The sequence below is a fragment of the Lissotriton vulgaris genome, unplaced genomic scaffold (assembly GCF_964263255.1).
Source record: "Lissotriton vulgaris unplaced genomic scaffold, aLisVul1.2 SCAFFOLD_645, whole genome shotgun sequence".
NCBI classification, from domain to species: Eukaryota; Metazoa; Chordata; class Amphibia; order Caudata; family Salamandridae; genus Lissotriton; species Lissotriton vulgaris.
The window spans coordinates 473-144,651 of NW_028247646.1; the positions used below are offsets into that span (position 1 = coordinate 473).

The following is a 144,179-nucleotide window of genomic DNA, read 5'->3' on the forward strand; positions in this document are numbered from 1 at the left end:
AGACTGGTATCAGGAACCAAAACAAACAGTCACATCTCACCAACCTTGAAAGCATTGAATTGGTTGCCTTATGAGGCAAGAATACACCTAAAAGTGGCATGCATGACGCACAAAGCAATTCACAACAGCACGACCAGTTACTTGGCGCTAAAGCTGGGAAAATCTGGGGGTTGTAGACAACTACGTAGTGCGAGCACTCTCCTTTTGAAACCCCAATCCTTCCAGAAGAAGAGAACAAGCTGTAGAGCTTTCTCAGGGATTGCACCAAAGATTTTGAACTCTTTACCTCCACTAGTGCGCGGAATCACTTCCTTTCCTGCTTTCAAATAATAAGTAAAAAGACTACTAATGAACAAATTCATGTCCTAAGTTTTAATTGTTGGCTGTCTCTGAGTAAAACTCTATATCTGTATGCAGCTTAAGGCTTAGTTGGTTGTGGATCCGCTGGATCATCTATACTGTTTCTATATCTACTGTTAATCGTTCAAAGTTATAATATATATGTCAGATAGCACAATTTCCTAACTTCAGTAACTGTCTAGTGTACAACGTCCTGCAGAATCTCGGTCCTCTGTTTGTTATGTATATACTTCATATTTCTATTTATTTTTTTACAAATTGGCAAATTTGATTGTGTGTATACCACTTCATCCATTTATACTCTTTTATTGTAAAGCGCTCTGATACCCTTGTGGGTCACATCCGCGCTATATAAAACTCTATAAATAAATAAATAAATAAACATTGGTCAAGCATTGACCCACAAGTCCTGGCTCTAAAGTGCACTTCACTGAAGGTACTTGTGCACTTGTATTGAGGTGAAATATCGTCACTCACAGTGTAAGAAAAGTAGTGTCTGATGTGGAGTACGGTGCTTCATGCTGTATGCTGTGGTGGGCAGAAGTAAAATGTGAAATACTGTTGTATAGACTCATTTATGTTGTGGGTGACCCAAAGCACCCCAATGTATAAATGTAGCTTACCCCAGTATTGGAACTTTCATAGATTCCCATGCTTTGTATCATTCCCCGTCGTCGGAATGGGAGTCTCGGTAACAAAAATACCTTAGCTGTAGGTACAAAAGACAATGGAAAAAGGCCTAGGCCTCATTTCCTTTTGTAGCATATCACCCTCTTTGTGTAAAAGAGGCCAAACTTTGGCCTCAGCCAATCAGAAGTGCCTCACCACTTAGAACCTTCCTGAAGGAACCTCAGAGCCTCAGATTTCCTACCGCACGTTTACGCTAGGGAGTCTCCTTTGAGCTCTGCTCAACTTCTACTCTTCAAAAGGATTACTTCAGGATTTTCTTAAGGATTTTCTTCAGAATCTTCCAGATTCTCTTCAGGATTGTTACTACCTTCCAGGATGTCGGAAATTGAGAGGAAAAAAGCCCTTTTCAAGCCTTGTTCCTCCTGTGGCAAGAAAAGGCTTTTTGTGGAGGATAAGCATAAGGACTGCATTTATTGCCTCTATCCTGACCACCAGGCTGCTGACTGTCAGATCTGTCGCACTTTTTCCGCCAAAACCCTCCGGGACCGTGAGGGTAGGCTCCTGACATGGCTGCAAAAGCTTAAATCAAGGAAGGATACTGTCTCAAGTGACAGTGAGGATGCTGGATCGATGTCTTCTACAAGAAGGTCAGTGAAAAGGGGTAGGGGTTCCCCTTCTACTTCTGTGGGAAGATCTTCAAAGGCCTCAAAAAAGACCCCCAGTGAGTCTGAGAGCCCAGGTCCCAACAAATCTCCTCACGGAAGTGTAAAGGAGAGGGATGGACCTTCTACGCCTTCTACAGGTGAGAAGACTGCTACAGCCTTCAAAACACCTTCATGCCAGTCTTCTGAGAGGACTTCTAAGTCCTCGACGACGAAGACGTCGACAGCGGGAGGCCCGTCGACGAGGACATCGAAGACTCCGTCGACAGGAGGTTCGTCGACGTCGCTACCGTCGACGGCGGAGTCGTCGACGGAGAAACTGAAGACGCCGACGACGAAGGTACCAGCTTCAAGGGTGTCGACGAAGGCCCCGTCGACGACGAAGGCCCCGTCGACGTCGAAGGCCCCGTCGACGTCGAAGGCCCCGTCGACGACGAAAGCCCCGTCGACGACGAAAGCCCCGTCGACGACGATGACGACGGTGTCGACAGCAAGAGTCCCGTCGACGACGATGACAATGGTGTCGACGACTACGGTCTCATCGACGAGGGCATCGACGACTACTGCAGTGACTATGACAACGGCTGGCGTGTCGACAGTTTCATCGTCGACGACGTCCACGACACCTATCTCGACGGCGTACATACAACCGTCGACTACGGAACAGATGATATTGTCCACAGAAAAGCGGATTACCATTTCTGTGACGCGGATCACGCCAGAGATGACTTCTCCAAGGACGGTGTCCCCTCTGTTACCTACCATGCTCCTTCAAGAGGGAGAATCAGAGGAGGATGAACAAGATGCATATAGCTATGCCAATAGTCCTTCCCAACTATTTGTCAAATGCCAGGACACTGACTCAGAGGGCGAATACGGCCACGAGGAACGTGGTCATAGTCAGCAGCAGCAGCTGCAACCTGAACAGGAAATGGTTTCAGTGCCAACGTCTTTCCTGCAAGATCTACATAAGATGCTACAGGACTATAAATCTAAGGCCAGTAGACCTCTGCCAAATATGTCAACGCCTACTACGCCTTCAAGGACTCCGGCTTCATTGGTGCCACCTACTTTAACGGCTCCAACTTATCCACAGCCTCAAGCGTCCTTCCAACAGGATTCCTCTGGATTGCCAGGGACTCATGATGTTGATGAATCCTCGGATGAGGAGCAGCAGTCGGATCATGTCTCTAATCCCGACACGGAATATGATGAATATGTTATTGGCAATCCCGCATCGCCAAATCCGGACCCGGCGGACTCCCCGCCAGCGGATATTGGGGGCTTCCATCAGCTGATGGAGAGAGCTGCGGCAAGATTTAAATTGGCAATGCCTAAGGTTACCACAGATTTGTTTCTTATATGATTTTAAGGAACCCTTTCGGAAGACTGCCAAATCCATTCCTATCGTGGATCACCTATGGAAAGAGGGCATAAAGGCAATGACACACCCGGCGACAGTGGTCCCGGTGCTACCGCGTCTCGATAAGAAGTACAAGGCGACCGATGATGCCCCTGCGGCCTTGACAGGTCATCCAAGACCAGACTCGGTGATCTCGCAGGCAGCACAGAGGAAATCGCGCAACCCTTCGGCACCACTGACAACTCCTCCGGACAAGGAAGGGCGGAGGTTGGATAACGTGGGAAAAAGATTCTCATCGATGGCAAGTTTGCTGGTGCGTGCGGCTAATGCCTTAGCGATCCTGGGTAGGTACGACCGTCAACTCTGGTGCGATGTCGCCCCGTACCTTGACCAGCTGCCTCCTGAATCTACGTCTGAGGCAAAGAAGATTTTACAAGAGGGAGAGGCGACGTCGATGGAAATCATCGATTGTGCAATGGATATTGCAACTACTGCATTCCGTTCACTGGCTGGAGCGGCAGTACTCCGTCGCCAAGGGTGGCTTAAAGCTACCTGGTTCCGGCCCGAGGTCCAGAATAAAGTATTGGATCTCCCCTTTGATGGGGAAGCGTTGTTCGGCAAACTCATTGACGACACCCTGCAAGATATAAAAAAGGACACAGAGACCGCTAGGTCTTTAGGAACACTTCAGTACAGAAAGTCTCTTTTCAAGGGATCCAGAGGCAGGGGTGGTACTTACAGAGGATCCTTCCAACAACAACGCTATTCCAACACAGGATCCGGTTCCCAGCAACACCGTCAGCCTTACCAGCAGCGGCAGGGCCAGTCTTCCAACTACTCCAGGCCTTACGGTAAAGGAAAGCAGGGGGCACGAGGACGAGATTCGTCCAAGCGCCAATAGCGGCCTCCTGGCTCTTCCTACTGGACCCTCCTTCAGGAAGTCATCAGTTGGAGGCAGGGTCAACAAATACCTTCACAACTGGTCCAAGATAACATCGGACCGTTAAGTGCTCAACATCATTCGGAAAGGGCATACCTTAGAGTTCACACAAGTTCCGCCACCCAAGCCCCCGGCAGCCACTCCTTCAAAACACCAGCGTCTCCTTCGGCTCGAAGTTCAACAGATGCTCCGAAAAGGGGCGATAGAGCCAGTTCCATCAAACCAAAGAGGTCAAGGATTTTCTTCCAGGTTCTTCCTGGTGAAGAAGACGCTCGACAAGTGGCGCCCCATTTTAGACCTCGGGGGCTAAACACCTATCTCATTTCTCTGTCCTTCCGGATGGTGTCCCTCCAGGACATCTTGAAGCTGATCAGCCCGGGGGATTACATGGCCACACTCGATCTCGAGGATGCCTATTTCCACGTTCCGATTCACCCAGCGCACAGAAGGTTTCTGCGATTCACAGTAGCCAAGAGCCATTACCAATTCAGGGTTTTACCCTTTGGACTCCGCTCAGCCCCAAGAATATTCACAAAGGTGCTGGCGCCAGTGGCAGCTTTCCTGCGAAAACACAAGTTTCAGGTCTTCCCCTATCTGGACGACTGGTTACTGAAAGCTCCGTCCAGAAAAACAGCGCTACAGGCGGTTCAAGCATGTACCAATTTATTTCAGAACCTGGGTCTCACTCTAAACAACGAGAAATCTTGCCAGATCCCGTCCAGAAGAGCTCGGTTTCTGGGAGCCATCTTGGATTCGAAGCTTTCACAAGCTTTTCCTACTCCGGAAAGGAGGCAGAAATTACAAACCATGGCCCAAGACTTGCAAACAAGAAAGTCTCTTTCAGTACGCCGCTACAAGTCTCTGCTGGGAGTAATATCATCGTGTATTCCACTAATCCCCCATTGCAGACTGAGGATGCGTCCCTTGCAGGAACAACTGGACACTCAATGGAAGCAAGTCCACGGTTCTTTCGACGACAGAGTGGCTATCACTCCGGAGATGAAGGACGCGGCCTTATGGTGGACAGATCAAAACAACTTGTCCCAAGGCCTATCCTTCGCAAGCGACCCGTCTCCACAAGTGATAACGACGGACGCGTCATTGGAGGGTTGGGGAGCAGTGCTGCAGGACCTACATGTCAGTGGTCATTGGTCACCCCAGGAAAAACGCCTCCACATCAACCTGTTGGAACTCAGGGCGATACGACTGGCTCTGCAAGCGTTTCTTCCTCGCCTGGAAGGTTCACAAGTGCTTATCAGGACGGACAACACCACGGCCATGCACTATGTGAACAAGGAAGGAGGGACCAGATCGCGCCCATTGTCATGAGAAGCCCAGCAGGTCTGGGAATGGGCGATCCAACACAAGATGTCTCTGATGGCAGAACACTTGCCTGGCGTCCTAAACGAAAACGCCGACAGACTGAGCAGGTCATCCTCGGTCAGCCACGAATGGGAGTTGAATGAGGAAGTCTTGGAACAAGTCTTCAGCCGGTGGGGAAGGCCGGACATCGACCTTTTTGCCACTCCGACCAACAAGAAATGCCAGTCTTATGCAAGCAGGCTTCCCCATCAAGATTCACTGGGAAATGCCCTTTTGATAGCCTGGTCGAAGACATTTGTCTATGCTTTTCCTCCCATTCCTCTGATACCACGACTAATCAAGAAACTCAAGGTGGAACCGTGCAGGATGATCCTGATAGCCCCGGCTTGGCCGAGGCAGTTCTGGTTCACGGAGCTCCATCTGTTGTCGATAGCTCCCCCCTTGCCTCTAAGGATTCTGCCGGATCTTCTCACGATGTCCGAAGGACAGATTTTGCATCCAGACCCTCAGTCGTTACACCTGACTGCATGGCTCCTGAACAGCGAGAATATATGAACCTGCCATTGTCAAGGGAGGTTAGGGAAGTTCTGTCCCAAGCAAGAGCTCCTTCGACTAACAAAACTTACCGCCTTAAGTGGAAAAGATTCTGTTGTTGGTGTCGAAAGCAAAACATTGATCCATTCAATTCTAAGCCTCATCAGATCCTACATTACCTGCTGTCTTTGGCCAAATCTGGTCTAGCCCATTCATCAATTAAGGTCCATTTGGCTGCTTCGTCACGATTCAGAAGGCCTGGGCCTTCATTATGGTCTTCCAGAATAATCAAGCAATTTCTTAAGGGCCTGTTCAGGGTCTATCCACCGGTGAGACCGCCTCCTCCAACATGGCATTTGAATCTGGTCCTTTCTCAACTTATGAAGGATCCATTTGAACCAGTCCATCGTTCTGACATCAAATATCTTTCGTGGAAATTGGCTCTTCTCCTTGCTCTCACGTCTGCTCGGCGTGTAGGAGAATTACAGGCTTTGACCATCCAAGAACCTTTCCTTCAATTCAAGAGGAACACTGTCATCATGAGGACTAACCCTAGGTTCATGCCAAAGGTTCCCTCGGATTTCCACTTGAATGAACCGGTCATTCTGAAAACATTCTTCCCTCAGCCTTCTACGCCAGCGGAAAAAGCGTTGCATTCGTTGGATGTGCAGCGATGCTTAAATTTTTATTTGCAACGTACTAAAGATTTTCGAAAATCTTCTCAACTGTTTGTGGCCTTTGGGGGACCGAGTAAAGGCCTTCCACTATCCAAACAGGGTGTTTCAAGGTGGATCACAAGCGCTATATTACATTGTCACAAGGCTGCTGGTAAACCTCTGACTGGAAAGATACGAGCGCATTCCACAAGATCTGTGGCTTCTTCAACAGCCCTCTTCGCGGGGTGCAAATTAAGGATATCTGCAGAGCTGCTATATGGAGCAGCGTCCACACCTTTACCAAGCATTACTGCTTGGAATCTCTGCAACAGGATGATGCAGCAGTAGGACAGGCTGTCCTGAGGAACCTCTTCCACTAATGGTGAGCTTTCCTTTCTTCCCACCTTTCATTTTTTCACATTTTGTATCTAATGTCATGTTGTCTACTGCTATTATTTACAATGCAAAATGTGATTATCTCGCCAACTGCTTACTACTCTGATACAAAGCATGGGAATCTATGAAAGTTCCAATACTGGGGTAAGAAAACAAGTTATTTACCTGTAACTTTAGTTCCCCAGTATTGGTAACTTTCATAGATTCTCATGCGCCCACCCACCTCCCCGGGGAAAGCTCAGCCTACAACAGATATGGTGTCTAACTACACAACGGCTGCGAAAATCTGAGGCTCTGAGGTTCCTTCAGGAAGGTTCTAAGTGGTGAGGCACTTCTGATTGGCTGAGGCCAAAGTTTGGTCTCTTTTACACAAAGAGGATGATATGCTACAAAAGGAAATGAGGCCTAGGCCTTTTTCCATTGTCTTTTGTACCTACAGCTATGGTATTTTTGTTACCGAGACTCCCATTCCGACGACGGGGAATGATACAAAGCATGGGAATCTATGAAAGTTACCAATGCTGGGGAACTAAAGTTACAGGTAAGTAACTTGTTTTCTTTTATGATTTTGTTGCCCCCGATTACATGAGAAGATGAGAGGGAAGGGTCAGGGCTAAAAGTTACGAAGTCTTCATAAAGATAACTTTATTATTTTTTTTATTTTTATTTTAGAGATCAGTGGGTGTCCAAAGTTGGCAGACGTTGTCAAGAATCCTCGGCGCTGGCTTGTTGCTGTGGTGGTTTTTGCTGTCATCATTTCCGCTGCTGTGGTTGGTGCAAGTGAGTTGCTATTAATTTATCAATAAACCTCCGAAGCCTGATGTTCTGATGTCTTGAACTGTAGTATCTCAGTGTCAATGCTGAAGAAGGAATAATGTTTGTTCATTAGATTTTGCTGCTATGTTTTACTGTTAGCCATAGGATATTCTGCTAGTGGGAACCAAGGTCATGGTGTGCATGGATGCAACATTTGTAAAAGGGTTGGAGAGCTGGGCAGAGAAATAAACATGTTTAAAACTATAGTGTATGTATGTGTGAACTGAAATGCAGGAAAATCAATGCATGAAATCAATGGAATGGACGCAGCTCAGCTGTCTAGCACAAGCAACTCACCTACTCCTGGATTTAAGTTTGTCTTCTAATGTTCGTAGTCCCACATTTACTCGTCATCAATACATTCTGTAGCACTTTCACCTCAAGACAAGAAGCAAATCTGTTCCGTCAGTGGTTAATTTGTAAAAAAATAAGTGCTGGGGCTCTCGTCAGGAAGCAGCTTACACCAGTCCATTTTTCCTGTTAGCTTTGGCCTAACACAAAACCAACAAACCCTACAAGTGAATAGGTGATATGGCGCAGTGACCAGAGCTGCCGAGCTCGGAGCTGTGGACCCAGGTTAGAGTCTCTGCCTTGGCTCAACATCCTGTGATTCTGGGCGAATCCCTTAATCTCCCTGTGCCTACGGACAAATTAATGTTTCCTTAACTGGTGCTCAAGCGCCTGTGTTGATGATTAAGTGCCGGTGATGAGCACCAGAAACCACCGGCTCAAATTAAGCACTGTGTTGTGTTCACTTTGCCACAGCACGGTCATTCTCATTCCTGGACATCTAGACCAGTACCTGCTTCAGGTTACAGAAGCAACATGTAAAGCATGCATGTGCATATACAAGGTCCCCTATATTAGGATGTGACCACTGATTGTCAACAATCAATATTGTATTGCATTTGAGAAAGTAATTTCATATATGCACTGTCAGTCTGAGGATGACATTTCAGACAGGCTTCAGTATCAATGTTGTGGAGACCGAGGTTTCGGTCTCTCGGCCACAACAATACTCCTTTGTAGAACATGTCTCTGTAGATTGTATGGTGTATTACAACGTTGGAATGTTGGGAGCTCCATTGAAAACAGTGGAGTGCTCCGGGCTTATAATGGCTGGTATAAGCCTGGAACTCCAACATTCCAATGTTTCTTTGTTCACAGCTCTGGCTGTGAACAAAGGCTTCAGGGAGCCTGAGGGGATTCCAATCCCCTCGCACTCCCTGAAGGCTTTGTTGTATTTGTTAGAACATTCTGCCCTCTAGTGGCAGAATGTTCTAATAGCTTTATAGCCCTACGTAGCTGGGCTATACCGGCTATTAAAATCCTGCTGCCTTGTTAAAGTCCCTCTCCTTCGGCTCGGGCCTTTAACGTTGCAGCGGGCCTTTAATAGCCGTTATAGCCCGCTATGGCGGGCTATAAGGCTATATGAAAACCATAATGAACACTTGAGACCTCACTACAGCAATGTTTAGCTGCAGGAGGCTATCTAGGTAATAGACTGCACTGGATTTCCAATGTGCATCCTTCCTGGAAGCTGGCAACTGTTCTTGAGTAGTCTCTCAGAGTGCTGCATTAAGTTAAAAATTCATATGCAAAAGTTACCCAATGTGCCAGTAGTCAGTTGCTACTCTTGTCTCGAGGTCCATCCATCTACTGCTCCGCAAACTGGGATCAGGGGAGGGAGTAACATCCCACTACAGACCTTTACTTCTGTGATCCAATCATTTTGTCACACTTTTGAGAATGTTGGCAGCTCTTCAAGTCTGACCTCTGCTCCAACAAGGAAACTCAGTGGCTCCTAAAGACTCAATATTGATATTTTTCCTTGCCAGTCTTGGAAAAAGCAGAGTTGAATTTTCTGCTTTACGGGTGGCACGCATCACTGGAAATTCAAAGTCTTGTCTTTTGGTTTGAAATGGGCTCCAAATGTGTTCTTTATTTGAATGGTGGTGGTGTTCTATATTATATTCTCCATTTGTATTATTTTGGCTGACCCAGGCCACTGTTTACCAAAAAGTGTTAATAAAATCTGCAGCCAATGGCAGAAATGCTTCACATTCTGGGCCTACAAATAATGTTCAACATACCTACCCTAACACCAGTACAATGAGTCTAATTCTTGCTATGGCTCTGGACACAAGTGAGTGATATCTGTGGAGTGTCAACTGTTTCAAGCAAGTTCTCACTAAGCAGCCAGACGTGTCATCCGTTCTCACCCTCCATGGACTCTTGCATTTTCCTGGAGAAATGAGCTTTTTAGGGCTCGGACTCCTCCCCACTGTAAAGTGGGAGGAGTTTCGAGAACTAATGTTAAAGAAGAAAAAAAAGTATCTCCTAGGGCTTTTGCCGAGACAAATTCCACACATTCCTTTGCGTGTTCTGTCATCTGGCCAGTGATTCGTGTTCGTTGTGCTGTCGTTTTAATAGGCTTGAAGTGATAGGGTAAATGTAGTTTTGTTCCGCCATTTTGGGCATATTTCGTTCGTGCTCGCGCAAAGAAGTACATTAATTATAATTAGGAGCTGTCAGGGTGCCTCCGTAAGTGAATGCAGATGGCCGGGCGCGTTCACCATTCAGCAGCGCTCAGCGCGCAGCTGCTGCATGCCAGGCCGGGAAAGGGCTTCATCAGCCTCACTCATCACCATACTTCAGACCAGAATACAAATAAATATATATGCTCACTCGTGCAGCGTGGCCAGTGCCTAGTCTGCAGGCTTCAAGCGTAAGACTGCTTTCATAGTCTCAATATTGTTCCTGTTCTAATAAATTTGACCGCGCCTCTTTCAAGTCCATGCTACATTACATTCCACGGACTACATTGATTGGTCCGTTACAGCAGATTATTATATTACGTGTATCCCATTTTGGTCCAAAAAGCTTGAATACGGTGGAAATTCGTGGCCAAACGTCCATTTGGTTGTGGAGTTTTTATCCCACGCTTTCATATTTCTAGCCTGTCCGAGTTTGTTGTGAGTCATGCTTTTGATTTCGGCAGTCCATCGTGAGCAGAGTTTGTTCGGATCTGTGAGTCATAGATTGAGCGCAAGCACCTTCTGAAAGCTTGCGAAAAGCGTCGGGCCAGCTTCCAATTCACAGCTCGGCAGGAATATTAATGTGTCCACGCTCTTAAAAGTAATGGTGTGAATGAGGCACTTATGTGCTGTCTATTTAATGCTGAATCAATGCCACATTCCCTATGATTTTATTTATTTTAGAAATTCAATCAAATCCCGGGTGGCTCGGAAAGTGCTCAAGATGATTGAAAAAAATGCTCTTTAACGTGCTATGACCAATTGGGAAGGTGGGCAGGTGTGGATGTAATTTAAGTCATAATGTGATTGGTGTGAAGGTACGGTACTTAGGTGTGATGTGATCCACACAGCGATTGGCTGCAACAAGGGGCATGCTTGGCGGTACCTTAAGGAGCCATCCGGTGAATGATGTCAAAATATGTCTCAAAGCGCAAGCTGACATCATCAGACAAAGCAGCATTCTAGAATGATTATTGTTGGTGATTGTTAGTGATGCAGGACTGACTGAGGAAGGAGAACTGTTTGTTTGTCTACACCAGGTCACCATTTTAACTGCTGTAATTGATTGGAATATGAAGGCGGACTTTTATTTTCTCCAAAACTGCTCTAATTGGGTGGAACCAGATAGATCGATTACTCGTATGAGATTTTAGGTGACAAAGTATGTGGTGATGTCATTGACCTGTTGGTACATGGTCACAGAATCAATGATAAACCTAAGGGTATTGGTTTTTTTTTGGTTTCGTAATTGAGGCCAAGACCGAACTTTGCAAAAAACACAGGCTGTGAACACATTGTGTGTGTTTTAATGTTGCACTTCGTTGTAAATCCTTGACATACCTTTTTTTGCACTTTGGCTGCAGCTTGTATAAAGAGACTCGCCATCCTAAGTGTGCAATTCATTCCTTTCTTAGTTCGTCTCACCTCCTCCCTTCTTTTCTACTCTCCCCCCGCCCCTCCTATTTTCTTGCCATCGCTGGTTGCACTCTCTCCTCTCCGCTACTAGTAATACCCGATGCAGAGTGGCGGCGCAGAGTGGCGGTGCGGAGGTGCAGAGTGCAGAGTGGCGGCGCAGAGTGGCGGCGCAGAGTGGCGGTGCAGAGTGCAGAGTGGCGGTGCAGAGTGGCGGTGCAGAGTGCAGAGTGGCGGTGCAGAGTGGCGGTGCAGAGTGCAGAGTGGCGGTGCAGAGTGCAGAGTGGCGGTGCAGAGTGGCGGTGCAGAGTGCAGAGTGGCGGTGCAGAGTGGCGGTGCAGAGTGGCGGTGCAGAGTGGTGGTGCAGAGTGGCGGTGCAGTGGCAGTAGAGGTGCAGAGTGGCGGTGCAGAGTGGTGGTGCAGAGTGGTGCAGAGTGCAGAGTGGCAGTGCGGCGGTGCAGAGTGCAGAGTGGTGGTGCAGAGTGGCGGTGCAGAGTGCAGAGTGGCGGTGCAGAGTGGCGGTGCAGAGTGGCGGTGCAGAGTGGCGGCGCAGAGTGGCGGCGCAGAGTGGCGGCGCAGAATGGCGGCGCAGAGTGCAGAGTGGCGGTGCAGAGTGGCGGTGCAGAGTGGCGGTGCGGAGGTGCAGAGTGCAGAGTGGCGGTGCAGAGTGGCGGCGCAGAATGGCGGCGCAGAGTGCAGAGTGGCGGTGCAGAGTGGCGGTGCAGAGTGGCGGTGCAGAGTGGCGGTGCAGAGTGGCGGTGCGGCGGTGCAGAGTGGCGGTGCAGAGTGGTGGTGCAGAGTGGTGCAGAGTGCAGGTGAGTGCAGAGTGGCGGTGAGTGCAGAGTGGCGGTGAGTGCAGAGTGGCGGTGAGTGCAGAGTGGCGGTGAGTGCAGAGTGACGGTGAGTGCAGAGTGACGGTGAGTGCAGAGTGACGGTGAGTGCAGAGTGACAGTGAGTGCAGAGTGACAGTGAGTGCAGAGTGACAGTGAGTGCAGAGTGACAGTGAGTGCAGAGTGACTGCAGAGACAGTGTGTCAGGGTGCACATTGTGTGAGTGTGCAGAATGAGTGTGCAGGGTAAACAGTGTGTGACTATGCAGGGTGACATTGGGAGTGTGCGGGTGAGCAGTGTGTGAATGTTACGGGGCAGTGTGTGAGTGTGCAGAAAACACCACACACACATAACGCACACACAAACCACACACCTCAGTCTCTCAACACCACACACTTGTCACCACTCAACACAACACAGTCACCACCACACTCACTCCCCAGGCTCACCCCCACAGACTCACCAGCACACACTCACCAGCACACAGAAAACAACACACACAACAACACACCCCCAGCCGTCAATGAATGCTTTCACCATGCACAAACACCAACAACCATCATCCATCTGTGCACGCTTTTACCAAGCACACACCCACCAGCCGTCAGTGCACCCTTCCACCAGGCACACACACCTCCAGCCGGCAGTGCACTTTTCCACCAAGCAATCGCAGTATGGTACACTTTACTTTTAAACATATTCATATAAAGCACAGCATGCCACCATTGGTAAAATTACAATTCAACCAACATACTTCCACTACACACCACATGCACACACTCCATAACACATGGCAAAAAGACATTGGCATTTACAATGCCATTAGCTCAAACTCAAATAAATCCGAGCCCGATTGCATTTCTAATGCTTGTTTAGAAATGGAGGCGTCCTTGATCATCAGTCTGCTTTAGCTTCTTCTCCATTGCAGGTGTTGAAATGCCAGGGGGCCTCAGCAGAGTTTAGTTTGTCATGGGCTAAATTTGAGTTAGGAGTTAAAGACTTAAATTCAGTGCATAATAAAGCCAATAGTTATGTCAAGGATAAGTATGAAAAAGCTAAAACCTTGTGTGTAGGTCTAGATTTAGTGAAAGTACAGTTGTCCTTGCAGGTAAAAAAAAAACATCGAAGAAATGTCAGATAATTAGTGGAGTGGAGTTTACACCGCCTTGTGAAAATCAGCAATGTCCATGACAATTCTGCTAATAATGAGGTAAAAGAGTTACTTGATTCCACCACTAATTTGGGTTGGTCTTTTAAAAGCACCTCTGCTCCTTGTTTTACAGGATATCCTCGTACTGCTGCTGCTTCAGCGAATGCTACTGACCTCGACGGCCGGTCTTCCAATGAGACGGTCGATGCTGCAAGTGGGGGGGAGCTTCATGGATCGACAGGTAAGGAGCCTCCATCAAGTGACATTGATCTTTGCAAAGACGCAGTTACAAAGGAAAGCAATGCTAAAGGGTCAATGGTTGAAGTTAGCACATTTAGGGAAAAAAGGTGTGTCAAAAACAACCATTGGCACATTCAATATGTCTAGGCTTTTCATATCTGTAAGCACTTAACATACTGAGATGCACATATATAATACATCATTAGATATTACTAAAACCGTCTGTGTCACACAATGTGAGATTAATTCACTATAGCTCATTTGCAAAACAGTAAAGTTAAAACCAGAAGTTTGGTCACTGCAATGTTGAACTTGTGTTACTAAACTAAAATGGGTTAAATAAAAGATCATGGCCAGTGTTGTGTGGTTATGAGGAGGAGCATTCCTTAATGTTCATTCTTATTGAATAAATCAAACAGGATTTTTATATTAGTTAGCAAGTCCTTTAAACTCTGATAATGATGCGGTGTTACCTTCAGAAGTGGTTACGAATTAAAGGGACCCTGTACTACATGGCAGCTCCTAAGGGTTTGGCCCTACAGAGTAGCCGAAGACCTCTGAATTTGGATGCCGTGATTAAACTGTGGATCTCATTTAATGTTTTGTGTTTATTTTCAAGTTCATTTGCTCAGGCTTTTCACCCCTGATGCTTTGCTACCAAACCTCTTGGCTCCACTTCTAGCACCCACAAGCAGAAAAGAAATACATAGCTGAAATAAATATCTGACTAATCACATAATGTGCATGGCTGACGCCTCTAGGAATCTTTTGTTGTTCTCAGATCAAGTGCATTGAGCAGCTATATATGCATGATCTTCTTAAAGAATCAGAAATAGCATCCTGCAATTGTGGAAAAGTGCCTCTCCCACAATACAGTAGAATATGAGCCGAAGGTGCATAGGGAAGCAGCTTCGGCCACACACCTTCCAAGAGAACCCCCTTGTCTGTCTCCAAGTCTCAGGAAGGAACATATAGGCAGGGGTGAACCATTCACAGCAGCTGTGATATAAAAAAATTGCTGCCCTCTCACCTACAAGGCAATGAACAGGGGCGGTCCCTGTGGTAGAGTGCCACCGCATTGCCCCCTCCTCTATTTATTGTTGCCTCCCTTGATCCCCAGTGTTAAATATTTATGTATACAATATTTTTTTCAGCCGCCCCTGAGCTTTTTTTCTTTTCTTTCAGCTGTGGGCTGGATACCTGCTTGATGACTAGTGAGGGTGTGAGGGCGTGGTTTAACAAGCATTTACAATGCAATGGTTTTGCCTTTGTTAAAGTTAGAGCTATTGGCATTGCACTTGACATTATTTTTATTTATGTTTTTTTAACATAAATAAATGGCATTGTCATTTACAATGCCACTAGCTTTATCTCTCGCAAATGACACACACAGAGCCCCCCCACACACACCCACACAGAGCCCCCCACACACACAGCCACACAGAGCCCCCCACACACACACAAAGCCCCCCACACACACAGCCACACAAAGCTCCCCACACACACAGCCACACAGAGCCCCCCCCACACACACAAAGCCCCCCACACACACAGCCACACAAAGCCCCCCACACACACAGCCACACAAAGCTCCCCACACACACAGCCACACAAAGCCCTCCACACACCCACACAGAGCCTTCCACACACACCCACACAGCACAAGCAGGCAACAGGGGCACACGGAGGCACAAGCAGGCAGCAGGGGCACACGGAGGCACAAGCAGGCAACAGGGGCACACGGAGGCACAAGCAGGCGACAGGGGCACGAAAACTGAGGCACAAGCAGGCGACAGGGGCACGAAAACGGAGGCACAAGCAGGCAACAGGGGCACACGGAGGCACAAGCAGGCAACAGGGGCACACGGAGGCACAAGCAGGCAACAGGGCACGAAAACAAGCACAAGCAGGCAAAAGGGTCACAAGCAGGAATTGTAATTTAGACGGGGCTGAAGTGGAGAACGGTCAGTAGGGAAGTAGTGCGGCTGGTGCAGTGGTACCAGGCCGAAAGGTGAGAGGGGCTGTCTGCACCCCAGTTTGGACAGTTTCCACTACCTAACAGGGATCGGTGGGAGGGAGGCGTACTTCTTGCTTGCTTTAGGGCTGTTACTTCGGGGACGCAGTGCACGCTCTTGCCTGCTGCCGCCGGGACACGACAACAGGCAGGGAGAGGACAGGCTGGGAGAGGGCAGAAAGGGGACAGGCTGGGAGAGGGCAGGCTGGGAGAGGGCAGGGAGGGGACAGGCTGTGAGAGGGCAGGTTGGGAGAGGGCAGGCTGGAAGTGGACAAGCTGGGAGAGGACAGGCTGGGAAAGGTCATGGAGGGGACAGGCTGGGAAAGGGCAGGCTGGAAGTGGACAGGCTGGAAGAGGACAGGCTGGGAAAGGGCAGGGAGGGGACAGGCTGGGAGATGGCAGGCTGGGAGAGGGCAGGCCGGGAGAGGGCAGGCCGGGAGAGGGCAGGCCGGGAGAGGGCAGGCCGGGAGTGGGCAGGCCGGGAGTGGGCAGGCTGGGAGTGGGCAGGCTGGGAGTGGGCAGGCTGGGAGTGGGCAGGCTGGGAGTGGGCAGGCTGGGAGTGGGCAGGCTGGGAGTGGGCAGGCTGGGAGAGGACAGGCTGGGAGAGGACAGGCTGGGAGAGGACAGGCTGGGAGAGGACAGGCTGGGAGAGGGCAGGCTGGGAAAGGGCAGGCTGGGAGAGGGCAGGCTGGGTGAGGGCAGGCTGGGTGACGACAGGCTGGGAGAGGACAGGCTGGGAAGCAGAGAGGGTCTTAACTGAGAGTCTGCCAGCGCGGAGCTCTCCGGGGCGCAGAGCAGCAGCAGGGCCCAGCAGAGCAGGGCGGGGGGCGGCAGGGGCTCGCAGAGGTGTCTCCTGGGGCAGCCGCCCAGGTCCACCATGGTTTGGCTCCGAGCCCCAAGCTCACATGGTGCCAGCCCTCCTCCGGGGTAGGCGCTTCACACCTTTGTGACACTTCACACCCCTTCACTGGCCTCTTTTTAACAGAAGGCGATGGTTGTCAAGCTACGCTCCTTGCTAATAAACTAGCGGGTCAAAAAGGGACATTTGCACCTAAAGTATCGGAGAAACCGATACTGGAAACACACACAAGGGGTGAAGTAATGTGCTTAATTAATTGTATTCAACGCACTCCAATTTAACATATATGAGATATGATCACATTTACAGGAGCACATTATGCATTTTACGGACCTCCATTTGAAAACATGGACACATAAAACGTAGACACAACCATGCATACTAAGGCCGAGGGAGACAGCCTGGCATCTGATATATTGGGTATCACCCGTTCTTGTCCTTGTGTCTCGTCCATGCAACGAAAGTACTGACATTCTCCGATGGGTGTGCGCTTACCTATGAGCAGGGCATATAGGATCTGAATGAGGGGCTCGTGTTTCAGCCCCCTAAAGGCAATGCTGGGGATCCGCTCCAGAATCCCCTCGTAGAAGATGCGCCGTGCCACCTCCTGGTCCGAGGGCTGAAATTCCCGAATGTAAACCCGGTCCTTGGTCCTGGCATCCTCCTCTTCAGCGGCGACAAAGGTCGAGGAGACCGGGGCAGCTGCTGGCATCAAGGGCCACATCTGGGAGGAGGACACGATCTGGGCATCTTTCTGTGTGCTCCCCGGTATGGAATTGTGATCTTCAGCCACTATTTTAGTCTCGCAAACCATTTTGGAAGACGAATAATTCATGCAAGTAGCCTTGGGCCGCGACAGGGTGCGAGGAATGCTACAGAGGTGCACTGCTGTGCCGGACCTGATGGGATTGTACGTGGAGGCTGTCAGGCAGAGGAGCTCCTCCGCATCTTGGGGATGTATTTATATTGCGCCAGAGCCGGTGCGGGTCTCGTCCTGGTGGGAGGGAAGGCGATCTAGGGCCAGGGGCTCGCCACATTGGCTGTCAAATTCCGTCATGTGACAAGAAACGCCTGCCCCCCTTTCTTCTCTCCTTCACTTCAGTGCAAATTACTACATCTTTTTCTGCTCTTTCACTTTGACCATGTATGTAATGCGGAACGGGGCCAGAGACACGGAGAGCGAGGCAGCGGTTTTATTGCCAGTTTGTGAACGGTGCTAATGAAAGGGCTTGAAGGCAGTACTGCGATTGATTAGCAAAAACAACATGATGGCCTGCACTGCAAATCACGAGTCTCACGTCTCAGGAGACCCGCCCAACTGCTTAGCTCGTGAGCGCGTAGAAAGAAATGGTTACTGCATGTACGGAATCAGTACCTGTGGTGACAAACTGACCCCAGGGAAGATCTGTGCTAGGCGGCGGCTGGGGCTGGAGGACTCCCGCTCCTCCCTCGAGACTGGCCAGAACTCCGGGGCTCCCCCTTCACTTGGGAGCCCAGGGAAGGACACGGCAGGCGGCTTCTTCTCCTTGCGCTGGAGCTCTTCTTCTCCGGCACTTCCGCTTGTCCCGCCCCCGGCCTGCCTGACTTCCGGGTCGCGGCCAATCGCACCGCGGCCCTGGGGTCGGGAGGCCGGACAGCGCCTCCAAATCTCCCACCGGGCCGGCGGCGGTGTAAACACGGGGCAATGCCGGGTGGGCACCGGCTTCAATTAAAATATAAAGCGAGGTGGCACTCGCTCAAAGGCGGCAATGTCCCTGGCAGGGTGGGCACCTGCCAGGGGGCTCAAAAAAATCGGCAAGAGACGGGGCAACTGTATTGAGGGCGGGTGCCGTCAATGCCGGAACAGACTCGGGGGCGTTCCCGAGAACTGGCTTTCGGCTGACGTCGCCAAAAGCCAAAAATTCTCGGGAACGCCCCCGAATCTGGTCCTGCATTGACGGACAAACGTGTCTTCCAATGGCTAGCCTCCATTCATGGAGCTAGCCAATGAAAGACGGGGGCGAATTCCTAGCCCCCATACTATACTCATTAGGTTTTTCCTAGCACATGTGTACTTTGTACGCATTGGCTAGGCAAAACCTAAAAATGTTTGCCTTCCACATCAGGGCAGCTCATTAACTTCAAAGTGCGCACGTTGGGTTGAACGGCTGCTTTTTAGCGACCAGCCCGACATGCGCACTAAATGCGTCTCCTCATCTGCTCAGTTAGTGAGCAGTGTCTGGATTGGTCCAGGACATAGTGTTAAGCCTCTGCACCCGTGGTTGGAAACAGACGCGGGTGCCACCGTTACAGGAATGTTTTTTTTATCTGCAGAAATAGAGATTATATGGAAGGTATGGCTGTTCTACCTGCTGCTCTGCCAGTGTGACGGTGGTGGTGGAATGTTGGTGTGTGATGGTGCGGTGGAATGTTGGATAAGTGAGGGAGTCGGTTGGAGGATGGCCTGAGCTGCAGGAAGCCTCTCCTGGTGGGGCTCTTGATGATAACATCTATCTTAACAAACCAACCTATCTAATCTACATGGACCAGGCGTCATTCATTTACGACAATGGCACTACAAGTTTAAACAACCATGGTTGCAGTGCTGAAATAATGTAAAGAGTGAAATGATTTAGATGATGGCTCGAGGTAGAATTAATGGCTAGTAAGCTGCATACCTCAAGACCTAGACACATGAGAACCTCTGCCTACCGGTGTTCGTGTCTTTACATATTGTCAAGGCAGCTCTGGCATCTCTCTCAGCAGGAGGTGAGGTCCACCAAAGCGCGCCGTGGGAAGCCGAGGCTTGGCAGCGCGCCTCCCATCCTGCTCTTCATGCCTTTATCCGAAGGGACTTAGCATCTTTGCCGTTCCTCTAAAGGCTGTACACCATTTTTGTTTTTAACTGCGCTTTGCTGATATGTGTCATTAATAACTCTGAACGTGTTTGTGTGATTACTGTGTCTTTTGTCATGAAGGGTCTTCCTTGGAGGACGGATTTCTGATCAGGGCAATAATTACCCCATGTGATGGCTGTCTGAGGGGGGGGGGCACAGATGGGGCTATCTACTGCAGGCAATTCTTTGATTATTGTTTTACAACGTTGTAAAATAACAAAACCAAATGATGGCTTTGTTGTGGATTCAGTAACAACACAATTTCGTTAAAACAAAATTCACAAAAGCTTGATAGGGTATGGTTTCTGGGCCTACTAAAAGTTGTATATCTATATAAATGCAAAACTTATACCTGCAGAAGCTCTTTTGCATTTTTTATTTTGCCAAACTTTCTTTGAGTTTTTATAGGGCACGGAATTATACAAACTGTGCACTTAAAAAGAGGTCATCAAACATTACATCAGTAGCCTAATGATTTTAAACTAATGCTAAATAATCGTGACTTTAGTTCTGGTGAAATTCGATGGTGTCAGTGGATTGGTATTACAAGAATCCACTACAGTGCCCAACATGTCCCCCCCACCCCCCCCAAAAAAGAACCGAGCAAAGGATAAACCCCCCAAACAATAATCCATGAGTGAGTGTGCCCACTATGAATACAGAGCGTGTGTTGTGCTGATGGGGGAGTGTCAGTGAAGTGTTAGCCCCTGGGGTGGGGGCTTTAGGCCACCTGGGAGGATCAGAATTGACAGAGGTGGGCCCCTTGCTCGCTATGCCACTGGATTCAAGCGAGCCTGGCTGATTAGGGGTGCTACCCCGAAACTGGTCCCAAGATGCTTGTTTCCAGTCCAGAGAGGACCCAACTTCGCAGTTCGGGCTGGACTGTTTCCATGAGGAAGAGGGTCAATGCTGATTTGCATATGGCGGAATCCATACTGAGGCGGCATGGTGAGCAAAAGAATGATGGATTTAACCCGGATCTCTTCACTGGGGGAGAATGTTTATTTCATTCAGCATTCTGTCCATCATTTGTTGCAACAGTACTGTACTCCAGGCATCAATCAATCCCGCTGAGTGTTTAAGCTCTTTCATGAAACTCCCTGTGTCTTCACGCAGGGGCGGTGTCTCCATTGGGGCTTGGGGGCATAGCCCCCAGCCCGCCCGCAGCCGCCCGCAGCTCCATTTCTGAACTTAAGTAAACTGAATTAATCAGTTCAGTTTACTTAAGTTCAAAGATGCCAAGGTGGGAGAACTGACATTCCAATCATGTCAGTCAGCATGACATCACATCGCCCACGCCCTTCAGAGTCTGAAGGGGGTGGGCGGGGTGGCGTCATGTTGACTGACATGATGATGTCACCAGGGCAAGCAACACAAGTGCGCATGAGTGGGGACGGAGGGTGAATTTTTTACTCATGCCCACTCATGCGCACTTGCGTTTGCACTTTTTTGCGCACGCCCATTAGGAGCCCTTCGGGCTCCTAATGGGCGTGCTGCGGGCGAAGAGAAACCTGTGCCCCAAGCCAAGGATTGGCTGCGAGGGGCTGAAAGTCCCCATTTGTGACGTGAGGCGCCAAGGGGTCGGGGAGCAGAGGTGGCGTGGACCCGGACCGGCGGTGACTGAGGTAAGTTTTGTTTCTTTATATTTAATATTTAAACCCCCCCGTGCGACATCATCTGTAATGGGTTATTGTCACATGGTATGACGTTTAATGCATTATGTGTCCGATGTGACGCAAGGCTGATGGGGGGATGAAGTTAATTCCCCTATGTGTAGAAACCTATTTGGAATCAGGGGGTAGATGTGACTAACAATATTGCATTGTGCAAATGATATTTACAGGGCATCGATCCTTATGAAAATAGACAAAGGTACCTGCCATGCTGTTATGACGATTTTGCTAAAAATAAAGTGAATGCCCATATGATAAAAAAGCCAGTTTAAAGCACAGTGGTGTGCGCTTACACCCATATTTCGTCCCGCAAATAATTATTACTGGGCATCAATCCTTGTGAAAATAGATTAAGATCTCATGGGGAGTTAGCTAAAAATAAATTGAATGCCCTTATGATGAATAAGCATGTTTAAAGTGCAGTAGTATGTCCTTGCACCCAAATTCCCCCCTGTGTGGAACTTTGAGGCACAAGGGAATGATGAGCATAGTTAAACGAGAGAAAATAGCTTAGAATCGCATAAAATTAAGAGTAGTGGCAAAGTCATGTTAATTCCAGGTAATTGTTTACATTAATATGAATACCCCAAGAACTATAACTTTTAGGTGGAAGCTCTATGCCTGGCATTATAGTTGCATGGTTTCTCATTCAGGGGCCTAAGTGGCGCTGAAGGATCTCGGCACAGAGGTACATTGCTATGAGAGCTTCCGGAAGATATACCATACATGTTTCCCTCATCTGGAATTAAGTTGGTACCACGGGGTGTCATGATTGAGCCCAGTCTTGTTAGTGTGAAGTGTATACACCCACCTTTGCTCCCTCTCCCTCAAGAGGAGTCTTGAAGTGACCTCCGTCTGTTTTGATATTTTCTCAAACACTGTCCAGTACATGTCACTATGATTTTTTCAAGGCAATGAGTGGCGAGTTTAGGAGAGGCGCTCTTGCATCAAATGGTGCTTCTATGTTTACCTATCCTGACCTTCATTTTTCTTGATGTCATCCCTATGTAGCGCAGTCCGCACGGGCATGCTGTCATATATACCACACTGTCACTTTTGTAATTGGTGTGTGGCTGTTTGTTCGGTGCTCCCATGGTGTAAATAATCCAAGGGCTAGGTTTTTTTGGGTGTTTGGTTAGGGAGCATACAGAGCAGTTTTCACTGGGGTAATGGCCGGATACCGGTGGTATTAAGTCTCTCACTGTTTTGTTTCCAGGTTTTTGTATGGACAGTACGACAACTTTACGCCTCACTACTTTTAAAAGTCACCAGCCACAACTGCATCACGGTATGGGTGTATGCTATCCAATCCAATCCAATCCAATCCAAAAATCTTTATTTCGGCCATTAAGACCATAAAAGATGCATAAAAAGACATACAACATTTAAATCAACATTTGATACATGTTATACAAATGGATACAAGTTTTGGGAGTAAAAGTTAAATGAGATAAAAATGAGTAAGAAAGATACATCACAATTATATTAATTGAGTTTAAAATAACATGATGTAAAAACTTTGCCGCAGGGGGCTAAAATTTGGTTTAAGACAGTGGCAGGAACTATCGACCTATGTTGGTAAAGCCTTAATCAACTTGGACCTAATACGCCACATGGCGAACAGATATTTAGAGACTGCAAAAACAATGTGAGGGGAGGAATCAGATTTCAATATTCTGTAAGAAGTTGAACAGTTTCTTATTGCCATGTTTCTGCATAAAGGCACCAACCAATACTTCCTTGGAGACCTATAGGTGGAGCAGAAAAACAGGACATGGATTTCCTCCTCATCACAGGAATTGCAGCCAGGGCATAATTTGTCCCCTCCATTGGTCCATTTACTCGTGAAGGATTTAAGGGGGAGGGTTCCGAACCGCCACTGTAAAAAGAGCTTCCTTGCCGAGACCGGATAGATAAAATCCAAAAAAGATTCAAATTTATAGGTATTTTTGGATTGGGTAAAACAGTGGGTTAAAGTGCCAATGCTGGGTGCAGTCAATTGGGTCACAAGATTTTGTTGCTTGCAGGCTTTCACTAGACTTTTCCGAGGGACCTTGATACAACCAGTTTCGGGGGCCAACCACAATTCATTTAAGCCTAGCCGGAACAATTCTTTTTTAACAAAAGTCAGCCAAGGGATCTTGTCATTGACGTTTAGATTCATAACATGCACAAGATCACTCCTGTAGTGGTTAAGCTCCTTAGTTGACCAAAGTCTATGCCAGAATCTTATGGGGTTTAGTTCAGCATCCTCCCTGATAGATGATAAGCCCAAGTCAAGACGTAGGGGAAGCAAGGGAGTTGCAGCTGGGAGGGCCAGGAGGCGCCTCATAAAATTATTCTCAACACGTACCAACTCATTTGCAGCTTGGTGTCCCCAAAGTTCGCTGCCATATAATGCAGCAGGTTTTGCTTGGGTTTTGTACATCTCAACTGCGGGGGCTATAGGTTTATATGTTGAGGTGTTGGTGATCTTCAGGATAGCCCCAGACAGTTGAGATAGCCTTATTCGCGAGCTTGCAATCTGTGGACACCATGAAAGGTTCTCTTGAAGGGTTACGCCCAGGTATTGGAATGTTTTTACCCTCTCTAGGACCGTGGAGTTTAGGGACGGATTGGGTCTAGTTGTGGAGGAGGGGTTAAAGATCATATACTTGGTCTTCCCGGCGTTGATCTCGAGGCAAAACTGCCTGCAGAAGAGATCAAAGCCATCCAAAGTTCTCTGAATACCCATGGGTGATTTGGAAAGCAGGAGGGTATCGTCCGCAAACATAATTGCCGGTACCCTCCTGCCTGCCAAGACCGGGGCGTCGTTGTCTCCAACATTGGCTAGATGCGAGATGACACTATTCATATAAAGGCAAAAAAGGGTTGGGGCAAGTACGCACCCCTGCCTGACCCCCGGGAAACAGGGAACCTTTGAGTCAAAACACCACCCCGCCCACAACGTACCTGGGCGAAGTTGCCCTGATGGAGTCTTATGATTGCCTGGAGTAGATTAATGGGGACTCCCATCTCCCTCAGGACCTCCCAAAGTTTTTTCCGTGGTACAAGGTCAAAGGCTGACCTCAGGTCTACGAACACCATGTATCATCTCCCGCCCTCGATGGTCACTGTTTTCCAATAAAGGAGAACGAGGCGAAAGATTTGGTCCATGGTGGACGTATTTTTCCTGAAGCCAGCCTGGAGAGGACTTAAAATTTCATTTTCCTCCATCCAATCCATGAGTTGGTCCAATAAAAGTCGCGAATAAATCTTCTGGGGGACATCTATCAGGCTGATCGGCCTGTAGTTGGATGGGAGCAGAGGACAGCCCTTCTTGAAGATAGGCACTATCTCTGCCCCCAGCCAAGTGCAGGGGATCGCCATTCCACATGCTATTGAGTTGAAGAGGATGAGAAGATAAGGTGCCCAAATATCTGGATGGGACCTAAAGAGGTCGCCAGGTAGTTTATCAAGGCCAGGGGCCTTGCCCATTGCTAAGCCATCTATTGCACTGGCCACTTCCCCTAGCGTGAACTCCAGAGTATCTCCAGGGAGGGAGAGGAGTGTTGCAATAGTGGCATCAGTGTTTTCTAAATCATCTGCGTAAAGTTTCCCAAAATGGTCTTCCCATATATGTGCAGCTATATTGGGTTCGACCGCAGCTTTGGGTTCCCCTGAGCCAGTGGAGACTATGGACCAAAATCTTCTAGTGTCCTTGGCTATTAATGCTGCTGAGAGATCATGCCATCTATCCCAGTCCCAGTCTGACCTCGCACGGGCCATAATGTCCTTGTAAAGTTGTCGCAAGGCAGACACCCTATTACGGGGGGCACCCTCTTTGACTGCAACAATAAGATCAGATTTAGCCTTTCTGCAGTCCGAGTTGTACCAAGTGGAAGTTCTGGTTTTATGCTTGGGTTTGGGTACCTCTGGATAGAGGACCTCTCCCAGAGTTCCCACTAAGTTTTCGTGTATGGAGGGTAAGGTTTTGGATAGGTCCTGAGCACTGGAGCGACTAATTACTTCTTCCAAAGCCTCAAATCTTGGGAGAACAAGGCTGTAAATTTTCCCAATATTTTCTTCCGACTTGGAGAATTTCTGCCATCTCACCCTACGCCTGTTAGAAACTAATACAAGGTTTCCCCGTTCATCTCCTTTCCCCGGAGAGGAGAGTCCGGTGGACTCAGGAAGATAGTGCAAGGTAAGTGAGAGGGCATTATGATCACTGTCAGTGCGGGGGATTATAATAAAGTCCTCAACCTTTGGCCACAGACTGGTATCAACAAAAATGTAGTCCAGTCTTGACTCCTGGTTTGGTCTATTAAATGTGCATTTTGAAGGGGAGTCTGAGGGTGTGCGACCATTGCAAGCTCTCAGCGCATAGTTGAGAGTTAGCGACATGATTTGAACCGCAAGTGGCGACCAGGCTCTGGGATGGGGGGATTGGCACGATGGTATACCCCAGTAATCGTCTTCTGCCATGAGGGCCCCTTCCCTCAAGCCCTCTAAGGGTTCAAAATGACAATTGAGATCGCCACCCAAGATCACCTTATAATCTGTCGGCAGCTGACTCAAAAAAGATGCAAGGTCTTCTAATGTAGTAGACTCCGCCGTTGGTCCTACTGGGCGGGAATAAACATTTATTATTGCCAGCTTCGGGGCGCCTGTCCAGGTTAGTAAAACACACTGGATATCATGGGAAAGCGTGGCTATACTTTCCGCTACACACCCAGTGTGAGATGCTATCCACACCGCCAGACCACCTGATGGCCTTCCCCTTCCATTCCAAGTAGCAGGGATTTCAAATACAGCATAACCAGTCTTGTGGACCGGTTCCCTCGCCCATGTCTCTTGAAAGAGGCAGATCTCGTTATTATTTATCAGAGAATCCCATTCTTCAGTTTGCATTTTGTTGAGAATCCCTGCAACATTCCATGAAAGTACCCTCAGGGCTCTGGACTTAGTATGGAGTGTAGGGCCTTGGCCCTCGGAAGTAACTCCACCACTGAGTACATGGAAGCTGGAGAGCCGTGTGGGGGGAGATAAACTGTATTTGCTTCCCACTAGATGGGTTAGGGTTATGCCATAGTCATCTCCAAGCAGTTGCCGGGGAAGGTTAAAAGCTTGAGCAGCAGAATTACCGTGATGTTCACTTGAGGCCCCCTCAGCAGTAGAGTGACCAGGGGAGCACCCCTCGAGTCAATCACAAAAGTCTAAGCCAGAGAATGCTTCAAATCTGTTGCTAACTTCCAAAGGTGTGAAAGGAAGCAAGTGGTCCATCCCCCCCAGTTGGGAGGAGTGGTCCAAACTCCTATAGTTGGAACCATAGCCCCTCTGGGGGACGGATCCCCACCTATGAGCATTCTTTTGGATCAAGGGGTCAGGGTGCAAGGGAAGATAGTGGTTGTTTTGATTGGGGCCATTAAGGCCTGTCGAGGGCATAGAGGGCCATGGACATGACAGGGGGGCCACTAGAGCTCTGGGATAAAAATAGGTGAGATCACACGGCATGATGGATTTGCCAAGATTCCCTGGCATCCAGCTCAGAATGTGCCTAACAGCTTCCGGGTCCCTGAAGTTGATCACAATCAGGTCGCCATCTATGTCTTTCACCCGCCCCCCCAACCAAGGGAGTCGGCGCACATGCACTATGTCCCCATTTACGTTCCCAGGGAGTGGTCTGTTCTTAGACAGCCAATACATGGTCTTATTTTTAAGTTGTTGTGGGCCTTCTCGCTTGTCAGGGTCAAGGGTGGGAACACCCGTGAGCACCACTACATAAGGTAGTGATTCCGGAGGCAGTTCAACCTGGGGGATCCTACGTTTTTGGACTATACTAGGGGGTTCCCTCTCTTCAACCGTCTGGATTGGTCTAGGTATCATGTTATTTCCGCCCTTGGGAATGGCACCAGTCAGGTGCATGTAACCGAGTAGAGGGAAAAGGAGGTTTGCTCAAGACCAGGTCGTCCTCCTAGGTACAGTTACAAAAATGAAGCCAGTGTCTGGGTTCAGGGACCTGTCTTGTGTGTGGGCTATCTACCAGCAGTGTGTAGGTGTAGCCGTTCAGAAAGAAAAGAATTTTTCTTTCTTGTTATCCCCTCACTCACCGGAGTTTCCTCACGGTGACATGCTTCATCATCGGGGTCATCCCAGTTCTCTACGAAAAGGGGCGTGCTGCGACTCTCGAGCTACGAAGGAGCACTATGAAGTGAAGGACTATGTGTAGTGAGAGTAAGTGGAGTGGATGTGTGTGTGAGTGTTAAAAATACCGTGCTAGTGGGCCTCAATGTTTTATTCTGCTCCTAGACCGGTATGTTAAAAGTGGGGTTTGTACTGTGGACCAACCAGTAATGTGGGTTGGTTCAGTACCTGGTCAACATGTTTCACGCTACCCCTAGCGTTTCTTCAGGACCATACAGGGACCAGCCCTGTATAATACCACTCCTAAAAAACCTAGATTTAGGATTCAAATATTAAATTAGTGTGAAAAAATATATTTACAGTGATTGACGCTGTTCCTACTTGGTACAGGCGTTGTTTTGTTCATTGGTGAACATTTGTTGGTGCAATATGGCACATCATAGTCTCATGGGGGGCGGTATCGCCTCGTTGGAAACAATGTTCCTGATCAGCAATGCCGCATGGGTTTACCTAGCTGCTTCCCCTTGGACCGCATCCCAAGGGATTGTTGGCCACTTTTTTGGTAGGGTGATTGGCCACGGGGAGAGAGGCCGTTGTGGCAATGGTAGAGGTTATATGAGCCGCCTTAGCTGGGTTAGAGGAGGTTGGGAGGGGCTTCTTGGGTACAGAGGGTTTTAAACTATTTGATGAGCTGGCTAAAGCTGTCACTGTAGTGGATACGGGAACAGCCATCTGGATGTCAAGTTTATTGTGAATGGTCTGCTCCAGATTCCCTAACCGTTCTTCAATGGCCCGTAATCTGTCCATGATTGGGGAAGTGAGCGTCCTGAGCATTTGCCCAAGAAACTCCAAGGTGGGGGCAAGCGGGAGGATCTCCTCAGAGTTTGAATTTGGAGGGGTAGTGACTACTAAGGGAGATGAAGTGTCTTGTATGGTCACTGGTGGAGTATTGAGTCTTGTGCCTTCAGTTGATTTAGAAGCAGAAGCAGAAGCTGTAGCTGTCCCCCCCCCTTGCCCGTACCAAATTCAGTATGACTAATTTTGCCTTTATGTATGGAGCCCCCCTTCCTCATTCTCTTTTTGGGCGGAGGACCATGATTTATCTGAGCCACAACCTTCCTCTGCTGATTTTTGGGGATTGTTTTTCCAATTTGGATGGAAGCTGGCGGGGGATTCAGGGCTACATCAGAATTACCAAGTGGTGGGGGGGCAGGAGGAGATGGACTGAAGTGATCCACAAGAGAAGGTGGTGCAGACGAAATATCTCTTAAGAGTTCAGGGACACCCTGGGATGAAAAGGGGTCCTCAGTGATCAGTTCTATACTAGGTGATCGAATGGGCAGGGATGTACCCAGGGTGGATCTAGCCTTATGACCCTCGATGGAGCGACGACGCTCCATCCTTTTCTCTTCCAGAGCTTCTTCTCTTTCAATCTCAGAGATGGATTTCTTAAAGTAATTGTCCAATGTGCCCTTATTAGGATTAGCCCCCGCTTTCCCAGGTGAGACCATGTCCATTGTAACAGAAAATAAACAACTATGGGAAGTAACCAGAAGCAACCGTCGTAATAGTTACCCAGTCAACAAGTTAAAGGGACTTAACAGTCACTGACAATCAGCTCAGCCACGTGAAACAGCACAGTGAGGGAGCATACATTAAGTATTCCAGTTCAAAGTATGTGTCTGAGAGACTCAGGGACGGGGCCCAGCCCAGCCTCACCAGCCACCTAACGGCCACACAACGGCCCGCTCTTTGCCCGGTCTTCGCCAGCGCGCGTCCCGCGTGCGCGTGCGAAAGTTGGGCTAAGTGGGAGGAGGAGGGGGCGGGAAGAGGCCCAGGTGCGCGCGATTACCTGGCGCTAGCACCTTTCGTTGCCTCGCAGTCCCGCTCCCGCTACCAGAGTCACTCCCTCAGCTGGTGTAAAGATCTGGCCTGGAGTGCGCCGGCTGATTCCTGCAGGGTACCAAGATCAATTCCCTTGGGGCAGATGCAGTGAAGGAAAGAGCACACGGGCTCAGGCACAGTTCAGCATTCGATCGCTGGCGGTAAAAACACAACGGAGCACACAGGGTCAAGGTGCAAGAGTCCCAATCCGGTATGCCAGCAGCAGTGTAGGAGGCTCCCCACACTTCCAACAGCAAGCACGACTGCGAGCGGCACCCGCGGAGCGGGGGCCGCGAGTCGTTAAGTGCTTGCAGGGAGGAGGGGGCGGGAAGAGGCCCAGGTGCGCGCGATTACCTGGCGCTAGCACCTTTCGTTGCCTCGCAGTCCCGCTCCCGCTACCAGAGTCACTCCCTCAGCTGGTGTAAAGATCTGGCCTGGAGTGCGCCGGCTGATTCCTGCAGGGTACCAAGATCAATTCCCTTGGGGCAGATGCAGTGAAGGAAAGAGCACACGGGCTCAGGCACAGTTCAGCATTCGATCGCTGGCGGTAAAAACACAACGGAGCACACAGGGTCAAGGTGCAAGAGTCCCAATCCGGTATGCCAGCAGCAGTGTAAGAGGCTCCCCACACTTCCAACAGCAAGCACGACTGCGAGCGGCACTCAAGATGTGGGTCGCAGGTGAGGTTGAAGTCCCTCACGAGTGTAATGTCCACTTGTGCAACCTCCCTCCTCCCCCCAAAAGAGTGAAGAACAATTGGCGGAAAGCGGCCTGCATGGAATTTGGGGCATAGGCTGTAGCAGGTACATTTTGTGGTGGAGCTTGCATTCATTGCTACATTTGAGGTGGGTTACTTGCAACGCTACTATGCCATGTCTCTTTTTCAACAGGTATTTCCACAATCTATGCCTTTTGGCCAGAGTTACGCTTTTGATGTTCCACTTCAGTGTAGTCAACACCATTGTAGTGGTACGTGGTCAGTCGCTTTCCAAGGTGCCCTCCTCCCCCCTGCAGCCATGCCGTGTCTCCCGGATTAGCCAACTCCCAGCCCTCCCACCCTCTTCCAACACCTTGATAGGGTCTCACTCATGGAATAATAAGTGGACAACAGAATAAAAACCAAGGCGAACCTCATTTCCCAAAATTTGAATGACAAACTCATGCATTTAGGCGATTCACTCGTTTAAGTCCTGATCCACATCCATTTGCATTACTGTTATGCTTATGAACAAGGTAAACTATGGATATGTCTGAAACCTAGATTAGTTGGCATATGCTCAAGGTGTAGTAAGTGTTAAACATATTCCTAGTGTAGCAGGTACAATATCAGGCGATAATGAACATGTTCCCCAGTGGGGGCCTACCATACTGTGAATTAATAACAGAAAGCCTTAGTATCATACAAGCACAAAAGAGTAGGTAATTGCTTCAATCATCCTGTTAGGACCCAGGGGGAGCTCGGTGACCCTCCCCTCCCCTGTCGCCGGGAATATCCTGTGGAAGCCATTGTCCATGATCTTTACCAGTCCCAGAGCTCATGTATGGTAACTCCATGTCATTAGAGTTTGGTCTGAGATTCTCCCCTCGAGCATGGAAGCTGTTATCAGAAGATTAGTAAAGTGGTGTGCTTTGTTCTGGTAGATGAAAGCCAGACCAAAGGGGTAGGTTCAGCTGTGCTTTATGTTGTCATGTCGTAATTTGAAGTGAATTATCCATGCCAATGTTGCTGGGGCCATGTCCTAGAACATCGAGCATGAGGCATGTAACGGTCGGTTTCACGTGGATCTCAAGAATTGACTTTCCCGCATCCCAGCCGTTTGAAGGTGGAGGCGGACGAGGTGTCTAGAATTAAATACGGAGCAGACTGCAGCTGTCTGTATGGTCTTTTCCATCAAACTATGTATGGTAATTTTTATATTTATTATTTTCCACTAATAATAGCAGAGTGACGTGATCTGGTCCTGAAGAATGGCATGAACCTTTGGTCATCAAAGCAGAAACATGATGACCTAATCTAAATAGGGAACATCTATACCTCTATCTTCACACTGTTTTTATGTCTATCCTTTGAGGACGCCTATTAAAGTTTTTGTCTTCTTTAGAGATAGTTTTAATTCACTTGTCTAGTTTTGTCACTCTCATGACCATTGGATGATTAGAACACCTCTCGCTCCTCTCCTGTGGGAGAGTTGTAGCCCAGACTGTGTACCTTGTGGTCGCTGTGTGTAAGAGGGAACCCAATGATGAAGCATGTCATCTTTGGGTGAGTGAGGGTTCTCGTCTTTACAATAGTAATTGTCAATACTCTGATAATCAAATATTTTCATAGACCATCCGTTACTTGTTGTGAGTTGTATAGTATGGAGTGGTACCGTGGTTGGTAATTATTTCTCCAATTTTGCGACCCTTTGAGTGAGATTATATTCCCAAAACATCACCAGCCTCTCATCCAACATGTGGCTGCCCAACCAGTCAAAGCAGGAAAATATGCGACCATATCATCGCCATCCTGAAATCTCTCCACTGGCTTACCAAAGGCCAGAATCCATTTTAAGCCAGTGTAAATCAACCACAAAGCCTACTGTCCCATGTGTAGATTCAGGGCAGTTAGATTTATTACCTGAATTGGTTTTTGACCCTAATTCCTGGGCTTTTAAGTCTGTCACGAGAGCACCCTTATGTTCGGTTGTCATCACACCTACCATTTAGATTCATTGTAGGGATCAATGTTATCACAATAGCTTTATTTGCATGTTAACTAATACCTCACTTTTCGTTTTAATAGGTGTAAAGGAACCAGAAACCAATGATGTTGCCTGTACTGCTGCAGATGCAAAGTACCGCAGTGTACACTACCAGTGTGACGATGGATGGCACTTACACATGGACAAATGCTTCTTCGTCTCGAACGATAAAGGAAGCTGGCATTTTGCCTGCAATAAGTGCCTGTCTCTGAATTCCACTCTGGCTGTGATTAAAAACGATGAAGAAAAGGTAAGTTGTAAGGAAATCCAGCATCCGTCTCCTTACATTCTTTTGCCTGTGAATAACTTCTACATTTTCTCATCTCCCCTCCCTGATTGGTATGAACACTCACTTCTCCATGTTGGAGATTTCCTACATGTTGTTGAGGACATCTTGTGTATGTAGAGCAGCTCGTCAAATGACAGCAGAGCACTGTACAAGGTCAAAGCAAGTCTATTACTGAGGTTACTGAGTGATTACGGGTGAAGCTGGGCTCTGCGATAGGAAGCGGGGTGTGACATCAACCAGATGTGTTCTTCTTTAAATAGGTGTGTCTTCATCTCTATCCTGCATTGGAGCGGGGTTGGGACTGCCATAATGGATACAGAGATGTTTTTCCAGGGTCATGATTTGGTATTTAAAATTTTAAAGTGCGGGTACTGCATGACACTGCCGGTGTGGTAAGGCCTTGGGACAGCATGACACTTTCTAACACCCACCCCTCCCCTGCTTCTCACCTCTGTAGGAATATTGATTTAATTATATGGCTCTTGCTCATTCCAACTTTGACTTTTTCTTCTTGAATATTCAGTCTGAGATTCCCGGGGATTATTTATAATTCCTAATTTTTCCTATGTGATATAAGAAATGGTTGTGGGAGTGTGAATCTTGTGATGCCCTTACTATATTGCAGACCAGCATGGTGCCTGCCTCCTGGAGTGGGACCATCTCTCTCAATGAGTCTACATTCCTCGGTCCTCAGAGGATCTGCTTGTTTACCAGGGTCTGTCTTGGCATGAGAGGTGTTTTGGCTTCTTTCTCATTCATAACTTGTGAAGGAAGGAATAGTTGAGTAAGGTTAATTTAAAGAGGTAATCAGAGTTGCTACCAGTGGTTCTTCCGAGAAATGCACTTTCAACCTTCCTTGTTAGCTCTCTATTAGAGTCTTCGATTGGGAGACCTAGCACGAGTACCGTGCTTAATTTGAGCTGACATGTTACTGGTGCTCAGCACTGGCACTTAATTGTCAACACTGGCTCTCATGACAGATTAGCACTAGATGACGCTGTCTGGATAATTTAGAGAAGACCACAACAATTAATTTATAATTCAATATGCATTTACAATGAGCTACCTTAATCCAAGGCTATTCTTATAGCTTTGGGGGCCTAGACTAGTCTTTTCAAATGATCACACTTGTAGGAGTTTGATGGTTAGTGGTTCTGTTGTTTCTATCATTGGCAGCTTGGCTGGAGCAATGTGTGGTGCAAGCCGAAGCGGTCTTTTAACAAGAGCCCTGACACTTAATTTGTCATAAGAAAGTGAGCACTGCATGAGTAAGAATTGTCTTTGTACTTCTTTTGTTTTCTCTCTGTCTCTCTCTCTCTCTCTCTCTCTCTCTCTCTCTGTCTCTCTCTCTCTCTCTGTCTCTCTCTCTGTCTCTGTCTCTGTCTCTCTCTTTCTCAGATATTGTCTCCCTTTGGTGCTCTTCTTTAAGTGATCATTGCAGATCACTGGCCATTCAGACAAGGGCTCTTTCCACCCGTTTTGACGTCCAACTAAATCATGTCAGGCTAAGTTGTGTCGTACACGTTTAGGCTTTTCCTTCATGTCCAAAGACCTAGGACACACCTCCTTGCTTACTGAATGTCCTCATCATGGAAGTCTTGGTTCTGGTGGTCTTGAAATAGCTAGATGGCATCCACGACTTTGGAGTCATTACTCTCCCTACACAGTTGCTTTGGTTCTGAGCACATTGTTTGAGGTCCTCTCTTGATTTTCCCTCAGCTCATTTAGTTAATTTCTCTGTCATTTATTAACTTCTGCTGCCCTTTCTCCTTCTCTTTTATTTCTGGTTCCTTACAAAGACCGTGATGACCCATCTATAACCACAGATCAGGTACAGCTCATTTTCTGAAAGTACTAGGTGGGCACAGATGGTTTCTCTCCTCCCTATGCCTCATTGTCTCCTTAGGCCTCAAGTGAGTCAAGCTAGTGTAGATGAAGGTTTTTCAGTCTCCTCACTTTCCTTCCCAGTGATGCTCAGAACTTCCTGAACTCTTGAAGGAGGATGGGATTATAGTGGCAATGGACCAGATGCCCAAGTCTTTGCATTTTCCAAAAGCAGGATTCTAGGCATTGAACCCTAATGAGATTTCTCTGCTCATTGCTCTTTCCTCTTTAACCGACCCTGTCCAGACATAGATGGTATCCATCGCCATCATCAATGCGGCTTGTGTCTGCCATTGCCAGCATCAATCCTCTGTGAACAAGCCACGTCTGCTGACTCCATGAACAGGAAGTGTGACACAATGTTAGATAGGCAGATGAAGGCTCCAGGCTGGCCTTTTCCATTGCTGTGTTCCATTGGAGCCGATGGCTCCCCTCTAGTCACCGATTTCAGGTACGTGTACATTAAAAAGGAGCTGCATGATCACTGTGTGGGTCTCATAACACAAACACGACTTACGTTTTGCGTTCACTCGTAGTCCACTCAGAATAACTTCAAAGACGAATTTATTAACCAACTGCCCGCACCCTCACTTTAAGCACCTCCATTCCAAGATTCCTCCCAGTCGTCGGAGATCAACCCTTCACTCATCCACATTGCCGCCATTTTTGACACGGTCAGCTCTATCCTCTCTCAAGGCTTTCTTCAGCCTGTTGCTGTGGGTGTCTAACTGTACACCAGGATGTGACCTGGCAATATGCTCACAGCTGTTCTGAGATTGAGCTCAGTCAGCTTTTCATTTCTTGTCCCCTTCCAATTTTCTTATTTCAAAGGTCATTCAGAGAACTGCCCCCTGGAACTTGCAGGAGGTCACTGAAAGCTTTAAGAAAGCTGTACAACGCAGTTAGCATAGGAACTAGAATAGTGATCTCCAACATATTCATTTCCATCTCCCAAAGCCCTTTACAAATGAAGTTCAAGACTCCAAGTGGCATAACTTAAACCTGTCTTTTTAGGGCCTTCAAAGCTATATTCTTAGCTTGACCCATGCAAGCAACCCTCAATCTTCCTTGATATAGTTATTGTAATCAGGTACAGCTTCAAAGTCTACATTCTACATATTACCAAATGCGATGCAGTGCGCGCAACGAAATTCGTTTTATTTATTTATATGTTTACTTACCTGTTAAGCTCCATAATTCAAACAGTACTACCCCACACCCTGCCCCTCCCCCTCCCGCACTGCCCGGCAGGTACTCCCACTACCGGCTGCAGCTGGTAATCAGGTACAGCTTCAAACTCTTCATTCTTTGCTCGGCAGCCATTACTTGTCCACAAGAGAAGTATTCTTCTTTGCAAGACTATGTGGCTACCCGAGAGAGCCCTGAGGTAGACAGATGACACTTGTATCCGAGTTGACAATTGCCATATCTTCCAGCTAAAAGTAGCTGTTGAATCCATTCCCTTGTCTCGGATGTTTCTCCGCTACTTAGTTCTGTATTAGCAAGTTTCAAAGTTACTCTTCTAGTAGTCTTAAAAAACTCCTGCTGTGCTTCTTGTCTTAATTGTCATCTATTGTTTGTTTTTGAATTTAGTGGGGGGAAAAATATTGAGTTATTCAGTTCTAGCCATATCAAAGACTGTCTGCACCTGTATACTGCTCAGACTGGGTTTTGGAGAGCATGGCGTGGACGATGCTAAACGTGTACAGATCATAACCTGCTATGGTGGTAAGCTGGTCGACTCCACCACTCAGTTCTATGTCTTAATACTGTTGATCCCCAACAGGAAGCACTTTTAAATGAACTGTGGTAAAACTGAGGTGTTAGCTCTGATTGGCCAGTCTTGAATCTGGTACTTGTCTTTCTGGTCTACATCCTTTGGTGACCAACCAGTGCCTGTAGTCAGAGTTCGCACGTTGGCCTATTTTTTACTCTTTCCATGTTAATGTTGCCTAAATCAACTAAGGGGCTTCAACCTGTTTTCTACAGTTCTAAACTTATTTCAATTTTTGTTTTCTGATTAACCACCAATTCTTATCTAGAAATTATTAGATTTGGTCCTGCTATAAAATTATCTTTGGAAGGCTTCATATCATTCAATCTTCTTCCTTTAAGTCTCTATCTCTCCATCTGGTAATTTGCATTGAAGCCTCTCTGACTGTTGGTGGGAAAACACATGGTCTTGAAGCAACCCTGCAACTTTTCCTGTACTTTCTAGCCTGGTGGTCCTGCTTTTGTGCTGAGCAGGTTCTGTAAAAGTACTCCTTTCTAGATTCTATTCCCCATCTCTTGCCTGTTTACAAGCTACTCAAATACTGTTGCACACTTACTGGGGCTGAACTTTATTTCTTATCTGATACTTTATTCCAGTTGCTATACACGTCATACAGAATACCTTACTTTTTAGTAAATTTCTACAAACCTGTTTGCTGTCTCTGTTTAGAGACTGATTGACATATGCTGTTTCTCAGTTTTGCGTTCTGTCCAGGACAAACTGTGGGTAACCGTGTTCTTTACAAGCAGTGCGTGTTCCTGGCCTTAATCTAATGTACATTTCAACCGACAAGGAATCCAGGCACAGGTTGACAGATTCACAACTGACATACTGTCAGTGACAAGTTCCTTCTGCCTTTCTTGGGTCCTCTGTGCACAGGCAGGTGTGGCTGCATGCTTCATCCATGTGGCCAGGATGCAGTTATAGAAACTAAGGGTAGAAAGAGGAAGCTGTAAGTGACATGGGATATAGCACGCCAGAGGGTGCTATGTGTATTTAACAGAGGCCCCTAAATGGGCTTGTCTATGCTAGGCGCTAATAACTCATGTTATTGTTTAATCACTGTTTTTTTCTCCCATGTTATACTTTGCTCCTGTAACTGATGTCATTCTTTTTTTTTGTAACTTGTAACTCGCTGATCCTCATGTAAAGCGCTCTGATGCCTCCGGATCTAGCCAGCACTATATAAAACTCTGCAAATAAAGAGTATTGCGTAACCGTCTTGGGGAGTAAAATAACCCCCTGGAATCAAAAATGTAAAGGGAACACAAATGCTCACCCTGGAATCCATGAGGTTCTAAGGAACGAAAGTGTAAAATGGTTAATGTGACCGGCACATGCAGGCCCTCATCCATCCTTCTTTTGCTTACTATACCACCCCAGTTTGGACCCAGCCATATGCAAATCAGTCTTGACTCTGTTCCTTATGGGAACAGTCCAGCCCGAACTGTCTGGACCGGAAACTAGCTTGAATCTAGTGGTGTAGTGAGCACAGGACCCATGTCTGGGCATACCCTTCCCACTTAGGGTAACCTATGCAAAAGAAATAATAGAAACAATGTTGTTTTTGCATTTGTCACACGAGTGGGACGGGTATGCTCAGACGTGGGTCCCGTGCTTTCCATGCCGCTGGAGTCCAGCTTTCCTGGCTGATGAGGGGTGAAACCTCGAAACCGGTCCTTGGATGCTTTTTTCCAGTCCAGGGAGGACCTGGCTTGGCAGTTTGGGCTGGACTGTTCCCATGGGGCACAGGGTCAAAACTGATTTGCATACGGCTGGGTTCAAACTGGAATGGCATGGTGAGCAATACAACCAATGGATTTAGGCCCAGATCTCTGTACTGGGGTAAATGTATGACATTGTTCAACATTCTGCCCATCAATTGTTGTTTGTGCAATTATCATTTCATAGCAAAGTAAAGTCACTCTACACATTTCATATTTACTTCCTCAGAAGGATAAAAGACACATTATACCAACAGGATTCTTATACAAATGTAAGTGAATATCCATTATCAAACTTGTATAATGCAAAGCTGGTAATGGGTTTAAAATTTAAAAAATCATTGACTTTTTCAGTGTCTCAGACAGATAACTCCCACCGTTTTATGAAACATATATAATCTTCTGGTTTTACATTTTAAATATAGCTTGTAATCTTCTCAACAACCTCTATATATTGTTCTAAAACCAATTAAAAGGAAGATTCAACACTGCATAGTTGGAGGTAAGTGCTGAGTTTATTCCAGGTGACTCCACGAGTGACTATCAGTGCAGCTCTCTCTAGCTGACACTTGTAATCCAGGGAAAACAGACTTTCACATTCTCCTCCAACTGGCTGTATCCCAATAGGTCTTCCTCCTTAAAAAAACTAAATAAAAAGTCTCAAACCAACATAGCCGAGACAAAATGCTCAAATATATTTCACCAAGAAATCAAGCAAAGAAATGCTACTAAATAATGTAGACAAACAAAAGTAGACAGTAATGAATGTGACGCTGCTGACCCACAACCTAATCTTTGTACCGCACAGGAACCCATCTTTCACTTTGTGTATGTGTTTTATGTGACTTGCACCCATTTCCTTGCGGGAGCGCCATGACAAAATGAGTGTGTACAAAATCCACTTTCCCTCAATGTAGGAGTGCAGTTTTGTCTTTATTCCAGATTCTACCATCCTATAAATGCACTACACAATGCATCAATCATACTACTTGAACAGGAGCAAAAACTTAGAAGTCTTATTTTTTTTTCACTCTGACCGAACTACCCAACTGAAGATTTTGCAAAATAATTTTCCTGTGTCCCCCTCACATACTCACTCTGTACTCTGCATCATACTTTGATCACACAGGCAAACGTGAAGAGTCAACTATGTGTTGCTTCATTCATTCTCTACTAAGCTTGGAACCAGGCACATGTCCATGCAGAAGTACAAAAACAGATACCTCAGTTGACCCACTGGAAATTGTCTTGTAAGCCAACAAGATTTGTTACACAACTGGCTTCCAGCTTAATTTGCCAGCCAGTGCTAACTGTTGCTGATCTTACAATGTACTGTTAAAGCACCCAACTAAACAGTTTATTCTGAGATGGTATAGGAATAATCTAACATGCTTTAAACCATGTGCAGAAGTCTTAATCTCCTCTGACATGAACCCAGTACTGTTGTCATTTACAATTTTGTTAGGGAAACCCTTTCTCATTAATACTCTTTGCAGAAACTGATTAATTGAAGTGGTATTTATGCTATAAACAAATTAGAATTCGACCCACTTTGACATATAATCAGTCAAAAAATGGCACATTTGGAACCTTCGACCACCTTTGTGTAAATCCAGCTTTGACCAATGCAAGGAGGTGTGTCCAGTTAACTGAATCCACAGGAGAAGGTTGAGTTACAAGGGTTTTAGAACTCATTATGCAAGTTCCTAAAATCACTCGCAAAGCAATCTATGGCTTTATCCATGCCTTGCCACCAAACGTCCTCCTGCTCTCTGTGTTCCATCTTTCAGATGCCTGTGTGTTTTCATTATCTATCTCTTACTTCAACACCTTCTTCCTCATGGCACAAGATACCACCAATTGTCAGCACGCTGAACCATCTTTTTAGAACAGGGCCAACCATGCACAATCCCCAACATGACCTTAAAAAGAACAACATCTTTGTCCAATACGTTTCTTCACTCATTTCCTACCAAGCCTATCAAGTGTCTTCATGACTAAGGCATACTCGTTCAGCAATTCTACTGAAACCATTTCTCTTTCTTCTCCCGTCTGAGTGCAACAGTGTCCTTATGACATGCGTAGGAAATGTTTTCAAGATATATCTCTCTGCGGGACCTAGATGATGTATTGGTAAAGCTCTGTTTTTAATCCGTAAAAGTATCCCTCTCTATGTCATCCATGTTTGCCACAAATGTCTGTTTCAACGGATGCCAGTTTAAGGCGAGCGTATCGGGTGAAGATCGGGTGTTTTCTCATTAGTTCCACTAATACTTGGAGAAAGAAGCAGTCCTGAGAAAAGCAGGACCAGTTTTGTACCATCTACCAAGGTGTCATACTAGTGACTCTTCATCGCCTTGCTAAATTCAGGGTGATCACCAAGAAACTTTGGGATAAAGGAGTCAGATAGAGATGGACATATACATTCGGCCTTAAATCTGAACTGGGCAACAAGTGCTGCATGGTGATGGAGGACTTGCATGCTGCCCGCCTGCTCGCCCTGGATGCTGCAACGCAATCTCCGTAGCAGAATCTAGACTTGATTCGCTCCAGCTGCCGAAGGAGCTGAACCGCAACCCAGCAGAGCTCAGGGAACGAAGAACGGATCCAGCCCTAAACTACCAAGACCTACGGACGTACTTGATCTGATGGACACTAGAAAATGGCTCATGTTCTCCAACCAGTGCTCCGTTTGGCCCCTGGGGCTCCCTTTTACTGGTATTGAGATGGGGCTACTTTGGGTAGTCCAGGGCTCTGGGGAAGGGGCCAGGCATATTCTCATACCTGGGAGCAGATAAATACATGATGAACAGGTGAACGGACAGCTCCTTGGTCGGGTGGATTTGGAAGGGAACCTATTTTGATCTCTCTCAACACACAAGATAGCCTAGGCTGGGACCCTTTCAGAGGCGGGGGGCAGGGTAGAGGGATTTCCAAATCTATCAACACTCTCCACTCCTGGCTGCAAAATCAGACTCAATAAAATTGTTTTTGAAACCCATGGAGACACAGTTTAGACTTTCTCCAGGGGTGTGAAATTGTGAGTGTAGGAGAGTAGGGTCTGCAATCCTATGATCACCCAGATTTTTTGCTTTTGTTTCACTGGTTTACGACTTTCTCTGGCTGTGGGCCTGCCAATCAGACCCACAGCCTGGCTGTTCTCTTTCTAAATTACGACATGTGCCCTAGGTGCATTTACCAATTGGTACTGGGCCACCTTATCAGACCCCGTAACGCAGGGCATAGGTGTACCCAGGGCCGCCAGGGGCTGCAGCATGTATTATGCCACCCCTGGCTGGCCTCCTAAATTTGACACAACTGGCTGCACGACAGCTGGGGCGAAGTCGTGTAATCACCCTTCGCTTTAGGTATAGTAGTTCTATATCTAACCATACAATGGACACCCGAGTCCCTATCAGTCACTCCTATGGCAGGCCTTAACAATCCTGAAGGCAGAGTGCGTGGGCTCGTGTGAACTAGGTTCTGGCCCGAGCCGAGCCCGGTTGCAGCTTGCGGAATCAAGACCCAATGGCTGTTCCATGATAACGCGTACCACATCGGTAACTTCGGTGTCGCGTTATCAAGGCATGTCGAGTAAGGTGTCATACGAATCGGGATGCTGCCCCCTCACCAATTCTGGCGACGAGGTTAGCATTCCACCCTTCTAGAGGGACACGACATGTACGTAACTGTGAACCCCGGTTAAAGTTAACAAAAGCCTCAGCTCCACAAAATGGATGCTGCCACCACAGACACAAGTCTGACCTCCTGCTGCTGGGAGTCCTTCCAGCGAGGAGCGCTCGGACAAAGGGTTTCCTGTCGAGGGCGGTGTTCGCACCGTCCCAGACAGGGTTTGTGTATTCTGGGTAGGTAGGGCTTTTGCGAGAAGGTGACTGCGGAGTGGCACCCCGGTGCTCACTACGCATCTGCCGGTTAGAACCAGTTCCAGGGGCAACAGCCCTGGCCTGGGGAAAGTCCGGCAGGGGAGAGGGGTGTAGCTACCCCCCTTCCTGGTCCCACCCTTAGGGCAGGACCTAGTCATGTACCCACCCCTTTCTTTAGGATAAAGGCCGGAGCGGGGACCCTTCCAGATTAGATCATCTTTGATTCAAGAACTACTTTCTACGAAAGGACATTCAAGACTCTTCTCAAGATTTCTCCCTTGTGACTAAGGAGTAGTCACCCTGCATCAGCGGGCACCATCTAAGAACTCTGCGGTTTGCTGTAAGTCCTTCCTCAAGGAATCCGACGGCCCAGCTCGACGAGAACCGGCTTCCCTGGCACCTCTGACCTCTACCCACGTCATCAGCTCAGCTGTGATCTGTGGGTGCGACGAGACCTCGAGGGACCGGCCATCATCAGAACCTGCACGCTCTTAAAAACCAGCACGACCATCGAGGTAACTCTCTGGTGAGTGCTCTGGGGTCCGAGAAGCCCCGACCCTGAGCCGCTCCAGCACCGAAGTGCAGTCTCCCAGCATCTCCACGATCTGCGTGGGGCCCTTCTGCTCGCTGCTCAGCACGTTGTCTGGTCACTAGCCGCTGGCTTGTGCCCTTCTGTGACGACATCCGACAATCAACTCTGCTGGTCTGGTTGCTCCAGACTGGCCCTTGCTTCCATCTTTGCGAGAAGCACCCCGGACCCTCCTGGTCCACTCAAGACGCCATCTTAGGCCCACCACGTGGCCCTGAGATCTGCCAAGGCTTGTTGCCCCATCCTGGGCCCAGCGACGCCGACAGCATCATCCTTCGTGGGACAGCTCGCACCTCCACCGTGGTCGCCGACAACGCCTCCTGGTCCGTGAGACTGCAGAGCCTAGCGTCGCCCACTCACCTGGTCGAGGTGACGGCCAACCGGTGCCCTCCTGGTACCCTCTGACTACTGGCTAGTAGTACGAACTTGGTCCCCTCTGCTTTCAGGTATCAACACTCTCTGATCCAGGCTTGGATCTCTACGAACTATTCAGCACTGGTCGCCGGCCAGCAACTCCTTTCTTCCGGCTCCTGGCTCGTCAGCGAAGACCCCGACGCCTGTAAGACTTGTGCAGCCGCAGCCCTCGTGGCTAGGTAACTCGGCATTTCGGTGCCTGCATAGCCTCTTTACTCTAGGGTCCCGAGTCCCTCGCTTCCGACTTGCCTTATCGGGTCCGCCCGAGACCTTAAACTTTCCGTGTCCTCGGACACTTGTTTTAATTGTGCACTTGAAGTATTTGCTAAAGAGATTTGGTTTGTGCTTAGTACCCTGTCCTCATAAAGAGTACAGGGCTGTTGTGATTCTTAATAAATATACTGTTTATTTTCATAACACTTGTGTGGTGTCCTTTCACTGGGTGTTCAAGGGGTACATGTGTGGTAAACAGCTGGCTTAACGCGCCCTCTCGAGTCTTTAGCCTTAGACTGCTCGTATCCACGCTACTAGGATAGCTGGTCTATAGGTTGACTTACAACCAAACACCATAAGGGTCGTTGGAACGATACATAGCGGTCGCTAGAATAGCGAACGTTGCATATCGGGCCAACTTCTCACATTGGTGGCAGCGGTGGGATTTGAGCTTGCTGTTGTTTTACCACACGTATCCTAAGAATATCTTGTTGAAAGATCGCACAAGTACTGTTAGTACATATAACTAAAAGCTTAGAATACTCTGAGTTCTACTGAACCAGCTGTTGTAGCTCCTCAAGGCTTAGCACACCTTGGCTACAACTCTTAGCAAGGGAACAGTAGGTAAACACATAGTGTAGGTAGGTGCATCACTTACACCACACTAGAAACAGTATGTCGGACAAAGGAGGAAACTCTGGGTCTCCCCTTGTGTCAGTTGACCCTCCACAGGTCATCCCTTCAGGATATACTGTGCTGAGCTTCAAGGAGTTAAGACAGCTGTGTCACTCCAGGAAGATCAAGCAGGGGTCTAACCCCACAACGTCCTTTCTGATTGGTCTCTTGGAGACTTATGATGCCAGAAGGGCTGAGAAACTTCTTAGCTCTTCTAATCCAGAAGGAGACATGCCTCCCCTCGAGGGAACCCGAGACGATCCTGACCTCATCCACCTCGCAACAGAGAACGAAGATGGGGAGGAGGATGAGGATCTCTCTGGGGATGAGGCAGATAAGGGACAGGTAGAAGTCGTCAGACTAACACGGTCCAACTTAAGCAAACATGATAGTGGTACTGGGGGACCCCCGGCGCTACTGTCAGGTCCGCTTAACATTGGGAATGGACGAGCCAGATCTCTGTCAAGAGGCTCTGGCAGATCCCTTCAAACCAATGGCTCTCACAACTCTTCTCAAAGAGGGATGACGTCCCCTCAGAGGAGAGTGTACGAAGCTAAGGAAAGGGCAGCTAATCTGAGGATCGAAAGGGAAGAACTTGCCCTGGCCAAAGAAAGGCTTGCCTTTGCTAGAGAGCAACAGTTAAGTGGGGTAGTCCCCACTGGTGGCAGCAATATACCTAGTAATAGGGAAAAGAGTTTCGATACGAAACACCTTGGGAAGATAGTGCCCCCCTTTAAACAAGGGGACGACATCCACAAATGGATTACTGCTTTGGAGAGGGCCTGCACTGTGCAGGGTGTTCCCCAGAGTCAGTGGGCAGCTATCTTGTGGCTCTCCTTTGAAGGAAAAGGGAGAGACAAGCTCCTCACCACAAGGGTGGAGGATGCTAACGATTACCAAGTCTTGAAAAATACACTCGTTGAAGGGTTCGGCCTAACCACTGAGCAGTACAGGGTGCTGTTCAGGGATACCCAGAAAACGCAGTCTCAAGATTGGTCTGATTTTGTCGATTGTGCCACTAAGGCTTTTGAGGGCTGGTTGCTGGGCAGTAAGGTTACTGATTACAAAGGATTGTATAATTTGATGATGAGAGAACAAATTTTAAACAATTGTCAGAACCAGTTGTTGCATCAGCATCTTGTCGACTCGGATCTGACCTCTCCCCAAGAATTGGGAAAGAAGGCAGACAGATGGGTTCGTACGAGAGTTAAACAGAACCAGGGCCAGAATCAAGGTGGTCAGAAGAAAGCAGACCAGAAGGGTAAAGATTCTAAGGGGGAACAAAATGACCAGAAGTCTTCGACAGGTCCCCAACAACCCAAAGAGGGTGGGGGTCAGGCTCCCCAAAAGAAGAAAGAAGGCCAATCCAAAAGATGGTGCCAGTACTGTAAAAATAAATCTCACTGGTTTAGTGAGTGCACCAAGAAAGGAGGAGGGCAGACCCCTGCCACTGCAGCCCCTAAGGCACCTGTGCCCCCTAGTACAGTCAGCAGTGGTAGTGCGCCTCCCAAGGGTTTAGTAGGGTTAACCCTGGGTTCTGAGGGGCGTGACAACTTAGTTGGCACACTCACTCAGGCTGTCCTTGTCAGTACAGGGGACGTGGACGTGTCCCCTGACGTAAGCCCCAATACTTTGGGCAAATACCGACAGACGCCTTTCATAAATGGAAAGATGGCTCAGGCCTATAGGGACACTTGTGCCAGCGTCACCATGGTGACGCCTAACTTTGTGGACCCTGGACAGATCATGCCAGGTACAGAATTCCTGGTGACCAATGCAAGCAATGTCACTACCAATCACAGTATGGCAATTGTAGCTTTCTCCTGGGGAGGGGTAACTGGCCAAAAGAAGGTTGTAGTTAGTCCAGACCTCCCAGTGGATTGTTTGTTGGGCAATGATTTGGAGTCATCACAATGGTCAGAAGTGGAGCACCGGACTCACATGGAAATGTTAGGTTTGCCAGCACATGTGTTCGCTGTGACTAGGTCACAGGTCAGGAAATGCCCCACTGAACAGGTGCTGGATCCTGGAACAACGGACCAGACACCTCCCAAGAAAAAGAGCAGTAGGGTTAAGGCCGCGCCTTCCCCCTTGCCCCAGGTCGAGGATCAAGTCTCAGAGGAGGCTGACCTACAGGAATTGAGGGAAACTGAGCCCAGGGAATTCGAACTTGATCAAGTTGAATTCTTGGGTTCAGGGGGACCCTCAAGGGAAGACCTGGGGAAGGACCAGTTAGACTGCCCTTCTCTTGAACCCCTCAGACAGCAGGCTGCTGCTGAGGCTGCTGGGAACGCCACAGGTACCCACAAGGTATACTGGGAAGATGGACTCCTGTACACTGAGTCAAGAGACCCCAAGCCTGGCATGACCAGGAGGCTGGTCGTACCCTTGTCTCAGCGTGGTTTCCTACTTACCTTGGCCCACGAGATTCCCTTAGCAGGTCACTTAGGCCAGACGAAAACGTGGGACAGGCTTGTCTCACACTTTCACTGGCCTCACATGAACGAAGATACCAAGGAGTTTTGCCGCTCCTGTGTCACTTGCCAAGCCAGTGGTAAGTCAGGTGGCACGACAAAGGCCCCCCTTATACCAATGCCTGTGGTGGGGGTGCCCTTTGAACGGGTGGGGATCGACATCGTCGGTCCCATGGAACCACCTACAGCATCAGGGCACAAGTTTATACTGGTGGTAGTGGATCATGCCACCAGGTATCCTGAAGCTATTCCCCTTAGGACCACTACAGCACCTGTTGTGGCAAGAGCCCTAGTTGGAGTATTCTCCAGAGTGGGCTTCCCTAAGGAGGTCGTCTCCGACAGAGGTGCAAACTTTATGTCGAGCTACTTAACTGCTATGTGGAAGGAATGTGGTGTCAACTACAAGTTCACTACACCCTATCACCCACAATGCAATGGGCTTGTTGAGAGATTCAACAGGACCCTAAAAGGGATGATTCATGGACTACCGGAAAAGCTTCGGCGTAGATGGGACGTCCTGATCCCCTGCCTCTTGTTCGCCTACAGAGAAGTCCCACAGAAGGGGGTTGGCTACAGCCCTTTTGAACTTCTGTACGGGCATCCTGTAAGAGGACCCCTGTGTTTGGTGAAGGAAGGATGGGAGAGACCTCTCAAAAAGCCTGCAGCCAACATAGTGGACTATGTGCTTGGTCTCCGCTCGCGGATGGCTGAATAAATGGAAAAGGCATCCGAAAACCTTAAGGCCAGCCAAGAACTCCAAAAAGCTTGGCATGACCAAAAGGCTGTCTTGACTGTGTACCAGCCCGGACAGAAGGTGTGGGTGTTGGAGCCAGTGGCCCCAGCAGCACTCAAGGACAAATGGTCCGGGCCCTACACCATCCTGGAGAAAAAGGGAGAGGTCACCTACCTGGTCGACCTGGGAACTCCCCGGAGCCCCCACAGGGTGCTTCATGTCAACAGGCTAAAAGCATATGTCGACAGGAAGGACATGAGCTTGCTCATGGCCCTAGATGAGGGACAGGAAGAGGAGAGTGACCCTCTCCCCGACCTGCTCACTCAGAATCCTGACGATGGATCGGTAGATGGTGTTGTCTTTTGTGGCAGCCTCTCCGAACATCAACAGAGCGACTGTAAACAGGTTCTTCAGTCGTTCAGGCATATGTTTTCTCTAACACCCAGTCAGACCGATTGGTGCACCCATGAGGTTGACACTGGTGACAGCTTGCCCGTCAAGAGTAAAATCTACAGGCAGCCTGATCACGTTAGAGACTGCATCAAGAGTGAAGTGCAGAAAATGTTGGAGCTGGGAGTCATTGAACCCTCGGATAGCCCTTGGGCTAGTCCCGTAGTTCTAGTGCCGAAACCTCACACCCAGGGTGGTAAGAAAGAGATGAGGTTTTGCATAGACTACAGGGGTCTCAATGCAGTCACTAAGACTGGCGCCCACCCAATACCAAGGGCAGACGAGCTTATCGATAGATTGGCTTCGGCCAACTACTTAAGTACGTTTGACCTGACAGCTGGGTATTGGCAAATCAGGTTAGCTGAGGACGCCAAGCCTAAAACCGCATTTTCAACCCCTGGTGGGCATTATCAGTTCGTGGTAATGCCCTTTGGTCTGAAAAATGCACCTGCCACCTTCCAAAGGTTGGTGAATCAAGTCCTTACTGGGCTGGATGACTTCTGTGCGGCGTATCTTGACGATATTGCTGTCTTTAGCTCCACCTGGGAGGATCACCTGGTCCACCTGCGGAAGACGTTAGAGGCGCTGCAAGCAGCAGGTCTCACTATCAAGGCCACCAAGTGCCAGATAGGGCAGACACAGGTTGTATACCTGGGCCACCTTGTAGGTGGAGGCCAGGTTCAGCCACTGGAGAGCAAGATACAGTCAATCAGGGACTGGGCTCCTCCAACCACCCAGACTCAGGTTCGAGCTTTCTTGGGCCTGACTGGTTACTATAGGAAGTTTGTCAGGAACTATGGTTCAATTGTGACACCATTAAACGAACTGACAAGTAAGAAAATGCCAAAGAAGGTTCAGTGGACAGCGAGCTGTCAAAAAGCATTCGATGACCTAAAGCAGGCCATGTGCACGGCGCCTATCCTCAAGAGTCCGGACTACTCCAAACCATTCATTGTCCAAACAGATGCTTCTGAGTTGGGTGTGGGAGCTGTTCTTTCTCAACTGAATTTTGATGGTCAAGACCAGCCCATTGCTTTTATAAGCAGAAGGCTGACCCCTAGAGAGAAGAATTGGTCAGCTATCGAGAGGGAGGCCTTTGCTGTGGTTTGGGCTCTGAAGAAGCTGAGGCCATACTTGTTTGGCACTCACTTCAAGATTCAGACCGACCATAAGCCCCTCTTGTGGCTAAATCAGATGAAGGGTGAAAACCCCAAACTGCTTAGGTGGTCCATTTCCCTACAGGGGATGGACTTTACAGTGGAACATAGACTTGGTACTGATCATGGCAATGCCGATGGGCTCTCCAGATATTTCCACTTAGAACAAGAAGACTCACCTGGTCAAGGTTAGCTTATTGTTCCGACGTTTGGGGGGGGGGTCATGTAGGAGAGTAGGGTCTGCAATCCTATGATCACCCAGATTTTTTGCTTTTGTTTCACTGGTTTACGACTTTCTCTGGCTGTGGGCCTGCCAATCAGACCCACAGCCTGGCTGTTCTCTTTCTAAATTACGACATGTGCCCTAGGTGCATTTACCAATTGGTACTGGGCCACCTTATCAGACCCCGTAACGCAGGGCATAGGTGTACCCAGGGCCGCCAGGGGCTGCAGCATGTATTATGCCACCCCTGGCTGGCCTCCTAAATTTGACACAACTGGCTGCACGACAGCTGGGGCGAAGTCGTGTAATCACCCTTCGCTTTAGGTATAGTAGTTCTATATCTAACCATACAATGGACACCCGAGTCCCTATCAGTCACTCCTATGGCAGGCCTTAACAATCCTGAAGGCAGAGTGTGTGGGCTCGTGTGAACTAGGTTCTGGCCCGAGCCGAGCCCGGTTGCAGCTTGCGGAATCAAGACCCAATGGCTGTTCCATGATAACGCGTACCACATCGGTAACTTCGGTGTCGCGTTATCAAGGCATGTCGAGTAAGGTGTCATACGAATCGGGATGCTGCCCCCTCACCAATTCTGGCGACGAGGTTAGCATTCCACCCTTCTAGAGGGACACGACATGTACGTAACTGTGAACCCCGGTTAAAGTTAACAAAAGCCTCAGCTCCACAAAATGGATGCTGCCACCACAGACACGAGTCTGACCTCCTGCTGCTGGGAGTCCTTCCAGCGAGGAGCGCTCGGACAAAGGGTTTCCTGTCGAGGGCGGTGTTCGCACCGTCCCAGACAGGGTTTGTGTATTCTGGGTAGGTAGGGCTTTTGCGAGAAGGTGACTGCGGAGTCGCACCCCGGTGCTCACTACGCATCTGCCGGTTAGAACCAGTTCCAGGGGCGACAGCCCTGGCCTGGGGAAAGTCCGGCAGGGGAGAGGGGTGTAGCTACCCCCCTTCCTGGTCCCACCCTTAGGGCAGGACCTAGTCATGTACCCACCCCTTTCTTTAGGATAAAGGCCGGAGCGGGGACCCTTCCAGATTAGATCATCTTTGATTCAAGAACTACTTTCTACGAAAGGACATTCAAGACTCTTCTCAAGATTTCTCCCTTGTGACTAAGGAGTAGTCACCCTGCATCAGCGGGCACCATCTAAGAACTCTGCGGTTTGCTGTAAGTCCTTCCTCAAGGAATCCGACGGCCCAGCTCGACGAGAACCGGCTTCCCTGGCACCTCTGACCTCTACCCACGTCATCAGCTCAGCTGTGATCTGTGGGTGCGACGAGACCTCGAGGGACCGGCCATCATCAGAACCTGCACGCTCTTAAAAACCAGCACGACCATCGAGGTAACTCTCTGGTGAGTGCTCTGGGGTCCGAGAAGCCCCGACCCTGAGCCGCTCCAGCACCGAAGTGCAGTCTCCCAGCATCTCCACGATCTGCGTGGGGCCCTTCTGCTCGCTGCTCAGCACGTTGTCTGGTCACTAGCCGCTGGCTTGTGCCCTTCTGTGACGACATCCGACAATCAACTCTGCTGGTCTGGTTGCTCCAGACTGGCCCTTGCTTCCATCTTTGCGAGAAGCACCCCGGACCCTCCTGGTCCACTCAAGACGCCATCTTAGGGCCACCACGTGGCCCTGAGATCTGCCAAGGCTTGTTGCCCCATCCTGGGCCCAGCGACGCCGACAGCATCATCCTTCGTGGGACAGCTCGCACCTCCACCGTGGTCGCCGACAACGCCTCCTGGTCCGTGAGACTGCAGAGCCTAGCGTCGCCCACTCACCTGGTCGAGGTGACGGCCAACCGGTGCCCTCCTGGTACCCTCTGACTACTGGCTAGTAGTACGAACTTGGTCCCCTCTGCTTTCAGGTATCAACACTCTCTGATCCAGGCTTGGATCTCTACGAACTATTCAGCACTGGTCGCCGGCCAGCAACTCCTTTCTTCCGGCTCCTGGCTCGTCAGCGAAGACCCCGACGCCTGTAAGACTTGTGCAGCCGCAGCCCTCGTGGCTAGGTAACTCGGCATTTCGGTGCCTGCATAGCCTCTTTACTCTAGGGTCCCGAGTCCCTCGCTTCCGACTTGCCTTATCGGGTCCGCCCGAGACCTTAAACTTTCCGTGTCCTCGGACACTTGTTTTAATTGTGCACTTGAAGTATTTGCTAAAGAGATTTGGTTTGTGCTTAGTACCCTGTCCTCATAAAGAGTACAGGGCTGTTGTGATTCTTAATAAATATACTGTTTATTTTCATAACACTTGTGTGGTGTCCTTTCACTGGGTGTTCAAGGGGTACATGTGTGGTAAACAGCTGGCTTAACGCGCCCTCTCGAGTCTTTAGCCTTAGACTGCTCGTATCCACGCTACTAGGATAGCTGGTCTATAGGTTGACTTACAACCAAACACCATAAGGGTCGTTGGAACGATACATAGCGGTCGCTAGAATAGCGAACGTTGCATATCGGGCCAACTTCTCACAGTGAGGACAGAAGGTGAGGACTGCAATCCTGTACTGGAGCAAGGTGATTGTGTATGGACCTGGTTAGTTCAAGGTATGTGTGACAGAAAGCATCACAAAGATGGATTCAAGAATGGGGACTCCAAATAACTTGAGACTGGAAGCCAGTTTGGATGGAAAGAGCTCAGGAGACAAAATATTTACAAAGCAGCTGATGATGGTAACTGGAGGTATTTTGTCCCCGTGTCTCATGAATGTCTCATGTGGACGTACAGTGTATATCTTCCGCCTGCTGTTCTTCAGTTGAGTGCATAATTATGGTGAAGCACAAGCTGCCTATGGGCTGCCTAAAGAGGTAAGACGTAGAACTCCTATTGAAGGCTTTTTATCTCCTGTTGTGGGATTAATTTCCTTTTTTTTAATTTTTATATTTATAGTTTTATTGTTTTCTTGCAAGGAAATACAGCAATACATAAATAAAAAGAAATCCAGCCTAAATACATACACATACAAGACTTAAAAATTCAGACAATATGGTTAAATCCAGTCAGCAATAGGTGCCCAAATTTTCCCCCCCAAAGCTCTTCTTTTGATCCCTTTTAACTTATAAATAGCGGACTCGATATTATACATAAACAATAGTTTTTCACGCCAGGTAAAAAATGAGGGAGGATCTGGGTTAATCCACTCCCTAGTAATACAGGCTCTGGCTACCGCCATACAAATAAATAGGAACTAAGTTACTGGCTTTAACCTAGAGGGAGTATGCTCGATACCCAATAACACCATCTCAGTGATTACCGTGAAGTCACATTTAAGAACGACAGCAAGAAAGCTTTCAATTTGTTGGAAAAACGCCCTAAGTTTGGGTCAGAAAAAGAACATATGCTAATCATCAGCTGCATATAACCCACAACGACTGCAGTTTGTTCCAATGGTCGTACTCCACTTGGCAACCTTACTTGGAGTGTAATAAAGGTTATGTATGCACATAAAATGCTGAGATTTCATCATCCCTGTAATCAAACAATCTGAAGCACACTTAACAGAAAACAAAATATCAATACCAGGCATACCTAATTTATTAGCCCATTTCGACTGCCACTGTTCCATATCGTCCCCACATTCTTGAATCAGACTTAAATAAAGAGAACCTATACGGGCTTTTTTCTGCAAAAGTTCTAATAAAGGAATTTTTATCATTCTAGCTGAAGTGGTAAATAAGTAACTCTGTAAGAAACTACGGAGCTGAAGAAATTTAAAAAAATCATTTCTTGCCAAAGAAAAGTTGTTCTCTAGTTCCTGGAATGAAGCAATTTGACAGTTAAAAAATAAATCACCCAAATATCGTAGTCCTTTCTGCTCCCACCTATAAATCGTTAAATCACAAAAAATAGCTGGCAGAAGACCAGGCGAAGCTAAGGGGGTATCGGCATTTAATTTGGATAGGCCCAGATGCTTTCGTACTTTTTGCCAGGCTCCGAAAGCTGCCTTCAACGTCTTATACTTTGTTTTTTTTATGGTAACTGGGCTCAACCACCTTAAGAAAACTACCTTTCACTTTCTCACCCATAATCATTTCAAATATCGGAGTTTGACAAACAGGAATATTAATCTGTCTCCCATAATAAGAGGACTAATAAATTGAAGTGTAGCCGCTAAATAATAAAATAAGAAATAAGGGACATTCCAACCCCCACACTCATTACTAAATATCATTTTCTTGAGGGCTTTGCGATGGCGTTTATAGCCCCACAAAAACCTGGAGGTAGTCCTTTCTAAGTTTTTAAAACGGAGAGAGTGAAATTCCAGTTTTATAGTACGGTATATATACAGCACTTTTGGTAGGATCAGCATTTTTAAGATGTTGAGTCTACCATACAATGATAGGTGTAAGTGATCTAAACGCTGTAACATAGTATTAATTTGTGCTATCACGGGGTTTATGTTAAGTTCCGGTATTTTCTCTATGGGCAAAGATATCTTAATTCCCAAATATGTGACCTCTGAGATGGTAGAGATATTCGGAGGTGGGTTATCCCCAGAGCATAGGATCTGCGTTTTCTCCAGGTTAAGTTTATAACCGGAGAATGATCCAAATTGTTTAGCAAGATCATTAATTGCCGGAAGAGCTGCCTGGACATCGGTGGTAGTTATCACTATATCATCAGCGTAAGCCAATGCTCGGTAGTTGGTATTAGCTAAATAAATAGGTCTAATCTTTTGTTCCAAAATAAAGCGGTTAATTAAGGGGTCAATATAAAGTGCAAAAAGTAAAGGTGAACAGGGACATCCTTGACGGGTGCCCCTGGTGATAAAAAAAAAAGGGGGAAACTTGGCTGTTAATTCGGATACAAGCTTTTGGAGCAGTATACATAGTTTTAAGTGCCGTTAGAAAACCTGGACCTAGTCCCTTCCTGGCTAACACGTCCCACAGATAGCCCCAGGCAACCCGGTCAAAGGCTTTTTCAGCGTCTAAAGATACAAGTCCGACATAAGACCGGGTTGCCTGGGACCAATCAAGAAACATGATCACCCGTCGGATATGATCCGCAGTGTCACGGGCGGGAATGAAACCATGTTGATATTTAGAAACTAGCGGAGAAATAATATTGGATAATCGTGAGGCAAGAATTTTAGAGAAAATTTTACTGTCGGCATTTATAAGTGAAATGGGACGAAAAGATGACGGTAACAAAGGGGGTTTGCCCTTTTTAAGAAATACATTTATTATAGAATCATGCCATGACTGAGGGGCAGTACCTTGTTGGGGTCTTAAACATAAATCCAACAGTTCAAATCTTAGAATACCACGAAAATGCTTAAACTCCAGGGGAATAGCGTCCGGACCTGCAGCTTTTCCAGAAGCTAAGGACAACAGTGACAGCTCAATCTCCTCCCAAGTAATTGGCAGATCCAGCTTCTCCCTCTCCTGTGTAGGTAAAATATCATTCAGAACAGATTCGGTGAATTGAGTAATCCGGTCTGAACAATCTCCTACCACATCCTCAGCATATAGTTTAGAATAAAAGTCACAGAACACTTTAAGTATATCGACAGTTTTGTTACCAGTCGCCCCTGCAGTGTTATTAATTTTGTCAATGCTAGCAAACACAGCTTTTCTTCCTTGCCCTCTTGGCCAGATGTTTTCCTGAATTTTCTCCTACTTCGTAAACCTCAGTTCGGAAAGCAGCAAGTTGCTGAGCAACCTTTAAAGCAAATCCTTGATGGATCTTGACCTTAAGAGCCAGTAGCTCCTTAGTAATAGTATCTGTGGCTAGTCCCTTGTTACAAGCCTGCATGAGCCGAATCTCTAACCGTCTTAAAGTATTCATTTCTGCTTCCTCTTTCTTTCGAGTCTCCCTCTATTTTCTTATTGAATAGCTCAAGGTTTCTCCTCGAACCCCACACTTAAATGTATCCCAAACTACCTCTGCAGAAGCGGATCCCCTGTTATTAGCAAAAAACTCAGGAATCCAAGTATTCATTTGCTCAACGTAGGATAGGTCAAACAGGAGCTTACGATCTAAAGACCACGGGCTGGGTGGAATGTTTAAATTAAAACTGAGAGTGATGGGGTTGTGTTCCGATATAATTTTTGGTAACACCCTATATTCCGTTTGAGCAAGTTCGTCATGTAAAGTCCTAGCAACGAAAAAGGAATCCAACCTAAAGTGTCTTTGATGGGGGGCAGAAAAAAAAGTACAGCCAAAAGTTCCCCCCCTTTTTTCATACCCCACATCTATCAATCTATGTTCTTGAACAATCCCCTTAACTGCTTTAAATACATTCTTCTTTTTCCCTGCATATGGAGTATTTCCGCAAATGTCAAATGTTTCATCCAAATGCAAGTTAAAGTCCCGCATAATATTAGCCGAGGTGACCATAGAGCTAACTCCACACTTAATTGATGTAATACTGTGGGGTCATCAACAGTAGAGGCATGAACCGAACAAATAGTAATGGTCGATCCCCCAAGTTTGAGTTCAGCAATAACCCATCATCCCAGTGGATCTTCTTTAATTCTTTTAACTTCACCCAGTCCAAACCTCTTTAAAATGGCCACCCCTTTTATTGTAGAGCTTTGACGAGAGCACCCCACAACCTCCAATCCAAGATCCTTGAGCCATCCTCTATTTGCCTAAGAGACCTGGGTCTCCTGTATACAAATTAAATCTGTCCGCATAGTTTTTAACATCTGAGCCATTATACCCCTTTTTCTTTTATCGTTTAAACCACAAACATTGATGGAGCAGATCAACAATTTAACCATGTTCTTGTATTAGTACAATTCTGCAATTAAGCTTGCAATAACAAAAAATTCCAAAAATTGGCACCAACCACACAAAAATCCTAAACACAAGAACTGAGCATTCTTCAGCTGTTCTTCCTTGCACCCAAAATAGTACCCTCTCCCACCCACCCCCAGCACACCCCCCCCAACCCACCCTCCTCCCAAAACCCCACCATTGGAAGCTTAAGGGTAAATTCCCTCATTGATGGAAAGTGAGTATAAACTATGTGATTCTACCTGAGCCGACCAAACCCATATAGTACCTTACCCCAGCAAAAAAAAAGAAGAAAGAGAAAAAAGGGGCAAACCACTAAGAGCATAGAGAAAGTGTATAATCCTTATCCAATCTCTACTACATTGCATCTAAGAATTGCTGTGCTTTAACCTCAGATCCCAAAAAAATAGTTTTCCCCTTATGCACAACCTTGAGTTTTGCAGGGTTTAGTAGAAAGACTTGCCCCCCGTAGACTGAATTGGTGCCATTAGCTGTTTAAGCCTCCAGCGTTGCTGCACTGTTACCGGGCAAAAATCGGGTCGTACAAAGAACTCATGCCCCAAGCCCTTTCTAGTCTTTAAAGGTCTAGCCAAGTCATACAAAATCTCACGAAGTGAATAGTTCTGTAAGCATATGAGGATAGCTCTTGGGTTCTTGTTTCCCCCCCCTCTGATCGCTTTTATGGTTAAAGGGAAAGCGATGAGCTCTTATAATTTCTTTATCCCAGTCCCAACCTTTGAGATCTGGAAAAGCATCCAAGAACATCTCCACAACAAAGCGACGGATATCTCTTCCCTCTGATTGTTCAGTTATCCCCAATATGCGCAAGTTATTACGCCGTGCGCGGTTCTCCAGGTCAGTCAGCATCCAATCAATGCCTTGTCTGGTATTCTCCAAGTCCTTAATTGACGTTTTTGTGTGGAAAGTTCATCTTCCACAACAGAAATCCGAGCTTCGGTCTCCTGTACTCTCAAATTAGTTTCATTGCTGGATTTAGCTAAGCGACGAACAACATTCTGCAATTTACGAACAGCTCCTTGGGTGCGGAGCCCCTCTGCTTGGTCTCCTCCACATGAGCCATGATTAATCTATACATGGAGGTCTGCAACTTATAGATAGATTTTAATGTAATCTCCTCATCTCCCTCTAATAGTTCTGGGAATTCAGCCTGGGTTTCTGATGCCGCTCCAGCCCCTTCCCACTGCGGTTGGTCTATTACACCTGAGTTTTTTCACCTGTGAGGGGGTTCTGTACCTCTACAACTCTACGAACTGTGTTAGGAGCTCCTTCGTTCGCCAGGAAGTCGGAACCAAGAAGTTCTTCCTCGGAAGCTTGTTTACAATCATCAGCCCAGTCTTTTACAAGCAGGTGACCTTTGTTAATCAACTCCTCATCAAGCTCCCAATCAGATGCTACCGACACATCGGACATGGAGTAAAATTGTCCCCCCGATTCGATAGATTCTGCATCATTTGTAGGTTGATCATTGACCCGCGGCGAGACCCTGACCTCCTCCACCGCTTGACAGAGCTCGACTAAGTCATCGTCGCTGCCTTTTTCGAAGGAGGGAGACCCTCCGACTCCGTCGCCAGCTGTGGACGAAATCAGATTTGAGGGGGTCTGAACTGAAAGAATTGCGCCCTTGTTTTTAGGTATAGCACCAAGCAGGTCAGTGACAGGTCCTTGCGCACTTCCTTGGATGTGACCTCCAGGCGTCTGAATACTGTTCTTGGATGAAGCAGCTATGTTCTTCTTCCTAAATAAATCGGGTATTACTGGCTCCTTAATGACCCCATTCTGCTGACGAGTTCGGGTCTCAGAGATATCTCTATTAAGCGAATTAAGCTCTGTCGTTGGCGCTGTTGCAATATTTTCCACAGCATTGGACGTCATGCTAGCAGCATTGGCTGAATTAATGACAGCTTTTTTTTGTCCCTCTGCCTTTAGGCGCCATAATTGTCACTTAAATAGTAAACAGGTTGTAGAGCTGAATAAGTTGGTAGCTGGCAAACAAGTGGCTATATCAAGTGTCCTTATACTGATACCAGCAACCAAAGTGTATTAGTTGTTTTAAATTGCTGTTTCGATAAACTTTGAGGCTTTGAGGCTTTGAAGTTGCTTGCTGCTTAGAATGCTGTATTAATATATAGCAGTATATGGCAATACAGAGTAACAGGCAGGCAAAGAAATGAGCAGTAGCAGCAAATTACTTGAGGCTTATTGCAAACTACTTACTGCCACTGGAGATGTCCTGGACGGGTGTGCCTACAATGCGGGAAATAAGAGCAATCCTGCTCGAGTAGCGAGAATGCCTGGGTATTTGTAACAATGTATCCCAGCTTTCTTCTCGCGTCTCCATCTTGCACTTCGTGCATCTCCTACAACTTCTGCCGGCGGAAAGACTCTCCGCACCCCCATAACAGCCTTACAGCTCTCCGAGGCAAACGCCAGCAGACCAGCGTCTTCAGTGTCTTTCAGCCCTCACACACCTCCGTTTCTCCCCGCCTACCGCCTCCGCCTCTGCCACGGAATGAGACTCTCCGCGGCTCTCGCTCTCGCCGCTATGGTCTGAGGCTCTCTGCGGCTCCTGCAGCTTTCACCGTCTCCCCGCCTCTCTCCAACTCTTGGCGGCTCCAGATACCATTCAGCTGACCGCAGTGAGCACGCCGTCCAGAGCATCATACAGAGCACACGGGACCAAGCAATCCCGGACGGGTGTTGCAGAAGTGACCCAGCAGCAGAACGAGTGGGCTCCGAGAGGGCTCCGCTCAAAGGGGGCTTAGGCGAAACAGCAACATCGAACTCGAACAGCGAGTCGGTCGGACCTCGGGTAGGACAGTTCCTCACTCGGCTGCAGTAGCAGCCGCCATCTTGCTTCCCTCCGGGATTGTATTAACTCCTAATGCTGTGGGATTAATTTCCAAGGAAATCCAAATAGTTGAAATATCTTTATCTCTAGATCAAGAATCCTTTGTTTCCACCCAGACCCTTTCCTCCGTTCAGTTGGGGGTCTAACTTGATCGTTGTGGAAGCTCTAATCCATGATTCCTTGAACCAAAACTCAATAGCGGAGCTTCCTCCTAATCCGCTGAACTGAATTTGTCTCCCATCATCTCATGCCTCCAACTAAGCCCTCCCACCCCCATGTTTAAAAAAAATCCTAATGCACAGAGTAAGCTGGCTCAAGTTCATGGACCTGAATTCAATGTAGTTGAGCCGCAAACAACCCCTTTTTATCCTAATTGAATAACTGACTAGTTGGGCACCAAATTTAAAAGGCTCGTGACAGAAAGCCTTCATCCCATATTTGGATTTATGAAAACAAAGAAAAATGCATCGGAATCAATACTGTAATCACCATTAACTGGATAGGAAAATATTATTTAGTCCTTCCACAGAGACAAATTCTCACATTTCTTTGATATGAATAAACATCACTAACTCAAAATGTAGTTCTCCATATTGATTTTTCTTATATATATATATATATATATACACACACAATTGAAAAAAGTGCATACTTTCAAATAGCCAATATAATATTCATCCACAGGTTGAAAATCCTATTGAAAACCCAGAGTCCCTAATTACCCTATATACTAATACAGATGCTACTCGTATATACTCCACAGCATTCTGTTAGGAGATCGCCCCTTCTTTTCAACAAAGAGTACACCAATGGACAACAATTTTTTAGTTCTTCTCTACTCTTTTTGTACTCTCACACTCATTTGTGTCGTTATTTCGATTTATACAGGGTTTTTCTCCTAACAAAAGGTCGACGCGTTTCAGCCCGACATATCTTGGGATGTGGTAAAAACAAGGTACCTTTTGCGGGTATACAATGTAATGTAAAACGATCCTAGAGTGTTCGCAACCAATACCAATACTTTAGCTTCCAAATATGATTCTTGCGGCTCTTGTACGCGGCTCCGGTATATTTAGAAAATCCAGGGTTGCGTGCTCATTATCTATGTGTTTTCTGCCTTTGGTCTCTTAATGTTTTCCAGCACGACTCGTGGCAGCCATGGTGTCCCTGATTCAGGCTCTCTTCTAAGAAGTCACATCTTATTTGGACAACACAATGCCATTGCTTTGCCCTGGCAAAATTAGCTACTAAGCCAGTGGCGTTTGCACCAAATCAGGTCTCCCAAGAAGCCCCAGTGATTATTGCCCTTTTGTCAGTGATACGGCAAGGGGCACCCATGTGGCGGTCCATCTGGGCATATGTAGGCCCTTATGTTATAGTTTAACCAACGTTCCATCCTTAGCCACTGGAGTGACTGAAACTATAGAGCAGCTAAAAATCAAGTGTTACATTGGTTGAAACACTGTCAAGTTTAACAGCTATTGCTACAATGGTATTCTGTTGGTGCATAGAGTGGTGTGAGAATACAGGTTCTTGACGAAATGAAGAGGTGAAGATCCACATTAGGTAAAAGCAAGTAGCTTTATTAGGAGGGAAGAATCCCATCCAACATCCCAGTCAGGAGGTAGCCAGTAACTGTCAGTCCCTTCCACCAACATTCCATCGCATGAGCCAAGCTCCCCTGTGACATCACGAAGTTCCTGGCTCGGGCAAAGTAACCAAGGGCAACAGCTGGAATACCACAAGGGGCATGGGTTGGGCTGGTTAGTAAGGATTACAAATGTGACTGTGTCATAATCCATTTAAGAAATCCCTTGCTGGTGGCTCGGATCTTGGATTCAAGTAACAAGGGCCTCCTGGGCTTTTCTGTTCTAAAGCCATTACCTCTGGCCTTATTTTACTGGCACTTGAGTCCTTCGCCTACTAGACCTTGCATCCCTCCTTGTAATTACGCTGTTAGGAGGCCCCCACTCCCAGAAATGTTTATGCCACGGATTGTGACCTCCAACTGTTTTGCCTATCTTGCTGACGCGGTTGGCATCAATTGACGGCCAAACTATAACCTGTGTGACTAGGAGAGCCTGGGTCTTATCATGGAAGAGGGGGGTTTGCGGCCTACAAGAGTTAGGGCCGCTGTATCGTATACCCCTGCCATCAAACTATATACCCATGGCAGTTATCTTGCCTCTTTTATGGAAGAGCTAGTGACATAGACGTGCTTGCTTCACAGACCAATGTAAAAGGATGTCTCTCTCTGTCCACAAGCAAAGTTTTACTCGCTTAGGGATAAATGTGGTTAGGGTGTTTTAGTTCAATTTAAATTGACTCCTTCAATCAATTATGAATTTGTAGAGTCTACTACTCACCCGTGAGGTTCTCAAGGCTCTGAGAGGGGGTTGGGGGGGGCAGCTACTGGTCGAACAGTCAGGTCTTGAGGAATCTCCTGAAGGTCAGCAGATCCTGGGTCCGGCACAGGTAATCAGGGAGGGTATGCTATGTCTTTGCGGTGAGGTGGGAGAATGATCTGCCACCGGTGGTCATTCGGCGGATGCACGGGAGGGTGGCGAGAGCGATGTCGGTGGAGCGAAGCTGGCGGTTCAGTGTGTAGAAGGACAATCGTTTGTTAAGGTATGCTGCTCCGGCGTTGTGGAGTACTTTGTGGGAGTGGGTGAGGACTGTGAAGGTGATCCTCTTGTTGACTGGGAGCCAATGCAGGTCTTTAAGGTGGGTGGTAATGTGGCTGTGGCGTGAGAGTCCGAGGATGAGGCATGCAGAGGAGTTTTGTATGCGTTGGAGTCTCTTCTGGAGTGTAGCCGTGGTTCCTGCGTAGAGGGCATTTCCGTAGTCCAGCCTGCTGCTAACAAGTGCTTGGGTGACCATTTTCCTGGTTTCGGTGGGGATCCACTCCTTCTGCCATTTCAAGTTTAAAGTCAAGTGATGTTTTTTTTAAGCCTATAAAAAGGTACTTAAGGCAGCACTAGCCTTGGTAACAGTGACATGATAGCCTAAAACGTGATAAAACAGAACTCATTGGAAATGGTAAATTTTTGGAGGCTTGTGAGATCATCACTGATGTTTGCATCAAAGTATATGTGAACTTTATTAAGGTCCTGTGGTGGCCCTTGTGGAAGATACCACTACTAGGCTCTACAAGACAGATGGCTACATTTGTCTCATGAGAATCATAATAAGTAGGATTTAAAAGCCCTTAAACAAACATGTTTTACACTCAGTTGGTCGGTCCAAAGTTTCAGCCAATCAGTGTGAAAAGTTGAACATTTCACACATTGTTCGGATGCTTTCATACTTTTACTGCAGTAGTTTGTGTGTTTTCAAGTTGTACACTACAAGGTTCAGAAAGTCTTCCCCCCACAATTATACACTTGCAATGCACCAACTACAGGAGAGGCTTCCCCATGGCGTTATCCGAAAAGTAAGAGTAATCTCCATCTTTACAAGGGACCTGCCCAAACCTTGAGGACTGGCTTCTTACTACAACTCTGATAATTTAATTCACATTTTACGATCTGTCTTTTCATTGTCACTTGTTTTCTACTATGCTATGTTGTAAATCTTTCTTCCACCATGGATCCAGGGTCTTCATGTGGTACACAATTAATCTATATAAATAAAAATTTAAATGTTCGTTTGTTCAAACTCGCAAATCTCAGAAAGTAATTCACCAATTGCTTTGAAATTTTGACACAACGTTGCATCCGAATAGGCGAGTGTTTTTATATACACAACGTTAAATTCGAATACGCGCATTTAGAATACGCAAGTCTTTTTAATCGAAAGCCAGAACAGACACATAAAAATGTCAATGTGCGTTAATTCAAAATCTTAAATCTCATCAAGTTATTCACCGATTGCTTTGAAATTTTGACACAACGTTGGATTCGATTAAGCGCACACACACACACACACAACACACACACACACAGTTAAATCTCAGAAAGTTATTCACCGATTCCTTTGAAATTTTGACACAACGTTGGTTTCGATTAAGCGCGTGGTTAAATATACACAACATTGGATTTGAATACGCGCGTGCCCAATACAAGCGTGTTTTTAATAGAAAGGCCAAAAAGACCCTATCGATTTGCTTGCTGCGCAAAAACTAAAAGGGACGCATACAGACAATAGTCTACATATATTAGGATAGACAGTTGGTGTCACATGGCAGACCGGTAAGTATTGGACACGCACATATTCGTGGAGGGAGGGGGGAGGAGTTGGTTCACTTTCCAACATTAAGAAAGGAGGCATAGAGACAATAGTCTACATATATTAGGATGGACAGTCGGTGTCAAGATGGTAGATCGGGAAGTATTGGACACGTGCGTATTCGACTCCAGACACATAAAAATGTAAATTTACTTTTTTTTTAATCTTAAATCTACGAAAGCTATTCACCGATTGCTTTGAAAAGGGGGGAGGAGTTGGTTTACTTTGCAACATTAATAAAGGACGCATAGAGACAATAGACTAAAATATTAGGATGGACAGTTGGTGTCAGGATGGCTAACCAGGAAGTGGGTGGAGTGAGGGGGGAGGAGTTGGTTCACTTTGAAACATTAAGAATGGATGAATAGAGACAATAGTCTGCATAGATTAGGATGGACAGTTGGTTTCAGGATGGCAGACCGGGAGAGGGTGGAGGGAGGGGGGATGAGTTGGTTCACTTTGCAACATTAAGAAAGGACGAATAGAGACAATAGTCTACATAGATTCGGATGGACAGTTGGTGTCAGGATGGCAGACCGGGAGTGGGGTGGAGGGAGTGGGGAGGAGTTGGTTCGCTTACTCTTTTCTTCCTCTTCCTCTTCCATTTAACCAGACTGAGCCACAGCAACGCGTGGCCGGGTACAGCTAGCCAAAAATAAATGTAATAAATATGCACAGACCAAGTGTGACCCTTATGTGAAACTGCAACCTTCTCCTTTTTCTTTTGTTTTTTTAAGGCTTTTGCGCTTTCTAAGAAAGGGGAATACGATCGGTGGATTGGCCCAAGTAAGGGACCAAATGGTGAACTAACCTGGCCTGATGGCAGTACTTTGAACAACGGGTATGTTTTTCATTTGTGTGCTCCAAAATGAGCAAGTAAAGTTCAGACTTATGTCTGGAGGTAACATTTCTGCTTACTCATCTAAATCCCATTTAGGTTATACATTTGATACAGTATATGCATTTGTATTGACTTTTCACTCCTTGGTATTGATCCAGCGGAAGCATTGTACATTTTTGCGGGCATAGACACAGATTACCCACCACACAATAAATTCCAACCTCAGTAATCTAATTCACAACAATATAGAGTTCGGGCCCATAGAGACTCTACAACCACTTACAAAACATGAGGTCCTCCGATAGATCTTTGTAAGAGCTAATAGGGACTCCGATAATTAGAGACTGAAGCCATTCCTTCAGGAGGACCTGTAATAAAGAAATGCCTATCTAACAACGGATACATCAATATTCAATATTTGTCAATATTATTCAGCAATAAGTAAACAAACTCAATGGATTTGTCAAGGCACTTTTATCTAATCTTCAAAATATGAGTGGTCAAAACACAATAACACATTAGAACAATTAGTACATAGGTTTCATTTGAAATACAGGTAAAAACACAATATAATCACAGTTCAAAGCAAAATACATCATATCAAATACCTGGCGTAAGAAGAGAGCGAGAAATAAACATTCATTGCAATTCAGTATGCAATTTCAGAAATAATAAGAGCTAAAGTTCAGTTGTAGAATCAGAACGGAGACAGAAGATAGACTAGTGCTCAGCGTGCAGTAGTCTGGAATAATTAACCCTTCAGCCGAAAGGTTTACCCTGCTCAACTTCACTAACAAAGGAAGTGGAAGAGTTTGGACTGACACTGGACAGCATGTCCTGCCCAAGAATTACAAGGAAATAGTCGAATACATACTTTTTCCCACAGAGTTTTTATACCTCGAAATGTTCACAACTCCCTCCCACAAATGTAGCCTTTTGCACAGTTTTCAATATTCTATTAGTTGGGATCCATGGTGTGATCATGGAATGATCATTCTCCAGCCCAAATTATCCTGAACCTAAACATAATACTTTTGTTCTCCATTCCTACAATATCTGGTTTCACCTCGGAAGTAGGAAATACATTTGTATGTATGTATGTATATGTATGTATGTATAGGCATTTATATAGCGCACTACTTACCCGGAGGGTCCCAAGGCGCTTCGACCGCTGCAAAACCCCTTCCTGGCTTCCCTGAGAGATGGTCCCTTAGTGGGTATCTCCAGGGTGAGACCAGGCATCCCCGGCGGTCTGGTGGGGCCGTTAGTGAAGATGAGGCAAGCTAATGCCCAGAGTTGCCGAGTGTGAACGCTGATCAGAGTGGGCACCGAGGCGAGAGAATTATCGAGTCCGCTGACCCTGGTCCAGAAACCTGCCGCGCCGGGAATCGAACCCTGGTCCCGGGCCGTCCTCTGCTCTCGGGTCTGCCGCCTCTAACCAGTGAGCCACATGTCCACGCTCTCGCATCCGAGTTGACTTGCAAGAATTTTGACACAATTACTCATAGAGAGAGAATATTCAGACTGTAAGAAGGAACTTTAGTGATAACACTTGTAACTAAACAAATTCAATTGTCATTTTATTCTGTTTCGAAGGAAATAATGAAGGATAAAATATAATTCTCTGAAGCCTGCAGTGGAAAAAAATAATGCATTTTGAGGCCTACACGGAAAATCAAGAGTGTTAACGTTAAAACACTTGAAGAAAATGTAAATGCATAAGTATCTAATATAACTACCTATATACTATTTTCATAAACCTAGTCTAATCATATTTCATTAATAAACAAAGTTTCTCTTTGAAGTTTCAGATTTACATTTGAATTAAACGTATCAAAACACATTTCAATAGAGAAATATTTTCGAATCATATTCTACTAGAAATTAATCACTGCATTATTATCACTCTCAATATTATCATAACACATAGGTATTTTTTCTTTCTCTCTCATAAATCTCTCAGCTTCACCAGTTTGTGACCCTTCTGCATGCTTTTACGGCGCAGTTTTAGAGCTCTTAGTATTCAACGAGACACAATGTAGTTTATTTTTAGTAGGTTTGGTAATTTCACACAACAAGCAGGATTTGATCAATCAAACTTATCCTTAAATAACCCTGCTCCATCGGTATAACACTTTTGTTCAGGTATGTGCTATATTTGCAACTATACTTCAGCATTCACACCTTTTTATAGGTTCCTGAGCCAGTGTCTGCGTGCATTAGCAGATTCAATAAAATTGCTTGTTACCTTGTAGTTAGGTCACCATCTCTTTCTTCTGCATGCCTCCTCTTACATCCCATGCCCCCACTTATTACATGTATTGTCATTGTTCAGACGAATTTTTATATTATGTATACATTTCTCCTACATATGTACTCTCTCTTCTACATGATGTTTAATGGTTCATAATGGGATGGAGATCTAATTTAATTAATGACCCCAAATGTACAACTGCCTCTCATTCAGTCTTAGTTGCCTAATTACCTCCAGATATGCCAGTGCCCCTTTTACTGTATATTGACACTACCTGCCATATCCTGGTCTTCTTTCTGATGGATACTTACACTTGGAGATTCTTCCCCTCTCGAATATATACCTTCACCATACTGAATCTCAAAAGTTTTTGATAACTCTCCAGGTGGCACCGTGCTTGGTCTTGGAATCAATTACCAACCCAGAAATTGATAGAAGTAAACCTCAGCTAGGCCTACCAGTGCAAGGAGTTCACCCTTCTCTGCACAAAGTCCTCAGACCATAGGAAGAAGTTGGCACAGAAACTGGAAAATAGAAAAGTATAGTTTATTAACCTTCGAAGGTGGTACTACAATCCACACAACACCCTTCAGTATTGTATGGAGTAGCACACCGAACTAAAGCACATGGCCCCTTTTATACACAGAGGGGGCTCAAATGAAGGCGGCACAAACACAAGTACGAAATATATGTACATATATGGTCATATTGGAGACACAATCGATGAGTGAGCGGAGACTCTCGTTAACACATTCCTATCTGGAACTAATCACTAACAGCTGTGGACTTCTTTGGGCATGCGCTAACACAAAGGATGCAAATATAGCCTGTTGCTGGGCAGATTTTAAGCGCAGTTAACAAGGAGGTAGGACAAAACTCTTGGCGAGCACATGGCAATGTATGGCATACAAAATGGCTGCCAGAAATACAAAATGGAGTCGGTTCAATTGCTACAATAATGGCTAAATACAGCATGTCTTCTGCTAATGCTTAATCTAATTGCTGTTGCTTTACTACAATATGACACCACAAGATCTGTGTAGTCCACTCCAGTATCCTAAAATCTGTTCACATTTTATCCTAAGTGCTTTGACGCAGGTCTGGAGCTGTTCTCCATATTGAATTTTTATGAAAAAAAGTTTCTGTAATTCTAAGCAGGATGTCAAAACCAAAAAACTCAGGGTTTAAGCCCGGTCCCCCCTGCCATGGACAGATATTCATTTTGGACCCTCAAGAGGTCCTCTTTTGGGGCTTCCGGCCTCAGCACACTTCAAATTGTGAAATAATTGTGGTCTTGTGCACTCCCGGACATAAAGGAGCAGGATGCAAATTTGCAAATGGCGTGCCATGGCTCGGCACCAATTACACTGCAGATCGAGGTTAAAGTCGAGGTCATCACCTTCCTCCAAATCTTGAAAGACAAAATTAGGAACTGCAAGAAGTGGTGCAGACAAAACCAATCCACATCCATATTCCGTTTCAGCTCTAGAGGTAAATAATCCCTCCAGTGCCCACCACTCCAATTGAAGTTTTCCTATGAGTCTGAGGTAGTCAACATTGTACTGGCAAGAGGACAGACTCTGACCCTGGTGCTAATGCAGATTCTTCTTACAGCATTTCTAGCGTCCAGGGCACCAGTGTGACTCAGATCCTAGCTTTGCTACTGCTTTTCCATGGCACTTCTGGGCTCACATTCGGATACTGCTGGTAGGTACTTCCCAAGATCCAATCATTCCTGTATGTTCTCAGGTCATGCCTTCAGCCCCGGTGCATACCCCTCTGGAACCCGAGTCTTAGGCAGTTGGCTTCACCTCAGATGACACAAGTTGCATGATATTTGGGATATGACTCTGACCACATTTAAAAAATACTGCAGATGATTGAACATGATAATAACAACAGCAGTGATGTCGCGAATTTGCCCCTCCCACTAACTCAGACCCATCTTGTTACTTTGCCTTCCATGTTAGTGCTCTCAACAGTTCTTTGAAGGTGGAGATGGAATTGCCTTTCGGATGGCCTTTTGCAGAGGTGACTGCTTTTATCACAGTCATTAACAAGTCTGCAGGGATGCTGGAACTGCCTCTTGCAGTGGAGGAATCTTAAACAAGTCTCTTCAGAGATCCTCCATCCAGCCACTGCATCCTTGGCGAATTTAGGCCTACTGTGGTACTATCAGTAAACAGACGGATCGCTCACTGTTATTGACCGAACTCCAAAGATCTAGATTTCTTATCTTCTCATCATTTGCCAGAAACACTGGTAGTGCATGCTTCATGATATACGAAGTAGAGCACAGGTTCTTTTTCCTCAGTGCACCTCCTGACAAAGAATCAGAAGAATTGGAAACGGGGAAGAAATCGGTCTCCACAGGAAGTCTGTCGCTGTGGTCTATGAAGTTTAATGGGTATGCCTTTTGATGGAAATAAACGTTTAAGTGCCTCAAAACAGTCCAAGCATTGGTCAGCGTTGATGTTGGTTTATTTAATGAACTTTCTGTTCCACTCAACATAAGTTTCGTCTTTTACAGCCTTCTTCTGGTCTAGAAATCATACAATACATAAATTCGAAATCATATACCAATAAAGTAATTACACTTTTACAACTGGGTACAGTAAATACCCCAAACTTCAAATTTCTTAAGTACTAAAATGTTCCGAGACTTAACCCTTTCCATGCTCATGACGAGCTCAGCTCGTCATGAGGCACAGTGGAGCTGTGCTGATGACGAGCTGAGCTCGTCATGAAATCATGTAAATCTGAATTCTTCAGCACCGGAGGGGAAAATGGGCAGCAGCGATGTGGTTAAAGGCTGAAACAGTATTACCACAACATCCAATTTAAATGGCCTGAGTAGAAGAATAAAAGCAGAGCTTGAAAATACTCACTCTCACCTGTTCCAAAAACACCAATACCAGAGTGACATACATCAGAGTAGAGGTATGGCCAGTTATCCATAAGAGTGTGAAAATCCCATAATAACAAAAATAAAAGTCAAAGGCTCACCCAACTAATATAAACCAGTCATCACTCGAAATTAGCTTTTTGTTATTTGAGTACATGTAGTGTATCTGATCTGTACATGGAATAAGGGAAATGAAAGCCATCCAAGAAACTGGTAATCCGGAAGGACATACTCAATCCAGACCGCATCCAACCCAAGTCAAACCCTCCAAGCAACTTCAAAATAAATCAGTAGCACTTCGAGTTCACTGCATATTACACAGGCATCATTTTGGACCCTTGTATAAATCCATACAATAAAAGGACTATAATCCTGAAACCTGGGCGTTCAACATGTAAAACACGTAAAGAAAATGCATAAAATAGGGTGCCATCTTAATGCGTGTAGTGTGAGAAACTCCTAATAAAAAGGGTGAATATATTACAAACAGTAGGCACCCCCCAAACACATACTATCAACAAACAAACTAACTTAATAAAAGATAGATGTCTGAATATCATAGTTTCAAAAACACTCTAAACAAATATAGGTACACACAAGTGCTCAGCATTGTTTTGTTGTAAGCTATGATCCAGAAAGTTGGCTAGGTAAAGCCACATGTTGTTGTCATTAACTCCTGGCATTTGAAACGATAGACTAGAGAACCCAATAACGTATCATGTATAAATACATGGAATGAAAGAAGGACTATAATCCTGAAACGTGGATGTGCACTGTGTGAAAGAGGGTGCCATATTGGTGTGTACTACAAGCCCTTAATAAAAGAGAAACATCCCCTGAGAAATACGTACAGGCTAATTTGTCAGTACTATCTTGATGTGCACTGTGATAAAAACAAGTCTGAAGCGACGTCCGCCTCGGTGAACATAGGAACATTAATTCCACCATTCATATAATATACAGAAGAGAAGCAAACAAGCACTATAATATGGGAACCTGGGCATGCAGCATGTAAAAGGGGTACCATTTTGATGTGTTTATTACAAGCCTGATGGGTACACAGTAAGTAGTCAGTAATATCCTGTTGTACACTATTGTAAAACCGGTGAAAAGGAAAAGCCCCCTTAATAAACATAAATCCGCCATTCATATAGTAAAGTAAACCGTAGAGGAAAAACAGGAAAGTTATGAAAGAAAGCTTAAAAAGTGTGAGTGGAAGAGCCACCCATGGACAAGAAAGTAGAAAAATGAAACGTACACTGAGAAATAAATAATACCTCAGATTAGATAAAGCATCAGTCTCCAAGAAAGTACTGTAGTTCATGGTGCACATTCAAGCCCCAGATCTACGGCTTTTAGTTTCATAATCCACTCCACCTCTAGGCATTTTAAACGTAATTCCCTATAACCACCCCTTGGATCAACACATACATTGCCAATTACATGGAATTGAAAATCACAGAGTGGTTTTATCGGAACACAGGTAGTCGCATGTACTGCAAAAGGATAATTCTCCATATTCATTTTCACAGTTATAAAGTGTTCCGAAATACTCTCCTTGAAGTGTCAAAGGGTACTGCCTACATACATTTTACCACAAGTGCATACTACAACCTATTTTGTCTAACAAGTCAATGTGGTCTTGAGCATTGTTAGATTTGGGGATCTCTAGTTGGCACAGTTAGGTACTTGTAACAAATAGAGACCCTCTCCTCTAGTTGGGATAAGGGGATTACACTCCCAAAATAACCCCTGCTCACCCTCTTGGTAGCTTGGCACGAGCAGAAGGGCTTTACTTCAGAGGCGTTGCAAGTTAAGCAGTCGTGACCACATACAGTAACCCAGTGACAACACTACAAATTGACACCACACAGGTTTTATCTAAAAAATAAGTAGACTTTATATAGAGTTACCACAAGACCATAAACGACAAAAATGCACACTATGATTACTTTAAGATGGTAGATTTAAGCTTAGTTCAGTTCAGTTCTTAGATGCGACACTCTGCTTCAATGTACCTTAGGTTGCGTTGCGCTTCCACGACAAGCAATGTCCCGACGGCAAATGCGGCTAAGTTCAGATACAAAGAAATAAAGACGTGAAGATCTTCCAGATGCGGCACGCTTCTTGGGGATGCGGGAAGTCCTCGGTTCGATGCGTGGACTGCAACGGCGACACCCTTATGATGCGACGGCAACAGCTCCAGCGGTGACGCTCTTCTCCAACGATGCGTGAAGCTTTCGCTCGATGCGACAACTACAGCGGCGACATCCAAGATGCGACGGCAGCATCTCCGATGGCGGCGCGCTTCTCGGGGATGCGAGGTGCTCTTGGTCCATGCGGTGCAATGCGACAGTTCCAGCGGCGACACCCTCCTTCAGAGTTGCGACGGCAGGCACAGCGACGGCGACACGCTCCGACCTCGGTGCGAGATCCTTCTCCTGATGTGGTGCAGTGCGATAACTTTAGCGGCGCCAACCTCCTTCAGAGTTGCAATGGCAGCAGCAGCAGCAACGGCAACACGCTTCTTCTTCGTTGCTGCACGCTTCTCTCCGATGCTGAGCAGTGCGACAGTTCCAGCGGCGACACCCTCCTTCGGAGTTCCGACGGCAGGCCCAGCGACGGCGACAAGCTTCGTCTCGTTGAGTCGCACTTCCAACTCCTTGCGACACACAATTCCTCAGAAGGCCCAAAACAGCAGCTGACACTTCCTAAAGAATTCTGGGGAGCTGGGGGTGAAGTGTGTTCTATCTGAGACTTCAGCAGGAGGCAAACACTTTTCCAAGCCCTTGAAGATCCTTCACAAGTTGAAAGCAAAGTACACAAAGTTCCTTTCTCCTTCCTTTGGCAGTAAGGCAACCACTGCAGGCCAATCCCCCAAGCAGCACTTCAGCTTGGGAATAGGCTCTCCTCAGTTTCTTCAGGTTCCTCTCCTCAGTAAAGGTTTCTTCTTGTAGTCTAAAAATGATCTAATTTCATGGGATCAGGGTCCCAATATTTATACCCCAAAATCCTGTGTTCTCTGAGGTGAGAGGGGCCTTTGCCCAGTCCAAACCAGTTCTGAAGCACTCCGTTTACCAGACTTCTCCTTTCCTTTCACAGTGCAGGGCAGGCACATCAGACGCCCCACAGGAGGTGGAGCCAGCATTGTGGAAGGCAAGTACAGCCCTGGAGCACTTTGTTTACAGGACTTCTTCTCTTCTTTCAGTGTGCAGGGCAGAGACAACAGCCGCTCCCCAAGGGGTGGAGCCAGCATTATGGAAGGCAGGCACAGCCCTATTCAAGGTTCAGGTGCAACTCCTCCCTCCCATCTAGATGCAGATCTCTCTATTCACCACTGGGTGACCGAGCCTGTTTCCTGGAATTCCCCAGCCCTGTCACTCACAAAACCAGACATAGGCATACACAACCTAGCAGAGGCAGGTTTGAATGGTTAGACAAGAAAATACCTACTTTCTAAAAGTGGTATTTGCAAACACAGAATATTAAAATAAACTTTACTAAAAGATGTATTTTATTTTTCTGAGTTCAGGCATACTAAACTAGAATTTTGACCATGTTCTCTGAGACAGTAAGTATTATACACATGTAATAATCTCACAGCCCATTCTGGCCCATGGAGAACAGGTAGCCTTGCAATAGTGAAAAACGAAAATGGCTGTAATTCATTATTAGGACATGCCACACACATCAGGGCGTGTCCTACCTTATACTTACAATGCATCCTGCCCCTGGGCCTACCATAGGGGTGATTGGTATGAAGAAAAGGGAAGGCTTAGGGACTGGCAAGTGGGTGCACTTGCCCAGTCAGCATGACAGTACCATTCTGCATGCAGGCTCTGCAATGGCAGACCTTAGACACATTTTACAGGGCTGCTTCTGTGGGTGGCACATTTTGCAGGGGTGCTTCTGTGGGTGGCACAACCATTGCTGCAAGCCCACCAGCAGCATTTGGATTTACACGCCCTGGGCACACTCAGTGCACTAGACTAGGGTCTGACAAGTAAACCAAACATCCAATCATGGAATCACTAATCAATACATCAATTTACAACAGGGAGCAGTTGCACTGTGGCACTGGATAGCAGTGGCACAGTGCCCAAAGCATATAACACCAGCAAAAATACATGAGGCAACAGTAAAAATGGAAAAGAGACCCACGCCAATGGTGCCAGTTCTAACAAGCATGTATTCTGAGCTTCTATTATAGCTGAAGGAGCACGTCATGTCGAATGCCATTCTGCATACAAAATAAAATCCACAGCTGAAACAAATATTAAAGATTGAGTCCAAACAATAGAGCGGTTTCAATGGTCATGGGAAGGTACGACTGGTGATATGTTAAAGTTATGCCTCTGTGGTAAGTGACCCTTGGATGTAATGCAATGAACTCTCCAATCTTCAAATCCTGTAAGAGCATATACCAATGTTTAAGTATACAGCTCAATATATCCACATTGCTGCCATATTTAATCATAAATGATGCTTTTTAGGCTTGTTTTTCTTGTCATTTTTAAGTACCACAGCTTAATCAAGCTGCAAAGCCTTCTGACCCAACTGTTCTATCCACGGGTGATCATATCCTCTTCTGAAAATCTCTTTGATATATATGACCGTTTCAGTAAATTCCTCATTAGTACCACATTTCCTTCTAGCTTTCACCATCTCCCCCATCAGGATTGCTTTAATTTGAGAATAAGGGTCTCAATGTCTAGCTTGCAGAATCAAGTTGCAAGAGGTTTTCTTGTGAAACATTTTGCTTTTCAACTTGTCACCTGAAACATATAGTTAAATGTACAAAAAAGCAATACAGCTCCCACTGTGTGCAAAATTAATTTTAATATTCTTGTTTCTAGTCAAATATGTGACGGTCTTTGAGTTCTGTCTTTGTTCCAGTCCAGATAACCAAAATGCCATCAACAAATCTGCCCCAAAAATGACTGTTATCAACCCATCTCGAACCATCTGGACCCCATACCTACAAACCCTAGAACCACCCCATAAGGTTTACAAACAAGGGTGCAAATTTGGAGCACATTGCTGTTCCCTGCAATTGTGACAGTACCATGCATCATTATATAGAAATACCTTATTTTCTAATATAAGCATCTGGATATGCTCTATGTATTCTGCTGGTCTTTTGTTGAGAAACTATTCAAGTACCTCAAGACCCAAGTCATGGGTAATATTAGTGTAAAGAGAAACAGCATTGAGAGTTACCAGGGTCATATCCTCACTCCAGATCATATCACTCATCAGATTCAGTATATGCTTGGCAGTATCCTGAATATGTGAGGGTAGATTACCTACAAATGGCCTGAGGAATACATCTGCATACTCCAATCTTTCCGTATTCAATTCAATTCAATTAATTAATTTATATAGCGCGCTACATACCCAGAGGGTCTCAAGGCGCTAGGAGAAGGGTGGGGGATTACTTGTCGAATATCCAGGTTTTAAGTTGCTTTCTGAATGCTAGGTGGTTCTGAGTGAGGCGAAGGTGAATGGGAAGTGAGTTCCAGGTTTTAGCCGCCAGGTAGGAGAAGGATCGTCCTCCCATGGTGAATTTGAATTTGAATTTAAAACATTTGTAGAGCGCAGCGTATACCGTACGGTTTCTTGGCGCTAGTAGTTCGTTTGACACCTGAAGAAAATAAGACCAGTCTTGGGAAGGGAGGGGCATTATACAGGGAAGGCTTGTTTGAAGAGAAAGGTTTTTAAATCCTTGCGGAACGAAAGATAATGGGTAGAATAGCGGAGGTGATCAGGGAGGGAATTCCAAAAAGTGGGGGCAAGAGTGGCAAAGTTGGTTCCGCCCCATTTTTTACGTTTAAAACGTGGGGTAAGGAGGAGGGACTTGGAGGAAGAACGAAGCTCTCTAGAGGGGACGTATTCCTTTAGTAATGAGGCAATAAAGGCAGGAGCAGTGCCTTGTCGGGCCTGGAAGACCATACACCCGGTCTTAAACAGGGAACGTTCTTTCACCGGGAGCCAGTGAAGCTCTTTGAGGAGAGGTGTGAAATGGTGGTACCGTGGGAGACCATAGACCAGACGGGCCGCCTGGTTCTGAACCAACTGGAGTCTCCGCAGGCTATATAATGGGATGCCGTTGTAGATGGCATTAGCGTAATCTAGCCTCGAGATGACCAGTGCAGCCATGATCACCTTAAGTGCCTGTGGGGAAAAAAAACGGGAAACAGAGCGGATAGTGCGAAGGGGGAGAAAGCAGGGAGATACAACGGTGCTGATTTGTGAGTGGAGGGTGAGCTGGTTGTTGATTTTAACCCCCAATGTTTTAACTGTGGGTGACGGAGAGGGGGGGGGGACCTAGAGAGAGTGGCCAGAAATGAGAATTCCAGGGACTGGACGAACCACCGGTGAGAACCAGCTCGGTTTTGTCCGGGTTCAATTTCAGCTGGTTGTGGTTCATCCAGTCCCTGATGAAGGTCATAGTCGACTGAAAATTAGAGACAGAAGAAGGGGAAGTAGACAGATCGAAGATGAGCTGGAGGTCATCCGCGTAGTTGTACACGGTGACCTCCAGCTGCTGAAGAGCAAAGATAAGAGGGGAAATGTAAAGGTTAAACAACAAGGGGGAAAGAGAAGATCCCTGGGGGACACCACAAGTGACAGGGATAGGAGTGGACAAGAAGTCACCCGACCGAACTGCCTGGGTGCGGTCCCTCAGGAATGAGGACAGCCAGAGCAGGGCCGAGCCCTCGATTCCCGCCGCCCCGACACGGGACAATAAGATGGTATGGTCGACCGTGTAAAAGGCGGCGGAGAGATCGAGAAGCACCAGCGCCTGGTGTTTATTGTTGTCCATGCCCGTCCTGAGGGTGTCCAGTACCGACACCACGACTGATTCGGTTGAGTGTCTGGGGCGGAAGCCGGCCTGGCGGGAAGCCAACCCACCGTTGGCCTCTACGTGGGCGCTGAGGACCGCGGTGGCATGGCGTTCCAGCACCTTGCCCAGGTAGGGCAGCAGGGAGATAGGGCGGTAGTTGGCTGAGATGGTAGGGTCAGTGCCGGGTTTTTTCAAGATGGGCACTATAAAGGCTGTTTTGAGTGCCGGGGTCACTACTCCCTGAGCGAGTGAGTTGTTGAGAAAGGTGATGGGGGCTTCAGGGCAAGAGGAGTAAATATGTTGCAAGATACGAGCTGGACAAATGTCTGCCGGAGAGCCCGACTTGACTTTGTGGAGTATCTCGCGGAATGAGGCATCAGTGAGGGGAAGAATAGAGGTGAGGCGATTGGGGACGGTGGGGGAAGGGGGGTCCACAAAAGTAGGTGAAGGGGGGGGGGATGTTAGCCTTGATGGTAATGATTTTGTCTGCAAAGTAGGTATTGAGCTGATCGCAAAATGATTGAGATGGAAGGATTTGCGGAGAAGCTCTGTCAGAGTAAGCCAAGTTGTTAACTATGCTGAATATTTCTCTGGATTTATTTTCTGCTGCCTCTATTTTTAGGGAAAAATAGGTGGTTTTAGCAGAGAGAATAGCAATTTTGTAAGTAGCAAGTGATTTGAGATAGAGGGTTTTTGCTGCGGAGGAATAGTTTCTTCTCCACTGTCTCTCCGCCTGTCGGGCCGATAGTTTTAACTCTTTTAGGTGGTCGTTGAACCATCTGTTGGAGTCCTTTTGTCGTCGGATGGAAATACGACGCAAGGGGGCCACAGTGTTACAGCCTGTAGTCAGCCAGGTGTTCATGGCAGTGGCTTGAGAATGGGAGGAGAGACCGGAGAGAGACGGGGTGGTTTTGTTGATACGGGGTACAGCAGCAAGGGCATGGTTGGAGGAGCGTAGCTGGCAGGAAGGGGTGTAGAAGGAAAGTCGTGTGTTGAGGCTTTCGGGTCCAAGTTCGTAAAGTGCTTTGTGTGCGTGGGTTAGGAGGCGGAATGTTATCCTCTTATTGACGGGGAGCCAGTGAAGGTTTTTCAGGTGATCAGAAATGTGGTCGTTATGCGGGATGTCTAGTATGAGTCTGGCTGATGCGTTGGAGTTTTTTCTGAAGTTTTGCGGTGGTACCGGCGTAAAGGGTGTTTCCGTAGTCCAGGCGGCTTGTGACCAGTGCGTGGGTGACCGTTTTTCTAGTTTCGGTGGGGATCCAGCGAAATGTTTTTTTGAGCATGCGAAGAATGTTGAAGCAAGATGAGGAAATGGCGTTGGCTTGTCTGGTCATCGAAAGTGAGGAGTCCAGAATGACGCCCAAGTTCCGTGCGTGGTCTGTCGGGATGGGTGCTTTTCCAAGGGACTCTGGCCACCAAGAGTCGTCCCAGGCAGAGGGGGAGGTACCTAAGATAAGGACTTCTGTTTTGTCGGAATTCAGTTTCAGACGGCTGTGCTTCATCCACTCGGCTTCTTCTTTCATTCCTTCATGTAGGTTGTTTTTGGCGGTGTTAGGGTCTTTGGTGAGTGAGAGGATAGGTTGAGTGTCATCAGCGTAGGAGATGATGTTGAGGTTGTGTTGGCGTGCGATACCCGCGAGGGGGCTCATGTATACGTTGAAGAGGGTGGGACTGAGCGAGGATCCTTGTGGCACGCCGCAAATGACTTCAGTGGCCTCTGACTTGAATGGTGGGAGGCGGACTCTCTGGGTTCTTCCGGTGAGGAACGAGGTGATCCAATCCAGTGCTTTTCCCTGGATTCCGATGTTTCTGAGGCGTTGTATCAAGGTGCTGTGACAGACTGTGTCGAAGGCTGCGGAGAGGTCGAGGAGGATGAGGGCGACTGTGTCTCCATTGTCCAGTAGAGTACGAATGTCGTCTGTTGCTGCGATGACTGCGGTCTCAGTGCTGTGTTTTGCTCGGAAGCCGGACTGTGAGGAGTCGAGGGATTTGTTGGTTTCGAGGAATGCGGCAAGTTGTTTGTTGACAGCTTTCTCGATGACTTTGGCCGGGAATGGAAGGAGCGAGATGGGGCGGTAGTTTTTGAGTTCAGTGGGGTCAGCTGTGGGTTTTTTCAGAAGGGCGCTGAGTTCGGCGTGTTTCCAGCTTTCCGGGAAGGTGGCGGAGTTGAGGGAGCAGTTGATGACGTCTCGGAGGTGTGGTGCTATGATGGAATCTGCTTTGTTGAAGATGTGGTGAGGGCATGGGTCTGTGGGGGAACCTAAGTGGATGGAGTTCATCAGGCGGATGGTGTCCTCAGTGGAGATTGGGTTCCATTCGTTAAGGATGTTCAAGGGGGGTGAAGGTACGACAGAAGGTTGGGTGGGTTGGTCTCCGGGTTGATTGTCGAAGCTGTTGTGGATGTCTGCAATTTTGTCATGGAAGAACGAAGCTAGGGAGTCGCAAAGGGTTTGAGAGGGAGTGATGTTGTTGGAGTTGGCAGTGGGGTTGGTAAACTCTTTGACGATGTTGAATAATTCCTTGCTGTTGTGGGCGTTGTTGTCTAGTCGGTCTTTAAATGCGGCTTTCTTGGCAGTCCAGATCAGTTGGTGGTGTATGCGGGTGGCGTTTTTGAAGGCATCCCTAGTGCTGGTGTTTGGGTCTTTTTTCCAGGCCTTCTCAAGGGAGCGACAGAGTTTCTTGGATTTCTTGAGATCATCGTTGAACCAGGGGGCTTTTTTGTTGCCTAGTTTGACTTGACGTTTTTTCAGGGGTGCTAGGTTGTCGGCGCTGTTGGTTAGCCATTGGGTGAGGTTAATGGCTGCTTGGTTGGGGTTCGAAGAGTGGGCAGGGGGGTTTTGAAGAAGCGATGAGGAGATCTGGTCGATGGTGATTTTGTTTCAGTTTCTTCGCAGAGTAGGTTGAGGATGATTGTGGGTTGTGGTCTTATCATAGATAAAGTGAACGCAGCTGTGGTCCGTCCAATGGAGAACTGTGGTGTGACTGAAGGAGATATGTTTGCTGGAGGTGAAGATAGGGTCGAGTGTGTGCCCTGCGTGGTGAGTAGGGGTATTAACAAGTTGTTTGAGTCCGAGGTTGGCGAGATTGTCCAGTAGGGCAGTGGTGTGGCTGTCGTTGCTTTTTTCCAGGTGAAAATTGAGGTCTCCCAATAGGATGTAGTCCTCGGAGGGGAGGGCGTGTGGGGTGATAAAGTCAGTGATGTCTTCACTGAATTGTGCACGGGGTCCTGGTGGCCTGTAGAGGAGGGTGCCTCTGAGTGTGGTCTTGGGGTCGGTGTGGATCTGGAAGTGAAGGTGTTCGGCGCTGGCGAGGTTGACGTCTGAGCTGGTTGGGATGCGGATGGCATTCTTGTGGACGATAGCGATGCAAAGGACGACTGTTTATGTACGTTCGACAATGTATAAATACATGGATACCAAGGTTTATCCACTTTAATGTACATGTGAACATCCCCATTAATGAGGCTGATATCCAACCAGCCCTTAAGTTTGGTGTTAATAAAATAACAAACGTTTCATATATGGTTGCTATACAAGCTAGAATAGCACTGCCTGTAAGAGAGCTGTAACATGACCTCTTACTCTTTGTCCATTATAACAATATTACCTCCCTTGTTCGGCTCAATAATGATCACATTACCATCTACTCTCAGCTCATAAAGGGCTTGTCTTTCTGTGTTGGGTCAGGCGTTCATAATTCCTAGATGTTTACACTCACTACCCTTTAACCATTTATGACAATCTAGATTTACTGCCTTATAAAACAAATACAAATTATTCCCACTAGGCAACTAAGGACTAAAATCGGACGTCATTTTCAAGCCACTACCAACAGTTTAGCTTGATTTGACCTCCAAGTCAATAACAAGTTCGCAAGAATCTCAGTTTCATTATCATGTTCAGAAATAGGCAAAGCAAACACAAGGAGATGATGGACGGAGCGCTGAAACTTTTTAAACACTCACCCCCAGTCACAGCTCTGGGTTGAATCCATCATCGTTCTTTAGCTCACTTCGCCACCTCAGTTCAGACCCAGCTATATGCAAATCAGTCTGACCCTGTGCTTCATGGGAACAGTCCAGACTGAACTACCAAGCCAAGTCTTCCCCGAAATAGAAACAAGCATCCTGGGACCGGTTTCGGGCTAACGGCCCTCATCAGCCAGGCTAGCTTGAATCCAGTGGCAAAGTGAGCAAGAGACCCATGCCTTGGAATACCCTGCCAACTTGGGGCAAATTAAGCAAACACAAGGAGATGATGGACGGAGCGCTGAAACTTTTCAGACACTCATCCCCAGTCGCAGATCTGGGTTGAATCCATCATCGTTATTTAGTTCACTTCGCCATCTCACTTCAGACACAGCTATATGCAAATCAGTCTTGACCCTGTGCCTCATGGGAAGAGTCCAGCCCAAACTGCCAAGCCATGTCGTCCAAGGAGACATGGCTTGACAGTTTGGGTTGGACTGTTCCCCTAAAGGCACAGGGTCAAGACTGATTTGAATATAGCTATGTAAAATGTAAATGTAAATGTGTTTGTATTTATTTAGCGCCTTCTACCCAGAGGTCTCGTAGCGCTGTATTCATACCACTGTGGAACCCTTCTTGGCTTTCCTGTGAAATGTCCACTCCTGGGCACCCCTAAGGTGAAGCCATGCATCCAAGCGCTGCTGGGGCCGTTGTGGAGATTAAGCAAGCTATTGCCCAGAGTTACAGAGTGGGACCCATGATTAGACTAGGCACCGAGGCGAGAATTATCAGGTCCGGGGAGATTGAGTCCAAGAGCCGCCGAGGCGGGAATTGAACCCTGGTCCCGGGCCAGACCTCTGCATCGGGGTCTGCCGCTCTAACCATTGAGCCACGTTTCTCCACGAGCTTGTGGTTGCTTTAGGTAAGTGTTCTGCCTAGCCATCAAAATTGTATTCATGCCTTTTTATGGGCCTCCTTAGCTATAAGGCTAACTCAGCCTTCAATAGGTTTAAAGCAGGTCAGGCTAAGGCCTGTTCCATGCCATTGGCATCCCCTGCCCATGATTGCCACAAACAGTTCCACAAGTTTAGCAGCTACTCTGGTTTGCCATTTCAACATCACAAACCTTGCCAAGCAGTTCCACATTTGAACCAGTTTTCCATGGGGCTGTGGCAGGCCCAACATCTTCTGCCTGCTCTCACACTAGTGCATCCAGGAAAGCAGCTTTTATTTCTGCTCAGGGAAGCACTCGAGACCTGGGGGAGTGGTGGGTAGGATGGCTTTGCCCTTCCTTTCATGAAAAACCTCCCACCCATTCACCCACTTCCAACCTCCATGTCAGATGAATACACCTGCATTCTTCAGCAGGATATGCCAATGCAACTGGAAAAGGGGCCAATGGTTTTGGACCCAAATTAGGAGATTGGAGAGGGATTTTACTCTTGTTACTTCCTCGTGCCCATGAAGGACGTGGTCTGATTTTTATCTCTTTCTTCTCAAGGAGAAATTCAAGATGCTGTCCCTAGCTCCTCAAGTGTTTCTGACACCTGTATTGGAAGACTAAATGGTATCCCTCAACTTGTAGGATGCGTAATCCAAATGCCGATCCAACAATCGCACAATAGGTAGGAGCGTGTTGTGGTAGGTTCTAACCATTACTACTTTACAGCCTTCCAGTTCGGATTAACATTGGCACCCAAGGCCTTCACCACGGTTATGTTATGTTATGTTATCTTAGGGAATATTTGTATAGCGCCTATCACCGCCGGTCTCTAAGCGCTTACCAGAAAAAACATAACACACTAATGCCCCTAGAACCTCAGTTGTTTCACCTCCTATAATGTCATGAAAGCCTTTCTGAAAAGATTAGTTTTTAATTTCTTTCTGAAGGGTAGGAGCTGCAATTCCTCTTTCAGGGTGGGCGGGAGCTCATTCCACAGTTGCGGGAGAAGCACAGACAGGGCCCTACCTCCTATGGTCTTTAATTTGAACCTAGGTTGAATCAGGTTGGAGGTTGTTCCTGAGCGCAATTGTCTCCCGGGAATGTACCTTTTCAGACGTTGCTTAATGTACTCTGGGGCTTTCCCAAAGAGTGCCTTATGAACTGGACTCTGAATTTCACTGGCAGCCAGTGCAGCTTCTGAAGCAGAGGGGTTGCGTGCGAGTTTCTAGGCAGAGAATGGATCAGCCTGGCTGCATCGTTCTGTATTACCTGCAGCTTCCTCAACAGCTTCTGTGGCAAGCCTAGGTATAGGGCATTGCCATAATCAAGTCTCGAAATGACTGTGGCGGATACGATCGATTGCAGGGTGGCGGCAGATAGGAGGGGAACTAGCTTTGGCAGTTGCCTCAACACACCTATGCAGGATCCGACCACAGCAGAGACTTGAGGGGCCATTGAGAGGTCTGCATCGATCCTTAACCCCAAGCTTTTTACTACAGTACCAGGAGATGGGGTGGTTCCCAACTCGGGGGGCCAGTTCAGGTCACTCCAGGGATCCTCTTTGTTACTGATCACCAGCACCTCTGTTTTGTCAGCATTCACTTTCAACAGATTGTTAGTCATCCAGTTGACTGTGAATGAGAGCAGGTTCTTCACTGATTCCTGGGCCTCTTTGGTGTTATCCAGCCGGACTAAGAGCTGAGTATCATCTGCGTAATTGAAGATTTCGCAGTTCATACGCATAAGCTCCTCCACCAATGGTTGTAGATAGATATTGAAAAGCAGGGGGGATAAAGCCGACCCCTGGGGCACCCCCCAGGTCATGTCGCAGATCTCAGACAGTTGATCTCCTAGCTGCACTCTCTGGGTTCGACCTGACAGGAAGGATTCTAGCCACTTTAGCACCTGGCCTGTGATCCCCAATTTCGCGACACGGTCCAGCAGGATGGTGTGGCTGACCGTGCCGAAAGCCGCCGATAAGTCTAATAGAATAAGGGCACATGGCTGTTTGTTATCTGCCCTGACTCTCAGCTCATCGGCGACCGAGGCCATGACTAATTCTGTGCTGTGTTGGGGCCGGAACCCAGCCTGCCTGGTGTGAAGGAGATGGTATTCTTCCAGATGGCCGGCTAGAGTGCTGAGGACGTGCTTTTCTAAGATCTTGCTTAGAAAAGGCAACTGCGAAATGGGCCTGTAATTTTTTAAGGCTATCGTTTCCGTTCCTGCTTTCTTCAAGAGTGGGGAGACCCTGGCTTCTTTCATCTGAGTTGGCAGGTAGCCTGATTTAAGTGAGTTATTCAATAGACTCAGTCCCTGGGGCTGAATGTCTGGCAGGGCCATTTTAAAAATGTTAGGGGGACATGGATCTATGTTAGAACCTGACTTGATTTGACCGACCAGTTCCACTAGGCACTTGTCGTCAATGGGAGGGAAGCTGTTCAAAGTCATGGATGGCACCTGAGCAGTCTGGCTGGGCAGCGTGGTTGTGGCTGGCCGTGCATTGATGTCAGTGATGATGTCCTGTACCTTCCGAAGGAAGAAAGTTTGGAAGGAGTCACAGTCAGGTTGGTCGCCCACCGAGATTTTCCCTTCTCGTTGTGTGAGTTCCCTTAGTATCGTAAAGGTCTCTCGCTGTATGTTAGTTGCCTCCCTAATTCTTCCCTCATAGAAAGCAGCCTTTCTTTCCACGATGTCTGCCTTATATTTTGAGAGCAGAGTTTTGAAAGTTTCGGCCTCTGATTGGCTATAGTGGAGTCTCCACCTTCTCTCTGCCTTACGAAGGGCTTGCTTCTTCTGTTTCAAGGAGGCATCAAACCATGGCGCTCCTCTCCCTTTAGTTCTAGTGCTCTCCATCTGCTCAGGGACGAGTTTGTCCAGAGCGGCGAGCATCCAGGTCTTTAACATCCTAACATCATGGTCCAGATCTATACCATTCATATTGGGGGGGGGGGGGGTAGAGGAGAGCAGGGTCGAGGTTAGGAGGTTGGCTTCCATCTTACTCCAGGATCGAATTTTTCTCCGTGACTTATTAGGGGCAGCCCTCCCAGGGTCACCTGGAACCCAGCACTTTATCATAAAGTGATCTGACCACGGTCATGGCAATGGTTGCTGCACATCTTCACAAGTTGGAGATTTCAGTTTTCCAGTACCAGGATGATTGGCTGTTCTATTCGAGCTTGCAGCAACCTGTGTCCGACCACCTGAACGCTACAGAATCGCAGTTCTTTGACTAGGATTTCTCCATCAATATTATCCAGTCACAGCTGGAGCAGCAGTGACTGTTCACGAGGCCAGTACTGGACACAAACACCTCTTTGAGCCTTTCCTACTACCCAGAGCATTCGGGATATGATTCAGATTTTTCTAGATGAATTTCATATTCCAGTCTGAAAGGTTCTCGGTTCGCTGGAGCCACATGTTTCCTGTATTCTGTTGGCCACTCACGGCCTTGGCACATGAGGGCTGTCCAGGGGTTCCTCTATCTGCAGTGGTGTCAGCATGGAGCTATTTTGATGAACATTATTGGGGTCCCCCCAGACACTGCGTCTCATATTCATTGGTGATCAATAGAGGAGAACCACCAGCAGTCGTCACAGTGGTGATGGAAACCTCCACCTTAGGGTGGGGTGCCCATCTAGCGACGTTGAAGATCAGAGTCCTCTGATGTCAGAGGAGCAAGAATTACATATCCTTTAAAAGGTGTCTAGAAATTCCCAGCAGTGGCTGTGCCTACAAAATGAGTTTTTATCATGCACTGATTTACCACAATGCATCTGGGTAAGTTGTGTGCTGATAAGCCCCTGTGTGCTCCCTTCCCCATTTTTTAAGACATTAATATTGCAAAGAACTACTGGATCATAAAGCTAGTTCTGAAAAGACTAGTGGACACGACCACCTAGAAAACCGGTCAGCAGGTGGTGTGCAGCCTAAACATCGAAACCCTGACTGTTCAACTATCTTATTATGACATTAGTGCGAATTTATAGTGTGCTTTTGTCCTCTAGATGCTATTATTTTGTAAATTTATGTTCTTGGTGCGGAAGGTTCTAAACTTCAGAAAGCTTCACTTTAAAGCAACTCATTTGACCAGTTTTTATTAATTGATTTCTGTTTTGAACGTGTTTGTAGGCAACACACTGAGGGATAATTGCCCCCTCAACAAGTACTACGTCCATATTTGTGCATATTACCTTCTTCCCGTTCTTTTAAAAGTATATATTTGAATCCATTATTATTATTATTTTTATCTTGGTGTTGGCTTTGTAGTTTGTGTTTTGTTTTGCTTGGGACTGCTGATTGGTCGCCTGTATACACATGCCTCCTCCATTGTTCAATAAGGCTGCATTGATGCCCCGCCCTTCTACCAAAAAAGAGCCCAGAAGGACTCATTTAAAGGGAACTGATGGCCTCTGTGGGTCGCCTGTGCAGTGTATGAACCACTGGTACCCAGACTACGGCCACCAATGGCACAGGCTGGGTCCCTGCAGCCACAGTTTGATTCCCTGTATAATGTTTATTATCCTATGTATTGCAGGGTCTCTTATTCCACCACAAGAACCTGCAATGACGTGCAGGTATCGACAGGGAGGTATAAATGCACATTTTAATTATTTGTGTAAAAGAATAAGAATTGCGATTATTTGGAACATTCTGCTAAAACTTTGGCTTTTTTTTTCAGGACTGGCAGAACTGAAGGCTCAAATTGCTGGTATCTAAATCACATGGGTTTCAACAAAGCAAAGTGTTCCCTTCAACGGCGATGGATCTGCACCAAACTCGCATCCTGCGTAAAGAAGACACTGAATTTAAAGAGCAACTAACACCAGATCTTGCCATTCAAGACCAGAAACTTCCGTTTTAGCTGCTAAACAGGGGTTTAAACATCAGTGTCACTGAAAGATCCCAGTTAAAGAGCCGTTATTGTACAGATTAAAATGGCTAAAAAACACTGCAACTTTCAAGTTATGGTCAAGACCACAAACTGTAACCCACACAACTATGCAAATCCGTAACTCACCTAACCAAATGCAACATTAATGACTTTGTGACAGATGCTCTTACAAATGTTAGGAATAGTCTTACGGATGAGTTTACCTCTCACATCAGCCTTAACCGGTGCTTAATTTGTAATTTGCCAGTGCCCAGCATGCCCAGCCCATTGCCTCAGCCCGCACTGCCAATAACTATACCAGCACAACTACTAACCACCGCACTCCTACAAGTGTGACAATTCAGCCCATTCCAGACCCCCACAGCTATAGGAATGACTCGGGCTACAGGTATTAGTCACTTTTAATGTATATTGAATTAATATATCACTATTGCTTTACTGATCTCAAAAGTAGACAAACCGCGCCACTATGTGTCATAAGTGCTGGTGTTGACAATTCAGTGTGGTCACTAAGCACTGGTAACCACTAGTTCAAATTAAGCACTGACCTTAACACTGTAAAAGAGATGACAATGAATGTTTTTTTTATTGCTTTGAGTTAGTATTGTTTAATAACCTTGTACTTGTAGGTGTAATTTATTGGCATACGCATTGAGAGGTGACAGTGCATTTTCAGTTCTCAGTTTAGCTTCTTATGCCTCAGTATATTTAAAGAGGAATATTGCTCTCATGGAAGAAGGAACAAGAGGAAAAACTCCTATTAGGAAAGAAATTGAATAGCAAAATGTATTTGGATGGATCCCAGCATGGAGGGGTCTCTTTACTCCCCGTCAGACAGCTGAATGGCAAGAACAAATGCACAAGCCCCTGCCCCAAGAAAATAAAGACAATCCAGGGTAAGATTCAGGCTTTCGCCCGGAACTAAACAGAAGAATCTACAGCCTGTGGCGGTCAAACATTATCATTGGACGTTTTCTTTAACTGCACATTTTCCTTGAATTGTTTTACATTCAAAAGACTTTGCTGAAATTCACAATTACTGTTTGCCAGAACAAAAGAGGTTTTTAATAAAAAGTGTTTTTGCTTTTCAGATGTGGATGTAAAGGGTGAAAAATCTGAATAGAATAGTTCCCATGGAGGCAAAAAAACATCTGACGAGAATGAGCTGCACAGTTATGACATTTCTAACAACTTGGCAGGTTTTTTAAAGGTTCCCCTTATCTTGTATAAACATTTTAAATGTAACTTTTTTTAGCTGGCTGCTACTTGTAGAAACATTTCATACAGAATTCTTTGTATGTGTTTTGTTATATTTTACATGATGTATTTGAATATAACTTGAATTACAAAATCAATAGAAGAGATGTGTCTGAGCCCATTCTGGCCACTTGCGCCAAATGATTTTTAATAGCATAGCAGATGATCCATATTCTCCTTAAATTGTGGATTTACATCAAATCCCATATGTGCCTTTCTCTCTCCTAGAGATGGTTCTGCTGCTATAAAATGTTTTGCACTTTATCAGATAACTGAAATAAAAAATAAAATAAGCTTCGGACTACTTTGACTTGCTAACTTAAGGGTCTTATGTAAAGGAGTGTGCGTGTGCTGTAGTAAGTGTTCTCCCTAGTATTAGAGGTCTAGGTCTGCAGGTGTCAAATTGAAGCCAGGCAGTCCCTGCCTGCCCTGAGAACCCACCCACCCCGCCGGACCAGTTCTCACAAAACTGCAATGGAGGTACATTGGTCCTGTCAGTCCTGAAGAAGCCAGCTCTTCTGCTGTCCATCAGCACAGGGTCAAGACTGATTTGCATATAGCTGTGTCTGAACTGGGATGGCGAAGTGAGCAAAAGAACGATGATAGATTCAACTCAGATCTGTGACTTGGGGTGATTGTCTAAAAAGTTTCAGCGCTCTGTCCATCTCCTTGTGTTTGCTTTGATCACCCTAAGTTGGCAGGGTATTCCCAGACGTGGATCTCTTGCTCACTTTGCCACTGGATTCAAGCTAGCCTGGCTGATGAGGGCTGTTAGCCTGAAACTGGTCCCGTGATGCTTGTTTCTGGTCCAGGGAAGACATGGCTTGGCAGTTTGGGCTGGAACGCTCCGATGAAGCACAGGGTCAAGACTGATTTGCATATAGCTGTGTCTGAACAAGGTTGGCGAAGTGAGCTAAATAATGATGATGGATTCAACCCAGATCTGTGACTGGGGGTGAGTGTCTGAAAAGTTTCAGCGCTCCGTCCATCATCTCCTTGTGTTTGCTTTGTTCATCGTCCCCCCAGCATCCCTTCCAGTGTTACCACTAGCTGAAACCTCTGCAGTACCAGTCGCCGCTGAAAAGACAATGTGGCATGCACCAGCAGGAGCACGTGGATCCGTAGTACGATGCTGCATACAAACATAACCGCATGGCAGCGTATGGAAACCAAGGACTGGAGGATGGTACATTTCGAGGTAAACAAGGGGCCATTACACTCTGGTGGCTGTGGGTGTCTCCCCAAGTGGTCATCACATTGTGTTGTTTGTACCTCTACTGGTCCCCACCTCCCCCCTGCCCAATCAGTGGTACACCGCATAAGGCGCCTCCAGCCGTGGGAGTACTGCATGCTGTGCTATACTGGTTTGTGTAGAGCTCAAGTTAGGCACTTTTCGATGCATGCATGCGTAGTTACTCTTCTGCACATGCGCATTTATTGATACAGCCTGGTGGTGCACAAGGTGCCCTTGTCACGCTTACTGTAGTGCACATAACCGGTGTGTGATTTTCACCTTACTGCACAAGCTCTATCGGTGTGTGCATGTGCAGGAGCTGAAGTAGCTTCCTGGTTGGTGAGTTGGGACTGACGTCAGCAGGGTAGAGCAGCTGCCTGAAGTGGGGGTCACTGACTGCAGAATGTGGGTGGGTGGACAAGAATTCTGAAAAGTAACTATAAGGATAGCCTCGGGCCTTAAGGACCCCAATACTTAGCCACCCTCATTCAAGCAAGCAGCCCATCAATGCTCACAAGGGGACAAAGATGGCTCCACTGTCACTGACTGCTGCAGCGTTGTTTCAAGATTAAGACCAACTAAATCCACAGCATGTCTTCAACCAAGGTTTCCATGAAACACTAGGGGAAGTTTTAAAGACCTCAAAGTGAAAAAGCAAAATAACGACCACACAATCAGTGTCGCACTACAAACCACACTCACCCTTTACATGGGAACACTCTGACCATACTGACAGCATTGACACCCCTAGACAAGCTGCACCAAAGCCAGTAGGTGTAACTGATTGCCCGTTTATTGATTGGTAATTAAGTGCTGTGCATTTGAGAGACAATTTTGTGGGTTTTCTAGACTCCGGAGGAGCAGATCGCCATAAGTGTAGGTGTTTGAGATATTTCTTTTATGAGGTTGGCCTCACAGGGAAGGAAGGGCCCAGCTTGACTTACAGGTATTATTCAGAAAGCAGGAGCAAGCCACGGCAGCGTCTTATCATTAACGCAGGTAGCCGGTGCCGCACGTTCTTGGTGTATATTGTGATCTTTAGGATGAATGCATTTTTAGGTTCTTCTAGAATTAATAAAATGTTTACAGCAATTTTCAGTTGCAGGCAGGTTGATGCAAGCAAAATGAGATCTATTACCTTTCCTCTATAGAATAGTTCTCCTTTCTGTGCCATGTATACCTGTGTGTGTGTTCCACACTGCAATGCCCAACTAGAAAGAAAAAACAAATTACGAAGCGTAACATTCAACATAGCATTACATGTTTTAGAATATATTTGAGTGACCATATTGTAGGTAGGTTATTGTCCCTACATCAAACTGAATCGTGATATCAATTCAGTTGTCTCTCCATCGAGCAGGTTCACTGCAGCCCCCAGATCTCACTGAATAATCACTAAATGTTCGATATGTTATAAGTATTTCTTGAACATCTGTTTTGGAAATACCCTATAATGTATTGATTGTTGGATCAGTGTTGTTACTTTTTCTTAGAAAAATGTGCTTGATGGCTGAATGACTGCCTACCCGGATGTATATTTAGGGCCTTTGCAGTTTCTATCTTGGAAGGTTGCCTCTCTGGTAAGCCATAAGGTATCTTAGAAGTATCAGGTAACTACTTGCCCTGACACTACAGGAACCTTTTTTCCAGCCCCACAGTGACAGTGTTTCTTACGACCAATCCGCCATTCTTACCTAAGGTTCTTTCCCCTTTTCACCTTAACCAGACAATCAATCTCCCAGTCTTTTTTCGGAATCTGAAAGAGCACTCCTCGCACTTGACGTCAAGCATGCTCTTGTGTATTGTATAGATCGGACCAAGTCCTTTCGCCAATCACAGCTCCTCATTTTAGCCTTCTCACAGCCTCATAAAGGTCATGCCATTTCTAAGGCAGGCATCGCCAGGTGGATTGTTAAATGCATCTAAACCTGTTGCACAACATTAAAAAACAACCATAGCTTCCTGCTCTAGGCCATACTCCCACCTGCAAGCAGGACACCACTATGGCATTTCTAGGGAACATACCTGTAGCAGACATTTGTAAAGCTGCCAATGGTCCACTACACACACACATTTAGAAAGCATTATTGTGTGGACATTTTTGCAAGGTAGGAAGCTCGAGTTTGTTAAACTGTCCTCAGGATTCTGTTTCAGCCCTGTGCACCATCCACTGGCTAACCATCGCTTAGGGGATTATTGCTTTACAGTCGATGTTGAGCATGTATATATACAGCCACTCGTGCTATGAATGTATTGTTACATACTTTGTAAACCTCTGTTTGTTGCATGTAGTGGTGTAGATTCACGTGCCCATCCTCCTCTCCGGAAGCCAATGTTTGCTACAGGTATCTTCACATTTCTCACTTTCTACGTGCATTGTACATTCACAACCAGAAGAGGAGTCACTGAGTTCTTGTGACTAGAAGAAGATAAACAAGTTGTTAACGTCTGATACCAACACTAGATGGCAGGAGTATGCGGAGCATGTGAATCTACAGCACTACATGAAAAAAACAGATGCTTACACGATAAGTAACAATCCTCTTGTATGGTCACCTCAATTTGTCCCTGGTTTTTTTTGTCTCTTCATACTAAAACACGGCTGTCCAGTATATGTGCTGTGCCCATAAAAGATATAGAAATTGGATAATCTTGAATGGCATATTTAACTCCCCTGTAAGGCCATGGTATATGGTGTAGGATCTAAACCCATACCATGGAAAGTTAAATGCATCACTGATTGTGACATTCACGCATGAAACCATGACTTCCACCCTACCAACGCAGCCTGATAACTGATTTAAACCTGTTGTTTGACTGGTCAAAATATCCCTTCTGACAGGAGAAAAAAAGTATTTTTAAACATTGATAACTCAAACCTATGAAAGCCAGGTAGCCACAAGGTAGGATGCATGGTACTTAACAATGGGACATTAGAATTGTAATGTTACCATGTCTCTTCAGTGATAAGACCACCAAAGACCACCTTTCACTATGGAAGGATTTGGCTTTCTCAAAACTAGAGTGCAGATTAAAATATGAATTTGCAGGTTTGTTACCTGCTAGGAATTTTTTTCACATTATTATTTATTTAAACTTCATTTAATGGTAAAGGCAGATTGTAATAAATATTTAGGGAAATTAAATTTTAGAAAGTTACACGTTCTCCCTACCTGAAACCCCTGGAGGGTAAATTTCATTAGCTCAGCAGTAGCTGCCCTGCTAATGCGTGATCATTAAGAGATATGAAAAATGCTCCCAGAGCAGAGGTAGTGGCCTGCAGTTTGAGGGTGGTTTTATTTTGCCTGCAGGACGACCAGCTAGAGTGGACCTAGGTACTTCATTAACTTGCAAAGTGCCATGTACGTTTTACAAGCAAATGTAAGCTGTGACCTGGAGAGAGCAATCCTTTGTCCCTGCAGCAAAGCTGGCTGTAAACCCAGTAGGATGGAACTACCCCTAGGACCAGCTTTGAGTAACCACAGAAGGGATGTATGACGTTACAATGCATGCTTTTACCACGCATGCCTTTACAATGCGGTTTTTACAACGCATAGTGCTTTGGGGCGCTGGATAGTGAATAGTTTAATTTACTATTCCAACTCCAGTCCCTGTGGATAGTAGGGAAGGTTTTGGATAGTAAATTAAACCTATTCCCTATCCTAGAGCGCCCCCCAGCGCAATGCATTGTAATGGTTTGCGTTGTAAAAGTTGCGTTGTAAAGGCACTGCGTGGTAAAAATTGCGTTGTAAAGGATGTTTCCCCCACAGAAGGACTGCTCATTTCCTTGGCAAGACCTCTGGTTGGGCACACAGGTTCTGCAAAAGGGTTAAAGGATTCCCTTATTTTGGGAGAAGCTGCACTGTGGAATTGTTTACAGTAGGGCAAACAGGAACATCTGCAAAAGTGGGTAGGATTGCCCCTGTGAACTTTTACCCCATTGGTTAGGAAGGAGTCCGCTCTACCCACTAACTAGTTCCATTCGTAAATGTCATCCAAAGACACCATTCTCAGAACACATTTTGGACCTGTGAAAGAACAGAAAAGGGACTATTGGTGCGGATTGAGACCCGGCTGGACCTGCTCCCATTTGTATCCAGGATACAGGCCTGGACTCCAAAGGTCAGTTGGCTGGCACCCTGTGTGGCTAAAGCGACACATCAAGCTGCAAAAGCACTTTTCCCTGAAATGCCCCCCTGACCAGTTGCAACGGGACCTAGACTGGACCTTGCTGGTGACCTCTGCTGGAGCGTGAGTTGGCCCATGCGTGTTGCCGTCGAGGTGCAAATACCCATGGGTGTTTCCAGCTGGTCCTCTCATACAACCACTGAAAACAAAACAAATCTGCTTTCCAGCGGCCGGAGGATAGGGATCAACAACACTAACTGATCTGATCAAAGTGCGAGTTCAGAGGGCTTAATCACAGGGTTTTCTTACTTTGAGCTTCTCTGCAGCTGCAATCTGCTTCTGCTTGGCCTTGATTAGAAGGTTTCCGGCCCTGTGGAACCTATGGTTGGATACAGCCTGCATCCTTGCCCTACTAGAGCATTCTCTGCTCCAAAAAGAATTAAGAAATCTTGACCAAACAAAGGCATCTAATCTATCTGGCTTAAGGAAAGGAATCCCTGGGTGTGAAATCTGACGTATTCCACTCTGAGCTTTTCCTGACAAAAGCAATTCATTCAGCAGGTCCTACTCCAACAGGTATCCAACTTCAGGAGGACTTATGATACAGCCTGCAACCTTGCCTGGCTGGAGGATTTCGAGTACCAGTTTAGAGACCAATTCCCAAGAAATAAATTCCAAAACTTGAGAATGCCAGAAAATGATTATAATTAACTCAAAGTAAATGGATACCAAACCACTCAGGTACAAATTGATTAACCGGCTTTTCAAGCAGCACATGTAGAAGGTTTCTCAGCTTTCCAACAATATATGCACCAGTTCATATACAATAAATAAACAAGCATGAGAAGGCAAGAAGACAATAAAGAAGGGAAGATCAAGGAGAGGGAAAGAAAGAATGCAAGAAAGAATAAAGGAAGGCAAGAATGAAAGAAGGCACAAAAAAAGGCAAGAAAGAAAGAAATTATGACCAAGAAGAAACAAGGAAAAAGAAGAAGCAGACACCTTGATACAGAACAGTTTCGGATGGACACGTCTTGTATGTTGTGAGATAACAGAATTCAGAAAAGCAAAACACTCCAAAAGGAATTTATAACAGGATTGGCAGGAGATGCGATCTGATAAACATGGAATATGTCTCGTATTCATGTCAGAGTGTCCTGCTATCACATCAAGCTCTAAGCACAAAGGCAACACCAACATAATTATAATGTACGAACCAAAACACTGGCACTGAAGTGAACGAGCTTGTGTGCAGATACGTGTCTTGTGAAAGAGCACAATGCAGTCACTAAAAGTAAAATCAACCAGAGGCGTAAGTAGGCTTGACCCACTGCCTCATGCTGTATGCAATGGTGGGCAGAAGCAAATGCAAATCACTCAATAATAGGCCAATGGATGAAGAGAGGTGGCTGAAAGTCTCTACATGTAATTATATCATACATAGTTTAGTAAAATGAAAGGCCTTGGCAAACGCCAGACCTAAAATGATGTCCCCAAACAGAACATCTAAATGTTACCACATATCTCCTTAGGCCTAGCTTTCAATGGGAGAGCAAAATTGGGCCAAATTGTGGACCGTGTAAGGGTGAGCAGTTTGCCCAGATTCTGTTTAGTATCATGAAAAAGACAATAATGTGCACTGCAAATAGTGAATTTTGTTACCCATCCTGGGATAGTTAAACACTGCTTCTGTACGATTTGCTCCAGTTGTGATCTGGCAAAAATCACCACGGCTGTAACCCACCTGAGGTGCACGTTCTCCACCCAGATTGTAATCCATATTGATATGCAAACGCTGTGTTTAATACAAATAGCTCAGGCTATCCTGCCTTTTCGTATGGAGTAGACGCGGCCCGTGCAGGTAAGAGCATGGGGCCAGGTGGGGGGAAATTTTAACAGACGACGATGTAAAATTAATTCTTTATTTAATTTTTCATCGCCCGTCGAAACTCCCCCATCATTCTTACCTACACGGGTCATGGCTGCAAAGGAGGGCTTCAGGGCAATGACTAATAAGAACGATAAGTTGCTGTTTGAACTGTAAAGCTTGTCTCTTTTCTTTAGAGACTGGGTCAAACAAGTACCTCTTTACAATATTTGAGCAGCTCAATCATTTTTTAATCCATTCTGCCCAGATTGTATAACATTTCCAATGTACAGTTTAACTAAAAAAGCACAAATTTGGAGGCTGTTCTGTAATTTTACCAAAAAGCTTCAAGAAATCAAAGTTTGTCATCAGCATACAAGCAGTATACCCGCCACATCGATACTAACACTCTCAAATAACGCTAGAGGATACTGCGCCAGGATCTTACCTTCCGCCACCCTCCAGTGGACCTTAAAATCCGATTGCCTGTTTTGCTTCGACACAATGATTGAAGGAAATTTAAGGCAATCGGGTGGCTGTATTGCCCTGTTAATTCGGCGATTGGCTAGAATATAATGACCCACCTCCTCTCAACATGCGGAAGAAAGCGCCACTGCTGTGTAGGGGAAAAAATACCTTTCCCTTCCTGTAAGTGATTGTCCAGCACGTAGCCGTCACTGTCATTCCACGCTGTTGTTTTTATGGTGCACTTTGTGTATGTCACATTGTCACCGGTGTTAGGGGGCGCAGTTGCCCTGTTAAACATTGACATTTGCTAGAAGGAAAACAAAGCGTGTGCACACCGATGTAGGGGCAGCAATGTGACACAGAGAGGCCAACAAGTCAGGTGGATGTTGCGTGGGCATTATCAAGCAAGCAATATCCTTCTGCTTCACAAGTTTCCTTGGCTGATATGTCGCAGTGATTATAACATACCGGTGGTTATTTTAACATACCTTCTTCAGCCTATCTTCATTTGGCGACTGTTATTTTTTCCATTAATATATGTCTACCTAAAGCTCTCCGTGCCTCCATAAAATTCAGTTAGGCGCACTGTTTGCAAATATACATAATCCTCCAAAATTATATATATTGTTTTTTCCGTTCACTTTAATGAAGTTGCTGCCTTCAACATAAGGTCTTTCAATCATTCAAGCACTAACTGGTTGACAGGTATGTTGAAATACGAACTGCTCCCACCTATCTCCATTTGGATTTTTTTTCTCAATAAAATCGCTTTTATGTCTTCAACGTTTAAAAGAGGCTTTTAGTCTTCTAAGTGACATAAAGTAACAATATTAATAAAACTGGAGCAACATTTAAAACAAGCATTGGTAAATGCATTAGGTTTCACGTGTGTTACTTGCATATGATTAAGAGTCATGCATGGAAAAGAGCCCGTGGGTCGAGACGCAACCTCTCCTGAAATGAAGGTCGACTCCTGTCAAGAGCTCTCACCAAGCGCTGACGAGCTCATAAGACACAAAAAGAGCAGCTCCGAAAAGCGCAGGAGCAGCGCTTCTGAAATACCTCACAAGTTCATTTGGCTCAGGTCCAGCTGGATATTTTTGGAATTCCTGAGGTGAATTCCTACTCACAGGGCTTCAGCCCCCCCCCGTCGGTGTGGCAGTCCGGGATGAGACAGCTTCCCGGGTGTAGTATCCCTTTAACAGTGTGCCACTGCCTTCTTAGAATGGTTATGCTTGTCATGTGCATTCCACATTCTCTGTGTGGTGGTTGACCATTTCTGCTGAGCTTTATCTACAAGTGGTTGTACAAGCTGTGTCCTGTGGTTCTGAATAAACTACTTCCTCTGCAACCTGTGTATCAGATTACTTCACAAACTGGCGACGACTGGGATGAAGAAGGACTCACCCTCTGCCTAATGCAAGAAGTACTATTTTTTTTTTATCTTTACAATATAAAAAAAAAAGAAGAAACCAAGGACCAGCGTTCACACGTTTTAAAGGTATTTCTCTTTTACCTCTGTTCCTTCCTGTTTGCGTGTAAGATGATGGCACCAGCGGCAGTAATTTATCAAGTGCTTTGATCGCACCCGCGGCAGTGCGCAACTACGTGTTTCCTGCCATCGATTGCTGTGTGTTATTTATTCCTCCTTCTAACATTGACAATTTCCTTAACCTGCGTTAACCTACGTTAACATTTATTTCTTTTCTTGGTGTTCGGGGTTATCGAAAAACGAAGGAGTTAAAGCGCTGACCTGTTTTTCTTCAAACGCGAGTCAACATTCTGCCGCGTGTGCTCTTCCGTCAGCCTTCGCGTCGAGCTCCAGGTTCGCGCTGACTTCCCTTCCGCGTCTGCTTTGTGTCAACATTCGACACGACGCGTTGAATGCATTAACCTCACGCTTCAACTACGCAAAGGTCAGAGCGTCGCACAGCGACCATTTTTGACAATTACTTCCTTTTAACATTACATCGTGTGCTTTCAGCCTCGCACATGTTGGTTGAGAAAACTAACATTTCTTCCATTTGAAACCATACAGCCTACATCTACATTTAGTGAACTGCTGGATTATTATTATTTTTTTTTCTTCTTCTTATTTTAACGTCTGAAGGAATCTCTTCCAAGAAACACTATTGACTATGGTAATTACCTTTGTCGCAATTCTCAAGAAACGAAGTTGACCACGGTGACTACGTTTATTTTATTAATTTATTATTTTCAGTGTGCACTCAAATGTTTGACTAAGTTACATACATTGTAAAAATTTTCTTGCTTTCCAGTGTTAACTGCTCTCTTTCCTGCAGGTTTCCTTATTATTACTAGAAATGTCTAATAACATTGCTGCTCCTTCTCATTTTTTACCCACTGCTGGGGACCCTAAGGTAGAATGGGACCTGTGGTATCCCACATTCCTGGCATACGTGGATGTAGTAGAGGAGGATGGTTGCTCAGCTAAAAGAAAACTAGCCTTATTAAAGAATTGTTTAGGTGGCGCAGGCCTTAAGGAGTTAGAGAACTTGCCTCCCATCGATGGAGCAGGTGATTTTAACATTTTTGAGATCGTTGTAAAACAGTTAGCCACTAGATTTGGTAGGAGAATTAACGTAGTTATGGAAAGATTCAAATTTTATTCCCGTGCGCAGAAAGACGATGAGTCAATTGAGAATTATGTAGCTGTGTTAAGAACTTTAGCTGCTTCTTGTGCATTTGAAACAATCAATTTCGAGCAAGTATTGAGAGACCAGTTGATGATGAAGACCAAAAGCAAAAAAATACAGGAACGGTTGTGGATGGGCACCGAGTCTTCTTTAAATGCTGTTATTAATATAGCTAAAGGGATTGAACAATCAGAACTCTTTGTAACTGAGATCAGAAGTCACGATGTTAAAAGTAAAGTAGTAATCCCAGAGGTTGCTTTAGTGAAGGAATTCCATAACCAGAGAAAATTTCCCATTCCTCAGACTAGGTACTTTCCTAGAGACAACAGAGACCCTGGGAAGAAAAATCCTATTATCTGTTATAGGTGCGGTGCCAATGACCACGTGGGCAATTATAAAGGTTGTCCAGCGTGGAATAAAATCTGTGTTAAATGCAAAAAAACGGGGCACTTTAGTAAAATGTGTAGATCTCCACAGAAAGTAAATTTGTTAACTGATCTTGACTATGATGTCTCTGAGGAAGTCCAAGAAATCAACACCCTACTATGTGTTGGTGACTCTGCTTGTCCAGGTTTTCCCAAGGATAAGGTTTTTATTAATGGTATAGAAATCACTATGCTCATAGATTCATGTGCTTGGTACAGCATAATTGGTAGCGACATTTTCAACAGGCATTGGAATTCCTCATGCTTACTACCATCTGATATTTCCCCAGGCGGATACACTGGTCGGAAAATTGATTTGTTAGGATACATGTGGGCTGATATAGGATTTAAAGGCAATAGCATCAAAGGGAAAGTTTATGTTTCATCCAAGGGTGCCTCTCTTTTGAGTTGGCCACACCAACATGAGTTGAAAATCAAATTAGATCCCAATGCTTCCCCACCTGTATATATTGTATCCCCTGCTGAGGATGAATTTACTGTGTTAGTCAAGAACAAATTCCCTGAGATTTTTTCTGATGTCTTAGGTGAATTTGTAAATTTCAAACACAAAATCATCTTAAAAGAAAATGCAACACCAGTCCGACACAGGGTCAGGAATGTCCCATTGGCATATCGTGATAAACTAAAAACCATTCTTTCGGACCTGGTGACTCGGGGCATCATTGAACCCACCGAGTCTTCCCCCTGGGTTTCCCCAGTAGTTTTGTCAATTAAAAGTAATGGGGAACTTCGTCTCTGTGTAGACCTCCGCAGCCTGAACACTGAAATTTGGGTAGATAGACATCCCTTACCCAACATTCATGAGTTAATTTCCACTCTTTCTGGTGCTTGCGTTTTCTCAACCCTAGATTTAGCCAGTGCTTATCACCAGGTTCTCCTCCATGAAGATTCTAAATTCCTTACTACTTTCATAACCCCTGAGGGCATGTTCCAGTTCCGTCGCATGCCATTTGGCTTAGCCAGCGCAGCGTCGGTTTTCCAACGCCTCATGAAAGAAGTTTTGGAAGGGTGTAATAATGCCATTGCCTTCCAAGACGACATCTTGATATATGGAAAAGACCACGAGGACCATGATAAGAATTTGAATAAAGTACTAATGTCTGTCAAAGCTAAGGGCCTGACTTTGAAGCTTTCTAAGTGCAAATTTAGACAGAGCACTGTGGAGTATTTGGGTCACGAAATCTCCGCTCAGGGTATCAAACCTAAACTCAATCACATTTTGAGCATAACCAAGGCGCCTTCGCCTAACAACAAAGAACAATTGGTATCCTTTCTTGGTCTTACCGAGTTTTATAGCAAATTTGTTTCAGATTATTCCTCCAAAGTTCATGTTTTGAGATTGTTATTGAAAAAAGATGCAAAATTAGTTTGGAAGGATGAACACCAAACTGCCTTTGAGTTACTTAAAAAGGAGATTATTAATGCTCCTTTCTTGAGACCTTTTGACTTGGGTAGAGAGTGCATTGTGTGTGTGGACGCAAGCAACGTGGGACTTGGTTCTGTGTTAATGCAAAAGTGTCAAGGTGAGGAATATGTTGTCTCCTATGCTTCCCGTACTCTTCGTGGGGCAGAATTCAACTATTCTACTATAGAGAAGGAACTGTTGGCGTGTACCTGGGCTGTTGAACACTTCAGGCAATTTATTTGGGGAACAAGATTCCGTTTGCGTACAGACCACAAACCGTTGATAAGCATGTTGACCGCTGGCGGTGGTCGCACTTTGACTGCACGTTTGGCACGCCTGGCTGCTAAGTTACAAGAGTTTCAATGTGTGGTGGAATATGTCCCTGGTCGTTTAAACGTCCATGCCGACTGTATGTCCAGACTGCCGTGTGTTTCCTTAGTTGCCACGGACTCCATTTGTGATGTGGATGTAGTCTTAACTGTTGATGATGTGAATGATTCCAGATGCAATACCACGTCTAGTGTTATCTCTGAGTCGAATTGGCGTGATGCCATGTCTAAGGATGTTTCTTTATCCAATGTAGTGGATTTTCTAAAGCACGGGTGGCCTGAAGAGAGGAAACTTTCTGGCGATATTCTTTCTTTCAGCAAAATAAAGGAAGAACTCATGTTCGACCAGGGTTTTGTAACTAGGTGTGATAAAATAGTACCTCCTTCCAGCTTACGTGAAAAAATAATTTCTATGGCTCATGAAGGTCACATGGGAATGTCTAACACGAAAAGACGTATACGTGAATTCTATTGGTGGCCTGGCATTGACAGGATGGTAGACAAATGGGTCAGTTCCTGTTCTCCTTGCTCCAGTAGTGATAAATCCGCTAAACCTCTGGCTGCCAAATCTGATGTTTCACCTATTGAGTATTCCATGTGTCCTTGGAAAAAACTTGGAATTGACATTGTTGGCCCTTTGGATCTGTCTGACAATAAGGTTGTTTTTATTTTAGTCTTGATTGATTACTTCTCCAAGTGGCCGGAGATCAAGGTTGTGGACAAGACCGGTTCTTCTCAGATTGTTGAATTTCTTGATGAAGTTTTCTGCAGGGAAGGGATCCCAGCTGAGTTGGTCTCTGACAACGGCCCACAATTCATTAGTAGTGAATTTTCGTCCTTTCTTGACAGGTGCGGAGTTGTTCACAAAAGGGTGTCAAACTATAACCCTCAAGCCAATGGCCTTACTGAGCGCTTTAATAGGGTCATTAAAGAGTCATTACAACTTGCTATTAAAAGTAAATTGGATTGGAGGAAGTCTCTTCGTGCTTCTCTTCTTTCTTATCGCACTTCCCCTAATTCAGTCACGGGGTTTTCCCCTTTTGAGCTGTTAAAAGGTCGTAAACCTGGTTCCAAACTTCTACCTTGGTGGATGAAAGTAAAGATCCCTCCCTTGCCTAGTGCTGATCCTTCCTTGGTTAGAGACAAGGTGTTGAAACATCAAGAGAAGATGAGATGTAACTCCACTCGTCTTTCTAAACCCGGTATCAAAATTGGTGATTTGGTGCGTGTTAAGTTTGGTAGATCTTGTGGTTCAAGGTGGAACAAATGGTCCGACCCGTGTAAAGTCACCGAAGTCTTTAGTAAGGCTGTCAGAGTGGATGGTGGCAAGGTGTGGAACTTTCGCAGAGTTTCTCTGTGTAGAAAACCCAATGTGCTAATGAACTCTCTACCCTCTTCAAAGCTTCCCATTCCCAGTTACCCTTCTGATGACTGCCACCCTGCTTTGTTGGATACCTTTTGCAGTGATGTTCAACCTTCCTCGAGTAACAATGATGTTCTATTTCCCAATATTGTTCCTCCTTCTCCCAATGTTGTTGTTCATTCTGAACAGCCTTCCCCTGGCCGTTCTGCTCCTCCTCATGCTGTACAGTCTTCTGATGTTCCCCTAAGAAGAAGTGCTCGCATCAGGTCAACCCCTGTTAAATTACGTGATTTTGTACACTAATTTCTCCTTGCTGATGCCTTTTATTTCTCTTGTTTTGATTATGTTTCTTTTTGTTTTTTTAAGGGGGGGAGGTGTGTAGTATCCCTTTAACAGTGTGCCACTGCCTTCTTAGAATGGTTATGCTTGTCATGTGCATTCCACATTCTCTGTGTGGTGGTTGACCATTTCTGCTGAGCTTTATCTACAAGTGGTTGTACAAGCTGTGTCCTGTGGTTCTGAATAAACTACTTCCTCTGCAACCTGTGTATCAGATTACTTCACCGGGCACACACACAGCCGCACCCAAGCAATTTACAGGTCTTTAGAAGACCCTTTGCATGTTAATGAGGCACTGTTGTTGTTTTACCCCTTCTAAGAGCCCCTGCAGCTCCACTCTGCATGTTGTTCAAAGATTCAGCTCCCCCGAAATGTTTTCTTAGCCCCCGAAATGTGTCTCTAGTTGCGCCTCTGGTTGCCATGCTTCTTTGCTCCAGACAGGTCTGCATTGACTTTAACAACTCTGAGGAGGTTAGACTCTCTGCAAGCTAGACCATTGCAAATAGTGTAGATTATACGGCCGCCGCCTGCCCTTTCGTTACTGTTGCTCAGCCGCGGCTGGCAGTGGGATTACCTGCAGGGCAGTGACGTGGGGAGGGGGATGGGCCGGGTGGGGGTAGTAATGTATGGATTACGGAGTTTTACAGGTAAGTAAACATTAAAATAATTAAATAAAAAAATTGTTGAGTGCACTACATCCCCAAATGCGATGCAGTGCGTGCAACAAAATTTGTTTTATTTATTTACATGTTTACTTACCTGTAAAACTCCGTAATCCATGCATTACTACCCCCCACCCGGCCCCTCCCCCTTCCCACGGCACCGCCCTGCAGGTAATCCCACTGCCGGCCGTGGCTGCTGTTGCTACTTCAGCAGCCCAAGGATATGGGAGTTCTGAATTTTAGCCTGACGAAGCGTGCTAGACCTACTTCTATACTGAACAATAATCAGTATAGTACAGCCATGGTGCTGCTACGCTGGGGAATAAGAGGAGACCTGCCTAAGATAGATACTAAGTATTGACTTGTATGTATTCTTTACTTAACTACGGTGTATCAAGAGAAAACATATGCAGTAGTGACTTTACACTGTTAAGCGTAAACACCTAAAGGGACCTGCCTGACCCTCAGAGATCAATCTTGTTCTACTGCAGATAAATATTGGTTTTACATTGCTGATTCTAGTTCAAGTTAGTTATTGAGATCAACAACTACTAATTATACTATATATACAGCTTATAAGCAACTAGGATTTCTGACAAATTAAATCGCTACTTTCTTGACGGTCTGATTCATATGCTAGAAATTAACATACTAATTCTCACCCTGCGTGCCTACCACCCAACTATTAACTTCAGAGATCAGACTTTCTAACTAATAATATAAATTGTCTGTTTTTCTTCAATAATCCTTAACATACGAACTAATCCTTCAGTCTGAGTGGAGTATTTCTCAAGAAAGGAAGAAAAAAACAAGTGTTGGCATAGCCAATAGGTCTCGCCTTTGGGACCTTATAAGGGTTTAACCGTGCAGTTAATGTTGTTGCACCAGGGATGTTGTGCTGCATAACTAAATACTCCTAAGGTCCCAAAAGCGAGACCTATTGGCTATGTCAATGTTTGTTTAATTTTACAACTAGTTCTAATCACTCAGCTGCAGGCAATTTTCAAGAACGCACACTCACGCGTGCTCTACGTTCCTTGATTAGCCATGCCCTGCGGCTCCCTCCACCTGAGCCAAAGTATAATTAGCACACACACACACACGGCGCCACTTCCGCATTCATAAGCCAGCAACAGCAGCAGCAGGACGTTTCGGCTGCTCTGCTTCAGGCACCCAATCAATGCCCCGTCGCCCCACCAAAGAAGTACGTTTTCCAAAAATCCCCCACAGTTATAGTATTCAAGAGTGCCTGCAGGGTACAAGTCCTAAAAAAAGAAGTGGGGGGATGCAGATGTCACGACAGGAAGTGACATCACGAAAGGTGGCTTGCACCATCGCTCATTGCCTCCCCTCGCTCACCCCTTAGATGCGATTGAATCAGAGAAGCCAGCACTTGAGCAGCGTTCTGAATGAGCTCCAATCTCGCCCCAGAGAGGCCTAAGAGTGAATGTGGGGCTCCATTTGCTCCAGTTATCGAGCTTCCGGTAAAATAAGTGGGGGGGGGGGGACGCCGTCCACCCGCGTCGTACCCCGACTCGAGCCCTGAGCGCCTAGCTCATGTAGCTTATATTTCACATCATATACGTTTCATATTGACACTGCCTAGTGGATCTATGTCCTGCCCAGCTGCTCAGCCTATTAGTGATTGATTTTTTCTAACTAATTCAGTAAGTTTCTGACTCGCCCCCCCCCCTTTTTAAAATGTTTACTCACTTCACAATTCACGTTCCCAATACGTTTATTATTCCCAGCAGTCTGACCGTTAATTAATACTGCCTTCGTGGAGCCCTTGACTCCCGCTTTGGAGCACTGTCCCTTGGAACTACCCAGCTAAACACGGGTTGTTCTCCTTAAATACAAGTAAGTGCTTTGCTCCCTCACGTGACCTCAGGCACTTCCCTTGTCTTCGTCACACCCTGTTCTTCTCCCGATCAGCAGATTGCTTTGGACTAACCGCAGCCGCGGCCGATAGTGGGAGTACCGGCCGGGTGGTGGGGGGCAGTTATGTATGGATTACGGACTTTATCAGGTAAGTAAACATAAAAATAAATAAAACGAATTTCGTTGGGCGCACTGCATCACCAAATGAGATGCAGTATGTGCAACGAAATTCGTTTTATTTATGTATATGTTTACTTACCTGTAAAGCTTCATAATCCATACATTACTACCTCACACCCTGCCCCTCCCCCTCCCCACGTCACCGCCCGGCTGGTACTTCCACTACCGGTCGCGGCTGTTCGTACCGCCTTCTGCCTTTTCCAAATGCCCATAATCCACTTCATCGGCGTTTTCCCTAGCTGCTTACTCTAGTACTGTGGTACAAGGGTTAAATTGTTCCTCAAATACACAACAGTTATACTAGTAACACCTACAGTGAATACCTCTCTGTTAACCCGCTTTTTTAATTCCCACTCACTTCCTTTTTAATAATTCTTGGCCTCCTTGATAAATATGCCAGTCAAATGTAAGAATTTGTTAGATTTTTCCACACAGGGAGCATAATTACTTTCTACTAAAATGTACACAGTATTATGTTTGAATAGATGTATACAGGGTCCTAAACAAATGTGTTCCACTCCCCCCCCCTTTAATTTCAGCTAGCTCACCATTGTCCTGAAGATGAACCCCAATAATTGGGTTCGAAACGCCGTCGACCACCCCACAACATGACCTCCTCATCACTTGTATAAATCATTTATGGAGTTCAACTATATTGTTGTCAATGCAATGCCTTTTTAAAAATCATTATCACTATTTTACACCATGCTTTCTTTTACTTATTGTGTGAGCACCCTCAAATTGAAATTTTTGCAAAGAAATATCTGTCATCTTTTGACCTACATGACCCTTTACAGACTTTGTTTCTTGCTCCCTATTGAATTAATTTCATTTGTAAAAAACAGCGCCCCTCTCTTAGTCACCTCTTTTGTTTTTGGACCCATTAGGCCACACCTGAACCATTGGTCTTTAAATATCCCATATCACCGCAGGTTCACATATCGGGGTACCCTTGTCTCTCAACACCCCTTCAGAATGCCTGTAGCACAGAATGTCGCAATCTGGTTGCCTGTGTCACTTTTATGCACATCTGAGCAAGTGTGTCAGAGAACAGCACAGTTGTACCCCTTGCTGGTAGTAACAATTTGCAAAAATGTTAAATATGCAAACAAGAATTAACAAGTAAAGAGGACTGTGATTCGCTTTACCCAGAAAACAAGAACATTGGCTTCTGTTCATGTCCACCAATAACAAAGCCGGAAAATATCTGACCAAACGTTCCCTCTGAAACAGACTGCCCTATTCATCAGTTACATGACGAATAATATACAACATGGAAAGAATCCCCTTCCAATTACTCCCCACATAGTAGCCGTCCTTCTGGCACAGGCTTTATGCCTGGTCATACATTGTTGGGCGAGATGATGCATCTTCATCGTTCACATGGCCAAGGGGAGCCTACCCACCAGTTACTAGCCAAAATATGCCTACCTATCAGTTACTAGGCCTTATGATGTCTACCCACCAGTTACTGGGCCACAGAATGCCTACCCATCAGTTACTAGGCCTAATGATGTCTATTCATCAGTTACTTAGCCATATAATGCCTACCCACCAGTTACTAGGCCTTATGATGTCTACCCACCAGTTACGTGGCCACACAGGCCCACCTATCAGTTACTAGGCCTTATGATGTCTACCCTCCAGTTACTTGGTCACATAATGCCTACCCACCAGTTACTAGGCCTTATGATGTCTACCCTCCAGTTACTTGGTCACATAATGCCCACCTATCAGTTACTAGGCCTTGTGATGTCTACCCTCCAGTTACTTGGTCACACAGGCCCACCTATCAGTTACTAGGCCTTATGATGTGTACCCACCAGTTACGTGGCCACACAGGCCCACCTATCAGTTAGTAGGCCTTATGATGTCTACCCTCCAGTTACTTGGCCACATAATGCCTACCCACCAGTTACTAGGCCTTATGATGTGTACCCACCAGTTACGTGGCCACGCATGCCCACCCATCAGTTACTAGGCCCTATGATGTGTACCCACCAGTTACGTGGCCACACATGCCCACCCATCAGTTACTAGGCCTTATAATGTATACCCACCAGTTACTTGGCCACATAATGCCTACCCACCAGTTACTAGGCCTTATGATGTCTACCCTCCAGTTACTTGGCCACATAATGCCTACCCACCAGTTACTAGGCCTTATGATGTCTACCCACCAGTTACTGGGCCACATAATGCCTACCCACCAGTTACTAGGCCTTATGATGTCTACCCTCCAGTTACTGGGCCACAGAATGCCTACCCATCAGTTACTGGGCCTTATGATGTGTACCCACCAGTTACGTGGCCACACATGCCCACCTATCAGTTAGTAGGCCTTATGATGTCTACCCTCCAGTTACTTGGCCACATAATGCCTACCCACCAGTTACTAGGCCTTATGATGTCTACCCTCCAGTTACTTGGCCACATAATGCTACCCACCAGTTACTAGGCCTTATGATGTCTACCCACCAGTTACTGGGCCACAGAATGCTTACCCATCAGTTACTGGGCCTTATGATGTGTACCCATCAGTTACGTGGCCACACATGCCCACCTATCAGTTAGTAGGTCTTATGATGTCTACCCTCCAGTTACTTGGTCACATAATGCCTACCCACCAGTTACTAGGCCTTATGATGTCTACCCTCCAGTTACTTGGCCACATAATGCCTACCCACCAGTTACTAGGCCTTATGATGTCTACCCTCCAGTTACTTGGTTACATAATGCCTACCCACCAGTTACTAGGCCTTATGATGTCTACCCTCCAGTTACTTAGAAATATAATGCCTACCCACCAGTTACTAGGCCTTATGATGTCTACCCACCAGTTACTGGGCCACAGAATGCCTACCCATCAGTTACTGGGCCTTATGATGTGTACCCACCAGTTACGTGGCCACACATGCCCACCTATCAGTTAGTAGGTCTTATGATGTCATGATGTCTACCATCCAGTTACTTGGTCACATAATGCCTACCCACCAGTTACTAGGCCTTATGATGTCTACCCTCCAGTTACTTGGTCACATAATGCCTACCCACCAGTTACTAGGCCTTATGATGTCTACCCTCCAGTTACTTGGTCACATAATGCCTACCCACTAGTTACTAGGCCTTATGATGTCTACCCTCAAGTTGAATGAAATGAAATGAAAATTGCACTTGTATAGCGCATAGCTACCCGGAGGCCTCGCAGCGCTTGTGAATGATTACTTAGTGCGGGCTTGGGGTAGATTAGCAGGTGTTAGCAAACAGGTGCGTTTTCAGGGCCTTCCTGAAGGACATGTGATTGTTGTGTTCCCAAAGAGAGAGCGGGAGAGAGTTCCAAAGTCTCGCCGCCGTATGAGAGAAAGAGCGGCCTCCCCAGCGAGCTTTCTTGATATTGACGGACGTTGCCAGCTGGAGGGTGCAGGAGCGAAGGGAACGGGACGGAACATATGGCGTGACCATAGGGTGTAGAATTACAGGGTCCGTTCGATGGAACGATTTGTGTAAAATACACATGGCTTTAAATTGCACTCTTGCCGCCACAGGGAGCCAATGGAGCTCCCTCAGGGCGTTCTTAGCTGACTGCCAGCGGGGGATGTTGTAGAGTAGGCACGCTGCACTGTTTTGTGTGATTTGGAGCTTCTGAGTAACGGAGATGGGGGCTCCCATATAAAGAGCATTCCCATAGTCCAGGCGGGAGAGTATCAGGGCCTGGACCATAACCCTCCTCGCCTGGAATGGGAGCAAAGGGAGCACCTTCCGCAGCATCCTCATTAGCCCAAAACAGGTGGCGGCCGTCTTGGTAGCCTGGACCGAAAAATCAAGTGCTCTATCGAGCCAGATCCCAAGGCTCTTTATCTGGGACTTGGGGACGGGGAAGGAGCCTAAACATGGAGGCCAGATGGATGCAAGGGCAGAGGGAGAAGGGTTGCCCAGTAAGATGATGTCTGTCTTCTCCCCAGTAAGCTTTAAGCAGGAAGATTGCATCCATCTGGCGACAGCCTCTAGACAGGGGCCTAAGGTGGGGGACGATCCCTCAGAGTGGTCTAGAGAGACCACCAATTGGGTATCGTCTGCGTAGGTGACGATACGCACATCAAAGGGATGGACTATCCTGTCTAGAGGTTCCATGTAGGCATTAAAAAGGGTAGGACTTAGGGAAGAGCCCTGGGGAACCCCGCACCTAAGTGGGTGTTTGGGAGACACCACTTCACCCTCAAAGACTTGAAAAAAACGCTCATCCAGGAAGGATGTCAGCCACTCTAGGGCCGCGCCTGACACGCCCATGCCCGCCAAACGATGTAATAACGTGGCATGGTTAACCGTGTCGAACGCGGCGCTGAGGTCTAGTAGAATGATGGCGACTTTTCCTCCCCGATCCAGCACGGCTCTCGCTTCTTCCGTTACCGCAAGGAGGGCGGTTTCAGTTCCGTGCTGAGGACGGAAGCCTGTCTGAGAGGCACGCAATAGACTATTGGACTCTAAATAGTCCATTAGGATGTTATTCACGTGCCTCTCAAGTTAAGTTACTTAGCCATATAATGCCTACCCACCAGTTACTAGGCCTTATGATGTCTACCCACCAGTTACTTGGTCACATAATGCCTACCCACCAGTTACTAGGCCTTATGATGTGTACCCACCAGTTACGTGGCCACACATACCCACCTATCAGTTAGTAGACCTTATGATGTCTACCCTCCAGTTACTTAGTCACATAATGCCTACCCACCAGTTACTAGGCCTTATGATGTATACCCACCAGTTACGTGGCCACACATTCCCACCTATCAGTTAGTAGGTCTTATGATGTCTACCCTCCAGTTACCTGGTCACATAATGCCTACCCACCAGTTACTAGGCCTTATGATGTCTACCCTCCAGTTACCTGGTCACATAATGCCTACCCACCAGTTACTAGGCCTTATGATGCTGGTGCTTCATCTTCTGGACCACAGGACGTCTGGATGTCAATTACTGGCCTACAAGCTGCTTAGCCGCCAGTTACAGGAAGACAGGATACCTGAACATCAGATACAGGGCAGAACCATGGGTAGGTGTCTGTTACTAGGGGCCCCACCTTTCCCCGATACAAATACTGACCATTTGCTCATCATTTAAGATTCTCTAAGGATGGGGCTGTGGTACGTAAATAGGAATTTATGTATAATCATCTGTATTTACTTCTAAAATGTAAATGTTTTTGTGTGTCTGTGTTTACTTTAATTGGGTAGCAGAAATCATTCAAGCAACACTAGGACAATTTGCAAGCATATTCTTTTAGTATTTTCTGTTTTAAATATGTTCTGATGGGGAAAATACTGGCTTCCGGTTCATTCCCTATTTTTTAACTGGCCTGAACTGTAAAATACTGGTCATGCCGATAAAGAGTGCATGTGGCAACCCTACCTGTTACTGAGCCTTTAACCCCAAGCTTTCTCTCTGGTCCTCTCTCTTTCTCTCTTTCTTCTTTCTCACTTCCACTCCACTCCATTTCTTTCCTTTCCTTTTCTATCTCCTTTTCTTCTTCAATATCTCTCCTCCACAATCACTAACACCCAGTACTCTTTCTCATACTTAATACACATACTCGCCTCTCAATATTTTTCATTATTACTTTCAGACTTTTGCTATTTCTCTTTCTCAAGCTAACTGTATCCATTACTTCTCTAACGATTGTATTCATTCTTTCACTGCATTTCAACCCCTCACTCACCCCTGGACACACATTGCCTAGTGACGTCTAACTGATGGTGCTCTTGAAGTGTTTAACTAAAAGTGGGATAGTGTGCACTGTATGGAAGCAGCTTTATGCTGCCGTCGAATTATAGTCTTAGGCATCCTGTTAATGGCTATGTTGTATATAGCACAGGCGATAAGAGTTGTCTATGAGAAACTAGTATTTAGGTGTCATTAATACCTATGTGAAAATGACTCATTTTGGTCAGCCTGGGAAGGATGAACGGTTAAGTGGTACAGAAAGGGAGACTGGGCTAAGACTGCGGAGGCTGCTGTGGGATCAGACTTAGGCTGTGGGTCAGAGCCAGGAGGGAGTGGTGATGTGGTACAGGAGAGGAAAGCATGCAAAGGCTGCAGGAGGTGGAGCAGGCACAATAAGCTAGGAGTCAAGCACTGTGGGCGAGGCTTTGAGGTGGTGTGGGAGTCGAGTGGGCACTGCAGGGTACGGGGAAGGTGGAGGGAATGGGCACAGGGTCTGGGCGTACACCTGAGCCCCACTGGCCTTCATAAAGGCTGTGGCAATGGAAGGATAGGAGGGATTGCCTGTGTTACTCAAAAGGGAGGAACCAGGAGCTTTTACGTCGGTCCTGCACAATGCTCCTAGTTGAAGGTATGGGTGCCCGTCGGGCATTGCAGCGCCGGCCCGATGAGGAGCACAGCCCAATGATGAAGCATGACACCCTCTGGGGCGTGTGAGGACAATCCATAAGAGACCTGAACACTCCTTCACCTTAGGAACTGCACACCAACATTTTTTCCCAGGGATTGTCTATGGCCAGCCCTGCTCTTTTTACGGCTTCTGAAGCCCTGGTGTAAACCTGTATCTGGGACCCATTGGTCCGCATAATGGTAACACCAACTAGGGGCTAGTACCGGAGAGGAGAGTGAGCTTAGGCCACTGGGGCTGGGGTGGAGAGAGGAACTGGACATGGTGGAGATGGGGCAGTGGGGGAGCGTGAACTGAGGCTGTGAGTTTGTGTGCAGGGGGGATTGACTTGAGGCTGTTGGGGCGCAGGATTGCAGGATACCAGCACGTATGTCGGAGAACCAGGAAGAGGGGCAGGAAAAAAAGCTATTTCTGCACATCACAAATGCAAAGGGGGGGACAAGAAGCAGTCTGTCTCAGCAGCAGCACACAACTTCTGCCTATCAAATGCTGTACTCAAGGTAAACATCACCTGAGTGCAACCAACAACCCTTACAGTTCTGCTTATTAAAGCTCTTTTTCTGTTGCTCCCACAACATCAGGGGACAGCTGTGCTGCCAGGCGAGACCTAAAACGTGAATCTCTGAAAACTGAAACATCCATAAAGTTCATAAAAACAAATCATAGCACTATACCTGAACGTTAGTACATTAACTCTTCAAGAATAAGGCATGGAGTTATGCCATGTGTTGGCAAGCACTGGGAAATATCCAAAAGCAGTGACTTTTTTAACATAAGCTTTTTCACAATCGCCTCATTTTCATTCCTGTTCTTTAATATCTTCAGTGTCAATATTCTTGCACAGTTCCTGTCTCCACTCTGTCCCCGTTGTGCCCTTGACTCCCATTGAAGTCTCAGTGTTATGCAGATGGCAGTGACTATACAGAGCTAGGTGGCTAACAGCCTGGAGAGCTGACAGTGGTCAAGAGCCCTTATCATGGGACCAGGGAATTGAACAGGGAGAGCTGTTGAGGGTCCTGCAGACCTGATGGGGGGTCTTAATGTCACAAATAAAAGCCCTGTCAGTACAGCTCAGAGGCAACAAATGCCAGCCACAATACTGTAGATCGCAGTGCCTTAGGTCTCCTCGCTGTGAGCCTTCGCCGTTTGCGAGGTGCACCTGAATTACTTCCCACACACCAGTTTCACTCTTCCGGCTTCCCTTCTCAGTGCTCAACCACAAATCCAGCAGTATATTTTGACCATCAGATAAAACATGAAAACAATTACACTTTTTTTCTCACTCATCAATGCTACAAATACATGTAGGCATCAGAATCACCGGCAGGCCCTGGCCTCTACAGCCAAACCTGTTAAAACTGTAAACCGTACCTGTATCTTCACATATGAACTCTAAAGGCCTTACACAAGTTTCTCCCTAAAACAAACATGCCTTGAAACAAGAGATTATTCTAACTTCTGGCCAATAACACACAGTTTTTAGGCAGAAAGAGAAAAAGATTGAAAGATCTGTCTCAAGACAAATATGTACATTAATCTGAGAAAAGAACCTGCCCTGGGATTACCAAAACAGATGATGTATGGCCGAGGCACAGAAACAGCAGTGATTGCCACATGGGGTGATTTTTAATCTACATTGGATTAAAAATTGAGTCCTGGCACACTATGACTGGACTTCTCCCCTGCCTTTGATACTGTTCATCATGCCGAGCTTCTACAGAGACTCTACAACATCAGTGTGCAGGGAGTGAACTGAAGCAGATCACATTTTTTCCATCAGGCAGATCACCTTCTCCCTTCAGGTCAGCTGCATTCAACTCACAACTAAAGTACCTAACAGTAGAGGTGGGCGTACCACTGGAAGCTCAAGCCAGGCTCGAGCCAGATGCCTGGCTCTGGATCAGTTTGAGGTCCTCCTGGAAACTTTACCACAAAACGATCCGAGCCTTCAAGTGACTTTTCCCGTCCTTCCTCACTCTACCCTCAAGCACAAAGAGTTAAAAGAAAAGCATTTACATTAGAGGTAAAAAGTAGGGACAAACGGGTACTCATTGAGTGGATCTGATTAATCCTGGCTTCCCCACTTAGCCAAATTGTGTGATCTTAGACAAATATTTTATTTCCACAATCCTCGTTTTTTCTGCATTACAGAATATGAAAGCACCATGAAATACATGAATTCCAAATACAAATTTAAAGAAACGTATTGTGTTTTTTTAATAGAGTATAATGTTGCTGTATCTTTACGAATTGGGGCCACATACAGGGCCCACCTTTCAACTGAATTGCCCGGAGCTCACTAATGGCATTGTCGACAAATCGAGGGCAGGCACGGCTCGATGTTTATGTTTTAAAACAATCACTTTAGTACGTGGCTGTCAGTACAGTGTTATAATGTCATGTAATACTGTCAAGGCTTCCACATGTTAAAGAAATACACTTTTTAGAATTTTGAAGAGACTTTATCATATTTTACATATGGGGTGTTGCATGATTCACAAAGGAAACATGTTCAGAGCTCGGCTCGTGCATGGGGTCTTAGAACGTGTGTTGTTTCGGCTCTCGTCCGGCTCGCCATGTTAATTTGTTGGCTCGCACACCTTTACCTAACAGCTTTACCACCTCTTTCACATTTACATTAGCTCTCTACTGGAGCTTACATCCTCTTCACTCTCCACTGTTACTGTTCTGCGGATGATACACAAATCATTCTTCAGTGTAAACACCCACCAGATTTGAATTCATACCCAATTAGACAATGCATCAAGTGATAAAATGATGGATGATATCTAATGACTGCAAAATGAACTGGAAACAAATCGAAATATTTATATGTGGCAAATAGACCAAACACCATCCTTGAACAATATGGACTCAGCAACCAGGCTCACAGCCAAACAACTCAGGGGCAATCGTGGACTTCAATCTGTCAATCATAATCAGACGCGCTTGTCCAATATGTTCAAACTGCAGTCTATCACTTCTTTCCTTCATATTGGCCATAACAATAGCTCCACTCCTATTGCTTGAAATGCATATCCAACTGTTTCACTCCACTTCCTGGAAGTGTTTGCCACCACTGACGGTTGGCACAGGTAAGAGTGGTGAGGCGGGGTAGAGGCAGGGTGAGGGGCGGGTTGGGGGAAGTCGACAAACGACGAAATAAGTAAAATTAAATAAATAAATAAAACCACTTACCTAGCGCCCTGTGTTGTACCAGTGATGTTCCCCTGGAGGCCTGGGTGGATGGCTGGAGTGGCCCGAGTATAGCAGCTGGGCGGATGTCCCACTCTGGCCCATCGCATTCACCATACTAATGGCGAGGCCCTGATCAGATTGGACCGCATATGGGGCATGTAGGCGGTAATTGTGCTGTTGTGCCGATTCCACTGTGGTCTAAAGGGTGAAATGAGTGGACAGAGGGCTTGAGCGGAACGGCAATGCCGAGTGAATCCTTCCCATGACTTGGGCTCACCGATCCTTGTCCAGCATATTTACAGTCTGGGGTATGGGGTGCAAGGACCCGAAGGAAAGTACCCGGTCCTTCAAAACACTGGCTACTAGTACTGCGACTCAACAGACCAGCATGGCGGAAAGAGGAGTGATGCATACAACTGAGGAAACTAGACCTGACAACTTTTGTTGGAATTGAGAGCGGGCTTCAAGGCACTTGAAACTTGCTTCAATGCCCTCGATAATAGGCTGGGATCTATGGGGGTCCATCTGGACCAGCAGGAAGAGCGTCTGACTACGGCAGAGGGCAGAATCTCTGATCTGGAAGATGGCGTGGCCCAGACTAACAAGAAATACGAAAGACTGGAGAAACTCCTCAGAGCTGTAGCTATTAAGAACGAGGATTTGGAGGCACGCAGATGGAGGAACAATATTCGTATTATGGGGGTACCCATGTCTACCAACACCAGACGGCTGGACCGTTTTGTGGAAACACTCCGCACAGATTTATTTGGGGTGAGTCCTTTACAACTACATTTGTAATTGTATATGCACTTCGCCTCCTAGGACCACGACCAATCCAGGCTGCCCGCCTAGAGCGATCATAACCCAGTTATTGAACTTTAGAGATAGGGATACCGCCCTACGGATGGCGCGTGAGAAGGGCCAACTTCAATGGCTGGGTTCGACCATATCCTTGTATCCGGACTTTACTGTTATGGTGCAGGAAGTACGCAGAAAGTACACAGGGGTAAAGGCGACCCTACGGAAGATGGGGCTACGGTATGGAATGTTATATCAATTCAATTCAATTCAATTCAATTAATTTGTATAGCGCGCTACATACCCAGAGGGTCTCAAGGCGCTTGGAGAAGGGTGGGGAATTACTTGTCGAATATCCAGGTTTTAAGTTGCTTTCTGAATGCTAGGTGGTTCTGAGTGAGGCGAAGGTGAGTGGGAAGTGAGTTCCAGGTTTTGGCTGCCAGGTAGGAGAAGGATCTTCCTCCCATGGTGGTTTTGTTGATGCGAGGTACAGCAGCAAGGGCTTGGTGGGAGGAGCGTAGCTGGCGGGAGGGGGTGTAGAAGGAAAGTCGTGTGTTGAGTCATTCGGGTCCAAGTTCGTAAAGTGCTTTGTGTGCGTGGGTTAGGAGGCGGAATGTTATCCTCTTATTGACGGGGAGCCAGTGGAGGTTTTTCAGGTGACCAGAAATGTGGTCTTTATGCGGAATGTCTAGTATGAGTCTGGCTGATGTGTTCTGGATGCGTTGGAGTTTTTTCTGAAGTTTTGCGGTGTTACCGGCATGTAGGGTGTTTCCGTAGTCCAAGCGGCTTGTAACCAGTGCGTGGGTGTCCGTTTTTCTAGTTTCGGTGGGGATCCAGCTAAATGTTTTTTTGAGCATGCGAAGGATGTTGAAGCAAGATGATGAAACGGCGTTGACCTGTCTGGTCATCGAGAGTGAGGAGTCCAGAATGACGCCCAGGTTCCGTGCGTGGTCCGTCGGGATGGGTGCTTTTCCAAGGGACTCTGGCCACCATGAGTCGTCCCAGGCGGAGGGGGAGGTACCTAGGATAAGGACTTCTGTTTTGTCGGAATTCAGTTTCAGACGGCTGTGCTTCATCCACTCGGCTACTTCTCTCATTCCTTTATGTAAGTTTGTTTTGGCGGTGTTAGGGTCTTTGGTGAGTGAGAGGATCAGTTGAGTGTCATCAGCGTAGGAGATGATGTTGAGGTTGTGTTGGCGTGCGATGGCCGCGAGGGGGCTCATGTATACGTTGAAGAGGGTGGGGCTGAGTGAAGATCCTTGTGGCACGCCGCAGATGACTTCAGTGGCCTCTGACTTGAATGGTGGGAGGCGGACTCTCTGGGTTCTTCCGGCAAGGAACGAGGTGATCCACTCCAGTGCTTTTCCTTGGATTCCTATGTTTCTGAGGCGTTGTAACAGGGTGCTATGACAGACTGTGTCGAAGGCTGCGGAGAGGTCGAGGAGGATGAGGGCGACTGTGTCTCCATTGTCCAGTAGAGTTCGAATGTCGTCTGTTGCTGCGATGAGTGCGGTCTCAGCGCTGTGTTTGGCTCGGAAGCCAGACTGTGAGGAGTCTAGGGATTTGTTGGTTTCGAGGAAGGCGGCGAGCTGGTTGTTGATAGCTTTCTCGATAACTTTGGCCGGGAATGGAAGGAGCGAGATGTGGCGGTAGTTTTTGAGTTCGGTGGACTCAGCTGTGGGTTTTTTCAGAAGGGCGCTGAGTTCGGCGTGTTTCCAGCTTTCCGGGAAGGTGGCGGAGTTAAGGGAGCAGTTGATGACATCTCGGAGGTGGGGTGCGATGACGGAGTCAGCTTTGTTGAAGATGTGGTGAGGGCATGGGTCTGTGGGGGATCCTGAGTGGATGGAGTTCATCAGGCGGATGGTGTCCTCGGTGGAGATTGGGTTCCAGTCATTAAGGATGTTCAAGGGGGGTGAGGGTACGGCAGAAGGTAGGGTTGGATGGTCTCCGGTTTGGTTGTCAAAGCTGTTGTGGAGGTCTGCTATTTTGTCGTGGAAGAACGAAGCTAGGGAGTCGCAAAGGGCTCGAGAGGGAGTGATGTCGTTGGAGTTGGCAGTGGGGTTGGTAAAGTCTTTGACGATGTTGAATAATTCCTTGCTGTTGTGGGCGTTGTTGTCAAGTCGGTCTTTGAAAGCGGCTTTCTTGGCGGTCCGGATCAGTTGGTGGTGTACGCGGATGGCGTTTTTGAAGGCGTCCCTGGTGCTGGTGTTTGGGTCTTTTTTCCATGCCTTCTCAAGGGAGCGACAGAGTTTCTTGGATTTCTTAAGATCATCGTTGAACCAGGGGGCGTTTTTGCTGCCTGGTTTGATTTGACGTTCTGTCAGGGGTGCTAGGCTGTCGGCGCTGTTGGTTAGCCATTGAGTGAAGTTAATGGCTGCTTGGTTGGGGTTCGAAGAGTGGGCAGGGGGGTTTTGAAGAAGCGATGAGGAGATCCGGTCGATGGTGATTTTGTTCCAGTTTCTTCGCAGAGTAGGTTGAGGATGGTTGTGGGTTGTGGTCTTTTTGTAGATAAAGTGAACGCAGCTGTGGTCCGTCCAATGGAGAGCTGTGGTGTGACTGAAGGAGATATGTTTGCTGGAGGTGAAGATAGGGTCGAGAGTGTGACCTGCGTGGTGAGTGGGGGTATTAACAAGTTGTTTGAGTCCGATGTTGGCGAGATTGTCCAGCAGGGTGGTGGTGTTGCTGTCGTTGCTTTTTTCCAGGTGAAAATTGAGGCCTCCCAATAGAATGTAATCCTCAGAGGGGAGGGCGTGTGGGGTGATGAAGTCAGTGATGTCTTCACTGAATTGAGCACGGAGTCCTGGTGGCCTGTAGAGGAGGGTGCCTCTGAGTGTGGTCTTGAGGTCGGTGTGGATCTGGAAGTGAAGGTGCTCGGCGCTAGCGAGGTTGACGTCTGAGCTGGTTGAGATGCGGATGGAGTTCTTATGGACGATAGCGATGCCTCCTCCCGTTTGCTTGGTGCGGTCTTTTCGGATTATCTTGTAGCCTTCCGGGATGGCAATGGGGATGTCTGGGGCTGAGGAGGCGTTCATCCATGTTTCTGTTAGGAAGGCGACGTCCGGAGAGATGGTGTCTAGTAGATTCCAGAGGTCGATGGCGTGTTTGTGGACCGAGCGGGAGTTGAGCAGGATGCATTTAAGGTGGTTGGTGTCAGGTCTCTGTTTGGTGTTAGTGGATGAGGAGTTGGTCCTGGTGCCGTCAAACTTGCAGGAGTTGCATGTGAAGGGTCCATGGGTGTGTCCGGGGGCGGCTTGTGTGCAGTTGGGGAGTCGGCCTGGGTTAAGGGCTAGGAGGGTGGAGGCGGCGTATGTAATGCGGGTGGGGTGGGTGGGACGGGGGCCAGGGCGTATAGCGCTGGGCGCGGGCTTGGCGCGGATGGGCGTAGACGGGCTTACCTTTGGCGCACCTTCGGCGCGTATGGGGCGCGACCGCTGCGCGCAAAAGCAGCTGTCATATGTGGATGGTGGAAGGGGAGGGGCGAGGGAGGGTCAGCTGGGAAGGCGGGAGCGGGGTGGAGACTCGGGCAGGGCGACACTAACAACAATATCAACACCAAAATGGCCAGCAGCGCGAAACGAAGCAGGCAGCCAAAGTAATGCTAAAAGTGCAGAATAAACTCAATGAAAAGGCAGTCAAGGTAACACAGCGACGGCACAGTGGTACAAGCAGCTAATTAGCAGACGAGGTGGTTCAGCACTATAAGGCAACAGCAATTAAGAAACGATCCTGCTATGTGACTCAAATAAATAAATAATAGTGATGTTTCCAATTAAGGCGGTCTTGCAATGCGAGATGATTAAATAAATATCAGTGATGTAGTCAATTAAAGCGGTCCTGCTATCTGAGAGAAATAATTAATAGCGATGTTATCAATTAGAGCGGTCCTGCAATGCGAGATAATTAAATAAATGGCAGCGATGTTTACAATTAAAGCGGTCCTGTAATGTGAGTTGTATTAATGATAGCGATGTGCACAAGCAGCTGAGGAGAGCAACGATACCAGGCTGTGAGGGGATGCCGGTCGGGGAGCAGCGTGGAGGAGCGACCGCGTCTGTGGAACACAGGACGGTCACAGCGCGATCTTCACAACGCGGGTCTGATAGTCTTAGTGGGAGGGAGGGTTAGCTGGGAAGGCGGGAGCGGGGTGGAGACTCGGGCAGGGCGACACAAACAACAATATCAACACCAAAATGGCCGGCAGCGCGATACGGAGCAGGCAGCAAAAGTAATGCTAAAAGTGCAGAATAAACTCAATGAAAAGGCAGTCAAGGTAACACAGCGACGGCACAGTGGTACAAGCAGCTAATTAGCAGGCGAGGTGGTTCAGCGCTATAAGGCAACAGCAATTAAAAAACGATCCTGCTATGTGACTCAAATAAATAAATAATAGCGATGTTTCCAATTAAGGCGGTCTTGCAATGCGAAATGATTAAATAAATATCAGTGATGTAGTCAATTAAAGCGGTCCTGCTATGTGAGAGAAATAATTAATAGCGATGTTATCAATTAGAGCGGTCCTGCAATGCGAGATAATTAAATAAATGGCAGCGATGTTTACAATGAAAGCGGTCCTGTAATGCGAGTTGTATTAATGATAGCGATGTGCACAAGCAGCTGAGGAGAGCAACGATACCAAGCTGTGAGGGGATGCCGGTCGGGGAGCAGCGTGGAGGAGCGACCGCGTCTGTGGAACATTTGACTCTCCTCATGTCTCCCAAGAGTTCTGCCAGAAATCCTCCAACGCTGGGACGAAGCAAGGCACGCCGTCGCCACAGCGGTCACAGGACATACCAGACTCAGGCGCAAGTGCTGATATTTTCACCGCCTGTTAAGTACACAGAGTTCCTGTTCAAGTGCAATGGGCAGGTGCTGATGTGTTAAATAAAATTATTGCTGCACCACTGAGAACCTGTGCTAATGCATGTTGGGACACTGCCATGGATAAATAACATACACTCAGTGCCAAGATACTGGGTAGTGGTGGGGTGTTGCCACCCCTCATTATTTAACCATGGTTATAAGGGATGGGGATTTCCCCCTAGAGTTCGGTAAGGGGGATGGGTGGTGGGAGCGGGGAATTGGGCAGACAGGCTAAAGTTTGTAGTCTGGTTTTCTAACAGTTGCAATTTGCAATGCAGCACTACAGGTCCAGGTGCCAGTTAGATGAAAATGCAAGATATAGACCATGGTTAACAAGGTAATTGCAGAGGCCAGTGTGGTTATGATATCCTGGAATATTCTGGCCCAAATAATAGTGTAAACAGATGACCAATTACATGCAACGCCACCAGGTGGACATTGTCTTTCTACAAGAGACACATCTCACAACAAATGCTAGGACGTCGTTGGTATCGGGCTGGGGGGCACATAAATATTTTGCAGGGTATAGTTCGTATGCCAGAGGGGTTGAAGTGTTGATCCATAAACGGGTGCCATTACAGGAGGAGGAGGTCTACCAGGATGTGGGGGTGTTATTTATTGGTTAAGGGCTGTCTACTTGAGCACTCCGTCCTATTTTATTATGTATATACTTCAAATGTTGATGAACCCGATTTTTTTAACATTATCTACATCCACATGGAAAGCATGGGGTCGGATTACATATGCATGGGGGGACTTTAGCTTGCTGCTTGAGCATGATAGAACAACGCACGTGATGGCCACAAAACCAAGGGCGAGACGGGTGGTGTTGGATAGCATAGAAAAGTTTGGGTTAGTGGATGCATGGAGATAGCACTGTGAAGACCGCAAAGGGTATACCCATTACCCTGCATCTCATAACACCTGGACACGCTTCGATTATTGGTGCCTATCTGCCAGGGTGGTGGTATGGATTGACGCAGTTTACCTCCAGCCACGCACACTATCTGATCATTCTCCTGTGCTGTAAAATTGAGAATCCCTAGAGCAGGGGGATAGAGCGACTGTGGAGGTTTCCAGACATGGCCCTGAGCGATGCTGTTTTTGCAACAGAACTGGGGGAAGTGATCACTGAGTATTTTGAAATAAATGTAGGGTTAGTGAAATCCATGGCCACGTTATGGGAAGCCTTTAAGGCATATAAAAAAAGGGGGGGTATCTCAAAAAATGCTGAGGTACTCGGGGATTTGCGTTACACTCTTGCGCAGATAGAAATAGAGCTCCTCGAGCTAGATTGTAGAGTAGATAACGATACAGGCTCCTGATCTACAAGGACGTGCAACGCTGTTGACAGAAGTTCGGGAAGCCGCGGAACGCAAGGCACACCTCTTCGGCAAGCTTTCTTGTTAGAGTAATGTTTAGTAGGGATAGATCAAACCAAGCGTAAATTTTCAAAAGTTTTATTCATCAGCAGTGTTCACCACTTGGGAATCACTGTACATGTCACACAAGCCGACACGTGTTTCATCACAGCATGTGCTGTGACTCTTCAACCCGGTCCTTGGCAACCGACGCTCATCGAGGCGAGAATACAGGCTCAACACGGCCTCCGCTCCACGGAATTTGTCTATATAACAAATTCCCCAACAAACAATCTGGTTTCGGCATCCTGACTGATGCCGCCCTCTCGAAACTTAAAAACCACCCGATAAGGACCGGGTTGGAATTATCACCGGTTCCCCGACCACGCGCCTTGATCATTAAGATCAGCCCTGAAGAGTCACAGCCACATGCTGTAATGAAACACGTGTCGGCTTGTGTGACATGTACAGTGATTCCCAAGTGGTGAACACTGCTGATGAATAAAACTTTTGAAAATTTACGCTTGGTTTGATCTATCCCTACTAAACATTACTCTAACAAGAAAGCATTCTATAGATACATATAGTGTGCTCTGGACTTTTGCCCAAACAGAACGAAAGGGAGGTGTCTGCCCCTCTTTCTTTACAGAGGTTAAGGTTTTCCTCTGGCCAAGAAGCACCTGCAACGATACCAGGACAACTAATACTTTACCGTGAGAAGTTGAGCGCCTAAATTCTGAACACTAAAAAACCGACTCACAGACTATTCAACACCTCTTAGGCAAATATGCTGTGACTAGGCGGTATGGGGAGAGTGAGAGGCCTGGTAGAACGCTAGCTAGAGTTATGCAACAGTCCTGCAGGCCCACCTACATAACTGAACTGATTGGACAGGATGAAGAGCGGATAACTGGTACTGTTGGAATTCTAGAAGAGGTACTTTGGTATTACACAGCACTATACACTTTGAAAGCTTCCGAAACCCCCTCAGACTTCAGTGATTACCTCGAAGATGTCTCACTGGTCTGGATGGAAAAGGTGCACCAGGAGTTTCATACGTTACCTGAACATGAACAGACACGAAGGTCAGAATTTGAGAAGAATTCGTTTATACAGATGTTGCATCAGCATCAGCTAGTCATAAATACCACAAATTGTTGGGTGTGTGGTCTTATGCCACATACTACAGATAAGGGAATGCCATATTTGGTTTTGCCTTTTTCGCCTAACGGGTCAGTTTGGGAACTCCAATCAATGTTTATCTATGCGAATGAAGCCTCTCCTGTACGGTCAGTCAAAGACAATGCAAGTAATATTGCCTTGATACAGGGAATAGTTGATATGATTAGAGATATCGATGCGTATAACGCTATCCCTAGAGATGAGGTACGAGCATATGTCGGTTGGAATAAGACAACATATAGTGCTAGCTTGACGGAGAAAGAACGACAGCGAAGGTCTCCTCCTATTTGGATTTTACCCCACCGAGGTCATCTTTGTTTGCAAGGTAATGTTCAGAATCCGAGAGCTCAGCTTGGTAAGAGTGTGTGTGTTCACACATACGTTTATACATCCCAGAAATCTCCTCCGTTCGTGCCAGCTAAAGGCACATATTTTGTTTGTCACGATAGAGCATACACATGGTTGCCATCTGATTTTTCTGGCACATGTTATGTGGCATTTTTGTTTCCCCCTACATACACTGCTGTTTTCGACTACCTTAAGACAAGATATGGTAGAGGTGTAATCGATGGGAAAGATACTGTCGCACAAGAAGCTGGAGACTTCTTTAAGGGTTTCCTACCCTTTTGGGGTCCTATGGCTAATAGTAGGAATATTCGTCAGCTTACAAGAGTGGTTAAGGCCACTATAAATGAGACTGCAGTTGCCCTTAGCAATATTACATCTGAGCTTCAAGCGGATCGCCTTATGACATTACAGAACCGTTTTGTTTTGGATATTATACTTGCAGATAGAGGTGGGGTATGCAAATTGATTAGATCTAGTTGCTGCGTTTTCATACCAGATAGTGCCCCGACAGTGTACCAAGCCATCTCTAGACTACATAAGATCTCTGAGTCTATTCACGTGGACGAAGGAGACTGGTCGTTGATGGGATGGTTATGGGAGTCGTCGTCCAAATGGGGATGGAAGATTCTGACGTTCCTTGGTATGGCGTTAGCTATCCTTTTCTCGTGTTGTTTATGCAACCAGTGTGGTCCCGCCATTTGTAGTCTTTGTGCTATCATCTGTGTGAGAAGACCAGTTCCGAGAGAAATGAAGGATAATAGGATGATGTTACAGCAACACCTTGATGACCTGATGAGAATAGATATAGACCTAGATTCAGATTGACATGAGTTTAGGTTATTGCCTACGTAATGGCAAAAGGAGGGTCTGTGGTTCTGAAATTCTCAAACCTGTCTGCATTTTAATCTTGCCCTCACGTAGGCCAGTGCTGTGGGCCCAACAAACAAGTGGCTTTTCGTGCATATATTAATTTGGGTTTCTCTGACTCTGAATGAACTGCAGAGAGAGTAACCCTTTTCACCTGAAACTGATCTTTTGTAAAACCAGTTTCGCTAGCTTATCGTTGTCTGAGTTTTTCAATCACTGTTCAGGACCTTGTTAACCATTAGTTTCCTTGCGCATATGTTATCTTAAACAACATCTAAATGGTTTCTTTCCTTAAAGACTTTCTTTTCTGAAATTTGGGTTTTTGCTTTGTGTCTTGACTGCCATCTAGTGTTACTTTTTATGTAGCCTTCATAAGTTAGTTTGTGAGCAAAGCAGTCTGACCTGTTGTGAATCACATATACACATTAACCAGGGATTTCTTCGTGCGCTGGAGTTAATTTTAGAAGCTGGCCTTTCACCTAGGAATTGACCCTGCCAAGCCAATTTCCCTGCAAGATCGTTATTTACCTTTTCCAATCACTATTCAAGACATTTATTAACTTCTAAAGTTTCTTTACGTATTTGTTATCTGGCACATTATCTGAAACTACTTTTTCTGACTATTTCTCCATTTCATGGGTTATGCTTTCAATTAAGGGTTTGTGCGGGCCTTCCAGATTATTATTTAGATATGCCTAACTATTAACTTGTGGGTTGGGACACTGTAAAATGAGCTTTAATGTATGATGCTGTGTGATGTCATGTACTTTCTATTAGTTGAATTTTGGTGCAGGGGTGTGCATTTTAAATGTACCTTTTTGTGTATAAATAGGGATGTCTCGCCTTAGTAAAATTGAGCAGTTTCTTGAGTTGTACACCGTGTTGTTATATTGCTGGGATTTCTGCTACTAGCTGCAGCTAATAAATTTGATCTCTGACGCCACCTAGAAGTATTCCGTGTCTCTTTATACCAAGGCAAGTGAACCTAGAGGACTCTGGGCGTGTCCCTGACGCCGCTGGGTACTTGAAAACCTGGTTCTTCACTGATCTGGATGGAAAAGGTGCACCAGGAGTTCCTGGCTGAGCCCTTTATGGAGGATGAAGTAACTGAGGCCATTAATGCACTGGAAACTTCCAAAGCACCAGGGCTGGATTGGTTTACGGGTTGTTTTTATAAAATATACAAGAGCATCCTTACACCCCATCTCATAGACCTGTATCAGGAGGCAATAGAGGTAGGAGAACTTCCTCCCACATTGAGGGAAGCAGTTATAATTTTGCTGCCTAAACCTGGGAAGGATGTACAGAAATAAAGCTCATTCCGACCTCTCACTCTCTCCTAAATTTCGATAAAAAAATTCTAACTAAAATACTAGCTACAAGGCTTGCACTAATTGTGGAGAAACTGATTTCTCCAGTGCAATCGGGTTTCCTCCCCCATAAGTCAACAGCCCTTAATCTTTGCACGTTATTTGCCACACTGCACAGGATATCACCATCGATCCCGGCAGCCATTGTCCTCCTTGATGCTGAGAAAGCTTTTGACTCGCTTGAGTGGTCCTTTTTTTATGCTACTTTGGGGAGACTGGGAGTGCGGGAACGATTCTTGGCAGTAATTAGGTTACTGTACACCTTACCCACAGTACGAATTCTATTTAATGGCACCTTAACTAATGCATTTCAATTCTCCCACGGAGCACGCCAGTGGTGCCCACTATCTCCCTGATTATTCGTAATAATGCTTGATCCATTAGTGTAACATCTGCTACAAAGACAAAGTCACAGTGGATTACAATTTAACACTGGCCCCCTATTTCTATACTACAATACATGCCGATGATATTATTCTATATATACAGCACTTGGGCGATAACTTAACACCTCTGCTCTGGGAAGTGACAAGATATGGTACCAAATCGGGCCTGTGCATAAACTGGGAGAAATCTGAAGTATTCCAATTGACGAGGCAAGCTGTGGCAGAATGGGAGACTACCTGCTGACATTGTGTGATGATTCTGTGAGATATCTAGAAGTCCATACCCATAGAGAAAAAGACCATATCCTCCAGTTGAACTATGGCCCGATGAAGGAGAAATTGGGATGCAATATCGATCGTTGGCTAAAACTGCCTTTATCAATGGCTGGAAGAATAGCTATAATTAAGATGGTGGTACTTCCACAATTTGTATATCTCTTCCAAAATATCCCCATATTGCTATATAACAGCTTCTTCACTACCCTACGTACATTGTGGATACAGCTGGTGTGGGGTGGTAAACAAGCCCCATTGGTTGGGATACTTTAGTGCTGCCGTATGAGAGGTGCGGGTTTGGGGTACCAAACTTTCAGATTTACTACCTGGTGGCGCAGGCGAGCTTTGCCCTGCACTGGTATCATGCAGACATTAGGATCCCATATTATAGACCTGAGGCCGACTTGGCACTTCCGGCTCCACTCAATATCCTGCTGCCCTGTGGGTTCCTGCGTGACCTGCAAGACATCCAGACACTATCCACTACTAGCTGGGCTTGGCATACATTACTGCAAGTGACGGGATCTCGTATATTATACTCATCCACACTGCCTCTCAGGGGAAATGGCTGGGTCCCCATTTGCAGGAGACTTTAGTGAAGCATACACTGGCTAAATACCAGCTAACAACATTCTGTGACCTGTTCCCTGGCAGACATATTTGTTTGTGTACCGAAGACCCATATTTCAGAAATTCCACTATAATGGACCACTTTGTGTTGCAAAGAATGCAAGGGGCGCTGCGCGCAAGCACGAGCAGTCACCCCTTGGAACCTTTTGAATTTCCGATCCTTACCGGGGTAATCAAGGATGTGGACGGGAGTCATTTGATGGTGCTGATGTATATGGCAGCAGAGGCACTGCTTCTGTGTCACAACACAGGGGGGGGGCGGATGGCGTCGGAGCGCGATCTTTGTTACACGCTACCGGATGGGCAGTTGGTCGGTGCTGTGCGCAAATACACTGAGTGTCCCTAACCATCGGCTTGTTGCATTTTAAATGTCTTTGGAGGGCATATATGACACCTAGCAAATTACATCGTATGCATCCCTTCCGTCCGCATATCTGCCCGAGGTGCCGTTCCCCAGAGGCCGACTATGCACACATGACATGGACCTGCGCCAGAATAGAGAGCTATTGGAGATCGGTCTTTGGGAAATATCCAAGATGGTGGAGATGGAGGTTGTGCGTTCGCCCTTGATGGTGTTGTTGGAGTACGTGCATAATCTTCCCAAATCCAAGCTTCGATTCATTGCCTTTGCACTTCTTATCGCTAAATGCGAGGTGGCCATCAAATGAGCCTGCGCATTTTCCCCCACACTTCTTGCATGGCTACACAGCATGACATACTACAATACCACCAGTGATACCTCTGCACAATTGCGACCACCGGCTGCGAGGCCTGTAGATATTTGGCAACCATTTCAATTGTACCTCGTGGCAACACAGGGCGGTAATAACAATCCAATACAGGTGCAGCCTGCGTCCACTGGTATTGAAGTAAACTGGGACATAGAGAGGGTAAATGTACCATTGCAGAGATTGCTGTGTACATAACTGATTGCTCTGCCTTCTTCACCACAGAACAGATTATGTATCTATTGTTATATGGGTCTTGTTATGTATGCACTTCGACACTTGACCATGTAAGATGTTGTAATAAATTTGTTCTGCTTGGCTGCTGAACTGTAATACTATGCTCTTTTTCTTTTCTGGTTGTAATTGAATAAAACTCAATAAAATGTTTTTTTCAAAGGATGTGTCTGGTGTGTTAGCTTTCCAGGACGACATACTTATACTTGCCAAAGATGTCAAGGAACATAATTACATTTCAGACAAAAGTTTTAATAATTTTAAGCAAATTTGTTATGACTGTGTTCAAGGTCAAATGCAAATTTTTAAGCAACAATGTGGAGTACCTTGGTCATTGAATCACAGCTGAGGGTGTTAAGCCCAAGGAGCATCTTGTTAAGGTGCTAAGGGATGTGCCTTTCCCAAGCAAAAAGGATGAGTTGAAATCCTATTTCTGGTTGAGCAACTATTATTCCCGGTTTGTAAGTGGATATGCCACTCTAATGGACCCTCATAAGAAAATGCTGAAAAAACAAAGAAAAGTTTAATTGGGTTAAGTAGAACAATGAATTATTTTTTTAAATTAAAGATGTACTGACCAAGGTCCCAGCATTGAAGTCTTACGTCAGTGGGTATCAATGCCTAATCACTGTCGAAGCAAGAGCAGTTGGCTTAGAGGCTAATGTCAACATGTAGCTAATGTGCAAGTCGATGTTGCTTTTGCATCAAGGTTGTTGTTGGAGGTAGAAAAGAAGTACAGCACCATTGATACAAAGGCACTTGCTGGTGCATGGGCCATCGAAAAATTCAGAACATATGTATGGGGGACACATTTTGTAATATGCATGGATCACAACCCCTTAATTTATATGTTGGGCAATAAGTGTACTTCATCAGCATCATCTAGACTGGTAGGATTGTATCTAAACTTCCGGAGTACAACTTCCATGTAAGGTGCATACCTGGCTGTCCTAATGCCAGAGCGGGTTGTTTGTCTACAGTTCCCACTCAAGAGAAAGAGGGGATGCACAATGAGGAGCTATTAGGGAAGGAGTGTGTTGTGGCCAGTGTTGATGTGGTGGGAAGTTGTCAGGTTAGTTTCAGAGTAGGAGTGCAACAAAGTGTGTGAGGACGATGAGGTTTTAGGAAAAGTTAAGGAATATGTTCAACGGGGATGGCCACATGTCACACAGTTTAAAGGGGATTTGTATTGATTTCATCAGCTGGCTGGCCAGCTTACTGTGCAAACCCGCATATTATTTTGTGCTGGACAATTTGTTGTACCCAATAGTTTGAGGTCAAAAGTCATGAAATTGGTTCATAGGGGGGACACTTGGGTTTTACAGCCACTAAGAACACTTTGAGAGGCTGTTTTTGGTGGCCTTACATGGACAAAGATGTGGATAGTTTCACTGGTATGTCTCACGAATGGATTATGTCCAATAAACATTGGAAATTGAAGGCTACTCCTCTCATTCCCACTTTCTTAAACCAGACGCCATGGTCCAAATTACGGTTTCGATTTTGCTGGACCTATTGTGGCCATTGCTGATTCATCTAAGTATTTAATTGTGCTTACAGACTATTTTCCCAAGTGGATATATCACGATTATGTGGCAGAAACAACCATTCAGCCCGTCATCCAATTTTTAGAGAAACTTTTCACTTTGGAAGGCTATGATAATGATGTTCAACTAGTATCAGGAAGGCTGGAATCATTCTTGAAAGACAAAGGTATTAAGCATTATAATTTAGCTCTGTATTCGCCTCAGGCCAATAGTGCTGTTGAGAGAGCTAATTGTTTACTCAAGGAAGGTATGCAGACTGCTTTGACTTGTATTGAGAACGTGTTCGAAATGTGGGTGTATCACAATACTCCCCACAGGGTTACAGGTGTGTCACATTTTTGTTTGTTGGGAGGCAGACAATCTCACTAAGGATTGTGTCCCACGTGGTTGACGGACAAACCTATTTGTAAAACTCAGGAACAGATGAATCTAAGTAAAATCAAACCTAATTTGAGGGCTGCTCCCAAGAAAATTAAGAAATATCACGATTCTCAGAGGTTGTTTTGTTTCTGTAGTGTTCTGTTGTTGCCATGTTGCCTTGGAATGTTCCTTGCATTCTTGGCCACTTAAATTCCACTTGAGGCGGTTGTCTGAATCCTGTGCGACATCCGACTGGAGTGGGTGTTAAGCTGTCTTCTTCTCTAATAAATCTATTCACAGCCTATGCTGTGTTTAGAAGTGATTACTTCACGTTTGGTGACGAGCGGGAGTCTTTAGGAAGACAGCATTCACCCTTTCATATGAAATTAGCAAGTATCCTGTTATTTTGTCTTCATTTTGCGTGACTGCACCAGCGGGCCAGGTTTTCTGCCTCTTAACATTTTCAAAAGGGGAACAACAAGTGACCGAATTAGGAGATGTGCGATAAATGAGTAAAGTGGCTCGTAAAATCTTTCTCCACTCGATTCCATTCTCGACAGCTAGTTGAATGTACTCTTTTACAACTCCATTAAAGCACTCAACTTGACTGTTTGCCTGGGGATTATAATTAGATACTCTTTTATGCACAACGAGCAGCCCGTCCCTACCTTGTCTTGGAGCAATCAGGCTTCAGGGCCCCCGCCCGCCCGGCCCCCGCCTGCCCCGACATTGTCCATGGGTCCCTGGGAGTAGCAGCCCGTCTTGACCTTGGCTTCAGGGCCCCCGCCCGCCCCGACATTGTCTGTGGGTCCCGCGGAGCCTTACCTCATCCGCCGCACCTCCCCGCGCTCCTGAGTTCACCGGTCCACCGCTCCTCGCCGCTCCTCCCTGCCTGTCCGCGGCTCCTCTCCGCTCCTCCCAGCCTGTCCGCCGCTCCTCACGGCTCCTCCCCGCCTGTCCGCCGCTCCTCCCCGTGCTCATGTCTGCCTCTCCTCCCCGCACTCCTGATGTCAGCATGCACGTCGCGGCCGGCGCTACTTCCATTGGACTCGTAAACTTTTTAAATAACTTATATTTTTTTAATTTATATAGCCTATGTCCATCTGCACACCCTGACAATTACAACGATGTATCGGGTGTGTGGATTGGCGCTGTCGTTCCAGAGTTTACCCGCCTCAAAGGTTCAAAGTTCATCCTTTATAATAGTAGTATAGATACCACATTTGCTTAGAAATATTTCCAGTTCTTTACTGATGAATTGCGGGCCATTATCTGAAATAATCTCGGCAGGTAAGCCTTCACGACAGAAAATGTTATCTAAAAATTCTATTACTTGGGCTGAGGTAATTTTGTCGACATTCTTTAATTCAGGCCATTTAGAAAAGTAGTCCACTAGGACTAAAGCAAACACTTCTTTGGCAGAGGGAAGACACAAAGGACCTACAATGTCAATGCCCTTCTTCTTCCAAGGCTCTTGAGTATACTCAATGGGAGTTACATCCACAGACAAAGGCTTGACTGTCTTGTCACATCTAGAGCATGGAACGCATTCTCTAACCAACCTATCAATCATGCTATCGATACTAGGCAACCAATAAAACTCCCTCAAACGCCTCTTATGTCCCTCATGGGCCATGGCTATAAGCTTCTCCCTAATCCTATGTGGTGGAATGATCTTATCCCCTCTAGTAATGAAACCATGTAAACACATAAGTTCATCTTAAAAAATGAACCTAACTCGCCACTCAACTTCCTCTCTTCAGGTCAACCATTTTGCAGATATTTCAAAACAGTAGACAAATTACAGTCTTCAGACATAGCCACTTTCCATTCATCTTCAGAAATGATTTCAGAACTTGTGTCTGCACCATTGTTAACATCATCAATAGTGTAGGCTACTTCACATTTCTCAAAGTCATTGTTAAATTCAGGTACATTTGGCAAAGGTAGTCGTGACATACAATAAGCATGTAAATTCAAACGCCCAGGAATGTATTCTACAAAGCATTAATATTCTTGCAACTTTGCAGCAAGTCTCGCCAGACGAGCTGTGAGAGTTCTGTTGCCTCCCGCTGCTAGCATGTTAATTAGAGGCTTGTGATCTGTTCTTAGCCGAAACTTGGTACCCCACAAAAATTGGCGGAAATGTTGAGCAGCACAAGCGCATGCTAGCAATTCTCTCTCAATAGTGGAATCATTATATTCCGCGCCAGGTAGTGACCAGGATGAAACTCAATAAGGGGTTATGCCCAAATCACCCTCCTATACATGAGCAACAGACATTAAAGATGTACATCAAAAAACAAAAAAGTACAGAGAGATCAATTCAACATTTATTTTCATTCAAGGTACAGCTAATTACCCTGATGTTCTCAATATTATTTACATATCCTGTATATCCATAGGTCAAAATAACTTATATACATGTCAAAGTACAGGGTAGGGCACAAATAAACATAAATGTATATATACACTTCATAAATGTTAAACAAAAGCAAAACACTCTTAATCACATAAATCACATTCATATCTAAATTACACTACATAATACATTATAAAGAAAACATGTACAATATCTAGAATACATACATGAACCAAATAATATATACAAAAAGAATATACCCTTAATAGGAATGTACTATCACAGTGTACACTCCTAACTAAAAGTAGTACACTCAGAGGAAATCCTAATTGCGCCAGAGGTGAAACACCCCTAAGTAATTATTTTGTAGGTGCTTTAATCTTTTTGGACCAACTCAACACTTAAGGGACTCCTCGTCAAAGTGTTGACGCAGTCGCGGTCGCGTTTCAGCTAGGGATTTCTATAGGCTCATCAGGATACGGGTATAATACACTAAAAACAATAATAATAATCGTTGAAAACAACAATAAATTCTACCAATGTTGCACTATCCACTATGTGACCATGCAGTGCCAGAGATATCAGGTGGTTCTAAAGGAAGAGAACAAACCAAAAACCAAAAAAACAATCTAGGAATAAGAAAATAATAAATGAAGACCGTGGACTGAAAACCATGCATGAGCCTTAAGGTGAAACTACACACACCACAAAGACCCGTGTATATCCAGCCATTACCACAGCCACGGTGGATGTCACCACAGAGAGCCACACAAGTACCTTCAATCAGAGCAAAGAAAACACTCTCCACTCCCTGAATTACAGGGAAGGTCACCACAGCCACTCAGTCCGTTGGCTCACTATACATCAGGAACAACAAACAGATGCACACTTCTAATCGCCATCAAACATCATAAACATCTCCGGCAGACTAGTGATAAACATTAATTTCCAGGTTAAACTCTGCACAACGTACCCTAAGAGACACAGTCCTTCCATGTACACATATTCACCCACGAGTCACTCCCCAATTTTCAAACGTTAGCGGCTCTCCTCCTCCTAGCAAAAGACCACAGAGTGCCAGAAATGAGTATACATTCGTACCATAGTCGCACATAGACTACACATCCGTACAAAGTATTCCTCCAGGTCTTATAAGGCGACCCCTCACTCAGTACCTGTCAAGGAGGTCCCCGTCATTCAACGCAGTTCCTCAGTCAAACGATCGACACCCGTCCAAACACTAAGTCCAAGGGCGGCTCCACACTGGGTGTAAGGGAGTGAGGGTAAACACACTGTGGGGCCTACATGTACAACAATGAATGACACCACACACTTTGGATAGTCTGTTGGACCGGAAGCCACGAGCAACCTCTGTCCCTTTATTTATAGCCATCTGGTCACGCCTGGCCAGAAGGTGCTACAAAGTATGTGGGTGCTTCCGGGTCTCAGCCGAGACCCGCGAAACACTAGAGCGTCACATCCCTTCCCAACTTGGTATTTTGTCCTGGAATTTTTCCCACAGTCAACATGCAAAGTCTTCCAGTCTCTGGCTTGGCCTGGGGTTTGGCCTGAGGTTGTGGTGACCTTAACCCCGGGCAGTCGGGGGCTCAGGTTCTCTTCTCACCGGAGATGGCGGGGTGATGGCAGATCCACCATCTGCGCTGTGGTCACCGGCGTCCTCCGACTGGCTAGCAACTTCAGGGGTTGACCTGGCATCAGCTACCAGGGTGTCGGGCACAGACGGGATACGTTTGAACCACAATACATTCCTGGTCAACTCTTCCCCATTTCTCTGTGCGGTCACAGCAGTGCCTTTCGTCATTTTGATGGTCCATGGCTCTGATTCATGTGGGGTCCGGAATTTTCTTCCCGGTCTACGTGTTCGTATCAACACAGCGTCTCCGGGGACTAGCTCTCTCTCTCGTGCTCTCCTCCTTCGGCTCGCCCTTTCGTTGGTCTTCTTCCTTCGTTCTTAGGTGGCCGCTGGCACATACAGTTCGGGCGCCCAACCATCAACCATCAGCAGTAGGTCTCGTCGTGGTCCCGCAAACATTAGCGACCACGGGGATCTTTGCGTGGTGCTGTGAGGAGTTCTTCTGTATTCTCTCAGGAAGTGCTGGAGTGCTGTTCCCGGGTCCGTCCCCTCGACCATGGCTATCCTTAGGGTCTTGTTAACAGTCCTCATAAATCTTTCTGCTTCACCGTTAGCCTGAGGCCACTGAGGCGTAACTTGATGGTGTTTTACCCCTAGGCTGGGCAGGAACTCTTTGAATTCACTACCTTGAAACGGCAGTCCATTGTCTGTTTTGATCAACTGGGGAATTCCGAACATTGCAAAAATCTTGCTGAGTATCGGCTGCACGTTTGCAAAACCGGTGGATGGTGCCACCTCAACCACCGGGTATTTGGTATAGCTGTCTATCAATACCACTGTCACTCTCCTATCAGGAAAACTGCCGAAATCCAGACTGAGCCAGGTCCAGGGTGACGGAGACGGGTCCTCCGTAATGACAAGTGCTGGTGTCTCCGGTAGACTGGTAAGCTGGCATGCACGGCAGTTTCGTACCACATTATTGACTTTCTCATCCATGTTGGGAAACCACACCTTTTCCCTCATTCGGGCCTTCATCCTTCTCGTTCCTTGATGACCTTCATGAGTTAGCAAGGTCGTCTGGTCCTGTAGAGTGTTGGGGATTACTACTCGTGACCCTCGAAGTATGAGTCCATTACCTGCTCTGCTGAGCACTTTGTGAACCTTCCAAAACTGTGACAAACGTGTGCGGTCTGCCTCATTCCAGCCACTGACATTGCGCAAAAAGTTTTCCCATGATCCAGCTTCTATTGCTCCTTTTACTTTTATCACTACTGCATCATTATCATACTGGGCCACGATGATGTCGGCTGCTAGCACTTGGGGACATGACAGTTGAGAAACCATATCCACAAATTCTTTAGTCAGTGTTTCTTGATCTATTGCCACATTTGTCTCAACCGGGGGATGTCTTGACAGGAAATCCGCTGGGTTCTTTGCCCCTGGTCTGTAGACGAGGTCCATCTAATAGTGTTGGACCTGGATGGCCCATCTCTTAATCCGAGGCGGGGGGTGCGGAGCTGTTCTTTTAAACAACGGTATCAGCGGTTGATGATCTGTGACCATCCGAAAAGGATGACCCGTTATATATAGGTGGAAATGATTGCAGGCCCATTTCACTGCCAACGCCTCTCTCTCAATTTGTGAATATCTGGCCTCTGTTGCTGTAAGGGCCTTGCTTGCAAAAGCTAGTGGAACCCACACTCCTGGTTCCGCCTCCTGCGTTAGGAGCGCACCCAGACCTACGGGGCTGGCGTCCACTAGTATTTCCGTCTGTCTAGCCGTGTCGAAATACGCCATCGTTGTTCTGTCTAGTAGCGCTGCCTTCACCTTGTCGAATGCCTTGGCTTCCGCCTTGGACCATTGCCAGGGGTTCTCCTTTTTCGTCAGATTCCTCAGCGGTTCCGCTATGGTGGCTAGCTGAGGGATGAAACGGGCACAGTACTGCGCCATGCCCATGAAACTTCGCACTTCCGACGCTGTTGTTGGGGCTGGAGCACATTTTATGGCAGACGATTTTCGGGGATCCACCCTGACTCCTTCCGAGTCAAAAACGTATCCGAAAAATTCTATGGACTGCTTGAAGAATTGGCACTTCTCTTTGTGAAGTGTGACTCCAAATTCTGCCAATCACCGAAGCGTGGCTTTGAACCTTCGGTGGTGTTCTTCACTTGTCTTTGCGTGGATGAGTATGTCATCACTGACGTTTAGCACTCCAGGCAGTCCTGACAAGATCTCCTTGATAGCATTTTGAAAAATTTCTGCAGCTGAGGTTATCCTGAAATTTAGTCTCTTATATCTTCTTAGGCCCAAGTGCGCAAAGAACGTCGTGATGTAGCGACTCTCCTCAGCTAGTTTCAACTGATGGTAGCCCGCATTCAGATGTAGTTTGGAGAACCATTGGGCTCCATTCAGGTCCGTTAATATATCGTCTACCGTGGGCGTGAGATGCCTCTCCCTTTTGATCGCCTTGTTGGGCAACCGCATGTCAATGCATATTCGTATTTGGCCTGGCTGTTGAAACAATGATGGAAACATTTGAAGGATTTCCTCAGTGCGCAGTGCTTTGACTGCATTAGCAAAAGCAATTAGCTTGAGGTCTTCCGCTGTATGACTTCCTACCAGCAAGTCTGCCTCTTTGTCGATTACATGAAAGGTGGTCGTCAGATCCTGATCCTCTGCTCTGACTCGTACGGTCATTTTTCCCCGCAATGGTAGCGGTGTCTTGCTACCATACGTAAGAATACGAGCTTTCGACGGCACCAGTTGTGGCCTCGGTTTTAGCGCCTTGTAATGCTGAATGCCCATCACATTGATTGTGGCTCCTGTGTCTATGACTCCAGTGACTGTCGATCCCTCAATTTGAATCTGACATTTCGGTTGCGGTCTCCTCCTTCTCTTGAGTTCGCTCACGAACGAGACGTAGTAGCACTCTTCTTCATCCTCGGTCGACGAATCATCTAACCGCTGTGGATAGCGGGACTGTGTTCTAGTTCATTACGAGTGGTGAGCTTCCTCTAGGGCAAGCTGTCTGACCGCTTTGGTCGGTGTCTTTCTGCCTGCTGTTCTTTGCCCTCGAAAACGTCCTCTCGCACCACCCCTGCAGACACTGGCAAAATGGTTTAGTCCTCCGCACTTGGCGCACGCTTTGCCACGTGCTGGGCAGCCATCTTGGTTGTGTTCTTCATATCCACAGAAACCGCATGGCGTGCGGCGCGGCGTTCTGGTCGGCCATCTTCTTCGTCCTCCTCGGCCACTGTTCCGCACTGCATCTACCCTTTCCGTTTTTATTGTAACTCCGGTGTTTGCTGTTGGGTTTGTGGCAGCCTCCATCGCTGTGGCTCCCGCAACAGACAACTCGTGTGACCTGGCCAACATTAATATCTCATCAAGTGTTATTCGGGGTTGTCTCAATATCAGTGTCCGGAGATGTTTATTCTTGAAGCCTTGAATCAACTGCGCCGTCACCTCTTTTGTTTGGTCATCGTCAGGACATGTACTTATTAGTTCCCTCAACTTCGCATGGAAGGCATCCATCGTTTCTCCTTCCCGCTGCCTTGACTGCCTAAATTTGAAACGCTCATAGTGGGGATTTAATTGTGGGTCAAAATGTGCATTTAGCGCCTGTACCGCCGCATCATAGTGCGTTGCTACCCCAGTGTTCGGCAAGTGTGTAAATAATTTGTAGAGCTCGTCCTCACCAAAGTGCAGAAGCAGGGATCTTTTCACCTCATTGTCTTTTTCCCTTGTAGCAGTGAAGTAGTTGTTCAATCGGCTCAACCACACAGTCCACCTTGGTGCCGCTGTCCCTGGGTCAATCAATGCACTGAACGGCGGCATTAGGTTAATTTGTGAGTGTGGTGACTGCTGGACTCTTGGTCCCACTGCCTGCTGTCCCGCCGGCCCTGCCACTTGTGCTGGGGCCACTGCCTGCTGCGCTCCCCCTTGCGCTGCGTTGTCTGGGACAACTGACATTGTTGCTGTCGTTAGTTGGGGCCTTCTTTCACACCTCGTTTGCCACCACTAATGTCTGTTGTTCGCTCACTTTGTGTTCTGGCACACTACCTCTTCCCCACTGTCTCGTTCACTGTGTCAAGTCAAGTCAAGAAAACTTTATTCGGTTGTGTAAAGTGACAACCATAAAAGCATTACACACTATACATATATTGGCTCATATTAGTATAAAAGAAAGGTTAAAAAAACGACTTAACAAAGAAATGCTCACAAAAAGTTACAGGCAGAATAAACATTCAGATTATTAAATAGAAATGTTCTAAAAATAAAAAGATTATCTTTACAATTAACAGTGCTATTATCCTTCCATACTTTTCCTAAATTTGATTGCCAGTTTTAAAAAACTACATACAAACAGAGTACAATCACAACTTAGCATCTGGAAATAATAAAGTGCTGGTCTGAATTGAGAAAAGTTCAATTTTTTAAGACAAGGTTTTAAATATAGCCTCCTTGGTATATTGTAAAAAGGACAAAAAATAAGAAGTGTGCCAGGTCTTGCGGAGACTTTTCGTTGCAGCCGCAAGCCGGCAACACTTGTCCACGATAAGATCCCTTAGGCACAGCCAGGAGTAAGTGGAATAAATCCAGCCTAAACCTTGTCAACAAAAAACGATCGTAGCTTGACAATGGCCATAATAGGTACGGTTCCATGAGCAAAGTTGTTTTTATTAGCACATGTTTTCGTACACTACCTTTCCTCATTTCACCAGTCTCCCTGGCTAAGTATCTGGAAGAGATAAAAGCCTTCTTCACAAAAATAACATCCAATTTCGTAATGGAGTTTGGTGTTAGGAAAAGTTCGGGTCGCCCTATATCATTAAAGCAATTACTCAGATACTTTATCCAAGGGACCTTCAGCCTATTTTCCCATGTTAACGCTTCTCTCAATATGAGCTGAGTAAGTGGTATGTCGTCATTTAGCCAGCAATTTAACCAACACACTAAAGGGTTTACTGCAATTTTATCACATAAAAATGGAATACCCAGCTCTTCATGTACAGAAAAATGTGCTGTTCCCCTAGGGACTCTTAGTAACTGCTTGAAAAAATTGTTTTCAACTATCTCTAGGGCTCCTATTAGAAAAAATATATTAAATAACACTCTTTTGGCACTGCATGTTCGCACCTGGGCTTACACTCTTATTCCAACACAAAGTTAAATAATGTACTGATCGGATACAAACATTTGTACCTCCAAAAACAGGGGTGACTAAATCCAGTTCTCTATAACCTGCTACTCAATACAGGGAGGCAAAGGGTGTCTAAATAAGTGCCCATAATTTGTCTCTGTCATTCAGCGCCTTAGTAGCAGTATGGTATCTTTCGATTAGCCTAGCTTCTGTTCGATTCAACTTCATCTCCAATTCTCTCTCGTTACTTGCTTTCATTACTACTAGCACTGTCCAGGTTAAGTCATCTTCACTATGTCCAGAGTCATTAAAGTGTTGTACCAATGGCCCTCCCTGAGTCCTACACCTTATGCGATACTTGTGTTAGCAAATGCGCATTTTCACAGCGTGGGTGGTCTGGCCTATGTAGGCGAGACCACACGGGCACATCACCACATACACCATATTTTTGGTGTTGCAATTCGAGAAGGACTGCATGGTGTGGGTCTTATCATTAATCTCAATCGATTTAGAATCTGTGGAGTTGGGGCAAGCAGCACAGTTCGTACAACGATAGTGTCCAACCAAAGCTGGCTGACCTAACATGCTTCTGGTATCTTTTTTAGCCAACGGTTCTCTGCTTGCTTGGACAAGATGTTGTTTTAAGTTTTTACCTTTCTTGAAGGTGAAAAGTGGCTTTGGGATATTGAGGTGTTAAATCAATCTTCAGTTTTTAAGAATTATCTATTTGAATTTATTCGCTTTAGGATTAAAAGTCAACTACCAGGTCATTTGGGAAGTTGCAGTTTTCACTTTAGGAGTGAGTAGGGTTTCACGAGGCGTATCCCAAGCCCTTTTAAGGGCAGCTTTAACTAATTTCTTCGGATAGCCTCTCATACACAATTTCTTTAACAGGGTTTCTGCATTATCAAAGCAATCATTCTTATTTGAGCAATTACGGCGGATCCGTAAAAATTGCCTGTAGGGAAAATTTTCTTTTAAACTCCTTGGGTGTCCACTTGTGAATTTCAGGAGAGTATTCCGATCGGTCGGTTTTGTAAAGAGGCTCACCTCTAGTTTGCCATTGTTATTAAAAATCCATAAATCCAAGAAGTTATTCTGTCTCTACTGAAGGTTTTAGTAAACTTTAAATCAGGAGTACACGAATTAAGCCACATATGGAATAGTTCAAGGTCTTCTATATTGCCATTCCATATTAGAAATATGTCGTCGATGAAGTGCACCCACCTCGACAAATGCTGTTGAAATGGGGTCGCCTCATTGAAGACATACCTCCTTTCAAATTGGTCCATGACAAGGTTTGCTATCTCTGGGGCAAAACAACACCCCATCGCCACTCCTTTTAATTGCAAGAACAGCTCGCCCCTAAATGAGAAGAAGCTGGTTTTTAGGCAAATTCTAGCTAAGTCCAAAATGAACTTAGTCAGGACCTGATGGGGCCTGCTCCTTTGATCTAAAACCAATTCCATCTCCAGCAGTGCCTCATCCTGCGGGATATTGGTATATAGACTCTCGATGTCGATCGATGGTCTCCATCGAACATCAAGTCTGGAAGCATAAGATACTATATATTCATCCCCACTGTTCTTTTGCATTAGCACAGCATCTATACCTGTGCTGCTGGCATCTACGGCTACAATTCATTCCTTCCCAATGACAAAAGGTCTTAAAAAAGGAGCAGAGACGTTCTTTTTTGATTACTTTAACTACTTCAGTGAGGACATAAATGCCAGTTCCTGGGTCACGCTGAAAGATAGGAGGCCTAGGAATTTCAAAATAGATTTTAAATTTCTAGGTCCATTTGGTGTATTCAAAGTGACACGTTCATCTGTGAGATTAGAAAAAGGCATTGGTGGTCCAAGAGGAATCTGATTCAAAGTACAGTGTTCAGAAATTAAATGCAATGTCTGGGGATTTTATTTTTAAACCCGGTTTATTCCATGTTGAAAGGTACTAGTTCTACGGGTTCTTCTCAATCGCAAACCATGTCTACCAGTGGGGATGTCCAGTTAGAAAAAGAGGTTGTTAACAATGATATTGGTATCATTTCTAATGGCAATGTTTCCGACGGCCAAGGTACTAATGACAGTGCTTTGGGCATTGGATTACACTACAAGAAGTGGTAGGCACGCTAAAAAACCATATTATTTGTAAGACTTCGATGTGTAAATTTGTTTTTGTCTGGTGTTTCTCTTTTATATTGCTTTTTATTATATTATCTTTTGATAAAGGGGGACTTGTGTTCTGTATTCTGTATACTGGTTGTTATGCTGTGCATCTTCCAAGCATGATTCCAGGGTCTGAGTTCCCGTCTTGGAAGACGGTTGTCTGTCAGGAAGTTTGAAGGAACTGTAGAACTGGAAGGACACTGATCGATGGGCCCTACACCTTTACATCTTTATTCCAATGACGTGGATCATTCATCCTCTTACTGTGTGGAATATTGGAGGCCCCACTTCTACACAGTTAACCTGTCCTTCACACTGAGCACTTCAGCCACCCAGAGCTGCAGAAGGGAAAACCCAAGAGACATTGCCCTTTCCTTTTTTTTTTTTTTTTTTTGAGAGCTGACCTTTATTACAGCATTGTGTGGGTAGCTTATGACACCACTTTACTGAAACGTTTGATGTCAAATATTCAAAAAGCATTTACCAATTATGAACACAGTGATTAGAACCTGCCTGCTTACTTCATTGTGAGTCACAAAAAGTAAAATAACCATAAGAACCCTCCTTAACAAATACCCACATTGCCCTTTCCAATCGGCCCTCGCTGCTCTTTCGCCCCTTCCTGCCTCGTTTCCACCTATCTTCCTTTGTAATTTCACCCCCACTCATCTCTACACTTCCCCTATTCTTTCCTTCTCCATGTTCCTTTCTCATCCTTCCTTCTCTGATTCCTCCCTCTTTTTTTCTCTCAATCTTTTGCTCCCTTCTCCACCCTTCTGGCCTAGATTTGCACCCGCTCTCATTCGCTTCCCCTCTCTCACTTCTGCTGCTCCCTCAACTTCACCCTCCTCTCTTCTCCCTTCCCTTCCCTTTCTTTTGATTTCATTGTACCCTCGCCCTCACAAACCCTCTCCTCAAAGTTACTTACAGCAGGTTGATCGCCCACTGAATAACTCAGGCAAGTGGAGGCCACGCTTCGGTTCCACTGGTTTTGGAGCACAGACCGGCCCTCTGTCTGCCGCCTGTTCCCGTGTTATTCCCTTGCTTGCGACACTGGCTCAGCAGGCTTGGTTCCTCATTTCAGAAGACTAGGGATTCTTGAAATTATAAATGGTATTTATATAGTGGTTACTGATGAGGCCTTGAAGCGCTTTGTGGAGAGTACTCCAGAGCCCAAGATTAGAGGTTAACAGTTAGTGGATTAATAAAAAAAAATCATTCTTGTGCATTGGTTGTGTTAGGTTTGTGATCTCGATTTATTATGTGTTAAGTAGAGTTTATAGTAGGGTCATGGATTTGAAAAAGGGCAGTAGTAAGTTGTTTTTGTAAGTAATGGTCGTGTTTGCATGTGAAGCTTGGAATGGTTGTTGTCCTGTGCATGGTAGAAGTCCAAAAACATCACACCGGTATGTGTCTTTCTTTGCACTAGCAGGCCTAGTTCACAGCTCTGCCTAGACTAGTTTTTCCAGTTCTTATTCAAATTTCCAGAGAGGCAACAAAACATGTATTGTTATTAACAGAGCTGTTCATCGCTCGTGTTAATTATTTCAAACATTGCGCCCTGTGGAGTAAAGCAGGGGCGGCCGTGCCAGCACAGTCACAGGGAGGGCCTGGGGGGTGAAGAGTGAGGTGTCCTGGTGCAGGCACGCGCGTGGAGAAGGGTAAATTCAAACATGAACAGTTCATGAACTGTGGCCTGTGTAACTAATGGATCGACATGTGGCCTGGAATCACACTGGCCCCTTCCTTCTCCTTCTCCTTCTCATCCTCCTATTCCTCTTCCTCAAATCATCTTCTTCCCGGTCCTTCTGCTCCCCCTATTGATCGCCTCCTGGTCCTGGTCCCACCACAAACCCTACCCAAGTCTTCTCCTTCTAGCCATAATCATCATCTGCTGGTCCTCTTCCTCCTGCTCTTTAGTCCCGCCTTATTATGGTTATGTCATCATTTGTACCCTTCCATGGCTATTGGCCCCTTTAATCCGAGTGTTACACTGTATGTTACGTTTTTATGTATGTTATGTATGTTACGTTCACTGTATGTTATTCCCCCTCCCCTGCCTACACTCCCTTTGTCCTTGCCTTCTCACCCCCCTCCCGCACTCCTGTTGCCGTGCTGTCTTCCCTCTCCCCCGCACTCCCATTGTCCGTTTCTTCTTGCACTCCATGCTCCCGCACTCCCGCTGTCCGTGCCTTCTAGCCCCCCTGCCCCCACCCGTACTCCTGTTTGCAATGCAATATTTTATTTTTATTTAGATGTCTTATAAAGCGCCTGAATCACCCCAAATGGGATATCTCCGCGCTGAGATAGGTCTCACGTAAATGCCAGTCCTATTGCATTGCAAATGCTTGTTACAGTGACATGCGGCAGTGCAGCCTTTAACCTTGTGGGATAATCGTGTGATGCTTCACAGTGAACCATTTCACTTGTGATGCGTGTGATAGCGTTATTATTTTATGGCGTGGTGCCAAAGAGCTGTACCTGCGCCCGGAACTGTACAGTCGCCACTAGATTCAGTAACACTGCAACACTTCTAGGATTTCTCCAACCTCCGCGCCCGACTTGCGTTTGGGTAACAGTTGCTTTCCTTTATTGGCAGTAATTTACGTAGCGCTGTACACGCCCCGCTGATGGTGTCTAGTTGAATATATGTTTGCTGATTTGCTATGGGCTAATTAAAGTTGTGAGGTGAAGACGCCTCTCTTTTTTCTGTATTTGCAAAAAAACGGAGTTTGGTCCTGGGACAGGGGTTCAACTGGACCGTAATATAATAGAAGAAAAACAATGTTGTACCCTAGGATAATTTTCTCTCCCAATTTTAGAGAATACAAGCAAGGGAAAGAGGCCTCTTGTATGTATGGGTTATTTTATTTAAACCCTTTGAACAATTAATTGTTAGCCTAAGCAGTGCCACGGGCCGATCTAATCGGCCCTGTGTTAAAACTGAGAGTGCTCAGGCCGATCTGATCGGCCTTGAGCTCTGCCCTCTAGTGGGATGAATTTTTATTAGCCTGCATTTCAAGAATTCTTTCTGTATTGGTTTCTACAAACTTACAACCCTTTCTGTCATTACTGGGATTCAGCTCCAGTCATGTGCTTCCCCCGAACAAACAAAAAAAAGCCTCCAGAAAGCACTGTTCATGCGTCACTTCAGTGTTTGTTTGGTCTGACAGTGCTCAGCTACGCATCAGCATTTGTTACTTTCAAGCTCCGGGGACGTGTGCTTTCAATTGTTTTTCATATTTTCCTAGCCCCTGAGGGTCTCAAGGCCATTTACGCCATGCTCTGCCTGTACAAAAATAGGGAAGAAATGAACAAACGGACTCAAAATATGCACCCCGAGAGCTTGATTACATATAGCTGAAATTTAGCCTGCATATGCTTCATAACACCTGTAGAGGGAGCTGAGCTGTCTGACACAGCAAGAGTGCCATGCGCGAGTAGAGCGTCACAGGAAACAAATATCCAGGCTGCAAAACTTGTTCCTGAAAAACCCGGAGAAAGTCATTTGAGCAGCGAAATAAGGACTGAAATACCAGGTATGTTTTGAAGACCAAATGCTCCACAGATTACTGATTGCTTCCTCGTTATTTTGAAGTTAGAACCATTGCCTCAGCGATCCTCATGTCTGTTCTAAACTGTAATTTCCTGAATGAACAGCGTGACCAAATTCCCTACGTTTTTCTTAACAAAACTGAGGTGTATTTTTAACTTTGGCATTTTTTTCCATACGTGTGTTTGAACAGTTCATTCAGTCTGTAGTCTGCTCATCAGCTTCCTCTCAGTTACAAACCCGTTGTAGTTTATTGCTAAGTGAAAAAAGCTGATTTGCATATCTTTCTTGATACTGCAAATATGTGTACACACGATCAAGAATCATACTATAATCTTTCAGGGACAAGCTGAGACTGAAGGGAAATAATAAACGTTCCCACGTTTGTACATGTTACTTACTCTTTGAAGTGAATGCAGCTTCAGAAACAACCTGATTACTTGCGTAATTTCAGAACAACAATCTGTGGTTTACTTGCCTCGTTTGGTTAGCTTGCGATGGGACCACTGTAAGGCTGTGTTATTTTTCATTCACAGGCAAAAGCGGGAACCCAGAGCGCCAGATGGGGGTGGGGAACAAACAGTTCACACAGCTATTGGCTACTGGAGTCTGCCTTGCAGCCCCAGAGACAGTGCAGCACGTGGCTTTGTCAGATCATGGCTTTTGCTCGGGCCCCACACACAGCCTAAATCCTGCACGACCAGGTATTGTCCAGTTCTTCCCTGATACCCTTCTTTACCAAGAACGTCTGACTGAGGCATTCTCTGGGGTTTACAAGCACTGCCTGGTTGAGATTATGGGGGAGGGAGGTCAGATTCAAAACTTTAGTGTCTGGAAAGCTTTATAGAGATCATGCGGGGTATACGTTTATCAGTCTATGCTTTGAACACAGCATGCAAAGCTCACTACTGTGCTAATACGTTTTTATTAGATTTGCGGGGATAGTACTAGATGGCATGCCCCTCAAACAGCTGTTCTCCAAGTTCAAATGGACAAGGGCATATATTTTCAAAATGTAGTTTGCAACATGCCGTCTTTATTGGAAGTTGCATAAAGCTCTGCAGGGTTGAAAGCATGAGAATGGGGTCTGCTAGGCCTTTGGAACACTTTTGTAAAAAAAAAAGTGGGAATGCTTTCAATACTTGGCAACATGCAACTTACAAAGGAACTGCAAATCAAATGTAAAGACCATTTTTAATTATGGGCATCTTTTCTTTCTAAAATATTCTGAATTAAACTTTCAGTGGATCTATAAAGGCCTAGAGACATATTGCTGCTGGGGAAATGGTGAAGGTGAATTCTGTAGCATGTAACACAAAAACATTTATTTTCTGCAGACTTTTCAAGACTTTTGCTTACATAATTGAATTATTCATACATTTGTGATTTCCTAATGATTGTTGTGATGGCCCCCCAGTATGCAAAGCAACCCCAAACTCAGCACATTTCTCAAACCGAGATCCTTTTTTTGATCATGCTGACTGACTGCTGTTTCTAGGCTCTGCTTTCCCATCTTCAAAAAGCACATGAGGGGACAGCAGCATTGCTAATATTTCTAAGTCCATGCATGATGTGCTGTTGAAGTATT

General features: G+C 46.1%; 1 protein-coding gene across 1 annotated transcript; it reads left to right on the plus strand.

Moving 5' to 3' along the window:
- Nucleotides 1–7,536: 7,536 nt before the first annotated feature.
- On the plus strand, nt 7,537–63,228 carry LOC147665084 (killer cell lectin-like receptor subfamily B member 1B allele A; the record flags this gene model as incomplete). The annotated part of the gene is made up of 4 exons (XM_086949771.1): nt 7,537–7,644; nt 13,744–13,851; nt 32,068–32,276; nt 63,094–63,228. Coding segments are annotated over 4 exons (560 nt in total), but the record flags the coding sequence as incomplete, so codon positions are not given.
- Nucleotides 63,229–144,179: the final 80,951 nt, after the last annotated feature.